General features: G+C 41.2%; 1 protein-coding gene across 5 annotated transcripts; it reads right to left on the bottom strand.

Moving 5' to 3' along the window:
- Positions 1-7,933: 7,933 nt before the first annotated feature.
- On the bottom strand, positions 7,934-112,609 carry ANKRD26 (ankyrin repeat domain containing 26). Of its 5 annotated transcripts, none has more exons than XM_079768371.1 (33): positions 112,227-112,609; positions 105,098-105,212; positions 104,764-104,937; positions 99,400-99,506; positions 94,841-94,914; positions 90,887-90,920; positions 88,169-88,232; positions 81,428-81,488; positions 81,134-81,336; positions 78,269-78,398; positions 77,914-77,975; positions 74,444-74,537; positions 72,698-72,796; positions 72,042-72,070; positions 71,876-71,948; positions 66,774-66,847; positions 64,864-65,024; positions 52,363-52,414; positions 51,944-52,085; positions 45,579-45,792; positions 43,815-43,998; positions 43,151-43,288; positions 39,196-40,152; positions 37,539-37,691; positions 34,098-34,168; positions 33,671-33,764; positions 29,305-29,417; positions 27,321-27,450; positions 20,655-20,945; positions 19,523-19,737; positions 15,886-16,114; positions 10,373-10,418; positions 7,934-9,272 (listed from the first exon to the last, which is right to left on the bottom strand). In XM_079768371.1, the coding sequence occupies exons 1-33, from the start codon at positions 112,469-112,471 to the stop codon at positions 9,145-9,147; spliced, it is 4,956 nt and encodes a 1,651-aa protein (XP_079624497.1). In that variant the 5' UTR covers positions 112,472-112,609; the 3' UTR covers positions 7,934-9,144. The 5 variants fall into 5 exon arrangements, with proteins under 5 accessions (XP_079624497.1, XP_079624498.1, XP_079624499.1 ...); XM_079768372.1 differs by having other exon boundaries at positions 66,774-66,844; XM_079768373.1 differs by lacking the exon at positions 72,698-72,796.
- Between the last annotated feature and the right edge of the window lie 1,347 nt (positions 112,610-113,956).

Below are 113,956 nucleotides of genomic sequence, written 5' to 3'. Positions count from 1 at the left end.
GTGGTTCTGTGGACAAGCTGCAATATGCTGCAGTTCTAACCAATTTCCCTATACTTAAAATAATGTATTGTTTGCTACTGAAACTTGAAAAAGTTGTGTGTAAGATAATGGCTATACTATATCAATATGGTTTTCTGCTATGTTGCCAGCCAGAAAGAATAATAGTACCAGAGAAAAACAAAGGGAAGAAGGAAGGGAATGAAGAAGAGAAGGAAAGCCAGGAAAAATGGAAGGGAAAAAAGAAGGAAATGAAAAAAGTTTAAAGGAAGAACATCTGGTCACGACTTTGCTTTGCCTGATCTCTACCAGCTTCCTTTTATTTGTAACATTATAAAACTACTAGAGGCCAAGTGCACAAATTCGTGTACGGGTGGGGACCAGCTGGCCCTGCCCCAATCAGGGTGGATTGGGGCCAGGCCTGTCAGGAGGATGAGAGGGTGGGAGGTTAACCAGCTGGCCCGCCCCTGATCAGGGCCGAGCAGGGCCGGGCCAGCTAGGGGGAGGGGCTGTGGGTGATTGGCCAGCAGCCCCGCCCCCGATTGGTGTGGGGGGCCATTCGGGGGCTGAGCTGGCTGGGGGTAGGGGCTGTGGGCCGATTGGGGTGGTGGGAGCTGATTGGGGGTGGGGCAAGCCATGGGGAGGGCCAGTGGGCTGCTGGCCCTGCCCCCAAATGGGGTCCGGGGGCCAATCGAGGGCCAGGGGGAGGGGCTACAGGCAGTTGGCTGGCTGGCCTGCCCCTGATCAGGGTGGTGAGGGCCCATCTGGGGCTGGGCTGGCTGGGGGGAGGGGCTGCAGGAGGTTGGCTGGCTGGCCCCACCCCCTATTAGGGTGGGGAGGCGATCAGGGGTGGGGCCGGCCAGGGGGAGGGGCTGCAGGGCGGTTGGCCGGCTAGCCTTGGCCCCCAATCAGGGTGGGAGAGGCCGGTCAGGGGCGGGGTGGCCAGCCATCTCCAACCCCTGATCCGGCTGGTTCGCTGGCTGCAGTGGGCATCATAGTGTCCGGTCGTTCCAGTCATCCCGGTCACTGGCTTTTTATATATATAGATAGGGAACTTTATCAAATCAATTTAATTAATAATATTAATTAAAATTTCTTGGCCAGAATGCCAAAATTGTAGATTTGTTTTAATTACTTGTGACGATGTATTATCGGGAAAACATGATCATCTTCCACACCATTAAAGCATCCCATCAATCCTCTCTGTCCACTAGTCCTATTTCTAGGTGAGAGCCTACCAATGTCACTCCAGTGAATTACTAACTAGTCTCCACTGGCTCTTAATTTAACCTAGTTCTAACCCATTTTTTAAATTGCTACCTAATGATACTTTAAACAATGGAATACTGCTCTGCCAGCCATAAAAAAAAAAAAAAAAAAAGGAAATTTTATCCTTTGTGACAGCATTGATGGACCTGGAGAGCATCATGCTAAGTGAAATAAGCCTGTCAGAGAAAGACAAGTTCCATATGATTTCACTCATATGTGAAATCTAATAAACAAGATGAACAAGCAAAATAGAGACAAACTCATAGATAGAGAGCAGGCTGACAACTGTCGGGGCAAGGCTGGGTGGGGAGAGTGCAGAGATTAAGCAACAAAGAAAAACAGAAAAAACTATGGACACAAACAACAGTGTGATGATTGCTGGGGAAAGGGGTTGTGGGGGAGGTGGAGGGGGTTATAAGGAGGATAAATGGTGAAATTCTATAACACATCATCAGTGTATAGATGATGTGTTGTAGAATTGTGTACCTGAATCCTGTATAGTTTTGTTAACCAGTGTCTTCCCAATAAATTCAATAAAGAGGAAAAAATAAAATTAAAAATTAAAACACTTACCCTACAATTTTGCAGATTAAAACAACAAATGTATTATCTCACAGTTTCCATAGGTCTGAAATTTTGGTGTGATGTGGTTGGGTGGTTCTGGCTCAGGGTCTCTTATGAGGTTACCATCAAGCTGACAGCCAAGGATGCAATCAGCTCAAGGCTTAACTGGGGCTGTAAGATCTGGTTTGGGCTTTTCCTCGTGGCTAGTGAGAGGCCAGCTGGCTGTTGGCCACACTTCAGTTCCTTGCTATATGGACCTCTCCATTGGGCTACTTCCCCCAGAGTGAATGATCCAACACAGAAAGAGAACTCATCAAGGAAGCCACCATTTTTTTGGAATCTAATCTCTAGATGTGACATACCATCACTTCTGCTATATGCTATTGGTCACACAGACCACCCCTGATGCAGTGTGGGAGGATGTGAATCCCAGGAGTGGCAGAGTTGTTGGGGGGCCCTGTGGAGGCTGCCTACCACAAGGTATATGAGATGTCCAAGGGGAAATGTCATACAGGTTGTTGGGTATATTCTACTGTAGCTCCCAGGAGAGATCTGAGCTACACATAATTATTTCAAAGTCATTCATCACGGTATATGAAGCTGTTGGAAATGTAGTAGAGAACCCAGGGAGAGAAAAGATGGAGGAAGGAAGAGTACCCTGGACCCAGTCTGGAAAAGCCCAACATTTAGAGATCAGTGGAGGAGCCAGCAAAGGAAGATGGCCAGTGGGGATGCAGGCATACCAGGACAATGTGTATTCTCACATTGACTTAAATGAAGGCAGGAAATACCTTGAATATGGCTAAAGTGAAAAGAATTACTGGGGGAAAAAAAGCAATTTAATACACTTTAAAATGAGTATTTAAATTTTTGACCCAGATAGAATTAAAGAACAAGAGATTGCATATACCAATAGAACTAAAGTCTTGAAAAGTTGATGCTTGTGTATTTACTGCCCCCTTGGCCTGAGGCTTGGCCGTAAACTTCCTGGGATTGTAGTAGTGTGTAGAAAATCCCTATGTAAGGCTTTTAAAGGTTGCTCTTGGAAATTAAGCTTGAAGACAAGATAATAAACTGTATTGTATGGGAGGAGCTACTGACTTTGGAAAATATCCATCCTTGTTTCCATATGCTTTAAGTGCTATATGAGGAGTCTTTTTCTTCAATCGTCTTAAACATACCAAAAACCATATAGTAACAATACTGGAAATTCCTGATTAAGCTGTGCTCAGTGGTTCTATGAACTTCACTGTTAATAAAGAGGACCTGAGATGGTTGCTGAATATGTTTTTCATATATCAGATGTGGCCTCCTTCCTCTGTTTTCTTTAGCTGCTCTTTACAGTGGTCGCCAACCTTTCAGACCTCACCGCAGCTTAAAGTATATTTTCAATCGTCCAGGTTTTTATAAAGAATTTCATTTTAAAAAATGATGAAGAAGAAGAAGAAGAAGAAGAAGAAGAAGAAGAAGAAGAAGAAGAAGAAGAAGAAGAAGAAGGAGGAGGAGGAGGAGGAGGAGGAGGAGGAGGAGGAGGAGGAGGAGGAGGAAAGAGGAAGGAAGAAGAGGAGGAGGAGGAGGAGGAGGAGGAGGAGGGGAAGGGAAGGAGATGGAAGAGGAGGAGGAGGAGGAGGAGGAGGAGACGGAGACAAAGACAGGAGAAGAAGAAGAAGAAGAAGAAGAAGAAGAAGAAGAAGAAGAAGAAGAAGAAGAAGAAGAAAGAAGAAAGAAGAAAGAAGAAGAAGGAGAAAGAAGAAGAAGAAGAAGAAGAAGAAGAAGAAGAAGAAGGAGGAGGAGGAGGAGGAGGAGGAGGAGGAGGAGGAGGAGGAGGAGGAGGAGGAGGAGGAGGAGGAGGAGGAGGAGGAGGAGGAGGAGGAGGAGGAGGAGGAGGAGGGGGAGGAGGAGGAGGAGGAGGAGGAGGAGGAGGAGGAGGAGGAGGAGGAGGAGGAGGAGAAGAAACCTGTTCTCATCTGGCCACCAGGCCCAAACTGGCTTTGTGGTTCTGACTACCTGCTTCATGAAAACAATATCCGTATGTACAAATACCTCTGCCTGCACAACATGAGTCATGAGTGTTAAATATTTCTCTGTCCCCTCCCAATTAGGCATGGCCATGTAACTTGCTTTGGTCAGTGAAATATATGTGGAGTGACATGTGTTCCTTGCAGGTGGAAGCTTTAAAAGCCAGTAAGAGATTTGTCACATATTCTTTCCCTCTTCCATAATGACAAAATTTCTAGATCACGGCTATTCTGTCAGCTTGGGTCATGGGATGAAGACAATGAGCAGAACCCCGCCCTGTCACTCTGTGTTAGACACAGTGTGAACTAGAAATAAGCATTTGTTATGTTTAAACCCTGTGATTTTGGGATTTGCTTGCTAGCCTATCCTGACTAATATACTCAGGTAAGGTCTGAGACACATGCCTGTAAGGATTACAGGTCTCCAGTTTATCAGACACCTTGGGAGCCTAAGAGGGAGCCTGATTTAATCAGGTGAAAAACCTTAAAAGAAGACTGAGCCCTCCCTGAAGGGGTAGATTCTTCTTGCTGGCCTCACGACGTAGGCAGCCATATTGAGTAAGCTCACATGGACATGAACTTTAAATGAACTTGCTACAGACTGAATGCTTCTGTCCACTTCCCTCCCTCCAATTCATATGTTAAAGCCTAATGCCCGATATGATAGTATTCAGAAGTGGTGCTTTTAGGAGGTAATTAGGTCATCAGGATGGACCTGTCATGAATGGGATTAGAGCCCTTCTAAAACAGGCTTAAGAGAAATCCCTTAACTCTCTGCCATGTACCACAACAAGATCCGGTCTCCAAGAACAAGGAAGTGGGGCCTCACCAGACACTGAATCTTGATCTTGGACTTTCCAGCCTCCAGAATTGTGAAAAATAAAGTTCTGTTGTTTATCATTCTATAGTACTTTGTTGTAGCAGTCCAAATTGTACTAAGTAAGCTCTTAGGCACTGTAGACAACCACTGTGACCCGAGGACAGCCTTCAACTGAGAGGTAGCAACTACTTGGGAAAATACATAGACAGTCGTAAGAAAATAAATTCTGCAAAGAAACTAAATGAGCTTCAAAGCAGTCTTCCAGTTAAGCCTCCAAATGACAATGCAGCCCAGCGGACACCCTGACTGCAGCCTTGTGAGACCCAGAGCAAAGGACACAGACTATGCCCAGACTCCTGCCCTACGAAAATGTGAAATAATGTGTGTGGTTTTAAAGTGCAAAGTTGGTCGTGATCTGTTATAGGGCAAATTAAAACTAACACACTAATAAAGGATTTCTACTTTAACTGCCCCCCCCCCCGCACTATCTACATAATTATAGATATTGTTTCTTTGGAATTTCAAAACAATGTGAGTACCCATTATCCCACTTTTATCCAACACCACTTTGTAGTATCAAAGGAAAAGAATGTAAAACTCTAAATATTGGAAAGAAAACTGTCATGATTTATAAATTATATGTCTGTCCATGTAGAAATTCCAAAAAAAAAAATCTGTAGATAAATTATTTGAGTAAGAAAAAATGAGAGTTTAGCAAGATACTGAATCCAAGCTCAAAATGCAACATAGTAATTTTATTTCTTCAAGCTAATAACAAAAAGAAAATTGATTTTTTAAATAACAATTATTATAGGATCAAAAGTATCAAATAAGTGAGAATAAATCTAAAAAAATATATGCAAGACCTCTATGGGAAATATTTTAAACATTGAGAATGAATAAGATCGACTATTAAGTAGTTTGAAAAATTCAATATGAACTTTTTCTCCACAATTTATTTATAAATTCAATGCAATTCCATCAAAATCCTTTCTGTGTATTGGTAGAGCTTGACAAGTTGATTATAAGAGATATATGGAGCCCTTTCCTGCTTTCTTTTTTCTTTTTCCAAACATTTCGATTCAAAGGCCTGGCGACAAAATCAGGGAGGTGCTGTGCCCAGAGTGAGGTGTTGGAGCCTGGATGGAAGAGAAAGGTGTAAGTCTGGGAAGGCCACCCTGCACAGTGGTGGAGCTCAAGCCAGAGCATCCCTGAAAGATGAACAACATAGGATGAGAGATCAACGACTGAACAAGGTCAGGAGGCATGCATACTGGGGCAGGACGCCCAGCTTGGGTTTCCAGAGCCTGATGGGGTAAATCATCTGCAGAAGAGGTGGCCTGGCAGCGCTCTGAGGAAGGATGGGGTGAAGAGAGCATACACTTTGGAGTGTTACAATTCAAGTGGGAGTGTGGAGGATATGCCTGTATGTGGCAGGGACAACAGAGACTGGGTACAAACAAGAAGATTGAACAAATAATCAAAGATACTGATGATGGGAGACAGCTTACTGTCAGAAAAGCAAGTTAAAATTGAAAGGGAAAAACTAGAATGAAACATGTGGGATTGGATTGGAATGGAAATATTAGTAAGAATTCCTGCTTTTCAATATATTTTGATTCAGAACTGCAGATTCATGTATGCATGTATGTATGTGTATTTATGTATACACACATGATCACTGCTGTTCACTAAGGGAGCCTATGAACAATGACAACCCCAATAGTGATATGCACACTTACTACAATTAGTGCCGAGATCTGGTTTCTAAACATTACTGGCCCCTGAGAGGAATCAGGGCTTTTATGAAAAATGGCTGATTCTAGGGATGGGGCAGAAAAACTACAGGATGAGCTTGAAACATCTTATTGTCCAGAGAGTAAGGAAGTGCTCAAAGAATAATGGGGACAGATCGAAAAGACATGAAGTCACCTTGAAATGGCTACCACTGGCCAAATTGTGGGGAAATTAGCACCAAAATAATAAGATTTTCCTTCTCCCTCATTTGTTCGTTTGTTTGGTTTGGCTTTATGTATTTATCAATGTAGAAGGAATGCAGATTAAGAATATCATCATTTGGCAAACAACATAATAATGTATTTAAACAAGAATCATCAATGGATGTTATATTGACTGGGAGAAATTCTGAGGAATAACCAAATATTTACGAGACTCAAATTACCTCCACACCAGATATGTGTGAAATACAAAAGGTAAATAGTACTTTTACTGTGGACAAACCTGGCAGATGCTTCTTAACCACATGATCAAAGTCAGCACTGGAAGTAATGGAGCTGAGCACGTCCCTGCAGATTTGCTGCACGGGAAGAACTCAGCATCGCCTGTGTGACATTCCTGCCCAAATGGCATAACCTGAAGCTACATGAGGAAACTTCATACAGACCTAAGCAGAAAGTCTACAAATAACTGGCCTATACTCTTCAAACTGTAAACGTCATGAAAAGTAAAGGAAGCCTAAAGAATTGTCCCAGATTGAAGAAGACTAAAGAAACAGGACAATTGGACGCCCACATCATTTTGAGTTTTCTTTTACTATAAAGGATATTATTGAGATGATTGGAAAAATATGAATAAGATCCAATATTAAATACTAATACTAAACCAATTTTAATTCCCTGATCTTGAGAATTATACTACAGTTCCTTTTTCTTAGGTATTACACACTAAAGTATTTAGGAGTAAAGAGGCACCATGTCTACAACTTACAAATGCTTCACATATTATACATATTACATATGATACATTATATGTTACTAGAAGCCCGGTGCACGAAATTTGTGCAAGGAGGGGGGTTGTCCCTCAGCCCAGCCTGTACCCTCTCCAATCTGGGACCCCTAGAGGGATGTCCGACTGCCCGTTTAGGCCCGATCCCACCGGATCGGGCCTAAACGGGCAGTCGGATCGGGCCTAAACGGGCAGTCGGACATCCCTCTCACAATCCAGGACTGCTGGCTCCCAACTGCTTGCCTGCCTGCCTTCCTGATTGCCCCTAACCGCTTCTGCCTGCCAGCCTGATCACACCCTAACCACTCCGCTGCCAGCCTGGTTGATGCTTAACTGCTCCCCTGCCAGCCTGTTTGCCCCCAACTTCCTTCCTCTTCCAGCCTGGTCACCCCTAACTGCCCTCTCCTGCAGGGTTGATCACCTCCAACTGCCCTCCCTTGCAAGCCTTGTCCCTCTCAACTGCCCTCCCTTGCAGGCCTGGTCCTTCTCAACTGCCCTCCCTTGCAGGCCGGGTGCCTCCCAACTGCCTTCTCCTGCTGGCCATCTTGCGGTGGCCATCTTGTGTCCACATGGGGGCAGGATCTTTGACCACATGGGGGCAGACATATTGTGTGTTGGAGTGATGGTCAATCTGCATATTACTCTTTTATTAGATAGGATAGAGGCCTGGTGCAGGAGTGGAGGCCAGCTGGTTTGCCCTGAAGGGTGTCCCAGATCAGGGTGGGGGTTCCCTTGGGGCTTGGGGTGGCCTGAGCGAGGGGCCTGTGGTGGTTTGCAGACCAGCCATGCCCCCTGGCAACCCAAGCGGAGGCCTGGTATCTGGAATTTATTTTCCTTCTACAATTGAAACTTTGTAGTCTGGAGTGGAGCCAAGCCTGGGGCTCCCTCCGTGGCTGGCAGCCATTTCTGTGTCAGTTAATTCACCTTCTATAATTGAAACTTTGTAGCCTTAAGCGGAGGCTGGGCCCGGACAGGGTGTGCGGAAAGCTTTGCTTCCCCTGTTGCCGCCGGCAACCCTGGCTTACTATCTCAAGCTCCGTTCTGCCGCCATTTCTGTTTGAATTTGTTTACCTTCTATAATTGAAACTTTGTAGCTTGAGTGGAGGCTTAGGCCTGCAACAGCTCGCGGAAAGCTTGGCTTGCTCTGTTACCTGGGAAACCTTGCTCTCTGTGGCTGTAGCCATCTTGGTTGGGTTAATTTGCATACTTGCTCTGATTGGCTGGTGGGCATGGCTTGTGGGTGTGTCGATGGTACGGTCAATTTGCATATTACCTCTTTATTAGGTAGGATATTTGTTAAGTCTAATGGCACCATAACAATGGTAATATATCCAGACTTTGACGGTAGCCATAGCAGCACATATAAAAATGATGTCTGTCTAAATCTTTAGGACCAAATATAGAGATAAAATTGAAACATTCACAAAAGCTATCAATTATATAGCTAGAGTATGAATGACAACTTGGTTGTTTGGGTGTTGTTCAAAGAGCTGGCATTTCGATAGTTTGAGTTTGCAAAACTCAACGGTGCTGGCTTTAACCTACAAAATCTGCTTAAAAGTTAATTAGATGCCAAGAAACAGAGTTTAAAATACTATATAAATTTTCATCACACAAATGTGACCCAAAAATATTTTTCTTTAATAAAGATTTCACATGTCATGTGTTTAATAGAAAATAATAAAAATGTTTTGTAAATAGTCCAATAAATACATTTTTACTATTTATGTTTCAGATCATATAATTTTTCTTCAAAATCTGTACATATTCTCGTGACGTTTTCAAAAGCAAGTCTTGATATGAATTTGACTGATCAACTGATCCTACAGGATAGGATTCAGATTCAAATTCAGCAGCATCTGGAAAAAAAGAAAGAATTATATTCTTTACCTAAACTATAGCTAAGTAAAAGTGTTAAGAAGAATAAAACATCTAAATATGACTACAGTGCATAATACAAGATTACTATGAAATACAATTTGCCCATGGTTGCACACTGAATTGGTTGACATTGTGGCTATCAAAGCTTCTAGTTTTCTTGTCTTTCATTCATTTATTCAACGCTATGCACTAAGATAATATGACAAGCGCTGGAGTTACAAGACAAAGATGACTTTTCAGAGTCAAACTGAAAAGACTGATAAGTAGGCAGTTTCCACTCAGTGTCATATGTACTGAAAAAAACACACAAACAAACAGGGCACCATTGGAGCACACAGAAGGGACATCCCAGTTTTGTGTCATTCTTGTCGGCTTTTTGGTAGAGGGATTTTTAAGTTCATACCCGAAGGACAAGGAAAAAGTATGCCAGAAAGAGAAATGCAGCAGATGCCAAGATTCGAGGTGAGAAAGAGCACTGTAGAATTATAAGTAGTCCAGTTTGCCTAGATGCTACAGCAAAGGGCAGAGTAGGGTAAGGAGCATCTAGAAATAAGACTGAATTATGTGGCAAGAACTAAATGGACTGTGGTATTTTTACTCCATGCAAAGGAATCTGGGGATTTTCCTGAGGGTAAAAGGTAAACCAATGGCAAAGTCAATGACTGGAGATTTAAATGTCGCCCCTCGGGTGATAGCTATATGAACTGTAACTGCTTGACTAAGTATCACATCACTAGCGAAAACATGAGAAGTGGATGAAGCCCAGTTTTCTGACAGTTTCAGTGTGTAGGTTGACAGTTCCATAGGGATGGCAGAGGAAAGGAAGGGGACAGCCAGAAGTGAAAAGAGGTACATGGACTTTTGAGATTTTTAAAAAGCTATGGAATGTGATGAATAAATGCAGAATAAGTGTATTCTTCCTTATGAATATTTATGCTTTCACATTTTCATTATGTATAAGAAAACATTTAATGCAGTATATGTTACCCAAACATGGAAACAAATGCCACTTACTATTTACAGTTTATTTCAGAAATCAATGCTATCTAAATTTAATTAATAAATTTTGGCAACATACCTTCTTTTAGTTCTCTAGTTAGAGTTTTTTCAAAGTCCTGCCGCATCTGAAATAAGTCAAATATTATTTGTTGTATTTAAATAAAACATGAGACATTATTATAGGAATGATAAACAGCCTCTGAAAAGTATCCTTTAGAGACCAGACCTAACTTGGGGATTACATAAATAGAAAAATAATCACATAACTAAAATAAAATAAATTCTTATTATGGGAGGGGTTTGGGGGATGGATGAAATAGGAAAAAGGATTAAGAAAAGCAAGGACCTACAACCAAGACTACTTTACCCAGCAAAGCTATCATTTAAAATTGAAGGACAAATAAAAAGCTTCCCAGACATGAAAAAACTAAAGGAGTTTTTTATTACCAAACCGATATTACAAGAAATGTTAAAGGGCCTGTTTGAAGAACCAAGAGGAGGAGGAGGAAGAGGAGGAGGGACAGAGGAATATAGTTAAAAGAATGAAATGGCAATTAACAAGTACCTAGCAATAAGCACTTTAAATGTGAATGGCTTATAGGCTCCAATCAAAAGACAGAAGGTAGATGAATGGATAAGAAAACAAGACCCATGTATGTGCTGTCTATAAGAGACCTAACTCAGAACAAAAGATACACACAGACTAAAAATAAAGAGAGGGGGACAATACTTATATAAGATAAAGGACACTACATAATGATAAAGGGAGCAATCCAACAAGAGGATAAAACCTTGTAAGTATTAACCCTTGTAAATATTTATGCACTCAACATAGAAGCACCTAAATTTGTAAAGCAAATCATGATGGACATAAAGGGAGAGATCGAGTAATACAGTCATAGTAGGGGATTTTAACACCCCATTGACATTAATGAATAGCTCTTCCAGACAGAAAATCAACAAGGAAACGGTGGCCTTAAGTGACACACTAGGTCAGATGGGCTTAACTGATATATTCAGAACATTTCACCTAAAGCAGGAGAATATACATTCTTCTCAAGTGCACATGGAACATTCTCAAAGATAGACCACATGTTAGGACACAAAACAAGTCTTAATAAATCCACCAAGATTAAAGTAATATCAAGCATCTTCTCTGACCATAATGGTATGAAACTAGAAATCAATCACAAGAAAAAAAATAAAAAACACACAAAAACATGAGGCTAAATAATGTTACTAAATAATGTCTAGATTAATAAGGAGATCAAGGCAGAAATAAAAAGATACCTTGAAACAAATGAAAATGACAACCTAGGAAAAAATGTTAATAAAAGATATAAAAGACCTGTACTTAGAAAATTATAAGACAATGAGGAAAGAAATTATGGAATCCTATCTAATAAGAGTAATATGCAAATTGACCATCACACCAAGACACAAGATGGCCACCCCCATGTGGACACAAGACAGCCGCCACAAGATGGCCGCCACAAGACGGCCACCACAAGATGGCCACCACAAGATGGCCTGCAGGGGAGGGAAGTTGTGGGAAGATAGGGGTGACCAGGCCAGCAGAGGAGAGCAGTTTGGGGGGACCAGGCCTGCAGGGGAGGGTAGTTGGAGGGGGGGACCAGGCTGGCAGGGGAGAGCAGTTGGGGGGGACCCAGGCCTGCAGGGGAGGCCAGTTGGGGGGGACCAGGCCAACAGGGTAGGGCAGTTGGGGAGGACCAGGCCTGCAGGGAGGGCAATTGGGAGCCAGCAGTCCTGGATTGTGAGAGGGATGTCCAACCCAGACATCCCTCAAGGGGTCCCAGATTGGAGAAGGTGCAGGCTGGGCTGAGGGACAGCCGTCCCCCCCCCCCCCCCCCCCGTGCAAAAATTTCGTGCACTGGGCCTCTAGTCTATATATATAAAAACCTTAATATGCAAAGAGACCAAATGGCGGAACAACCGAACAACCAGTCACTATGACATGCGCTGACCACCAGGGGACACGCGCAGAACATGGCGGGCATCGGCAGCAGGCGGCAGAGTGTGGAATATGGTGGGCATCAGCCGCAGCAGGATGGTGGAGTAGGTGAGCGGGGGCATCAGACCAAGGTAGGGCCAGTTGCTGTCATCGGGGCGAGCCTCTGGTGGTTAATGAAAATTCTTTGCTCCTGCACGCCAGGGTCCCACCTGACGTTCACACCTGCTGCTGGCACCTGGCGCAGGCCCCGATTGCTTAGTGCCATCAGCGGGTGTGAGCGGCGGCTGCTGGCCCTAATTACCCCTCAGGGCTTCTCCACCTCCCCCTGTTCCTCAGGGGCAATCAGGACCGGCAACCGCTTCTCGCACCCGCAGCTGGCCCTGGAGCCGCCGCTTGCACCTGCTGCTAGTTCTCGGAGCCGGTCCCTATTGCTCGGCGTCGTCAGCAGGTGTGAGCAGCGGCTGCCGGCCCCAATCACCCCTGAGGGCTTCTCTACCTCCCCCTGCTCCTGAGGGGCGATCAGAGCAGCAGCCGCTGCTCACACCCTCTGACGGCGCTGGCCTCGCTCACACCCGCTGCTGGCTCAGGCCCCAATCACTCCACGCCACGTGTGGGTGCGAGCGGGGCTGGCGCTATCAATATGTGGGAGCAGTGGTGGTGGTGGGGACTGCTGGCAGACCGGGGACCGGGGGCCGTGGCTGGAGGGACTGGGTGGGGGCACGGAGGATGGGCCGAGACCCACCCTTGTGCCCACCACAGCCTCACGGCCCACAGTTCCTTTCAAGGTGCACGAATTTGTGCACTGGTCCCCTAGTATACAAATAAGTGGGAGCATATACTGTGTTCATAGATAGGAAGAATGAACATCATTAAAGTGTCCATATTATTCCAAGGAATCTACAGATTTAATGCAACTCCTGTCAAGATACCAGTGACGTATTTCAAATTAGAACAAATATTCCAAAAATTTATATAGAACCACAAAAGACCTCAAATAGCAACAACAATCTTGAGAAAGAAGAACAAAGTTGGAGGTATCACGCTACCTGATATCAAACTATATTACAAGCTATAGTAGTCAGAACAGCATGGTACTGCCATAAAAACAAACATATAGATCAATGTGACAGAACAGAGAGCCCAGAAATAAGCCCATGCCTGTATAGTCAATCAATATTTGACAAAGGAGGGAAAAACATACAATGGGGTAAAGATAGTCTACTCAATAAATGATGTTGGAATGTTGAACAAATATATGCAAAAAAAGAGAAACTAAACCACTTTCCTACAAATACACAAGAATAAACTCGTAATATTTTAAAGACTTAAATGTTAGACTCAAAACCATAATAATTCTAGAAGAAAACATAGGCAGTAAAATCTTGGACTTGTCTCAAAGTAATATTTTTTCTGATATATCTCCTTGGGCAAGGGAATCTAAAGAAAAAAATAAACAAATGGAACTACATCAAACTAAAATGTTTTGCATAGCAAAGTAAAACATCCACAAAATGAAAATATAATCCACTGAATAAGAGAACATACTAGCCAATGATACATCTGATAAGGGGTTAATATCCAAAAATTATAAAGAATTTATAAAACTCAAACAACCCTCCCCCCCAAAAAATCCAATTAATATATGGGCAGAGTCCCTAAATAGACTTGTCTCCAAAGGGAACATACAGATGGCCAAGAGACATGTGAAAAGATCCTCAAAGTCACTAATCATCAGAGAGATGCAAATTAAAACCACAATGAGGTATCACCTCACATCTGCCAGAATGGCTACCCATCAATAAATCAACAAACAACAAGTGTTGGTGAGGATGTGGAGGAAAGGGAACCCTAGTACACTGCTGGTGGGATTGCAGACTGGTGCAGCCACTGTGGGAAGCAGTATAGAGTTACCTCAAAGAATAAAAATGGAACTGCCTTTTCACACAGCGATTCCACTTCTGGGAATATATCCGAAGAAACCTGAAATACTAATTTGAAAAAATATATGCATCCCTATGTTCGTTGCGGCATTATTTATAACTAGAGGCCCGATGCAGGAAATCTGTGCAAGGGGCTAGGCTCTCGCTGCCACAGCGGCTGCCTCGGCCCGTGCAGCCCTGGCTTCGTACAGAAGGTCCTTCTGCTGTTTGGCCATCCAGTCTAATTAGCATATTACGCTTTTATTATTATAGATTATTATAGAAAGCCAAGATTTAGAAGCAGCCCAAGTGTCCATCAGTTGATGTGTGTATAAAAAAGCCGTGGTACATTTACATAATGGAATACTACTTGCCCATAAAAAAGGAAGAAAATCTTACCATTTAATACAGCATGGATGGACCTGGGGAGAGAATTATGCTAGGCAAAATAAGCCACTAAGGGAATAACAAGTACCATATGATTTCACTCATCTGTGGAATCTAGTGAACAAAATGAACTAACAAGCAAAATAGAGATAGACTCTTAGAGAGCAGGTTGACAGCCATTGAGGGTTAGGTGGGGGGTGTTAGCTGAGAGCCCATCTGCACTTCATAAGCCAGATGTATAGGCTTGTTTGTTTTGCTTCTTTAATTTGCTTTGCATGTTTTAATTACTTTAATAAATTGACTTTACACAATGCAATCAAGGTCTCTTGTATTAATTCACTTATATGAGAAGACAGAGATTGAGGCTGCGGACAGCCCTCTCCCACTGACTCGGGGCTGTCCAGTCACACCTCTCTGGGCGTCTGTGAGAGGCGCCTCTAACAAAACAAATTCTGGAGCTAAAGAAGTCAACAAGTGAGATGAAGAATGGATATATTAATAACAATGACACACAATGAAAACTAGTTGCTATTTCAAGACTTCCTATCACTGCCATCTTAGTCATCAGTCATTCAAGGGCTAGCAAGGTATTCAGACATAAGTGAACTCATTTTAAAAATTCACAGATAAAAAATAAATTAAAAAATTTAAAATTCAAATATTTTCTTAATTTAACTATATAGAAAATGTACAACTGCTCAGCAACACATCTGATAAAAATTGAAATAAAAATGCTATAAGTAAAATAGCAATTAAGAATGTTTTCTCCCATAAGATGACAAAAATTTTCACTTAAAAACAGAAATTAATCCTTTCAGTGTTACAGGTATATTTAATTCATAAAAGGATTTATGTCAGTTTCATTTAAATAACTACATCCATATATGGGTAAGTGCTTGGATGTCAATCATTCACTTATGCTTAGAGGTGAAAAAACCAGGGTGCAGCAAAACTTTAAAATCGTTACGAACCATCACCAAAATAAAACCCATTAGAAAGTAAGCTAAAGCATCATTAAGCAATAATATTTAATTTCTAAAATAAAACTTTAATGCAGCTTTTCAAGAAATTTAAAATGTATCACTTTAGTCACATTTATTCAATACAGTTAACTATAGGTATTTCTTGAAAATGAAAGCCCTAGGGACTTAAAAAAGATTGTAAAATTTTTGTCTCCTTTCTATGTAAGCAAAATAACGAAGACTTTTACTTAGTGTGCATTAGTCAATTAAACAACTCAGAATTTCACCAAATTAAATGCAAGAATTGTATCAAAAATCTGAAACCCAAAGGAAAAAAGATAATATAACAAACCTTGATCAAGTAAGTCTCTATGCTGTTATTTGAAATCCGTGGCCTTGAGGTAGGAATCACCATGTTTTCTCTTGGAGTAGAATGTCCATAGAGCACGAAACTATTATTGAAGTTTCCAACACCAGGTGTCTCCAGGCCTGGCCTTGTGTTAGGAACACTGACTAAAAGTCTGTTCTGCTGTTTCTGCAGGAGAAGTTCGGTGCTGACCTCTGCTAGCCTCTCATTAGCCCTGTGAACATCGAAACAAATGCTCAGTACTTACCTTTTCCCTCAGTGACTTACGTTGTTTTAAGTTCCACAATAGTAAATGGAATTTCCCATTAAACAGGATTTTAACACTGAAAATGTGTCAGAGCAGACCTAGTACACGTAAGTATAGGTTCTAAATTGTTCTAAAGAAGTACCTGTGTGGAATGGGGGTTTCTAACTAACAAGTAATCTAAAGCACAGAGGAGAGAGAAATGACTATTAGTGATGTAAATGGCTTATCAAATAATACTTGCTGCCTTTTGGAAGGGCTATACTCAGAAGATTCTCAAAGATGCCCTTGGACATATTTAGTGAACCAGTTTAGAGATTAAAAAAAACACACCTTGCCGAAACCGGTTTGGCTCAGTGGATAGAGCGTCGGTCTGCGGACTCAAGGGTCCCAGGTTCGATTCCGGTCAAGGGCATGTACCTTGGTTGCGGGCACATCCCCAGTGGGGGATGTGCAGGAGGCAGCTGATCGATGTTTCTCTCTCATCGATGTTTCTAACTCTCTATCCCTCTCCCTTCCTCTCTGTAAAAAATCAATAAAATATATTTTTTTAAAAAACACACACACACAAAAAACACACCTCTCTAAGACATTGTCAAGCATTTGCTTTCATCACCCTTGTACAATACACTCTTTATCTTGGAGATTTTAACCATTTTGCCAAGGCATAATTTAGAGCAACAACCTCTAAGGCAGAACAAGATAGCCAAGCTCAGTGGTTCCCAACCTGGGGCACACGCCCCAAAGGGGGGCAACTCGAGAATGAGTTATTAACAGTGAATTTTTTGCATTTCTTATGGTTCTAGGGGCCTCATATACAGTATTTAAATATACATTGACATATGTATGCATTTCAGTTCTCTACTTGTATGTTTTGAAACTTTATTTGCTATTTTGTCACTTCATATTATTATTTTAACAATTTCTTAGTGATTTCTTCCTCAGTACTTCAACTGTCCTTTCATTCTTTTATTTTTCTTTCATGGATGACATGTTCTTTGGAAGCTTGTTTAGACCAAATTAATGGCCTTTTAGGCTTCCTCCATGTGAATAGGAGTTAACTTTTTGAATAATAAGAATTATATGTCATGGCGGCGGTGGGGGGGGGGGTGCAGGCATCAGGATTTTAGAGATGCTTAGGTGGGGCATGGCCAAACAAAGTTGGGAACCACTGGCCTAGCTGGTGATCAGAATGAATAAAAACAGCTCTAGAGGCAAGAGCTTATAACATTGTTATCAAGGCATTAGAGGTGGGATCTGTCCTTAGTCTCCCACATCCCCCTCAGACAGACCACCTTATTACTTTTAGCCACTTTGTCAATTATACTGCCCTTCACCCCTATGTTAATCTTTCCCTATTTAACACATATATCTCTATGTAAGGATAGTTTTCTCAAGGTGCCCTTTAGTGATAATAACAAAGATCACAATCAAGAAAGTAAATTTACCAAGTGCCAGAATGTGTCTGGTACTTAACCTTTTGGGTTTAAGTTATTAACTTCAAAAAAATAGTTAAACTCGTTAATATTTCTATTTAGGGGAATTCTGACCATCCTACCTAATAATAGGGTAATATGCAAATAACCATCACTCTGCTACGCCCACGACTGGGCAGCAGGAGGCTTGGGGGCGGGACTCGGGGTGGCCTATCGGGTCAGTGAGAGGCGCAGGGCGCAGGACTCACAAGTCCCACCCCCCGCGCCACCGCCGATCTGGCTATTGAGAGGCACTTGGGGCGCGGGACTCTGCGGCCGATCCGGTCATTGAGAGGCGCCTCTCAACAGCCAGATCGGCGGTGGCACGGGGGGCGGGACTCGCGAGTCCCGCGCCCTGTGCCTCTCAAAGACCAGATCAGTGGCCGCTGAGGGGGGCTGCCGCGGCTCCCCGGCTCCCCTACCATCGAAAGCAGGGAGACGGAGCAGACACCCAGCTGCCCTGCCATCTAAAGTGGGGAGCCGGGTGTCCGCTCCGGCTCCAAGGCCAAAAAGCGGGGAGCCGGTGTACTTGCCAGAGTCCATTAAGCAGGCCAAGGAGCTGGACCTTGCGGGGCTGGGCCTACAACCCCTCTTCAGCTTGAGCTTTGAGGAGGAGGAGCTGCAGCGGCTGAGGCTGGTGGGACAGCATCAAGCAGTACCGCTCACAGGCGACCATCTTTGAGATCAACGCCTCCAGCCGGGACCTGAGCAGCCAGGTGACGTGGGCCAAGCGGCAGAAGGACTGCAAGGCCATCGCCAGCTTCCGGCAGGGCCGGCAGGAGCGGCAGGAGGGCATGGCTGGTCCAGCCCCGAGCTGCCAGTGTGGCAGGTGGAGCAGCCTGGGAAAGAGGAGGAGGAGGTGGCGGGAGAGAGCATGGAGGATGTCTCATAGAGGTTGTGGGCCGAAAACGGCAACAGCCAGGACCTGAACGGGGAGCCAAGAGGTGGAAGGAGGAGGCCCGGCAGCTGGACCAGGATTTCTATGTCCCCTATCAGCTCAAAGATTTCGACAGTGAATGGGTCCTAAGCGTTGGTGGGGACCAGAGGTGCCTTTGAGCAGCAGGTGGCTGGTGCTGTCCTGGACCTGATGGGGGGCGAGGCCCAGAACCTGACCAGGGGCCGGCAGCAGCTCAAGTGGGACTGGAAGAAGAAGCGGTTTGTGGGACAGTCAGGACAAGAGGACAAGAAGAAGATCAAGACAGAAAGTGGTGGCTACATCAGCAGCTCCTACAAGTGTGACCTCTACCAGATGTGGAAGCAGAAACAGAAAATTGCCATATGCTCAACATCTGAGCCCCAGTGGGCTGCCAGCAGGTGGCCCTGTTGGCAGCGCTATTTCGGCCTGATCTGGTCGGGGCATGTGCAGGAGGCAACCAATTGATATGTCTTTCTCACATCCATGTTTCTCTCTCTGTCTCTCTCCTTCCCTTCTACTCTAAAAATCAATGAAAAATGTCCTTAGGTGAGGATTAACAAAAAAACCAACAGTGCATACATACACACATATACAAAAATACATGAATATTGGAGGGTTGGGGAGCAGGGCCCCATAAGTGCACAAATTTTGTGCACCAGGCCTCTAGTTTTATAATAATATTGCTGTCTAAATTATAAAACCTTCAAAGCACTTAGCTTAAAGACTAGTAAATCAGGTTAGTTACATTAAGGGAAAAAACATAAAGGCACATAAAACCAAAAATGATGGAGAGATGCAAACTGTTCTGAACAAAGATTTGAAGGATAAGTTCATTCAGTAACATTTTCCAAAATTATACTACTTAGTTTCCACATTCTACTAATCTCATGAACCTGGTTCGATAAAAATTATGCTTTAGAAACTAATTGAGGTAAATTTATATTCTCTGATCTGCCCTTTGTCTTCCACACCTGTGTTTTGACTTACTGGTTTAGTTTATTTGCCAATGATTTTCTATCTTCTAATTCTTCTAGGTAGAGTTGCTTATATTTTTCCAAATTTATTTCTTTAAAATCTTGAGAAGTTTTCATTTTGAAGAGTTCATATTCCAGATCTTTAATTCTGAGTTCCAACTGACTTCTTATTGAAGTATTATGATTCTCTCTTAACTGCTCTAGATTTTCTTGAGATGCTGCTTGTGTCTAGAGCAATAAGAAGAATATATATTTATAAAATAAATATAATCTGAATAGTTATATTTGTTTCCTTTAATTTTGAGTCAATGATTAAGGGAGCATCTTTAAACATGAAAAAAAGCTGAAGTTTAAAAAATTTATTATGTTAGCTAAATATACATTATAAAATTAAAGTCTCTCTTTTAATAATACCCATACATTCGGATAATTCAAGACTAATAGAATCAATTTAAAATTTTAAAAATTGAACAGTATAACTAGAGGCCTGGTACATGAAATTCGTGCACTGGAGGGGGGGTCCCCTCAGCCCGGCCTATGCCCTATCTCAGTCCAGGACCCCTTGGCAGACATCCCTTCTGCAGTCTGGGACCCCTTTGCTCCTTACCACCCGCCTGCTCGCTGCTCCTTACTGCTCAGCTCGCTGCTCTTTAGCACTGCCACAGAGGCGGGAGAGGCTCCTGCCATCACTGCTGTGCTCGCCAGCCATGAGCCCGGCTTCTGGCTGAGCAGCATTCCCCCTGTGGGAGCACACTGACCACCAGGGGGCAGCTCCTGTGTTGAGCGTCTGCCCCCTGGTGATCAGTGCGCATCAGAGCGACCGGTCATTCTGGTTGTTCTGCTGTAATGGTCGCTTAGACTTTTATGATATAGATAATGGTATAATTTTTAAATTACATTTTTTTATTTTCTTCCTAATAGTCTTATTTTACATTCATTGGTCTTAAAAATAAAATTATCCTTTAATAAAAATCATTCTGAAAGATTGATTTGGTGATAATGATGAAAATGGAAATATTGGAAGGAGAAACAAAAGCCACCTTCCTTCCAGAAACCTACAAAACAAACTGCTATTAAAGGAAGTAGGAAAATACATGCAATGTAATTTACAGTGAAATGAATTAAAGCACATTAAGATCATTAACCTGTAAAAATAGATTGACTTCTTTTAATTTTTCTACTACATCCTGTCTTGCTCTTTCTTCAATCTTCCGTTTATACTGCTCTACTTCACCAAATTCTACCACATTCATTTCCATAAGTCTATTGAGGTTTAGTACTTCTTGTTTCCACTTCTTTTTTTCATTCTCTAGCTTTTCACATTTCTTTTGTATTGCTTTCATGGATAATAACTCCTGTTGAAGAAATTTATTTTTTTCATCCAGACGTATACACTGTGAAGATGCACTTTCCAGTTTTGCTGTAAGATCATCATTCTGCATGAATAAAATAATATAGTTTGGTTATGAAGGTGCAGACTAAGAATAGTCTAACTCAACACCAGTATCAAATTTTGAAATAAATTCAGTTGCAATCAAATGTTATCTGTACTGTAATAGAGTCTTAGAATGTGGAATTTTGAATTATTCAGGATCAAGACCAAAGTTAAAACCCTCAGGAGTCACAAAAATATAATTACTGTCATCTTTGCCACACAATGTGTACACTTGAATTTATACTCTTTTTTCTATGACTGTTTCATGTCTTTCCTCCACATAATGACTATAAGTCACCTCTTAGTAGAAAGTCTCTTACCTCTTCCCCAATATTAATTATCCATAGTTTTTAAAGTTTTAGGGACATCATATTGAGATATTTAAACCTGAATAAATAAATGCCTCCCCAAATAAGACTTTCAAAATAAGACTTTAATTAATGAATCTCATAAGTATAGATTCTAATATAATAGACTGAATTACCAATGTTTGATGTTAATTAATTTATTTTAATTTCTTTATTGATTAAGTTATTAATATGTTTTATGCTAAATTTAAATTGCATTCCAAGAAGAAATGATTACCAGGGTTAAATAGAAATCACATCTTCCAATATAAAATTTTAGTGAGATGAGCGTACATTTTTAAGAAAAATAACAACAAAAAGGCTTATTTTAGTAGTGCTATCTTAAAATTGTTATTTTCCACAAAATAAGAGAACATACTAAACAACAACAACAACAACAACAAAAACTTGCTGGAAATTCAGTCCTACTGACTTGGGGAAAACTACTTTCTTTAGATATGATGATTATTTGATCAGACAAGGTGAATGTTGTGGAGTTTCTACAACACATCTACAAATTCTTTGGCACTTCTCCATGAAATAGGTGCTGGCCTTAGTACTAATGGTTTCTAGTGAATAGAATAGGGTGGCACTGCAGTGTGACTGCTATGTCTGGTGATACAGCTTCCGTCTGACTCTCTCCCTCTAGGGAAGCTCACCCTGGGAACCCAGCCACCATGCTGTGAAGCACGAAGCAGCCCAGGCCACATAGCCAGTCCTCGTGTAGGTCCTGCTGAGACTGCCCCAGCGAACGTCCCAACAAGAAGCCCGCTGCACCTGACAGACAGGTGAATGAACAAGCCTTAAGATGATTCCAGTTCCCAGCTTCAAGTCATCCCAGCTGATGGCAAGTGGAAAGGAAATGAGCTGGCCTTACTGAACCTGGCCTCACTGCAGATTTGTGAACAAAATTAATGCTGTTTTGAGCTACTAGCTTTGGAGGTATTTTATTTAGCAGCAATCAATAACTAGCACCAATACTGACATTAAAAATAGAGTGTTAACACTAAAAGAGAAAAAACCACACACATGTCGGGGTACCTTTGAACAGGAGGTAGGTGGGACCTGAGATAGTGTAGAGAAGCATGAGAATGAAAACCAAAGGGCCTCCAAGAAACGGCGAGTGGAGGCCTGATGGCCCCTAAAGAGGCTGACAGCAGGAGCTTCTAGGCAAGTGAACAAAACGACATTGAAACAAGGATGACAGGGATTCTCACCATGAAGCAGCTGACAGAGAAATCGATGAGAAAAATAAGCTAAAGAAAGACTATCCTATATAATAAGAGAGGAACATGCTAATTATCCATTATGCCTTGAGGCGTAACAACCAACGTGTAATGACCAGATCACGGATCTGCAGGAGGGTGGGGCAGCAAACTACAAGCAGGCAGCGAAAAGCTATAGGAGGGTACAGGGCAGCAAGCTATGAGGGAGGGGCGGGGAGAGGGAGGTGGGGAGAGCTACAGGAGGGCGGCAGAGAGCTACTGACTCACGGATTCATGCGCAGGGCTACTGGTTAAATATAAAAGAACCAGGACTTACGGTTTCAAATATCCATTTCCCATTTATAGGTTCTCCCACATGTCCAATTGTCAAATAATTTTAAAATAAACAAATGGCTTCTGGGCTAACATCAAATCCAGGGTACTTCCTGGAAAACAGTCTAAGGATGACTAAGCAAGACTATAAAACCCTTAAGATCTCAGAGAGATTTGCATGGTGCTTCAAATTCCTCTAAGGATTTTCAGAATGTAAGCATTTTAAAGGCACTGTCCTCCAGGAAGCCCCAGCTATCTGAAAACCATTTGTGAGAGTGGCTTTTCTAATGGCATGAACCCCAATAAAATTCACAGGAAACTCAAAGCTTCTAAGAGAACTGTAGTAGCAAAACCCTGCTTGCTAGCTTGGCCTAAAGGAGACCAAGACCATAAAGAGAGATCTGTGGGAGTTAGATGTTCTACAGGGAGGAAGCAGGCTTAGAAAAGAGCTGCAGGCACAGGTCACTTCTTATGAAAAGGACAGAACAAAGAGCTCAGAGAGAACAGCCACGGGCCACGGAGAATCATTCCATGTTCAGGACTAAGTTTTCCTCTCCTCAGTGAGGGAACAGACAACATTATGAAATCATTTTAAATCTCAGTAGTAAAACAAACGCAGTGGTTTTTGGCACCATTTAAATACAATTTCTCCTCTACCTTACTTTAAGCTTGTCTGTATCGGAGGGTAAGACCACCTCATCTTTATGTTTTACTGCAATACTTCTCCATGGGACACAAATTTGCTTTAAAATTTTGACATTTCAAATTGAGAGATTTCCAAAGAGGAAAGGTGACAGTCCTGATTTTAATCTTCTCCTCCCTAGGTGGTAAAATCTATCAATGAGTCTATGGATTAGTAGTTAAACATCCTATATAATAAAAAGTTAATATGCAAATAGAACGAATGGCAGAACAACTGAAGAACTGAACAACTGGTCGCTATGACATGCACTGACCACCAGGGGGTGCACGTGGAACATGGCAGGCATCCGCAGCAGGCAGACCAAGGTGGGGTGCTGTCATCAGGGCGAGCCTCTGGTGGTTACTGAAAATTCTTCGCTCCCGCGCACCATGGTCCCACCCGGCATTCACACCTGCTGCCAGTGCTGGCCCCACTTGCACCTGCTGCCGGCACCTGGCACCGGCCCCAATGGCTTGGTGCCATCAGTGGGTGTGAGCAGTGGCTGCTGGCCCCAACTGTCCCTTAGGACTTCTCCACCTCCCCCTTCTCCTGAGCGGCCATCGGGACCAGCAGCTGCCGCTTGCACCTGCTGCTGGCGCCGGCCCTGCTCGCACCCGCAGCTGGCACCGGAGCCACCTCTCACACCCACTGCCAGTGCCTGGCGCCAGTCCCGATCACTCGGTGCCGTAAGTGGGTGCGAGTGGCGGCTGCTGGCCCCCATTGCCCCTGAGGGCTTCTTCACCTCCCCCTGCTCCTGAGGAGCGATCGGGGCAGCAGCCACCGCTTGCTCCCACTGCTGGCACCAGCCCCAATCGTTCCATGCCATCAGTGGGTGAGAGGGTGGCTGGCGCTCTCAGTGCACAGGAGCAGCGGCGGTGGGAGCAGGGCTGCCGGCAGACAGGGGACCAGGGGCTGTGGCGGGAGGGGCCAGGTGGAGGCACAGAGGATGGGCCGAAACCCACCCCTGTGCCCACCGCAGCCTCGCAGCAAACAGTTCCTTTCAAGGTGCATGAATTCATGCACTGGGCCCCTAGTAGTGAAATAAATGACTAAGTCATATTAACATAAGAAACATTCAAACCTGTAAATAATTTTTGTGAATTTGTTTGAACCAAACTGTTGACAACTGCCAGGAAGCAGAATCTCAACCCATTGAGACAACGCTCCTGAGAATGGTGAGTTTTCACCTATTTTTATAAATTACCATAAAAGCTGGAGACGTAACTGGGTTACATGAATCCATTGAAGATAGAATAGGGAGGCAGGAGAAATCTGAGTAGGGGGGACCTCAGGGATTGGGTAAAAAGTAAAATGACAGACACAAGCTTCTTTTACACAGGTGGGTACAGGATAGGTAACAGGCAATAATTAACACGATAACAATAACAATGGGATAATTTGTGGTCTCCACCCTGAGGGATCTGAAAAAAGGGAAGTTACAAGTTACCCTGACATTCCAAAGATATGTTATTTAGATGCAAAAAGAAATTAGGCTCAGTTAAGATAAAAATTGATCCTTGTCAGGAAAGATACCAGCCTAAGATATGACTACCCACCATAGACTTTTAATTAAGAGGTTTTAATTTCAGACTATTGTTTGTAGTTACTTTAGGTCTCTGAGTTTGCAAGGCCACTATGCAGGCCTTTCCTGAGCTAGTCAGGTTAGCACGTGGCCCCTTTTCATCCAGTCAGAAGATCCTGTTACCAGGATTTTAATGGAAATGGGAGTGAAGTGGGAGGCACTGGGTTAGAGATTAAACTTTTGCATGGAGAAAAAAGAAATGGATATTGTCTTTTTGTAAGCCTACTTTTCCATCACATCACAGAGTCAGCAAAACATAAGTTGGCCACAGGCTTTATCAAGAAGAAAAAAATCTTCACAAAAGTAGAGTTAAAAACTTTCCACTACACTGACTTTTTATTATTATACTAGAAGCCCGATGCACGAAATTCATGCAAGGGGCTCGGCCCCCGCTGCCACGGAGGCTGCCTTGGCCCCCACCACCACGGCGGCCACCTCTGCCTCGGCTGCGGCTGTGGCGCCGGGGGGCCTCTGCTGCCTCTGCCTCGGCCCCCGCCGCCGCGGCTTCATCCAGAAGGTCGTCCGGTGTAATTAGCATACTATGTTTTTATTATTATAGATAAAACAACTGGTAACGTGCAAAACGACGGGGAAGGAGTTCTCATAAAATTTGATTTGGTACTGGCATAAGGACAGACTTATAGGTCAATGAATTAGAAGGGAGAATTCAAAAATTAACCCTCACATTATCACCTAGTGCTTTTCAACAAGGGTGCCAAACAAGTAAATCAGACATGAATAGTCTTTTTAACAAATTGTACTGGGACAACTGGATATTCACAAGCTAAATAATAAAATTAGACATCTAACGCATACCATACATAAAAATGAACTCAAAATGGAAATGCTAAAACTACAAAACTCTTAGAAGGAAACATAGGTGTATATCTTCATAACTGGATTTGGATGTCTTTCTTAGTTGTGAAACCAAAAGATAAAAATAGATTAACTGGACTTCAAAATCAAAATCTTCTGTGCTTTAATAGACACCATCAAGAAAGTGAAAAGGTGAGCTACTGAATGCAAGGAATATTTGAAAATCCTTTATCTAATAAGGAATTTGTATCTAGGATATATGAAGAACTCTTACAATTCAATAATAAAAAATCCAATTAAAATCAGGCAAAGGAATTGAATAGACAGTTCTTCAAAGAAGATATACGAATGGATAATAAGCACAAGAAAAGATGGTCAACATTATTAGCCACTAGAAAATTACAAATCAAAACCACAATAAGATGCCACTTCACACCCACCAGGATGGCTACAATCAAGACAGGCAATGACAGTGTTGGCAAGAATGTGGAGGAACTGGAACTCTCATACACTGCATATGAAAATGTAAAATGGTCAGCCACTTTGGAAAACAGTCTGGCTGTTCCTCAAAAGGTTAAAGATATGATCCAGCAATTCCATTTATAAGTATATTCCTAAGAGAATGAAAATATATGTTCACATAAAATCTTGGGCGTGGATGTTTATAGCAGCATTATTAACAATGCCAAAAAGTGGTAACAGAAAGATCCATCAAATGATGAATACACAGAAAAATGTGGTCACTCCAGGCAATGAAATGTTATTCAGCAATAAACAGAGATGAAGTACTGATGATACATGCTACAAAATAGATGTACCTTAAAAACATTATGCTAAATAAAAGAGGCAGTCAGGAAGGACCACATATTGTGTGATCCCATTGACAGGAAATGTGCAGAACAGACAAATCTATAGAGACCAAGAGTACAATAGTGGTTCCCTAGGGCTCAGAAGAGGAGAAAGTGGACAGACACCCTGCACAGGGTGGTTGCTAAAGGGCAAAGGGTTACTTTTTAGGGTGATGAAAATGTTCTAAAACTGAATTGTGATAATCATTGTATAACTCTTTGAATATAGAAAAAGCCACTGCATTGTACACTTTAAATGAGTGAACTGCATGGTATGTGCATTATATCTCAATAAAGCTGTTACCCCCCCAAAATTTTTTATTTGGTGTTGGTGCCTGGGGACCTGTAATGAAATGGTATGCTTCTTATCAGGGTTCAAGATAGGAGAATTAACAGTACATCCTTTTTATAGAAAAGTGATCAGGAAAAAAAGCTGTCTTTTTCACTGATACCAAGTCTATAAAATTAATAGAAAAATCTATATTTAACTGCTCAAAGCATCAAATGATATATATTTCCCCAACTTAGGTGATTTGGTGGTCCCAAAACTGATTAAAAATTACCTTATGTTTTAACATATTAATCTGAATATCCATTTCAATTTGATTCGGTTTTAAATCTCCAGGGAAACTAAGCTCTTCATTTTCATATTCATTTAACTTCCTTTTTGTAAATTTTAAGAGTTTCTTAAATCTGCAGAAATGTACAAAATGAGTAAGTCAAATTCTTTAAGGGTACATATTTAATAATTATTTAAACAGATATTATGTTCTGTCATATAAATCTATAAATTATGTCCTTTCATTTGTTCCAATCTAATATTGTTTGAAACTATACTACTAAATTATAATATTATATAAATAACATGAAAAAAATTCATGACATATATGATACAGAGTTAATATTATAACTATATAGAATTCTTATAAATAAGTTATTATTAATATTAATTTTAGTATATTAAATAAAACATTAGCCTATTATTAAATATCAACTAGAAACCAGAAATCACCATCCAAGGTGAAATAGAAAAGCATAATTACATGTGAATGTTTGAAAAGACACAAAAATACCTTTTGATACCTACTGACAACAAGAAGAAAAGAAGAAAAGTACCAACAAAAAGCATCAAGGAGCTCATTCAAAATAGAAAGAGAAGCAAGAAAGAAAAATATTTGAAATCTGAGTTGAAGGAAAATTAGGCAAGGGGCAGGGCTTTAGAAGAAAGGAAATCAGAGATAATGTGTAACAGTCTCTTCAACAGACTTTTTTTTTTTAAATAAAGATTTTAAAAGCCATCAACTTTTTCATATATATATATATATTTTCATATATATATATATATATATATATATATATATATATGTATATTATTGATTTCAAAAAGGGAGGGAGAGGGAGAGAGAGAGAGATAGAAACATCAATGATGAGAAAGAATCATTGATTGGCTGCTTCCTGCACCCCCCACACTGGGGATTGAACATGCAATCCAGGCATGTGCCCTGACCGGGAATCAAACCATGACCTCCTGGTTCATAGGTCGAGGCTCAACCACTGAGCAATACCGGCCAGGCTCAAGACTGTTTTAGGAAGAGATACTTGCTAGCACAATCTTAACAAAATGAAAGAGATACAAAACAACTGTAGAGAAAGACAGTTAAATGAGGAAAAACACTGATGAGAATGAGAGGACAAACTTACTAGTAAAGTGCTCAGCGAATAAACAGGAAGGAAGCCATGTGGGAACTTCCCAGACACTGGGAAAGACCATTATTATTATTATTATTATTATTGTTATTATTATTAATTTAATCTTCACCCAAGGATGTTTTTATTGATTTTTAGAGAGAAAGAGGAAAAGAAAGCAAGAGAAACATCCATTAGCTGCCTCCCACGTGTACCCCGACTGGGAATTGAACCCGCAATCTAGGTACGTGTCCTGGCCCACAATCTAGCCTGTAACCTTTTGGTGCATGGGACAAAGCTCCTACAACTGAGCCACCGGCCAGGGTCTATGTATATATTTTTTAATGAGATATAAAAACATGATTATACAGCTTTTTAAAGTCATATATACATTTTTGTATATGTGATATATTTTATCACTAAAAATGGAGAAAGAAACGTAAGCCAAATCAAGATAATGTTTGATGTTGTTAAGCAATGACAGAGATAGTTTTTTAGATATTAAACTATTTGAATGCTGAAGGAGAGCACACTCCTAAACGTAGGAAAGATTACCACAGAGAGCAAAGATACCTTGCAGAAATAAAAATTCAAGGTAGACTTGAAAAGTGCAATTGACAGGATATGCAAAAGGTATCCTCATTACTTTTAGGAATCAGTAAAGACTAAATATAATATTTTGGCACTCAAAAAAGTTTCAGATTGTGCTCTGAGTTTCTTAAGTAAATTTTTATATAGGGTAATTTGTTTAATTATGAAAATTACAGAAAGAATATAAATTTGTATTTTGGCTTTAATAAAGTAAAATGACAGTTGAATATTAATGAATGGTAGGAATGTTCTGAAATATTAAAATCTTACCTGGTAATTTCTTTTTCTAATTGATCATTTTTCTTCATTTCTTGATCCAAGCTATATTCCAAAGACTGTTTTAACTCAATATATTTCTTTAACTGTTCCTTTTCATCCTGAGACTTGGAAAAACATTTTTGAAGAAAATTAACTTTTTAAAATCTAGAGACTCACTCTTCTTTCTTAAAAATACGATTTCTCAATAGTTCATAAATAATATGTGTAAACAGGTTTATAAACCTGATGCCAATAAGGTAGACTTAAAAAAATAATGACTTCTTACAGCAGCTTAAATTGACTTTATATTTTCATCACTTTTTTTCTGGAATTTAAATTGCCAGCATTTGTTAAAACAGAGGTTTTTACATATAAAATACTAAGTCTTAAAAAACATTTGACATTTTAATTTCTAAAGATGCCTTAGAAACATTTTCATCAATAGTTCAAGATATTCTAGGTTGTATTAAATCCCATCTTACTAAGATAATCTTTGAAAAATTCCCATGCAGTTTCCATTTCTTTATGACAATCTGACTTGAGGATGAGCTAAAGACTCTCATTCTCTGTAAACTTTCTTGCAGAGGTTTCAATTTCTCCTTTTCTATTAAACACATTTCTCTTTAAATAAAGTTTGTCTTGTCTATATTTCACAAAAACATAACTTTTGATTCTTGTAGCTTTTTCTACCATCCTGTTCTCCCCTTTCATTAAACTCTAACATTCTATAATGCAAGGTCTCATTCACATATTCATATTTTTAATACTTATTCTCTTCTTTTACATAAGAATCTGATTTTCAATCCTATAATTGCACTAAAAAAATTTGAGGGTCATCTTTTTCTTTAGCCTTGTATCCTGCCTTACTTCTCAGCAGTAATTGATAACAATGATTACACACACACCCTCCCTCTACTTCTCTAACCCCAATTTGTTTCTAAACAGTAACCCTGATGTATAGGACTTGACTCTATTACTTTTTAAAAAATTCTCTCTGAGTTCCTTAAACCACAACACTTCAAACCAGATTCCCTAATCGGGGTGGAGGGGCCGATCGGGGGCAGGGCCAGCCAGGTGTAGGCACCGAGGGTGGTTGGTCAGCTGACCCCGCCCCCAATCATGGTGGGGGTGGTGGCGATAAGGGGCAGGGCCAGCCAGGGGAGGGGCCCCACCACCTGGTTGAACTCCCAGTTGCACTCCTGGTCTCGGGGACAATTTGCATATTAGCCTTTTATTATCCCTCTAGAGGCCCGGCGCATGAAATTTGTGCACTGAGAGAGGAGGGGGCATCCCTCAGCCCGGCCTGCACACTCTCCAATCCAGGACCCCTTGGGGGATGTCCGACTGCCTCTCGCAATCCGGGACTGCTGGCTCCTAACGGCGCACCTGCCTGCCTGCCTGATCACCCCTAACTGCTCCCCTGCTGGTCTGATCGCCCCTAACCGCCTCTGCCTCGCCCCACACCTGGGACCCAGGATTCCCTCCTCTGGCCGGTTGCAGGCACCTAGGACCCGGGCCGGTTTCGCCCGGGCCAGCTGCAGCTGCAGGGGACCGTGGGCAGGTGGCTTCACCTGGGTCGCAGCTGCAGGTGCCCGGGACCATGGGGCGGGCAGCTTGTCTCTCTCCCAGGCTGCAGCCTGGCTGGTCCCCATTCCTCTCTCGCGAGCTCATTTGTGCCTGGCTGGTCCCCATTCCTCTCTCCCCAATGTTGAGTATCTGAGCCATTATGGTGTGACGACCATTTGCATATTAGTTCTTTATTATATAGGATCTATACATATAAAACCCTAAGCGACCGGTCAACCGTTTGACTGGTTGACCATTTGACTGGTTGCTGTGACGCACACTGAGCACTAGGGTGCAGACGCTCAATGCAGGAGCTGCCCCCTGGTGGTCAGTGTGCTCCCACAGCAGAAGTGCCACTCAGCAAGCTTACCAAACAGTGGCAGCAGCAGGCGCAGTGGAGCCTGGATGAGCAGGAGTGGCATGGTGCCCAGGCCAGCTCGAGCTCCTCCCCAGCCACCTGCCACTTCACGCACTACTACATCCCTTGGGGGATGTAGGACTGCCAGTTTCAGCCTGATCCCCCAACATCCCCTGAAGGGTTCTGGGTTGCGAGAGGGTGCAGGCTAGGCTGAGGGACCCCACTGGTGCACGAATCTGTGCACCGGGCCTCTAGTATATAATAAATGCCTAATATGCTAACTGTCCGGTCGTTCGTTCAACCAATCAAAGTGTAACATGCTAATGATATGCTAAGGCCACTCAACCACTCGCTATAACGTGCACTGACCACTAGGAGGCAGATGCTCCAACCAGTAGGTTAGCTTGCTGCTGGGGTCTGGCCGATCGGGACAGCAAGATGGGCCAGCCATGCCATGGAGCCCTCCCACGGTCCCTTCCCAGCTGGCCAACCTCCTGCGTCCCTCCCTGGCCCCGATCATGCACTGATGGGGTCCCTTGGCCTGGCCTGCACCCTCTCACAATCCAGGACCCCTTGGGGGATGTTGGAGAGCCGGTTTTGGTCTGATCCCACAGGCCAGGCCAAGGGACCCCACTGGTGCACAAATTTGTGCACTGGACCTCTAGTATAGGATAATTTCCTATTCCATAGAGACCTGACCTATGGAAGTTTTCTGAAGTTCTTTTCACATGCATACTCAACTATATGGTTTGAAGGTTTGAGAAAACTGGAGCTATCTTCTTGCCAATTCAGACTCTTCACCACAATATGGTGTTGGTCAAATATCCTAACCCAGGCAGTTTCTGGCATGGGGATTCATGAGATGAGAACCTTTCAGAAAAGTTAGGTCTATTGATTAAATTGGTTGAAATGTTTACTCTATAAATTTTTTATTCACAGGGTAGGCCTTAAAGTGGCTAATAATTCTATGTCATAAACCTAACTGGAATCTACAAAAAATCTCTCATTATTTTTGTATAAGCTTAATCAACTTTGGGTATTCTTACAAATTTTTCAATTTTTGATACCTTAAGAGATTTTTGTATGAAATTTTAAGGTAATAACTCCTGGCACTCTAATTCACAGAAAACTCCTTATTAATATATCGTTTCACTTGTATGGTATGAAAAGTATGCTAATACAATATGACTTATTCATATAAAGTCCAGAAAAATATAATTTTAAATGTTTCTTCAGCCATAAGAAGGACCAGTCAACACAATGTTCTAGTTACCCTGATAGGTATATCTTGTATAATGAAACTGCATGAACCTAGCTATTGAGACTGAAAGAAACTAGTTGGTAGGTGCATCTACCTGGCTGCTCCAACTTCGGGTTCACAGTGCAATCTTCTGATCTTAAATTATAGGTAGCCTCTCCTACAGATGAAAGTATGAATGGCAGAAGAAACCTGTTCTGCTGGGTAATGAGTTATGTAGTTTTCACCATTCATTAAAAAATTAAAGTACTGGATTGCACACCCATCTTTTTTGAGATTGGATTGTTAAATCTTTGAAAGGCTGATTAGCACAAGTGAATAGAAAATAAATAATCTGCAAATTTGCAGTGCTAGAAATAATATGTTGCTATGTAAGGCCCTGATTGAGCAGCCTTTCCTACTTTTTCATTGGCATCTCTTTTCTTTTTTAAAATCCAGCAAAGGGCCCAGCTGGTGTGGTTCAGTGGTTGAGTGTCTACCTGTGAACCATGAGATCGCAGTCCAAGGCACATGCCCAGGTTGCAAGCTTGATCCCCAGTGTGGGGCATGCATGAAACAGCCAATCAATGATTCTCTCTCATTACTGATGTTTCTATTGCTCTCTCCCTCTCCCTTTCTCTCTGAAATCAATAAAAAAATTTTTTTTTAAAAACTAGAAAAATCCAGCAAAGGGAAAAAATATACTCCTTTCAAAAAACACTTGTATAATGACCTAGTATTCATTCTTGATGAAGAGAACAAATTAGAACATTAAAAGTAACTCATTTACAAAATCTCATTGAAGGGTTTATATTACAAGAAAAATTGAGAATTGTAGATTAAATCATTACTCAAATTTCTGGACTCAAATAAATATTTGTAATGTCTATATCAGCATTATTAACAATAGCCAGAAGCTGGAAAAACCCATATGTTGGACAAATGAATAGATAAAGAAAATGTGATATATATCAAATATTGCTTCTAGACTATCACAATCTTTTTATTAAAATCTTACTATAAAAACCATTAATTTTATGAATTCAGTAAATTTCCTCTATAAAGAGGAATTACATTACTAGAAGCAAGTATTACCATATGAATACAATAAATACTTTAATCAGTGAGACTTTCATGATGTCCAAAATATCTTATATACTACTACTAGAGAAATAAAAATTCATTTTTAGTATGTGGAAATTAAGAGATTGACTTACCGAATTGTTTCCCGACAGGTTTGTCTGAAGCTGTTCAATTTTGTGTTCTTGCTTTTTTATTGTAACTTTTAACTTGTCATTTTCAATTTCAAGCCTAAAATGTATATTTTACAATAGTTATTCTCACACATAGATATAAAAAATACCAAATAATTTCTGAAAAAGACTTCTGAAGGTGCAATTACATAAAATCTTAAAATTTGAAAAGTAGATGATTTGGCAATTAGGCCATATTTCTAGTTGTGTTTTGTGGGTAATGTGCAAAATTTAGAGATAATGTATACAAATTATACATTTCAAAATAGCTCAAAGCTGAAATATTTATCCAGCTTAACACAGATGTTTTTCCTACAATAATTGATCTAATTCTCATATGATACTGCTCATCTGCTTTATAAATATTTTTCTGTGCTGTCTTAAATTATACTTTTGCATGTGATCTTGCGTCTCCTCAGCACATCTTACGGCCGCAGTACATCGATCTTGTGCTTCTTGCAACTAAAATAAAGGGAAAAAAATACTTTTAACTACTGATAGTCTAGTACAAATCTACCAGTTTTTGTAACTAAAATTTTATTGCAACACAGCCACACTCTTTCATGTGCATTTTTTTATGGTTACTTTGTGCCAAACAGCAGAGCTGAGTTGTGACAACAGAGACCTCATGGCCCACAAAGCCTAAAATATTTACTACCTGGCCCTTTCCAGAAAAGTTCACAACCTCTCCTCTAGTACTAAAACAAAAAACATTATTCAGGTTTTAAAATTATATGTATCAAATAAATATACAAATTTATAAATTGGTCAAATGGGTTAAAATAGAAAATTACCCTATGATAAACATTTGTATTTTGTATTCCAAGCACCTCATCAACTATAATTTTAAGTATTCACAAATGTGAATGGCCATGGCTATTCCAGTGCTTATGAGAGTTAACATGCCGCTTTCATTGACATCTAGAAGTTTCATGGAATAGCTTGAGAGGCAGACTCTAAGCAGGAGCCAGAATGTCTGGGTTTGCATCCCAAGTCCCCCATTTATTAGCTGTGCGAACTTGAGCAAATTACTTAAATTTCCTGTGTCAGTTTCTTCATCTGTAAAATGGAGATAATAATGGCATTTACCTTACTAGGATGTTGGGAAGATTAAATTGGGAACATATGTAAAGAACTTAGAAGAGTATGTGGCCCATGGCATACGCTAAGGGTCTGTAGTTAGCATTATTATTATTGTTGCTATATTTTATGTTCTAATACAATTTTATACTTTAGGCAAATGGTATGTCAATTTGATCTCTTGTACACGTTACTCTGAAATCATTCTTCATACCATTGACGGTGGCAGCCAGTGGGGAGCAGGAGGCCCAGTACTTCAAAAAGCTTTCACCAATTCTACTAGCCAACAGTACTTTTCTGCTTATAATAATTCATAACATACTTCCTCTCTGCACTAATCAGTGGGCAATCATCTCGAGCTACAATGCAAACAGTACCTCCTGGACTGAGTACATGACTTATAGGAGAAAACCGCTAACAAGGAGATAATTATATAAATACAGGTGTGTTTTTTATTGCTAAATCCAAGTTCCCAAATCCATTCATTTCCAGGAACTGTTTATGTTGGGCTGTTTTAGTAAGTACTCTGATGAGTACATTAAGGTGATGTGTATAGCATACCAGAAGAGCCATTCCAGAGTTTGCAAAGTGCTATAAATCTGTAAATCCCAGTTCTGGCTGCATAGTCAAGGAAGGCTGATTTATATATATATATTTTCTTACAGTGAGGGTAAAAAAGATGAGCTTATGATTAAACAATTCTCTATTATATTTATATTTAATTGCTTAAAATACATTGAAAATAAATGATTATGTCAACATCTACAAGAAGAAAGTATGGTATAGTATAAAGTATTTAATTTTATCCTAACAATAGTTAAGCTAAAATATTTTCAAGTTATACAAGGATAGGAATCATCATCCTACATAATAAAAAGGTAATATGCAAATTGCATCACTCCACTACGCCCACGATTGGGCTGCTGGAGGCACGGGGGGCGGGACTCAGGGTGGCCGATTGGCTGGCGGTAGGAGCGGGGGGGGGGGGGGGGGGGCCGGGAATCGCAAGTCCCCGACCCCCGCTCCTCCCGCCGGCCTAAACGGCAGGTGCTGCAGAAGGACCCATGGGGCCAGCGGAAGACGCTGGTGGCGGAACTCGGGGTGGCCGATTCCGTGGCTGCCGGCACCAGTTTTCCACCAGCAGCAGTTTTCCTCTGGCCATCCGCTGATCGGAGCGCCTCCCGATCGGAGTTCCTCTCAGGGTGGCCGATTGTGCTGGCAGGAGGCGCTCTGATCGGCGGGTGGCCAGAGGAAAACTGCTGCTGGCAGATAACTGGTGCTGGCAGCCAGGTGAAGGAAAAGTCCATTGCACGAAACTTCGTGCAACAGGCTTCTAGTATCTAATAATATGCCCCAAAGACAAACTTATACTTAGAAAGACAAGATTATCTTTCATGAAAATAATTTAAAAAATGTAAAACTGAGGGCCAAATTGTTCTGGACAGACAAGATGACAAGTGTTGAAAAGAATGAGGTCAATGAGTGTTTGAACAGTCAGAGCATGCTTCATGGAGAAGGAGAGATTGGGAGCCAGGTCTGAATACAGGCAGGATTAAGCAAGAAGAATAGAGACTGAAAAGACAGAGTGGATAACATGAGTAAAGGCCAAGAGATGCTGAAATCAGCCCAGTTCTCTCAGAGGAGAAAATCCAATGCCAGGGAAAGAAAAACATGCTCACATAATAACTTGTACCCTAATGTACATAGTAGAATTATTAACAGCCAAAAAGTGAGAACAATACAAAGTTCCATCAACTGATGAATGGATAAGTGGTTGAGCCACACAACAAGGTATCATTCTGAGAAAAAAATACATAAAATAGTGATGTGTCATAATATGGATGAACCTTTAAAATGTGACAGTAAGTCAAAGAAGCCAGTCACAAAGAGCTGCGATTTGTGAGATTGCACATATATGAGATACACAGAATAGGCAAATCTAGAGAGACAGAAAGTAGACTGGTTGTGGCCTGGTGCAGGGCGAGATGAGAAGCTGGTAGTGACAGCTAAAAGGTATGGAGTTTGTTATTTTGGAATAATACAAATATTCTATAATTGACTGAGGTGATAGGTAGACAACTCTCTAAATATATCAAAAATGTTGAAATGTACAATTTAAATGAGCAAATTATATGATATGTGAATTATATAAATACAGGTGTGTTTTTTAATCCAATGGTGGATCTAATTTTCGTTTTCTTAATAGTCTGTTGTGGATGTACATACTATAATGATCTGAATATTTCCATGCTTTTATAATATTTCTAAGGGAGAGAAATGAAGGCTATGCCTACTTCAACTGTTTTGTATAAAGAACTTCCTGTACAAGTTATTCTGAAATCTGTGATATAAATAGATTCTATATCCATTCACCAAAGTGAAGATAAGAAATAAAACAATTTTCTGCAACATCCCATTAAATATTATCCTCTGATTTCACCTGACTGTCTCATCATGATAATGGAGATATCACTAAAGTTATTTTTTAGTAGAAAAACTCTCTTGACTTCCATGAAGAATGATGCATTTTTCTCAACTTTCCTAAGGGTAAATATTATTAAGAAAAAAACAACAAACTATAAAATGTAAGTGACAGAATTAAAGCCAGGGTCTCAGAAATAAGCACATTATAAAGACAATAAAATTATAATTAATTACAATAAAAATACAAAAGAAAGCTGCCCGTGAAAAGTAGTACCCTAAAACACTTTGTTATTTAACCAGCTGATGACAGGCTAAATTTCATACATACCTGACTTCTGATTTGATCTAGTTCCTTTTTTAACTCTTGTTTCTCATCTTCTAAATTCATACGATAACGTGATGTAACCTCCAATGAAGCCTCTGACATAGACTGTTTTTTTAGTGTATCAGCCAGTTCTTGTTGAAGTTGTCTCACAACTGCCTAGGTAAGATATTTCTGATTTTATAAATTACATTATTATTAAGTTATGTTAATAATAAATTACTTCACATACAGGATGAAACAGAAGGTTTACAGTTGTGAATATGTAAAACACAGACTTTATTCTTGTATTGTTATTTTATTAATTATTGTATTATTCTCTGTCTGAACAACTATAAACCTACCTTTGCCCCATTCTGTTTGTACTTTGTTAGAATCATATATTATTAGCATAATATATAACTGGAAAAATATCACCACCTACATCCATTTGCTTTCTTTTTATCATATGCACACATTCCTGTTTGCTCAATCAGGTTAAAGACAGAAAATGTAATCCTCTTGCCTAATCAGTATTAGGTTACTTAGACAATTGATTCAGCCCCCCTCTTAATTCCCCCCTCATGAATCTCAAAGCTTTACAATCTACTGATGTCTGAAAGAAAAATGGGTACGTAGGTGAATCAAGTGGTAGGAAATTCAATACTGCAGAACATTCTCTTTTTTCTTTTATCAGAGGCTTCAAGTATTCAAGTAACTTTAGAGTTCCTTGCATATTCAATCTCCTGCTCAAATTCTTCCAATAGTTTCCTATCTTGGAAGAAAAGTGAAGTCATTCCAATGGCCTTGGCTTCCCTCCCTGCTACACATAAATCCTGCCACCCCTCACTAGTCTGAATAGAGATACAATGCCAAATTAATAAGTCACAGAAAGCTACAATTTTCTCTTTGGAGAAACTTATCTCCAAACGATAGTAAGTTCGCCTTGAAATGAGAAATATGAGTAAATTACTTGTAAAAATATTCAAAGAAAATTGCAAATAGTAGTGGAAAGATTGAATCAAGTATAGTTTTGCTAAAACTTGTCATACTTGACCCAAAATATGATTTAATTAAGTAGATGCTTCTAAAGAGTTGAGAGGTCATAAGGATATATTACTTGAGACTGAAACACTACCAAATTTAATTCAAATTGACATGAATAAAAATAACATTATAACTACTAAAATGTATAAGAAGCAACTGAAGGAAAGATACTATGAGATACAACATCTACACTTCAGTTCACCTGGGAAATCTGAACTTAACTGTCAAGATAATATATTTAATTGAATCTTAATTTCAAAATGCTAATTTTAGGTATAGCATTTCCATTTATCCGCTTTCCAATGGTATTAAAATATGGTGACAGAAAGATTAAAATTATTATTTATCAGTATAAGACTAAATTATTAATATCAATCTATAAACCTATTAACAATCTATAACTTAAAACTCTTAAAATTTCATGGGCAACACAATATCTCTACTCAAAACAAAGTACCTCTCAGGTTTAATGTTCATTTGCTAGATACAATGTCTTCTTTTAAGCTGATCGAGCAAACACATTTGTAATCTATATATTTTTAATATTCAGCTAGATTCAACAATTAGCCATCATCAAATATTACTTTGAATTTTCTTTTAGGAAATTTGAAAAATATTTATCTTTCAGGATACTTACATCTCTTTCCACTTTATCATTTTCATACTGATACATTCTTTCTTTTAAATGATTACATTCATTGATTAACTCCTTATTTCTTTCATTCAGCATAAGACCTTGCTTTTCACTTTCAGCTTGAAATATTTTTATGATATCCTGAAACTGATCTTGGATATTAATGACTGTCTTTTCTTTACTGTCAGCTTTGTTGTGAGCATCATCCAGTTGCTGTCGAAGCAACATATTTTCACTCTGTAGGTGAGATAACCTCTCCTCCAAGGATCCCTGCTTTCCAACATATTTATTCACTTTACCTTGTTCCTTTTGATACAGGTGTTCAATTTCCTTCTTTTGACACTGTGTTTGGCTTAGGTCTCTTTGTACACCTTCTAAAACCAATGTTCTTTCTCTGAGAGCATCTCTTGTGTGATGAAGCTCAATTTCTAGGCTATTGAATTTACTTTCTGCTTTAGAAAGTTGTTGAGAAAGAACTTCATTGTTATCTTTTAGGTTAGACATATCAAAATTCATTTTGTCCCGTAAACAAAACCATTCATCTCTTTCTCGCTGGAAAGCAAATTGTAGGTCTTTTTTTGATGTCTGACAGAGCTCATAATCCTGTATAGCAGTAGCCAGTCTAGACCGGTATGATTCAACCTCTGCTTCCAGTCTTTCTCTGTTTTGTTTTTCATTCTCCAGTTTAGAGTTTAGCATTGTATTCTCAGCTGTCAGAACATCAAGCTGTCCGTTATGTTGAAATATTGTTTTTGTTAATGTTTCCTCATTCAGTTTTATTGTCTTTTGAAGATGGTCATTCTTTTCTTTGACAATTGCAATGTCCTCAAAATATTTCTTTTCCATTTCCTGGTTTTGATTTTTTACTGTGTCTATTTCCAGTCTTAGCTTGGTAATTTCATCCTGAAACATGTGATTTTCTTGCAACAAAGTTTTTTCTTTTCCATAACTATCAGAAACCTAAGTAAAACAAAGAAGACTTTAAGCGAAAACTCATTGAAATGACATATCATGATGTCTTCTGAAATTAAAGGATAACCTATCTATCTAATAATAGAGTAATATGCAAATCATCACTCCGCTACACTCACAAGCCACGCCCACCAGCCACGCCCCAGTCACGCCCACCATTCAATCTGAGTGAGTATGCAATTAAACTGAAAACATGGCGGCAGCCCCGCCCCCCAGCCTCTCCAGGTCTCAGGGAGTCGGAGAAGTCAGGCGCCAGCGCCTGAGGCTGGCTGCAGCCACGGAGACCAAGAAGCCGCCTGCCCCATGATCCCAGGCTGCAGCCAGCCTCAGAAGCCTCAGGTCCGCCTGCCCAACATCCTGGGGAGACGGAGAAACTGGGCCCAGCGCCTGAGGCTGGCTGCAGCCACGGAGACCAAGAAGCCACCTGCCCCACGATCCCAGGCCTCAGCCAGCCTCAGAAGCCTTAGGTCCGCCTGCCTCACATCCACCTGCCCCACGTCCTGGGAAGACGGAGAGACCGGGCCCTGCGCCTGAGGCTGGGTGCGGCTGGGAGACGAAGAAGCTGCCCGTCCCATGATCCCAGGCTGCAGCCAGCCTCAGAAGCCTCAGGTCCGCCCGCCCCATATCCTGGGGAGACTGAGAAACCGGGCCCCAGCACCTGAGGCTGGCTGCAGCCACGGAGACCAAGAAGCTGCCTGCCCCGTGATCTCAGGCCTCAGCCAGCTGGAGAAGCGGTTCACTCCACGTCCTGGGGGAGACAAGAAACCAGGTGCCAGTGCCTGAGGCTGGCTGCAGCCCGGGAGATGAAGAAGCCGCCTGCCCTGTGATCCCAGGCTGCAGCCAGCAGCAGAAACCTCAGGTCCGCCTGCCCCACCTCCTGTGGGAGACTGAGAAACCGGGCCTCAGCGCCTGAGGCTGGCTGCGACCTGGGAGATGAAGAAGCCGCCTGCCCCGTGATCCCAAGCCGCAGCCAGCTGGAGAAGCCGCCCTCCCCACGTCCTGGGGGAGACAAGAAACCGGGTGCCAGTACCTGAGGGTGGATGCGATCTGGGAGACGAAGAAGCCGCTTGCCCTATGATCCCAGGCTACAGCCAGCTGGAGAAGCTGCCCACCCCATGTCCATCCGCCCCACGTCCTGGGGAGATGGAGAAACCGGGCCCCAGTACCTGAGGCTGGCTGCAGCCCGGGAGATGGAGAAGCCGCCCACCCTGTGGTCCTGGGCACCAGTACCTGGGGCTGGCTGTGGCCTGGGAGACAGAGAAGCCGCCCACCCTGCAGTCCTGGGAACCAGTACCTGCGGCTGGCTATAGCCTGGTAGATGGAGAAGCCGCCCACCCTGCGGTTCTGGGCACCAGCACCTGCGGCTGGCTGTGGCCTGGGAGACAGAGAAGCCACCCACCCTGCAGACCTGGGCACCAGTAACTGTGGCTGGCTGTGGCCTGGGAGATAGAAAAGCCGCTCACCCTGTGGTCCAGGTGCCAGCACCTGCAGCTGGCTACAGCATGGTAGATGGAGAATCCGCCCACCCTACAGTCCCGGGCACCAGCACCTGTGGCTGGCTGTGGCCTGGGAGACAAAGAAGCCACCCACCCTGCAGTCCTGGGCGCCAGCACTTGCAGCTGCAGCACAGGCGAAGCCCCCTGTCCACCATCCCCTAAGGCTGCAGCCAGCCTGGGCGCCTATGGCTGACCAGAGGGAGGGAAGCCCGGATCCTGGGTGCCTGTGGTCAGCTGGAGGAGGGAATCCTGGGTACCAGGTGCGGGCCGAGGCAGAGGTAGTTAGGGGCAATCAAGCCAGCAGGGGAGCAGTTAGGGACAATCAGGCTGGTAGGCAGAAGCAGTTAGGGGCAATCAGGCAGGCAGGTGAGCGGTTAGGAGCCAGCAGTTCTGAATTGTGAGAGGGATGTCCAACTGCTGGCTATCCCATGAGGGGTCCCAGATTGGAGAGGGTGCAGGCCAGGCTGAGGGACACACTCCCCGATGCCACCCCCCCCCCCCGTGCACGAATTTCGTGCACCGGGCCTCTAGTATGTTTATATAATAAAAAGGTTGCAATAAGTGGATATCCCACTAGAAAAAAATGGAGTTGGATCCAAACCTCCAAATTTATACAATTCCCCAAAGTTCAAAAATTTAATCTAAGATGATGAATCCATGAAAGTGAAAAAGGAATCATAAGAGAATTTTTAAGAGTCTCAAAATTAGAAAGGCCTTTCTCCGAATTATCACAAACCCAGAAGGCATAAAATAAAAGATTAATAAATCTGATTACATTTAAAAATTGAGTGTATGCTCTCAGCCCCTGGCAGTGTGGCTCAGTTGTTGGAGCATCATCCCATGGACCAAAGGGTCTCAGGTTTGATCCCCAGGAAGCAACCAATCGATGTTTCTCTTCACACTGATGTTTCTCTCTCTCTCTCTCTCTCTCTCTCTCTCTCTCTCTCTCTCTCTCTCTCTCTTCCTTGTTCTCTCTCTAAAACCTATTTTAAAAACTTAAACAAACAAGAAACTCAAAGAAAAGGTTCATAGGATTTATATTAGCAGGTAGAAATCTTTAAAATAAAATAAATAAATATTGACTGTACACTCTGAATATATAGCTACCTCACAGTAAGAATATTAACCCTGCATATATTAGGACAGATTAAATTTCCTATAATTCTTTTTTTCCCCTGAGAATATCCCATAGATATACTACTTTTCTAATATTTTCATAGTCAGTTATAAGAACTACATCTACTAATAACTGATCATCTAGGCATTGTCCTAAGCACTTGTACATCTATCACTGAACTCATTCATTTATAGACAATCTTGAATGGAGAGGTTAAAAAAACAAGCAAATTCGGGATTTTGTGTATTGTGCACAAACACAGAGATATGCTTTTAAAACCCTCTATACTTTCCATTATATTCAGTAATGGTTTTTTAAATATATGCACACAAATTCATGCACAAGAGCATTTGAAAATTACTGAATAAAATACCTCAGAATTCATTTTCTTACGAGCTATTTCTATCTCCTTTTCTTTGCATAGGTGATTGGTCAGAATTCCATCTTGTAATATTCTGGCATTCTGTTCTCGAGAGAGTTGCCTCTGAATGTCATTTCGCTCTTCTACAACCTAGAGACACATTTAATTAGTTTTTTGCACTCATACCATTAAGAAGTTATAAGCTTAAGAGCAGAACCTTTAAAAAACTGTTAAAAGAAGATAGCCTTTTTAAACACAAGGATCTTAACTTCCATGAAAAACTCAAATCTAAACCTAAATCACAGCTAACTTGTTAAAGAGCAAAAAAACAGTACTGTGAAATGTCTTTACAAAACATTTGACTTCTATCACGGTCTCAAGGCAACTTAGCCTGCATGTTAAACATTTTAAAAGGCAAAATTAATATTTATGTTAATGGTTAAACTCAATTTACCTTCCATTTCTTCATTTAGAAAGGATAAACATAGCATTTATTAGATGTCAAAAGTTGCAATAAATTGATAGTTTTAATTATATGTGTCATAGTTCATATTTTGAGTGAGATAACATTTTTGAATTGTTTTAAACTTAAATAATATATATTAAACCAAAGGGATATTATAAATATTGATGAAATACTATAAGAAATAAGAAATTTTACCAAAGATAAATTTACCTGATTTAAATTCTTTCTTACAATTTTCAATTCCATCTCTAGTGTTCTAAGAGTGGTTTCAAGTTGTTGGTTCACTTCAACTTCTTTAATATATTGCTCTTCTTTATTTTTTAACTGCTCCCTAATTTTGTCATATAACAAATCAGAATTTCTTCTCTTCTCTTTTTCTTCTTTTAAGGTAAATCTGCAGTTAAATACACTTATCTTAAAATTCACTTTATTAGAAAATAAAATGTTAATTTTATAATATGGTTGTACATATGTTGGTTTATTATCCTAATTAAATTCCTATGTTCTTGCATTTTTTTCCTTGCCAGGTCTCATGTTTTTATTTATCACTTAAATCTCTTCCAAAAGTTATATATACCTGAAAGGCAGCAATGAGAAAACATTCTTCTACTTAGTAAGCTTTAGTCAATAATAACTCTGGTAAATAATATAGGAAAGAAAATAGGAAATTATTCAGTGAAGGTAAAGTTGAAATTAGCCTATTTCCGCAGTCATAATTACTCTTCCATTAGGAAAAATAACTTAGTTACTAATTAAAAAGAGCAGTTGTTTACAAACAAGTTTATAAATTCACTAGAAATAAAATTTGAGCTTGACAAAATATATAGGTACCCCTAAAATGATTTACAGCGAAAGGCAGCATCTGCAGATGTCTTTTACAGAAGACATATCCACTGACTACTGTACTTCTAAGACTAGTCCAGGGAGTCTTTATCTGTTACTCTATACTTTTTGTTTCTTTTTTTTAGAAGACTTTCTTCTTCGTCAAGGATATGCTTACTGATTTGAAAAAGAGGAGAAAGGGAGGGAGAGAGGGAGAAAGAGAGAGAGAGAGAGAGAGAGAGAGAGAGAGAGAGAGAGAGAGAGAGAAAGAAACATCATTGTGAAAAAGAACACTGATTGGTTGCCCTGACCGGGGATCAAACACACAACCTAGGTATGTGCCTTGACCACAACCTTTGTTGAACCCACAACCTTTAGGTGTATGGGACGATGCTCCAACCAACTGAGCCATACCTTCTCTTGTCGGTCATTATTTACTTTATAGTTCACTTTAAAATCCTTATTAGGACAAAATAGAATTCATATTAAGTCAACAATAAAGAGTATGGACCTTTCAGTATGGACCTTTTAATTAATTTTATCTATGTATAAGATGCTGAATAAACTAATCAGTCATCACTTTCTATTTTACTTTTCATTTCATGCATATATTAAAACTAAAACTGCATTAGTTTTTTTAAAATTTTCTGACTTGATAAAAATGGTCATTTAATAACTCTGTTGGTATGAACTACCTTGATAACAATTTAGAAATATGAATAAAAATCCTTTTTAAAAGTTCTTACATGTAACCAAATAATAATACTCTATTAAATAATGTATTCAGAGTATATAATAAAAAATGTGGAAATAAACATATATGAGACATTCCTGGAAGCATTAATTATAATACACAATAATGAAAAACAACCAAAATTCAATTTGTTAAATAAATAATGAGGTTTCCATTTGGTGAACTTCTATATGGTCATTCAAATGATATGCAAAAATATACATTAACTTATTACTAGAATTATGCACTATTAAAAATTGCTATATTATTTCCAAAAATGACATACTCCATACTACTAAAGAAGTGTTCTTCCCTATAAAATCTTAGAAGGTAAGAAGGCAGTTGAAAAACTTTTCCTACATATATGTAGAATAAAAGTAAATATTCAAATATTTCTTTAAAACCAAATTATTCAATACCTCAAATTGCAGAGTTCTTGTTCCCATTCCACTTTTTGATGCTCTAATTGTGATTTCATTTCTTTTGTTTCTGATAACTCCTTCTGTAGTCCACTAATCCTCTTTTCCATTTTTTTAATTTTCCCAGTAAGCAGTTCACAGTGATTTTTTCTAAGTTCTATTAATCTTTCATATGAAAGAACTGCATCCTGGATTTTCAATAAGCTAATAGAATCTGCATAAGAAAGAAAACAAAAAAATAGAAAAATATATGAATTATTTTTGTACATAAAGAACTGTGCATATTCACATTCATTCATACATTGAAGGGTACCTATCATGTGGAAGACTAAGCTCTGCAGATAAAACAGACAAACCCCTGGCTCTTATTTAGCTTAAAGTCTAGCAGCGGAGAAAGACAAATAAACTGATCATCATAAATCAGATATATACATAGAAAACAGAGTTCTATGGTTACATAACAGAACTTGATCTAGACTGGGCCCAGGGAAGATTTCCCATGAGGGGATGGCTACACTGACAAAGGCAGGATGAGCAGGAAGCAATCAGACAAAGGAGGAAGGAGAGCATTCTAGACACTCTACAGCACCTGCAAAAGTTCTATGCAATCTGCTTCTAGCAAGATGGAGCAACAAGTACTGATTTATCTTCCTACCTGAAACAAGCCAAAACAAAACAGACAAAACACATTAAAAACTTATTTTCAAGACAATGGACTTCAAGTAATAAATGAAGTGAGCCTAATGAATGTCCCAGCTCACTGCCTTGAGAGAATTTCCAGGCCACAAAGCAGGAAGAAGGAACTGAGGTAGAGTCCACCAGACTCCTTGACTTAGGTGATGAAGCTGAGGGTCTGGTAAAACAAAGGCAGGTAGAGATCACAGGTCTGGACCCTGGGGAGGAGGGAGTAGAACAGAAATACCCTAGAGATCTGAAGAGGGTACTCAGCTGAGTAATGCCTAGTGCATACTTGTGAGGAAATCACTTGAGACCGGGGAAAACAAACATGTGAAAAGAGTAGAGGAAACAGTGCCTGGTGCTCACTCAGCACCAGGAATAGTGTCTATTCCCATTAGCCAGGCTGAAAAACTCATAACTCACAGGACAAGGAATAGAGTAGGCAGGAAGGTCTCTCCTTAGTAGTGGGGAATAATTAGTCCTTAGCCAAGCATTGCTCTGGATTCACCTAACAAATCATAAGAGCAAGACCAAGAAGGATCAAACTGTTTTTAAGTAACTCAACTATATACCAAAACAAGCTAAAAAATATATAGGTAGAGGCATGAAACCTATATTCTAAAACTCAAATAGCACTTATAGAGATGCAAATTATAATGTCTGATATGAAAAATATGCTGGGTGGGAATAAATGCATATTAGAAATCACAAAATAAAAGATTAGTAACTTTCACATCAGTGAATTGTGAGAAACCATAAATGGCTAATGTAGCATAAAGAAGCAGGAGGAAGGGACAGAAAATATTTAAAGAAACAATGACCAAAAACTTTCTAAACTTAATGAAAAATATAATCCCACAGATCCAGGACAAATCTGGGTAGCAGAGAAAAAATGAAAATAAATTACTGTAATTTTATTATATTACATATTAGAGGCCTGGTGCATGAAAATTCATGCACTAGATGGGGGTCCCTCAGCCTGGCCTGCCCCCTCTCACAGTCCGGGGCCCTCAGGGGCGGGAGGCGACCAGCAATCAGGGGAAGGTGATGCCCCCATCACACCTCTGCTGCTGCCACTGCCGGCAGCGCAAGCCTCCGGACTGAGCCTCGGGCAGCCCTGGGTGGCTGGGCAGCTGCCATCTGAGGCTTGCCTGCACCTTGGGCCAGCCCTGGGCAGCTGGGCAACCGCCATCTGAGGCTTGCCTGCGCCTCAGGCCGGCCCTGGGTGGCTGGGGGGCTGAGGGGACTGGGCACCACCATCTTGTGGCTGTGGGCGCTGCCGTATTTGAGGGCGTGGCAGTCAATTAGCATATTCCCTCCTTATTGGCTGTGGGTGCCACCATCTTTGCAATGGCATGAGGGTCAATTAGCATATTCCCTCTTTATTAGAGAGGATGATGTGCTATAATATTACCTGTAGAATATGACAACTTATAATCATTTACCATAAATCAGTCCTACACCTACCACTAAAGTAGCAACAGTTATAGCTAGTAAGCCAAAAGAAATACTACTAAATCATAAAAATTACTTGACTATAAAAGACAAAAAAATATGAAAACAGGAAAAAGAGATGTAACCAAAAAAATCAAACACATGAATGACAGATTCAAACCTACTATATTAACAACCACATTAAATGAAAACTGTCTAAAAACCTCCATTAATAGACAGATTGTCCAACTGGATAAAAAATCAAGACCCAACTACATGATATTTGTCAGAAATGCACTTTAAATTTAAACATAAAGACACAATTTTTTTAAAAGCATAGAAATAAGATAAATAACACTAACACCTGATAAAAGAAGGATGAGGTAAGTGACTATCTTAACATTAAAGTAGATTTCAGAGCAAAAAATAATATCAGCAATTAGCAAGGTCACTGCATAATGATAAATTAATAAGCAGCATAACAATCCTAAATGATCATGCACTTAATAACAGTTTCAAAATACATGAAGTACAAATGGATACAACTAAAAGAAAAATAGAAAAATTCACAATTATATTCTGAGATTTTAAAAAAAATTATTTATTGTTGACACTATTACAGATGATCCCAATTTTATCCCCCATTACCGCTCTCCACCTAGCCTCCATACCCCCTCCCTCTGGCCATCACCACACTGTTTGTGTCCATGGGCTATGCATATATGTTCTTTGGCTAATTTTTTCACCTTCTTTCATCTAGTCTCCCCCACCCCACCTCCCCTAACCGATGTCAGTCTGTTCGATGTATCCATACTTCTGGTTCTATTTTGTTCATTAGTTTATTTTGTTCATTAGATTCCACATATAAATGACATCATATGATAATTTTCTTTTCTCTGTCTGGCTTATTGCATTTAGCACAGTAATAATCTCCAGGTCCATCCATAATGTCACTAAAAGTAAGAGATCCTTCTTTTTTATAGTCATGTAGTATTCCATGGTATAAATGTACCACATCATTTTTAGCCACTCATCTACAATGGGCACTCGGGCTGTTTCCATATCTTGGCTATCTTACCTAATAATAGAGAAACATATAAATTGACCATACCTCCGCTACGCCCACAGCCAATCAGAGTATGCAATTTAACCCAACAAAGATGGCGGTTAATTTGCATACATACCTGGGTCCCGGGAACCTCCTCAGCACCCAGGTCACTCCCAGCCGGCCAATGGGCAGAGGCTTTAGGCTTGGGAAGGGGCCGAGCCTGTGATTGGAGGGGAGGGGGGTTCCCCTTCCCAAGCCTAAAGCCTGGGGCGGAGGCTTTAGGCTTGGAAAGGGGCCGAGCCTGGGATCAGAGGTGCTGGGGGAGGGGAACCCCTTCCCAAACCTAAAGCCTGGGGCAGAGGCTTTAGGGTTGGGCAGGGGCCGAGCCTGGGATCGGTTGGGAGGGGAAAAAATAAATGGAAACATATCCTCAGGTGAAGATAAAAAGAAAAATAAAGAAAGAAATGTCATATCCTATGAAAGACACATCTTGAAAATGCCTAAAGAAAGTTGTCATTTTTTCATGGTGAAGGGACTGGAGTCCGTGTTGATGAAAATACCTGGGCGGTTGCGGTGACTGGCAGTGGCTGCAGCAGTGGGGTGATGGGGCTTGCGCCTTCCCCTGATCAGCCCAGTCGCCTCCCGCAAAGGGAGGCCAGACTGCGGCTTAGGTCTGCTCCCAACGGGTAGCGGGCCTAAGCCATCAGTAGGACATCCCCTGAGGGCTCCCAGTATGTGAGAGGGGGCAGGCTGGGCTGAGGGACCCCTCCCCAGGGCACGAATTTCGTGGACCAGGCCACTGCTACAAACTCAGGGGTGCATATATTCTTTCTAATTGGTATTTTGGCATCCTTAGATTTTGACTAAGACACAGTAGCATGAAGTAAATAAAATATAGCCTTTTTAAAAAATGGTGCTGGAAGAACTTGAATATCCATGCACAAAAAAAATTAATTTGGATCCATACTCTGCGTTATATGTAAAAGAGAACACAAAATGAATCATAGATCTAAACACAAAACCTAAAAGTATAAAACTTCTAAGGGAACTCTTTAAAGAAAATGTTGTGACCTTGTGCTAGGCAAAGTATTCTTAGACATGAATAACAAAAGCAAAATCTATAAAATAACAAAGGAAAATTGAGTTTTATCAAAAAGAAAAAGAGCCGCTCTTCAAAAGACACTGTGTAAAGGAGGAAAAGACAAGCCATAGATTGGGAGAAACCCTTACAAAAAAATATAGCTGATAAAGGAATTGTATGTAGAATATGTAAAGAATCCTTAAAACTACAAATAAGAAGACAACCTAATTTTCAAAATGGCAAAAGATCCAGACAGACAGTTCAGAGATGTACAGATAGCAAATACACATATGAAAAGATGTTCCATCCTATCTAATAAAGAGGGAATATGCTACTTGAACCTCACGCCATTGCAAGGATGGCGGCACCCACAGCCAATAAGGAGGGAATATGCTAATTGACGGTCCTGCCCTCAAAAATGGCGGCGCCCACAGCCAATAAGGAGGGAATATGCCAATTGACTGCCCGCCCTCAAAGATGGCTGCACCCACAGCCAATAAGGAGGGAATATGCTAATTGACTGCCCCACCCTCAAAGATGGCGGTGCCCACAGCCAATAAGGAGGGAATATGCTAATTGACTGCAATGCCCTCAAAGATGGTGGCGCCCAGTCCCCTCAGCCCTGCCAGGGCTCCAGGCGCATGGCAAGGCCAGGCCCACCCCCAGGCAGGCCTGGTCACTCCGTGCACCTGCCTCCTGTCTCCTCAGCCCCCTAGCCGCCCAGGGCCGGCCAAAGGCGCAGGATGGTGGCTGCCAAGCCGCCCAGGGCCGCCCGAGGTTCAGGTAACCAGGGCCGGCCGAAGCTTGCGCTGCCAGCAGTGGCAGCAGCAGAGGTGTGATGGGGCGTCGCCTTCCCCTGATTGCCGGGTCGCCTCCCACCCCTGAGGGCTCCCGGACTGTGAGAAGGGGCAGGATAGGCTGAGTGACCCCCCTCCAGTGCATGAATTCTCATGCACCAGGCCTCTAGTAATGATATATACACCCCACCCCCATCAGAATGGCTAAGGTTTTTAAAAACTGACACTACTAAATGTCTGTGAAGATATCATGCACTGCTGGTGGGAATGGACAATGGTACAACTACTTCAGAAAACAATTTGGCAGTCTCTTAATAAGAGATATAAAGGGTCATGAGGAGACTTTTAGGGGTGATGGATTGTTAACTATCTGGATTGTGCTAGTGAATTCATATTTGTTCACATATATCAGAACTATAAAGTTATACACTTCATATATGTGTAGTTTACCTAACCAAACTGTTGGAAAAAAGCTCTACTATAGGGAAAAACATATAAGACATTGGCTATAAGATAGATGGAAAGAAGGATGGTACAAAATGAAGCTAGAGGATTATGGCCTTTAACCTTAGAGCAATGAGAATAATAGCTTGGTCTTACACATGATGAGATCTGAATGTTTAAGTGTATAATAATTATGGCGGCAATAGAGACCAAGGTTCCAGGAGGTGGAATGGCACACAATCACTTTCATTTTATCTATATACTAGAGGCCTGATGCACAAAATTCATGCAAGGGGCTGGGCCCTCGCAGCCCCGGCTGCCTCGGCTGGCCCTCACAGCCCCTCATAGCCTCGGCCGGCCCTCGCAGCCCCGGCTTCGTCCTGAAGGTTGTCCGGACCGTTGTTCTGCTGTTCAGTCTAATTAGCATATTAGCTCTTTATTATATTGGGTTATATTGGGTATATAAAAGCCTAATCGACTGTTCAACAGTTCAACCGTTTGACCGGTAGCTATGACACGTACTGACCACCAGGGGGCAGATGCTCAACACACAGGCATGGAAACATGGAACAGACTGATGAATCTCAGAGGGAAGGGGGGACAGGGGAGGGCAGGAAGAAATTAACCAAAGATCTTATATGCATACTAGAGGCCCAGTGCATGAATCCGTGTACCAAGCTGGTTTTGGCCTGATCCCCATAAGCTAGGCCAAGGGTCCCCACCAGTGCACGAATCTGTGCACCGGGCCTCTAGTTTTAATATAAAACATATTTCCCAGATAAATACCTCAACAATATATCCTCTGTGGTGCAGAACTAGACAAGTTGTGCATATATTTCTACATTATACAGAAAAAGGCTTTACATTTATACAATGATGTTACCTTTACAATCCATGCTAAGTTGTTCAATTAGCAACATGGAATTCTTATAATTGGAGTAAGGCAACTCGCAATGTTCTGAAATTGTTTCAGATGACTGAGTTAAGTCATCAAGGTCATCCACGGAATCAATTTTCTCTTTAACCTACAAATAAATAATACTGTTTTCAAAATGTTGATAAAATATACTAAGTGCATACTGTATGGATAAATATCCACCTTTTTATAAAAGCCAACACATAGGTATTCTTAAAGGAACTTATTGTTATCAAATAGGTACCTTTATCAATAACTAGTGTTTCTAAATTACTTTTTTAAAATAAATGTCTCTACAACAAAGGAAGATTTTCTATTTTTCACTATATTTTTATAATGCATTTTTACTACAGATAATATTTTTGATAATTTCATTTTTAAAATACCTTGTTCTCTTCACTATATATTTTCTCTTCACTAGATGTTTGCTTTGCTGACCTAAAAAAAAATAAATAAACATTTCTTTTCAGGCAAATATTAAATACTTAAAATACAAAGAATAGCTAACCTATTATTTTTCATATATAAAATCTCTGAATTTGTAATTAACTTCTATAAGGGGGATTAAACAATAAATAAAAAGAATAACATTAAGGGACAAAGTAGATATATTAATAATATTAACACAATGTATTAAAATTAGATCAAGATGATAGAGCAAAAGGAAAAACATAATGTTTATTAATAATATACAATGGTTTTTATTGTCATGTTCAATAAAAACAAGTTTTTACTGGCCCTGAGACCTATTAGGAAAGTATGACTTAAGTTCTTACCTGAAGGAAACCCTTTTATAATAGTCATGATATTAGCTTCTTGAGGACTTACTATGCATTACTATGAGCATTTTACATGTCTTATGAACATTTTAATCCTCACAAAAATTATGGGAGGTAGGCAATATGTTAGGTATTTTACAGAGGAAGAAAATGAGGCAGAGAAAGGCTAAGTAACTTGCCAGAGTCTACAAAACTAGTCAATAGCAGAACCAGAATTCAAACTCAGAAAATCTGGGTTAAAAACATGTGCTTCACAACATGCTTTGAAAGTAATACTTATTTTTAAGTGTGCTTAAGTACCGTATTTTTCCGTGTATAAGATGTCCCCATGTATAAGATGCACCCCACTTTTCCAACCCAAAATTAAAAAATCAATATTTTAAACATTTTGCTGATTTTCCTTTTAAGGCCTTCTTCTTTTTTTGGCATCTTAAGGAGTTGTTCTTCCTGTTTTCTCCAATGTCTGATCATACACACACTGGAGGGAGGTCCAAATTGTATTTCTGCAGCTCTATTTCCATGCTCTCTTGCATAGCTGATTACATTCTGCTTGAATTTTGCAGAGTAAGACAATCGCTTACCGGTATTTATCTTTTTATTTTTTTACATCTTTATGGGCCCAAAACCCTCTAATTCCTATTGCATCTGCGCACTCTCCACCTCCACCTCAATTAAGGGCATCAGCTGATGTCAGTAATGATAAGGCTCGTGATTGCAAACAGAAGGAAGCCTATTTGACAAGGTATGGGCAGCTACACACCCGCATGGTGCCCTCCTTGCCTAACTTCCGTGTATAACATACCCCTCGATTTTCAGTGTAACGCTTTTAGGAAAAAATAGCACTTTTACAAGGAAAAATACGGTACTATGATGGCAAATGAGTTTATATTATTATTCAATTTCTAGCTACAATTATAAATAATTTCTAAATATTATACATATTTTTTTAATAAAATGGAATTTATATCTGGGCCATATTGAAAATAGTTTTTCAATAAACTAAAGATTTTTTAAAAATTGATTTTGAGAGAGAGAGGAAGGGAGAGGGATAGAAAGATAGAAACATCAATGAGAGAGAAATACCATCGATCGGCTGCCTCGTGCATACTCCCTACTGAGGATTGAACCCACAACCGAGGCATATGGCCTGACCTGGAATCAAATCAGTAACCTCTTGGTTCATGGGTCAATGCTCAACCACTGAGCCATACCAGCTGGTCAAGATGTTTTTGATAAACAAATTCACCAACAGGCATTCATTCATCCATTCAACAATTTATACATGCATTGGACATACACTTATTGAGAACATAGTATGTGTTAATGATACTGTTACAGAAAGTGTGGTTTTTATATTTCAGAACTTTATAATCCAAAAGTGATAGATTGTTACTAGTAAAGGTTGGCGGGGGGGGGGGCAGTTGGGGGCAACTAGGATGGCAGAAGGGGCAGTAAGAGGCAACCAGGCTGGTGGGGGGGGGGAGTAAGGGGTGACCAGGCTGGTGTTGGGGGGGGGCCGTTAGGAGCAACCAGGCCGGCAGGGAGGGGGCAATTGGGGGCTACCTGGCTGGCAGCAGAGGGCAGTTAGGGGCGATCAGGTTGGCACACAGAGGCAGTGAGGGGCGATCAGGCTGGTGGTGGGGGGCGGGGGCAGTCAGGGGTGACCAGGCAGGCAGGCAGGTGAGCAATTAGGAGCCAGCGGTCCAGGATTGTGAGAGGGATGTCCGACTGCCAGTTTAGGCCCGATCCCCAGGACATCCCCTGAGGGGTCCCAGATGGGCTGAGGGGACCCCCCATGCTCAAATTTCATGCACCGGGCCTCTAGTCTTATATAAAAAGCAATTTTTTGCCCTAGCCAGTTTAGCTCAGTGGATAGAGTGTTGGCCTGTGGACTGAAGGGTCCTGGGTTCAATTCCTATCAAGGGCACAAACCTTGGTTGCAGGCTCCTCCCTGACCTGGGCCCTGGTCAGGGTTTGCGCAGGAGGCAACCAATCAATGTGTTTCTCTTACAATAATGTTTCTCTGTCTTTCCCTCTCTTTTCTATTTTCTCTAAAAATCAATGGAAAAATATTCTTGGGTGAGGATTAACAACAACAAAAAATACTTAAAAATCTAGTTTTACCAACAGAAAATTATATTTACTTTTCTTAAAACTGATTTTTAGGAACAGAAAGAGAGAGAGAGAAAGGGACAGAGAGAGAAAGAGCAAGACATAGATGTGAGAGAAAAACAGTGAACATTGATTGGTTACCTGCTGCATTTGCCCTGATCGGGGATCAAATCTGCAACCAGGGTATGTGCCCTGACTGGGAATCAAACCCACCACCTTTTGGTGTACCAGATGATACTCCAACCAACCAAACAACACCTGCCAGGGCTAGAATTACCTTTTTATGGAGCAAATGCACGCATAAGAATATCAGTATCATATACCTACAAAAAGACTTAAGTGTTCTAAGAGATTCTTATTTTCAAAGTTGAGCCTGAGCCTGTAAGAGTATTAAAACAAAGCCAACAATACTTAAAAAATATATAGCTATGTAGCCCTGGTTGGTGTGACGCGGTTGGAGCATTGTCCTGTGCAACTAAGGGTTTTGTTTCGATTCCTGATTAGGGCACATCCTCAGGTTGCAGGTTTGCTCCCTGGTTGGGGCGCATGTGGGAGGCAACTGATTGATGATTTTCTCTCTCTCTCTCTCTCTCTTTCTCTCTCTCTATCTCTGTCTCCCTCTCTATCTTCTTCTCTCTCCCAAATCAATTTTAAAAAGACCAAAATACAATATTCTCAGGTGATGATTAAAATATCCTATCTAATAAAACAGTAATATGCAAATTGACCGCACCTTCGCTACACCTATAAGCCACGCCCACCAGCCACGCCCACCAGCCACGCCCACCAGCCAACCAGGAGCAAATATACACGTTAAACCAGCAAAGATGGCGGGGGGAAAGGGCAGCACCCATGCCAGTGAGATCCAAGCCATGATGGTAGACTGGGGCAGGCGGTTAGCTCCGGCTGCCCAGGTCCGCCATCACCTATCGCGGACCCGGGCAGGCGGCTGCAGGGGTTAAGGCCCGCAGCCGGCTGCCCGGGTCGCCATCACCGATCGGGGACGAGGACCCGGGCAGGCGGCTGCAGGGCCTTAACCCCTGCAGCCGCCTGCCCAGGTCCGCCATCACCAATCGGGGACGCGGACCCGGGTTAAGGCCCTGCAGGGGTTAAGGCCCTGCAGCCGCCTGCCCGGGTCCGCCATCACCAATCGCGGACGCGGACCCGGGTTAAGGCCCTGCAGGGGTTAAGGCCCTGCAGCCGCCTGCCCGGGTCCGCCATCACCAATCGCGGACGCGGACCCGGGTTAAGGCCCTGCAGGGGTTAAGGCCCTGCAGCCGCCTGCCCGGGTCCGCCATCACCAATCGCGGACGCGGACCCGGGTTAAGGCCCTGCAGGGGTTAAGGCCCTGCAGCCGCCTGCCCGGGTCCGCCATCACCAATCGCGGACGTGGACCCGGGTTAAGGCCCTGCAGGGGTTAAGGCCCTGCAGCCGCCTGCCCGGGTCCGCCATCACCGATCGGGGACGCGGACCCGGGTTAAGGCCCTGCAGGGGGTTAACCCCTGCAGCCGCCTGCCCGGGTCCGCCATCACCGATCGCGGACGCGGACCCGGGTTAAGGCCCTGCAGGGGTTAAGGCCCTGCAGCCGCCTGCCCGGGTCCGCCATCACTGATGGGGGACGCGGACCCGGGCAGGCGGCTGCAGGGCCTTAACCCCTGCAGCCGCCTGCCCGGGTCCGCCATCACCGATCGCGGACCTGGGCAGGCGCCATCACCGATCACGGACCTGGGCAGGCGGCGTGGGTTAAGGCCCGCTGCTGGCTGCCCAGGTCCACGATCATAGATCACGGAGCTGGGCAGGCGGCGTGGGTTAACGCCCGCAGCCGGCTGCCCAGGTCCACGATCTCAGATCACGGACCAAGACAGCTGCCTGCCCAGGTCCATCACTGATCTCAGAGCTGGGCAGGCGGCGTGGGTTAAGGCCTGCAGCCGCCTGCCCAGGTCCACGATCAGGGATCACGGACCAGGGCAGGCGGCGTGGGTTAACGCCCGCAGCCGGCTGCCCAGGTCCACGATCTCAGATCACGGACCAAGACAGCTGCCTGCCCAGGTCCATCACTGATCTCAGAGCTGGGCAGGCGGCGTGGGTTAAGGCCTGCAGCCGCCTGCCCAGGTCCACGATCAGGGATCACGGACCAGGGCAGGCGGCGTGGGTTAACGCCCGCAGCCGGCTGCCCAGGTCCACGATCTCAGATCACGGACCAGGACAGCTGCCTGCCCAGGTTCATCACTGATCTCAGAGCTGGGCAGGCTGCGTGGGTTAAGGCCCGCTGCCGGCTGCCTAGGTCCACGATCACCGATCATGGACCAGGGCAGGCGGTGTGGGTTAAGGCCTGCAGCCGCCTGCCCAGGTCCGCCATCACCGATCATGGACCAGGGCTGGCGGTGTGGGTTAAGGCCTGCAGCCACCTGCCCAGGTCCACGATCAGGGATCACGGACCAGGGCAGGCAGCGTGGGTTAACGCCCGCAGCCGGCTGCCCAGGTCCGCCATCACCGATCACGGACCAGGACAGCTGCCTGCCCAGGTCCATCACTGATCTCAGAGCTGGGCGGGCAGTGTGGGTTAACGCCCGCAGCCGGCTGCCCAGGTCCACCATCACAGATCATGGACCAGGGCAGGCAGTGTGGGTTAACGCCCGCAGCCGGCTGCCCAGGTCCACGATCACCGATCATGGACCAGGGCAGGCGGTGTGGGTTAAGGCCTGCAGCCGGCTGCCCAGGTCCGCCATCACCAATTATGGACCAGGGCAGGCAGTGTGGGTTAAGGCCTGCAGCCGCCTGCCCAGGTCCACGATCAGGGATCACGGACCAGGGAAGGCGGCGTGGGTTAGCGCCCGTAGCTGCCTGCCCAGGTCCACCATCACCGATCTCGGACGAGGGCAGGCAGCGTGGGTTAGCGCCCACAGCCGCCTGACCAGGTCCTGGATAAGGGCTTCGAGTCAGCCATCGCCAGTGGCAGCTGACTCAAAGCCCCTATCAGGGATCATGGACCAGGTCAGGCAGCGTGGGTTAAAGCCCACAGCCGGCTGCCCAGGTCCGTGATCATCGATCTCAGAGCAGGGCAGGCGGCGTGGGTTAATGCCTGCAGCAGGCTGCCCAGGTCCACGATCATGGATCACGGACCATGGCAGGCGGCATGGGTTAGCACCCGCAGACGGCTGCCCAGGTCCCGGATCACGGATCCAGGTGGCGTGGGTTAGCACCCACAGCCGCCTGACCAAGTCCCCGATAGGGACTTGGAGTCTAGCATAAGGAAAAGAATAGTCAGCAAAAGCAGGAGACAAGGTTTCATAAGTTCTCCCCCAGGTCACCACTGTTCTCTTATACATTTTAATTATCCCAGACTTTGCCTGATGGGATTTGATTTGAATTATGCCTGATAGAGATTACATGACATGAATTGTAGGCTCATTCTTTCTTTTTGTGGTTGCCTGACTGAGAAAGGCCTTGGAATGAGAGAAGGCACTTTTATTTTCCTTTTTCATTCTTTAGAGGCTGAGGAATTACAGTTATATGAAGAACTTAGTGAGAGAATGAAAGTCTCATGCTGTATTATTCTGTAAGTTTTATCATGTGGACTATCAAAAACTTGGTGGGATCCTTTTCAAGAGGTGTTACAAAAATTATGTTGAAATTAACATTCAAGAGTAAAAGGAGAGAAGTGAGTGGTGGGTAAAGGAAAGAACTTTGTCCTAGAAACCAAATAGAAGCCACATAAACCTTCAGATTCTTACTCATTGTGCTTTGGAGGTATCCTATCTAATAAAAGAGTAATATACAGATTGATCATCACTGCAACACACAATATAGCTGTCCCCATGTGGTCAAAGATCCTGCCCCCATGTGGACACAGATGGCCACCACAAGATGGCCAGCAGGAGAGGGCAGTTGGGAGGCACCCAGCCTGCAAGGGAGGGCAGTTGAGAAGGACTAGGCCTGCAAGGGAGGGCAGTTGGAAGTGATCAACCCTGCAGGAGAGGGCAGTTAGGGGTGACCAGGCCGGCAGAGGAGGGAAGTTGGGGGCAAACAGGCTGGCAGCAGAGTGGTTAGGGGCAATCAGGAAGGCAGGCAGGCAAGCAGTTGGGAGCCAGCAGTCCTGGATTGTGAGAGGGATGTTCGACTGCCCGTTTAGGCCCGATCCCATCGGGCCTAAACGGGCAGTCGGACATCCCTTGAGGGGTCCCATATTGGAGAGGGTACAGGCTGGGCTGAGGGACAACCCCCCTCCGTGCACGAATTTCGTGCACCGGGCCTCTAGTCCTATATAATAAAAGGGTAATATGCAAATTGACCCTAAGGGCAGAATGACCGGAAACAACCAGTCGCTATGACGTGCTTTTATATACTAGAGGCCAGGCTCACGAAATTCGTTCATGGGTACGGTCCCTAAGCAGTTGAGTGGTTGACTTGTCACTTAGGCTTTTATATATATAGATATACTAGAGGCCTAGTGCACGAAAATTTGTGCACTCAGGGAGTCCCTCAGCCCGGCGTGTGCCCTCTTGCAGTCTGGGACCCCTCGGGGGATGACTGACTGATGACTTAGGCCCGCTACCCGGGGAATTGGGACTAAGCTGGCAGTCAGACATCCCTCTGGCAGCTGATTGCCTGAGGGCAGGTAGGGGTGAGGCCAGTGAGCGGGTGGGAACAGCCAACCTCTCAGTCCCTTCCCCCGGCCGTCAGACACCAATCACCTGATGGTGAACAGGGAACTGGGGGTGGGTGGCGGCGGGGGTGGGGCCAGCTGCGGGCAGCTGTGGAAGATGGTCCTGATTGCAGGCCAGGCCTAGGGAACATACCCACAAGCCAATTTCATGAGCTGGGCCTCTAGTCCTATCTAATAATAGACAAATATGCAAATTGACCATATCTCCGACACACCCACAAGCCACGCCCACCATCCAATCAGAGCGAGTATGCAAATTAACCCAAACCAAGATGGCTACAGCCACAGAGAGCAAGGTTTCCTAGGTAACAGAGGAAGCCAAGCTTTCCGCCTGCCCTGGCCAGGCCTAAGCCTCCATTCAAGCTACAAAGTTTCAATTATAGAAGGTAAACAAATTCAAACAAATGGCGTCAGAATGGAGCTTGAGAGAGCAGGCCAGGGTTGCCGCTGGCAACAGGGGAAGCAAAGCTTTCCGCACACCCTGGCTGGGCTCACCCGCTTAAGGCAACAATGTTTCAATTATTACCCCAACACAAATTGCTGCTGGCCTTGGAGGGAGCCCCAGGCTTGGCTCCACTCCAGGCTACAAAGTTTCAATTGCAGAAGGAAAATAAATTCCACATACCAGGACCTCTGCTTGGGTTGCCAGGGGGCGTGGCCGGCCTGCAAACCACCACAGGCCCCTTGCTCAGGCCGCCCCACACCCCAAGGGAACCTCCACCTGATCCGGGACGCCCTTCAGGGCAAACCAGCTGGCCCCCACCCCTGTACCAGGCCTATATCCTATCTAATAAAAGAGTACTATGCAAATTGATCATCACTGCAACACACAATATAGCTGCCCCCATGTGGTCAAAGATCCTGCCCCCATGTGGACACAAGATGGCCACCACAGATGGCCAGCAGGAGAGGGCAGTTGGGAGGCACCCGGCCTGCAAGGGAGGGCAGTTGAGAAGGACCAGGCCTGCAAGGGAGGGCAGTTGAGAGGGACCAGGCCTGCAAGGGAGGGCAGTTGAGAGGGACCAGGCCTGCAAGGGAGGGCAGTTGGAGGTGATCAACCCTGCAGGAGAGGGCAGTTAGGAGTGACCAGGCCGGCAGAGGAGGGAAGTTGGGGGCAAACAGGCTGGCAGCGGAGTGGTTAGGGGGTGATCAGGCTGGCAGGCAGAAGTGGTTAGGGGCAATCAGGAAGGCAGGCAGGCAAGCAGTTGGGAGCCAGCAGTCCTGGATTGTGAGAGGGATGTCCAACTGCCCTTTTAGGCCCGATAGTGGGATCGGGCCTAAAAGGGCAGTTGGACAACCCTCGAGGGGTTCCAGATTGGAGAGGGTACAGGCTGGGCTGAGGGACAACCCCCCTCCATGCACGAATTTCGTGCACCGGGCCTCTAGTATATATATAAAAGCCTAATATGGTAAGTGTCCAACTGTTTGAACAGTCACTATGACGTGCACTGACCACCAGGGGGTAGACACTCCGACAGGTAGGTTAGCCTGCTGCTGGGGTCTAGCTGATAGTGATTGGGTGAGACAGACTGGACATGCCCTGGAACCCTCCTGCAGTCCCTCCCCGGCCAGCCAACCTCCCGCGGCCCTTCCCTGGCTGGCTGGACCCAATAGGCCCTAATCAGGACTGGGTGAATTAGGCTGGACATGCCCTGGAGTCCTCTCACAGTCCCTCCCCATCCCTGACTGGCCCTGCTTGGGACTGGGCCGGACACGTCCTGGAGCCCTCCCACAGATCCTCCCTGGCCCCAATCACACACCAGTGGGGTGTCTCAGCCTGGCCTGCGCCCTCTTCCAATCCAGGATCCCTCGGGGGATGTCAGAGAACTGGTTTCAGCCCGATCCCCACAGGCCAGGCTGAGGGACTCCATTGGTGTACGAGTCTGTGCACCGGGCCTCTAGTATTTATATAAATGTCCTTGATGCATATATGTATATTACTTATCCTTAACATGTCATATTATATCCTAATATATAAAAAGTCAGGGGCTGTCATGACTGAAACAACCAGATGGACGACTGAACACAAGCTGCGTGGGGTGACAAGGCTGGCAGGGGGGTTAGTGAGGGACGACCAAATGACTGAACAGCAGGCTGCATGGGGCAACCAGGCTGGCAGGGAGGGTAGTTAGGGGTGACCAGGCCGGCAGGGGGGGCAGTTGGGGGCGACCAGGCCGGCAGGGGGGCAGTGAGGAGTGACCAGACCAGAAGGGGGGGCAGTTAGGGGAGGCCAGGATGGTGGGGGAGGCAGTTGGGGGTGACCAGGCCAGCAGGGGGAGGCAGTTAGGGGCAATTAGGCAGGCAGGCAGGTGAGCAGTTAGGAGCCAGTTGTCCAGGATTATGAGAGGGATGTCCGACTGCCGGTTTAGGCCTGATCCTGGGGATCGGGCCTAAACCAGCAGTTGAAAATCCCTGAGGGGTCCTGGATTGAAGAGGGTGCACGCTGGGATGAGGGGACCACCCCCCCCCGTGCACAAATTTCATGCACTAGGCCTCCAGTATAATAAATAATGACCTGTTGTATGTCTTATATACATAGTAATCTATATATATAAAAGGCTAAGCGACCATCTGACCCACTGATTGTCCGGTAGGTACGATGCTCACTGACCATCAGGGGGAAGATGCTCAACGCAGGAGTTGCAAAGCGAGAACAACTGTGCAGAGTACCCTCTTGCACTCCAGGACCCCTCAGGGGATGTTGGGAGAGCCAGTTTCTGCCCGATCCCTGCAGGCCAGGCCAAGGGACCCCACCTGCTGGAGGGACCCTGTTCACTCTGCAGACACCCTTTGAGCTGTGGCACTGCCCCAGGTGCGACTGCCAGGGAAGGACTGTGGGAATTTGGCTCCAAGGCATGTCTGGCCCATCTTTTTTTTTTTTTTTTTTTTTTTCAGAGAGGAAGGGAGAGGGAGAGAGATAGAAACATCCATAATGAGGGAGAATCATGGATCGGCTGCCTCCTGCACGCCCCCCACTGGGGATCGAGCCCGCAATCTGGGCATGTGCCCTGACCGGGAATCGAACCATGACCTCCTGGTTCATAGGTCGACGCTCAACCCCTGAGCCATGCCAGCCGGGCTTGGCTTCAGTTTAGATGCTGTGTTTACTTGGAGTCAGTTTGGGTGGGGGGAGGTTCCTGGTGCCAAAAGCCAGGACTCTGTTGGGGGTGTCACTGTCACACAGGCTTGGAGAGATGGTCCGATGCCCCTTCTGTGCCAGGAGAGGTCCTGGGACTGGCCCAGCCGGGCAGGGGCGCTCGGGACCAGCAGGTGTCCAGCCAAAGGAGACCCAGCGGACCGCGTGCAGCCGGACACGAAGCGGGAGTCCAGGTGTTCCCTCCTCCCGGCAAGGGGAGGACAGAGGCTCAGGCACAGGAACCCGCACTCCACCCCCGCCAGGGGCCTGCACCCTCTGGGTGAACCCCACCCAGGTCACGCCGGCCTCACGCTCCACCTGCACCCGGCAGCCCACCCGGTGACACCCCTCCTGCTCCCCGGCTGCACTGGACTCGGCTCGGGTCTGGGACCCCGGACCGAGGTCTCCTCTGTCCCTCCCCAGCCGTCTGGGTGTGTTCCCCTCCCTTTGGATCAGAGAGAGTAAGGATGACGATGGAGCATTCGGGGGACAGCTTTCCCCCGGTGGAGAGAGCTTATCTGTTACCTAAAACCCAAAATGAGAAAGGGGGAGAGAGGGGAGAAGAGAGAGAGAGAGAGAGAGAGAGAGAGAGAGAGAGAGAGAGAGAGAGAGAGAGAGGCAGAGAGAGAGAGAGAGAGAGAGAGAGAGAGAGAGAGAGCTGTCTGGCCCATCTTGCCCAGTCCCACCAGCCACCATCTAATTAATTTCCTTTCAATGTGCACGAATCCATGCACCGGGCCACTAGTCCTATCTAATAAAGGAGTAATATGCAAATTAACCATCACTCCGCTACACCCACAGGCCACACCCACAAGCCACCCCACCAGCCAATCAGGAGCAAATATGCAAATAGACCTAACCAAGATGGCTATGGCCACAGAGAGCAGGAGGGAGGCTTGGGTTTCACCGGCAATGGAGGAAGCCAAGCTTTCCGCCTGCCCTTGCCGGCCTAGGCCTCCACTCAAGGCTATAAAGTTTCAATGATACAAGATATATAAATCCCAACAGAAATGGCTGCTGCCACGGAGCAAGTAGAAGGCTTGGCTCTGCTCCAGGCTACAAAGTTTCAATTGTAGAAGATAAATAAACCCCAGATACCAGGGCCTCCACTTGGGTCACCAGAAGGCGTGGCCGGCCTGCAAACCACCACAGGCCCCTCGCCCAGGCCACCCCACACCCCAAGAGACCCCCCACCCTGATCCGAGACATCCTTCAGGGCAAACCAGCCGGCCCCCACCGGTGCACCAGGCCTCTATCCTATCTACTAAAAGAGTAATATGCAGATTGACCGTCACTCCAACACACAAGATGGCTGCCCCCATATGGTCAAAGATCCTCTCCCATGTGGACACAAGATGGCCACCACAAGATGGCAAGAAGGGGAGGGCAGTTGGGAGGGACCAGGCCTGCAAGGGAGAGCAGCTGGGGGCGATCAAGCCTGCAGGGGAGGGCAGTTAGGGGTGACCAAGACGGTAGGGGAGGGCAGTTAGGGGTGACAAGGCCTGCAGGGGAGGGCAGTTAGGGGCAAACAGGCTGGCAGGGGAGCAGTTAGGCATCGATCAGGCTGGTAGGGGAGTGGTTAGGGGGTGATCAGGCTGGCAGGCAGAAGCGGTTAGGGGCAATCAGGAAGGCAGGCAGGCGAGCAGTTGGGAGCCAGCAGTCCTAGATTGTGAGAGGGACATCCCTCAAGGGGTTCCAGATTGGAAAGGGTGCAGGTTGTCTAAGGGACAACCCCGCCCCTCCCCCATGCACGAATTTCATGCACCGGGCCTCTAGTATATAATAATGTCCTTAGAATGTGTGTGTATGTTTATAGAAGTCATGTTTTCCTGTAGAATCTAGTTCTAGAAGTAAAGCTGTTGGGATAAACGGATGACACATTTGAAACTTTGAATCATGCTGCTAAATTTCCCTTCAAGAAAGATGTACCAATTTCATCTACCAACAGTGTGTAAGAATGTCTTTTTTCTCCCATTTTCCAAACATGGTTGTTATTTTTTAAATAAGATATTTATTATTATGACTTCGAAAAATGGTAGCTCATTGTTTATTAATTTGAATTTTTCTGATTACCAGACAAGGTTGAACATCCCTAGTAGAAATACATAATTTGTTGATCATGAATATTAGCTCAAATTAGGATTTGTTTTATAGTGAAATAATTACCTACTGTTAAATATTGCTATAGGCTTACCAATCAGAATCTTCATTCTCCATAGTAGGAAATTGCTGGTTACCGGTTTGTCCACTCTTTCTTTGTTGAATTAATCCATCGCTGTCATCAGCATCAGCATTATAGAAGTTTTCTGTAACATCCATTTCACAACTTCTGTGCATCTTTTTTTCTTTTTCAACCTTTAATGAAAGTTGGATATTAAGGACAATTGTTACCACTTTATTCATTAAAAATTATTTGTGTTTTCATTAATTTATCATTTGTCTTAGTTTAACTGCCATAACTTATCAATAAACATATTTTTGTGCTTATTTTAATTTTATCATTACAGGTCTTTGAAATTTTAGAAATTCTGCTTTATTTCTGTTTCAGTAAAGAAGCAAAATTTTCCAAGATTTCAAAAAGGGCTTTCTTAACTTTGTGCTCTTATTCACATCTACTTTTTACTAACTAACAGCCCCCCTACTCCCCCTGCATCTGTCTAGGAGAGACAGAGAAATAAAAAGACAAAGACACAAAATCTGTCCTCTTCTGTCTTTCCCACCTGGGTTTTGCATTCATTACACAGCCAGATGTAGAAGATGTGACACTGTGCTTCAGTAACAAACAGGAAGCTTTTGTCTTTCTGTACGAAGCTAATCTTTTCCCCATTGCCTTTTATAATTCTTTTTGCTTTTAGATCGGTTATCAAAAAAGTGATGGTATTCATAAAATATATGAACCAAAGTTTACCACATCACAGGAGCAGAGCAATTGTGATGAATTGTTAGATAGTGTAGATCTCTGGAAAATGAGTAATGCTCCCCAAATTTCACATTGAATAATCATAAAATGTTATAGCTAGAGGGCATAGGTATAGAAGTAATTATCTACTTTAGCTGATAATGTGAACAAAACAAAGAAAGGTTAAATAATCTGCCCAAAGCTCCTAAAGATGCATTACCTAACATTTTATGGTACCAAAAGAGATGATACAATTTTTTTCATTTTTTTATGTTATGTGTCTATGAGTATTTTAACCACTATGCTGCATACCTGAAACTAATACAAAATAATAATGAATGTAAACTATAATTGAAATATAAAATAGAAAAAAGAATTAAAAAAATAAAAAAGAATAAAAAAATAACTGGAGAAGAGGCAAACTTTAAATTAGGAGCCAAAATCATTAAAATCAATCAAGCAAATTCCTAAATTTTAATTCAAATGATATACTATGAAAATTTATGCATTGATATAGTTATTTGGTGCATCCAACTCTGGTATGTTCTAATATTCACTAATGAGAGTGGATAAAAAATTTAATAATATTTTACTGATTTTCTATACTGAAATGAAATAAATTTAAAAGTTATTGTTTGTACCCTAACAGCAAAAGGTTTGATCCGGAAAGGTGTGATTCCCTTAATAGGCAGATGAGTTTATTTTATGACCCCATTCTCCACCTGAATGTAGTTCCTGAAGTCAATTACATAGAGATCACAAGGCAGAATATAGCTTTAACCTTGGCATTAGTGATTAGCAACATGACACTACAAATTCTGAATCAATGACCATGATTACTCTTTTCACATGAATCCAACTCAGTGGCCATCAGTTATATTGCTCATAATTTCAATTGTTTAATCATATGATTCAATAGTTGATGTTACCTTCTTTATCATGTAGGGAAGTAATAAAAATGAAAGAAGCAAACAATATTTAGGATTATTTGGTCTCAATTACAAGAATAAAGTTTAGCTATCAGTTATTATAGATTCTAACACTATTTAAGTCTCATAACTAGTTCAAAAGTTTTAAAAACTAAATATTCAACTATGGTCTATTGACTCTAAAAGCCTAGCTTGAAAGGTAATTTCAACGGGACTACGTTACATTTTTAAAACAGAGAAAACAATATTATACTAGAAGTTTAAATTTTTACATACCTGTGGGTGGTTATTTTCACTTCCATTAAGCCTTTCTTGTTCTTCCTGTGATGTCACTTCTAAGTCTAGCTCTGCTAACAAATCCACATATTAGTTAAAATGAACTACTTAAACCAGTTAAATAAAAGCTATAATCATTATTAAAAAATGAAAAATACATTTTATCAATTGAGGGTTAACAGGTTTGGCTCAGTGGATAGAGCATCGGCCTGCAGACTGAAGGGTCCCAGGTTTGATTCCGGTCAAGGTCATGTACCTTGGTTGCGGGAACATCCCCAGTAGGGGGTGTGCAGGAGGCAGCTGATCGATGTTTCTCTCTGATCGATGTTTCTAACTCTTTCTCCCTCTCCCTTCCTCTCTGAAATCAATAAAAATATACTTAAAAAAAAGAAATATAGTACAAATATATACAGTCACACTATATTCTCTACCTCATAATGGTACCTTTTTAACATCTCCCTAAGTTTCAATTGCCACGTTATTCACAATTTTCAAAATCTGTCACTTTATATGCCTTTATCAGTGTACACCTTTGTTATATCTGAAATGTTTTCCTCTACTATTCTGACAAATTTCTTTTCATCTTTTAGGACTCAGCACTGGGGCTTAAAGAACATAGATAAGAGGTGTCAGGAATGGCTTTTCTAGAGACAGTGCCTGAGCTGAGACTTAAACATTGCGGTTAGCCAGAATCAAAGGGGAAGAGAGCAGGAAAGGGAGACAGACAGCATGCGAGGCTATATCAAGACAGGGAGAAAAGCATACAATAGGATCAATTTTGTCTAAAATACAGAGATGGGTGAGAAGGGCATCACCAGCAGTTTAGTAAATGAGCTAAAGATGGAGAGTTAGGCAGAAGTCATTAATTTTTAGAGACCGGGACATTAAATATCTATATATTTTTTAAACCTCACCCAGCCCTAGAGGGTTTGGCTCAGTGGATTGAGCGTCAGCCTGCAAACCAAAGGGTCCCGGGTTCGATTCCAGTCAAGGGCATGTACCTTGATTGCAGGTTCCTCCCTGGCCTGGGCCCTGATCAGGGTTCATGCAGGAGGCAACCAATCAACGTGTTTCTCTCACACTTCTATTTCTGTCTTTCCCTCTTTCTCACACTCTCTCTAAAAATCTGCTCTTTCATCATTCAATGATGCTCTCTCATCATGGACGTTTCTATCCCTCTGTCCCTCTCTCTTCCTCTCTGAAATCAATTAAAAATATTTTTAAAATCCTCACTCAAAGATATGTTCATCGATTTTAGAAAAAGGAACATATATATATATATATATATAGAGAGAGAGAGAGAGAGAGAGAGAGAGGCATCGATGTGACAAGTATCCATCAGTTGCCTCCCTTACATGTTCTTACCAGGGATCGAACCTGCAAGCCTGCAACTTTTTGGTGCACAGATTACGCTCCAACCAAATGAGCTCCTGGCCAGGGCAACATTAATGTGTTTTAAACAGTGGCCTATGGTCATATTTGCATTTGAGATACATCATTCTAAATGCTGTCGAAGTGATAATTTGGGGGGTATATAAATAATGGAGGAGGATGAATTAGAAGGCAATAATGCAAAATAGAGGATATAGGCCTGAACTGAGGAAATGTTTTCAGAAATAGTTAAGATATAAAAACTTCAGGCGACAGTATATAATAAAACTTTATTCAATGAATAAATATACAAATTCTGGGTCAACTTGATTCTGCTCATCCTATATAATAAAAGCCTAGGTGGCAACTAGGCCTGCAGGAGAGGGCAATTAGGGGTGACCAGGCCGGAAGGAGAGGGCAGGTGGGGGTGACTAGGTTGGCAGGGGAGGGCAGTTGGGGGCCATCAGGCTGGCAGGGGAGGGCAATTAGGGGCGATCAGGCCAGCAGGGTAGGGCAGTTGGGGGCAACCAGGCCTGCAGGGGAGAGCAGTTGGGGGTGACTAGGCCAGCAGGGTAGGGCAGTTGGGGGCCATCAGGCCGGCAGGCAGGCGAGCGGTTAGAAGCCAGCAGTCCCGGATTGTGAGAGTGATGTCCGACTGCCAGTTTAGGCCCAATTCCACAGTCGGACATCCCCCAAGAGGTCCCAGATTGGAGAGGGTGCAGGCCTGACTGAGGGACACCCTCCTCCCCCATGCACGAATTTTGTGCACCAGGCCTCTAGTTATTTTATAAAAGGTATCAACTATGAAGAAAAAAGTACTAAAACTGCATTAACTGTGTTCAGTTGCTTGAGTTTATTTTGCAGTTTTTCTGTTTCACATACTTCTGTAATGAGGAAGCTTGTGTAGGTATTTTCTTGTATCTACCAAGTTTATGAAGAAATGAAACCCTTGTATAGACAGGTAAGTACTGAATTTTTAGCTTGAAGTTACTACTCTAGGAGATAATTAAAAATCTTTTGTAAATACATTGTTAGCTCTAGAAGTAAGGAAAGAAGATGAAATTATACATGTTTGTTCTATTACTATACACCTGATCATATGACTTTTAAAGGTTACTAAGTTAATAGTACATAAAGTGGAACATAGATGTAGTTAGTCAATATAATGAGTAAACTAGTAGAATTAAAATTGGCTTTCCATGCATTAATTTTAAATGATAAAGTGCTCCTTAAAACCAAAATTCTTTGTGAACTATTTAGTTGTTAAAAAAATAAAACAAAGTGACAGTCGATATGAACACAGCTGAGAAGCAGGTACTATGTAGCAAATTCTCAATAATTCCCATTACCTCTGGAAAGCCTATTCTATGTATCAAGCCATAGAAAATATAAGAAAAACTTTAATATTTGGTTTTGGATGGTGCTTTTTCAGTTACATTTAATATAGTTATAACTAATACTTGTAAATTGAGAGTTATAAAAATATAGGTAAGAAACCATGTTTTGTTTGAGTAGGCAATCTTTAAATTTCTTAGTTTTCCCATCTAGTCTCAAAGTTCTAAATTTAATTCTGCTACCTACCCACAAGCGTATGCTAAATACTAATGGAAAGGAGCTTACTCTTTCTTCCTAATTCTCTTTATTATTTAAATACATGTTACTTTGGTTACAGTACAGGAAGAATGCAAATATCTTGTTAAAAGATACTCTGTTTGGTTGTAGGTTCCATAAAAGGATAAAACATAAAGTAGATTTTGCCACAAAATGATTTTTGAAAAGTTAAAACTATGGTGAGGCCACAGAGGTGGTCTAGAGATGAACTCTGTTTCTTTTTTCTTTTCTTTTTTTTTAATCCTCACCCAAGGTTATTTTTCCACTGATTTTTAGATAGAGTAGAAGAGAGGGAAAGATATAGAGAAACATGGATGTGAGAGAAACACATCAATTGGTTGTCTCCTGCAGGAGGCCCTGACTAGGGCCTGGCCAGGGAGGAGCCTGGAACCACAGTATGTGCCCTTGACCAGACCAGAACCTGGGACCTTTCAGTCTGCAGGCCGATGCTCTATCCACTGAGCCAAACCAGCTATGTGTCTGTTTCTTTATTACCATTTTTGCCCTCTTTCTTTCCTGGTAGCTGCGATTCACACAGGTCATGGAGACTATAATTCCCTAATAGAAACAGAGCTCTGATATTAATCTTTATCTATTAAGGTCATCTGTCTAAAGTCTGTGGATGCTGACTGACTTTTGGTCATTGACTGTAATACTAATGGACATTTATCATCAACCTTAAAATCCTCAGATCTATGACAAGTCTCATGTTTGAGAGTCAAACTAGTAGTAGACCCACATTCTGAAGAACCTGAAAATAAAGTTTTCATTTATTAGAATGTAAATAATTATACAAATTTGCCAGACTTGTAAAAATTCTTTCTTCAGAAAAGTAGTTCCATGTCCACCTCTTCCCCAAAACACACTATTCCTTCATTGGACGTTTTACTTTTTTATGTGTCCTATCTTTGCCGTTCACATAGAGAAGTTTAACTAAATGTTGTCTCTCATTTTTGTACTTTTTTTATTTTCTCATACTACTTATTCTTATTCACTCAGCAATTTCTATTGTATTCTGTTTTCCATAAAAGCTTTTTTTTGGTCAATAGTTAAGATTCTTCAGGGCATACGATTTTTGTTATTATAAAAATTTATGTCTAACAACTTATTTTAAGTTTAAATATGCATGACAAACATGGGTTTAAAAAACCTTTTAGTGAATGGTACTACTTCAAAAAATAAATTACAGCCTTAGCCAGTTTGGCTCACTGGATAGAGCATTGGCCTGCGAACCAAAGGTCCTGGATTCTATTCCGGCCAAGGGCACATACTTTGGTTGCAGACTCTTCCCTGGCCTGGGCCCTGGTCAGGGCTCCTGCAGGAGGCAACCAATTGAGGTGTTTCTCTCACATCCATGTTTCTCTATGTCTTTCCCTCTCTCGTCTACTCTCTCTAAAAATCAGTGAAAAAATATCCTCATGTGAGGATTAAAAAATAAAAACAAACAAACAAAAGAAAGAAATTACATAATTACAATACAATGGTCTTTTCTATGTGCATGAGTATCTTCAGAATTCATTCTTAAGCCTTAGATAAATTCATATGAGAAATGAGAGCCTTGAGTGACCTCATTGTTTTCATGCAAAAATACAATCAGTCTAGGTCCACACTATATCCAATGAGTAAACAGTGCATTGACACAGGAAATGAATATAACAAAAATATTTTCCTTTTATGTCAGATTTAAATTTTTAAAAACAAGTGAAAGCAAAAGGCAACAAATGTATAAATAAAGCTTTAAAATTGTTTCATCACAAGGGTCCCTTTATCATTTGACATCCATGAACCTCATATATAATTTAAAACAGTGGTATTCAAGTATCACCTGAGAATCCCTTGAGTCCTAAGATACCCTGGTTCAGGGGGTCCAAGGGATCAAGACTATTTTCACAGTAATACTAAATATTTGCCGTTTTCACTCTCATTCTCTTGTAAGTATACAGTAGAGCTTTCCACAGACATGATATGTAATGTTTCTATCTCTCTCTCCCTTTCCCTTCCTCTCTGAAATCAATAAAAACATATATTTTTTAAAAAGGGATTAGGAATAAAAAGACTGTGAGCATGTCAAGTATTTTCCTGATTCCTTTCTAGAGTTAAATATGAATTACAGAATTCACCTGATTTGAATGCTTGTACATCCTTCATTCCTTCTGCTTTGTTGGGAACAGGCTCTGTCACTACAAGGGTAGGCTGAATGGGTTTGAAATAAGATGATTACTAAATAATGTACTTTTCATACGATCTGTAGTTAATACTTAAATGTAAAAATATAAAAGTTATTACCTTCAAGTGAGAATATTTTCCAGGAGAATCTAAGAGCAAGAGATATATACTCAATTACATGAAAATATGGAAGCCAATTACATAGTCATGCAGAGTTAGTATGGAGTTGAATCCTATGCTTAGCTTTGGACATGATTACATTGGGTGTTAGTGGGGTTTTTGTGTGTTGTCTTTTTTTTTCCCCCAGTGGGCAGGCGGATTAGGACAACAACTAGGCAGAAATATGAATCTACCATAAATACTGAAGAAAAAACAGGAATATAGGTTTAACAAAACATGCAGTTGAGATTTCAAAAGATTATGTTTCAAAAGACTATAACTAAAGTAGAAGTGTGGATATACCAATGTGAACATAATGCTTGATGGGAGAAAAGTGATCTTTAATCAGAGGAACAAATCATGACCCTGACAAGATAAATGTGAAACAGAATGCAACAGCGTATCTTTAATGCAATACATCAGAATCACTTATACATTATGCTACAGGTATTTATCATGTTCTTCAATCTGTCTTGTAATTTAGGAAGTACACAACTGTGATGACAGTTCAGTTGAATGCATAATCCATTTATCAACAGAGAAAGTGTTATGAATTGATCAGCTTGGATATACATTAATAGAATACTAGTTAATAAAAATATTCATATTTTTCATACCAATGCAGGCTACTGGTATGCCTATATTTCTTGTATCCTCTACTTTAGCCATCTTAAAGCTTCTTGATCCATTCATGCAAGAAGGTATATAAAGCACATCTAAGAAATAATGTAAAATAAGCTTTCAATTTTAAAATATGGTTACTAAAAATTAAAAGAATTTAATTGCCACAGAAATATTAGGTATTAAATATCTTTATTTCTAAATCTGTGTAATACATATTGAAAATAACAACTGCAGCACTTAGGGAATATACTCTACTTTCTTTTCTTTCCAAAATCAGTTTGATATATTATGCTAGTCTTTAAATGAGTTTTATAAAACAGCTATACTTTCAAAACCTGAGTTACCATAAAAAAACAGCCAATGTTTCTATATTCAAATTACTCTCACTGGAATAACAAATACTGATGTAACACATATCTTTGATGCCTGATACTCATGAGGAAGATAAATGAGGAGCTACAGTTTACCCCAAGTCTAGCACTCCCTCCTGCTTCCAGTATTCTCTGGAACAGCAATTATCTAATCTTTTGTTTCAATACCAATATCCTAAAGCCATCTAAAGTAAGGTCTCTTAATTTTCCTCAACTCTAAAATGACCTTAGCTAATGCCTTTCTTTCCTCCTCCTTCTCTTCACTATCCCCCTTTCCTCTTCAAAAGTAATTTCTAGATCTGTAGTCTTAATTCTTCTCCTATTTCCATTCTTTTGTGAATTATTCCCACCACTTCTTCTTTCCTATTTAGCAGAAGTATCTTACATCTATAATTTCTATTTCTTCATCTCTGCTTCCCTTTGGCTATAGACATGCTCAGGAATAATCACCAAAAAATGCTTTTCATGAATCCTTTCATGTCTTAAACTACCTATCCAAAGGCTCTTCTTCCAAATTTCTCTGAAGAGAAGTCTCATGCCTTCGACTCGGACACACAGGGTCTGAGGACCAGCCATGTTGGCATCACCTGAGAGCTTTGAGAAATGCAGAATAGCAAGCCTGCTGCCATCATTTCTTCAAAACTGAAACTGCACTCGAAGTCATAAACTTTCTACTGGACTTTTTATCAGGCTATCGCTTCCTTGATCTCCCCATAACTGACCCTGCTCTCTCCTTCTTTCCAATGCTCTTATTTTGTACTACATAACACTAACCTATAAAGTAGCAAAATTTTATGACTTCAAAAGTATAGGCATTTATAGCTGACCATAGATGCTTATGCTCATCCATGGTAGATAAAATACAGCTCTACATGATCAGATAACTTAATCCATAATGCCTTCCAATAGTGAGGAGAAGAGTAAGAGTGGGAAAATTTTGCTGTACTTCTCTGACAAGTTTTGGCACTGGAAGCTGTCTTTATAGTCTTCCCACATTTCAAACACTCTGCTCCTCCTTTTTTTAAAGAATTATTTTATTTTATCACCTCCCACTATATATACCTACTTCTTTTCCCTTCGTTTACTCCTTGTCATTTCTGCCTTTCTCATTCTTCACTCCCTATTTGATTCTTCTCCTCTTCCTTATTTCCTGACTTTCCTCAGGTCTTAGAGTTTCTTGAAATGGAACAAATAAGTTAGCTCCTGCAGTGGCACTCTCAATCTAATAAGATATTCAACTTTTCGCCTTTTCGCTTCTCACTTACTATGCATCTAACAGGTGATTTTCTTTGGCTATTAGAATATATAAATATTCATGTTTTAAATCAACATTCTGCCAAAAGACCTTTTTATAAAATACATTCTTACCTTCTACTTGTTCATTTAGTATATATTTTCCTCTTTGATCTGCAGCTTCAGATAAGTGATCAACATACTTCTGTGGAAGACTTGTAGAGAAACTCTAAAAATTTATATCAATAATGAGTTACATAAAGATTTCTGAAGCCCTTTCTAAGAAAAATATCTCAATTTCTTACTTTAAAAGCAAATAGACTTAAAAATAAGAGAAGCATGTGTTGACCAAAACATTTAAATAGAAAACCTCATATATGCTCTCTGTATCAAGTTTTCATTTATCTTCATTTGGCTACTGACTGTATATTGAGCATGGAAAGCTAGAGAAAATGCTTTCGTAGACAAAATACTGATATCTATCCACATTTCAACAGAGCTAACTTCATAACACCTAATTCTACATTGCATTCCCCATCAAAATAAGAGGACATTTTGAAAAAATACCCTTTTAAACAAATTACTTAATAAGTACACTTGCTATAAATTTAAAATGACATATTAATGACAGAATTCTTTTTAGTGTTAAAAAAAGATACTTGAGCCCAGTCGGTGTGGTTCAGTGGCTGAGGATTGATGTATGAACCAGTAAGTCATGGTTTGATTCCTGATCAGGGTACATGCCTGGGTTTCGGGCTAGATCCCTTGTAGGGGGCATGCAGGAGGCAGCCGATCAATGATTCTCTCTCACCACTGATGTTTCTGTTTCTCTCTCTCTCTCTCTCTCTCTCTCTCTCTCTCTCTCTCTCTCTCTCTCTCTCCTGTCCTCTCTGAAATTTTTTAAAAAAAAGAAAGAAAGAAAAAGAAAAAAAGATACTTCATATGATAGGAAACCTTGGAGTACGTTATATTGAATATAAACAGAACACTGCAGTACTTGCTTCATTTAAGTACACTAAGGCTTAGAATAGATAAAGCTATTATTTGATAAAATTTTTGATAGGAAAAATGGTTGAATAAAATGTCAAAGTAGTAAGGAAAACTTTTCTTTAAATTATGTTTAAATAATTGCAAAAAACTGTATATACTATTACACAACTCTTCCAAAAAATTATAGTAAGCTTTATAACAGAAGAATAAGAACATTTATTCATTAACCACCTAAAATGTGCCAGCCACTTATTATGCACATTTTGTTTCTTTTCTATGCAAAACGATAATAAAAATGATATGACGATGGTTAACCCGCTTCCTGCTTCCTACTCATTTCAAGATGTTAGAGTAAAATGATAATCAGATGTGATCTATTGTTCTCTGTGTCCAGTATGTCCTTCCCTAGATCTTCACATGACTGGCTCATTTACTTGACAAACTTAGTCATACTTAGGAAGATCTTTTCTGACCACCTAAATTCCATTCTCACTCCCATTCTAACTATAAACTCCCCCCATATTCTCTAACCTAACATTCTCCATTTCCTTTATATGAAGCACTTGTAGTGACTTATAATGAACTGTTGTTTACTTATTTTTCTGCTCTTCCCACTCACGATAGCCTAATCCCTCAACCTATACATTCAGTGTCTAACTGCCCAGCACATAGCTGCTATTCAATAACAGAAATTTACTTAAGGTCAAAACATGCAAGATCTCATTAAGAAGACCTCAAGTACCAAAGCAGTACATACCTATAGGATATCTCCATTAATAGTCTAAAAATATTTATCCCCCAAATTAGAAATCCTCATACCCAAACTTTCCCATTTTTTTCTTGATACTACTGCCATTTTATTGCCCTTCAGGTTTATAAAAAGTGTCCTTAGTATTTAGTAAGTCACTGTATACCACTGTGATCTTACATTTCCATAGCACCCTTTACAGTTTACAAAATGTTTTCATATTGTTACCACATTTGTTCATCACACATACACGAAAGGTAGATCTACAGTGGAACCTCAGTTCTTGAACCTAATTTGTTCCAGAAGGCTGTTCGAGAAGTGATTTGTTAAAAAACCGAATCATTTTTTCCCCATTAGAAATAATGTAAATTGAACTAATCCATTCCAAATGATTCCCTGCTTTAACCTTTCTTATATACAGTACATGTCTAATGTACTGTTTAATCCATAAATAAACACTTATTTTCTTAAATTTATCGAACCACCCCCTCCTAGCCTTAAACAAATTTTTCATATATCACTGGCTCTGAAATGCTATCACTGGCTAACTGCTTTTCAGCTAACTGCTTTTTCATTTATCCAATCAACAACAGTTTTTCTAACAATTCAATTGCCTGTGATTGTTGTTTTGTGAGTACTTTCACACTGCTAGCAACATTGGCACTCTTGATGGCCTCTCTATGTTTTTAAATTGTGCTAATCCTTGATTTTGCCAGCAACAAAAGCATTCTTTCCTTTGTTTGCTGTGTGAGAGATGCTTTTAGTCATGCTCAGGTATCAGCAGGAAAGGGTTGTCAGGTCAAGAACTGAAGTTTTGGTCGACAATGGAAACATTTTTTCTGAGACTGGTAGAGAACCAAATTGTTCCAGATGGGAGAAATTCGAGAAACGAGGTTTGACTGTAGTACCATTATTATGAATGAGGTCACCAACATTCCAACAGGTTACTAGTAAAACAAGTTTTCCCAAGATCCCATAGCTAGTCAAAGACTGTTCCATGATCTTAGTGTTTGTATTATTAGGCAACAGATACCTATATCCAAGAGATCACAGCTGTCACCTTAGATCAGCTTATCATGTTTTTATATCTATATTACTACACTAGAGGCCCGGTGCACAAAATTCATGCACTCAGGGGATGGGGGTCCCTCTGCCCGGCCTGCGCCCTCTCGCAGTCTGGGAGCCCTCAGGGGATGTCCAACTGACAGCTTAGGCCCGCTCCCTGTAAGCCGGCAGTTGGACATCCTTAGTGCCGCCACAGAGGAGGGAGAGGCTCCCGCCACTGCCGCTGTGCTTGCCAGCTGTGAGCCCAGCTTCTGGCTGAGCGGCGCTCCCCGCTGTGGGAGCGCACTGTCCATCAGGCAGCAGCACCTGCATTGAGTGTCTGCCCCCTGGTGGTCAGTGCATGTCATAGGGGGCAGTTGAGTGGTCTTAGCATATTATTAGCATATTATGCTTTGATTGGTTGAATGACCACTGGATGACCGGACACTTAGCATATTAGGGTTTTATTATATAGGATGTATGGCTGTCATAAAGGTACTCAGTGCATGCTGTCTTAACCATACAAAACAACTGTTACTTACCAAAACACCACTAAACCAAATTGTTATTATTATAATCCTACATATATTACTATTCACTATGCTTTTCTTTTTCTGGAAATGTTCCTTGCAGATCTACTTGACTGGTCGACAGGTCATTTAGTTACTTTGGCTTTTATTTATATAGGTAATTAGAAAACGTAAGAAAATAATTTTTATGGGCAAATGTAGAGGTGAGAAGTAAAGTTAAAGCATCCCTTTTATGTTTTAATATCATCAATGCTGATATTTAAAGTGATAAGAATAATAATGATAAACAGTACCTCAGAATCCCAAGGTGATTCTATATCTTCGTCTTCTCCTAATCCTAATGCTGACATTTTATCTATAAAATGTAGTCACAGATACATTAATGTTAACATTTTTACTATGAATTTTAAGTATATATATATGTCTATCACCATTTATGAATATTTCAATAAAATAAAAAAATAGCAGAAAAGACTTTTAGAGGGATGAAGCATTTTTCAAGAAGAAAAATATGATAGCAGTTGGGATACTTTTGAATAAGATAGCAAAAAAATTCTTTTAAAAATGAATAACACTTGGATCTATTCAAATTAGATTTGTTTATATCAACATTTAAGAATAGGAAAAAATTCATAGTCACTAACTTACCACTACTACTATTTTTGTGTTCTCCATCAACATAGGTCAAATTGTCATTATTTGTTTGGCTCTTTGGAGCACTTTCAATAATATCAATACCATTTTCTTTTTTTTTAATTGCTGGCTTTGTTGCATCTTCCTAAAAAACGAAAACAAAAAAAACAAAAAAACACCCCAACTTTAGAAAATGTCATATTCATTCACTTGCTCAGTCACTCGGTAAGACAACAAACATTTACTGTATCTATCAATCATAGGCACTAACCCAGAAGCTATAAATATAAATAAAAGATTTTGTCCTATATTCTAATAAGGGTAGAGATATGTGGAAACGATAAAGAGAAAAGTATCATTTGCTAGTTCTACAACTGAAGTGAATAAACTACAGTAAGGGCACAGAGGAGATAACAGTGGGTTGTACCTGGGAAGCTCAGGAAATGATAGACATCAATCTTGAAAGATATACTAAGTGCAGTAGGAAGGCATGAAGGACATTCTAGAAAGAGCAGCATGAGCAAAAGTATAAGGTCTGAGACAACTCAGTAAGTGAGGGTACCAAAGTAATGCGATGAAACTGGAATGGGGAAACGGAATGGAGAGAGAACACTGGAGAATCAGAGCCTAATCCAAAAAGGGAAGTGTCCTGCTTGCATATGAATTTTACCCTCAAGTAATGGAGACACTAAACAAGCAGAGAAGCTACGTCATCACAAATACATTTTAGAGCAGTCACTCTGGCAGCAACGTAAAGATGAACATAAAGGGAGCCAAACTAGAAATAATATTTAAAAATTAAAAGTGAGAAAGTAAATTACTATAATAAGTAAATTACTGATATAAAAATGGTAGCAGGTAGAAAATATAATACTACTTGAGTGACTAGGGGTGGTGATTTCAGGGAGGATTGAAGTCCAGGATTTTTTGTGCTTCAGTGTTTTAGTGCTGCTATGTAGGAAGATAGGAAAACAGATTACAGTAGATTACAGAGAGTCAGGGAAGAGGAAAGGGTCAGGGGCAATGTCTTCAGTTTGGGACATATCAAATTTGAGGCAACCAGGGGACTTAGAAGAAAGATCTAGATAAATACACTTGAAGTAAAAATAGATGATCTTATTCATGGAAAGCATATGATGTTAAAAAGGTAGGTTTTGTAAAATACACTACACTGATATAATTCAATAATGCAAACCTACACAGAACTTCTGAAATTCTAAAAATAAAAACAAGAGCAGGGGAAAAACAACATGAAATTCAAATGTTTAATTATACATTTCAAAATTTGCTTCAACAACATAACATAACCTTTTACAAATATATGCAAATATTTCTGGGATATTTTGGTAATAAGCATTTTAAGTTTAATGAAAATGTAATGGTAAAACACCAATTCACAATTGTAGAAGACTCCTTTTTAAAAATTAAGTTTAAAAGGCAAGTTTTAAATTGTAGAAGAGAAATGCTTATGTGACTATAGAATTATGAGGCATTTTTAAGTATCATTATGATGTATGAAAGAAAACCCCATTTTAAAATTCACATGACTTTCTTAATGGCTCTAATTGCCTGTTACTCCATATAAAATGGCAATTAAAGATGTATAAAAATATCTAGTATAAAAACTAATAAAACTATGATTATCCAAGTTAAAGATCAAAGTCTTCAGATACATCTATGATTAGCAAGGAGGAGTGAATGAAACAGGACTAAAAAAATCAAGTCACTAGGATGTCTGAGATTTAGATCTGAAAGAATTTTTATTTTAGGTTTAACAACTATGTATACCCAAGTTAATAAAGTTTCTTAAGAATAATAAGAAATGCACCCATTGCTGGAGTTGGAGGCAACCAGGCCGGCAGGGAGGCACTAAGGGGTGACCAGGCCAGCGGGGGGGGGGGGGGGGGGGCAGTTAGGGGCAACCAGGCTGATGGGGGGGCAGTTGGGGGCGACCAGGCTGGCGGGGGGGGGAGCAGTTAGGGGTGATCAGGCTGGCAGGCAGAGGTGGTTAGGGGCAATCAGGCAGGCAGGCAGGTGAGCAGTTAGGAGCCAGCAGTCCAGGATTGTGAGAGGAATGTCCAGATTGGAGAGGGTGCAGGCTGGGCTGAGGGGACCCCCTTCCCCCCATGCACAAATTTCGTGCACCAGGTCTAGTTATTTTATAACAGCAAGCATTTTATATCAATAAAATAATAAATTTTGATTTCATTTATTTGATGTGTGCATATCTGTCCATTAATTGAAGATATTATCAGGAAAAAGTAAAAATTATCTTTCCTTATCTATACTAATAAAACGGTAATATGCAAATTGGTTATGACGCCCTCACAGTAACAACTGAAAAGCAGGCTGCATGGGGCGACCAAGCCGGCAGGGGGGTTAGCAAGGGATGACCAAATGACTGACCAGCAGGCTGCATGGGGCAACCAGGCCAGCGGGGGGGCAGTGAGGGGTGACCAGGCCAGCAGAGGGGGACAGTGAGGGTTAACCAGGCCGGGAGAGGGGGACAGTGAGGGGCAACCAGGCCGGTGGGGGGGAGCAGTTGGGGGCGACCAGGCTGTCAGGGGGGGCAGTGAAGGGTGACCAGGCTGGCAGAGGGGGGCAGTGAGGGGTAACCAGGCCGGCAGGGGGGGGTAGTTTGGGGCGACCAGGCCGGTGGGAGGGGACATTGAGCAAACCCACAACCCAGGTACCTGCCCTTCTCTGGGAATCGAACCTGCAACACTTGGGTCCAAGGGCCAACACTCTAACCACTTAGTCACACTGGCCAGGGATATACTGTACATTTGAAACAAATATTAAATAACATGAATTGCCAACTGTAATGTTAAAATTATAAATAAAGGAAAAAAACTTTAAAAAACAAATAAAACAACTTACCTTTGTAAGACCTATGACTGCTGAAGACATAGGAGAAGCTTTTAGAAGAGGTTCAAGTGATGAAAAGGCAGGCTGAGAAAAGCCCTGGATTTTTTCTGATGTGTTGGGAAAGGTTTCAACCACATCTTCATTTTCACTATGAAAATTATTGTCCTCATATGAGGTCCTATTTTCTGATCTCACAGTGGCATATTTTGCTTCTACTACAGTAAAACAAAGTAAAGAGCACATTAAAAAATCTGTATCTTCAAATCAGTGAATAACACAAGAATAGACAGTCTTCAAATAGCTTACTGTTTTTCTGGGATTGTTGAATAGCAGTCTTTAGCTTTGCTAAGCTTGGCTTCATGAAATTCTAGAAAAAAAATCATATCTTTAAGTATCAAATTTGATAACAATAATGATAATATTCACATTAGTATGTGATCTCACACAAATATGGAATCATTCAGATGTAGAGTTGTATTCCAGTTCTGCCATTTACTAACCTACATCTTCTCATGGGGTTAGGATTATGAGATGACATAGTAAGCCCCAAAATGTTACCATTTTTACCTGTAAATAAATATTATCCAAATACTTTGATATCAATTAGATTATAAAATTTATCCCTAGGTAGTTTACAGGACTGTTGCAAAAAACTAGTATTAAGAAATGTAAATTATTTGTTGTATTTTGTAATGTATTTGCATGATTTATATTGATATGAATTATCTCTTGTGGGGGGAAATATGAGAGTTTAGTTTTTAGTAATATCATGTTTAAATAGGTTGGAACTGCAAACAGTATAAAGTTGTTTCTTCTATTCTGTTTATCAAAAAGCTAAGAAGAAATGATTATTTAACTCCCTCCAAGAAAGAGAATAGAAAATATTAAATCTGTGGGGCAGTGACTCATGACTGAGAATAGTAAATAGAAAGCCATGACCAAATATGTTGACAATGAGACAGAGATGGACTGAAAACACAGACACTGAAGAAATGTTTTCTACAATTTTTTCCTTGTGGCTGGTGGTAAATCAGAAAGAAAAAGGTAGGGGAAGAGAAAGGAAAAAAAATGAGATATAATCAGTTAATCAAGTAGTAGAAGCTTAAGACAAGAAAAAAAAGAAAAGCATAAATACAATATAATATGCAGAGAAAAATATGTAGAATTTCAGTACATATGAATATCTTTATAATCTCTAAGTAATACATTAATTAGTATTATTAGGAATATACTATGAACAAACGCCTGTTTTATATTTCATTATATTACATGAAAGTACACAAAATTTTATAAAACTATATAAATATATTACATATAAAATAGTACATAAAGTATATAAATTTTATAAAATAAATATATTACATAATACATATAAAATGTATAAATATAGAAAAACACATAAAATAGAGGTTTTTGTTCATAGTATAACCCTAATAAACTGATTTACAGGAGAAATGTATGGCTTGAAAAGACATATTTAATGGAAGATGAGATGGGGCTAAGAAAAGGTTAAAACATTTTAGTCTAAAATCATAAGTTGAAGGATACAAAAAAATACTGTAACCCAGTATCTACATATCACAAAGTTCTCATGTCCTTATTTATAACATATTTCCTCAGCATAACTCAATAGAACTTACACATCCTAAACATTAAAAAGGACTATTATGGTTAAGCCATATTTCTAGAAATTCAATTAATTTAATTAGGATTTTTGATGTCTAATATATTACTTGCAACATTTCATTACACAGATCTCCATTTGTTCATTTACATACATTTAAAAATATAAAAAATGCTTCTTAAATAAAGACCTTATAGGTGCTCCAGGATATGCACAATTATATTTCCTAACCTCTAGTAACTTATAGTGATGCAGGGAATTTAAAATGAATATTTAAATAACTATATTAATAAAAATCTGAAACTTGAAGTTTTAAAAGGTGAAACAGGACTTTGGGTAACTTTTTTTTAAAAAAAATATAATACAAAACTTTATATTCTTGGCTCCTGGTCAAGATGGTGGAGTAGGTAATGCTGTGCTCAACTGCTCCACAACCACATCAAAATAACAATTAAATTGTAGAACCACCACCCTTGAGATCCACCTGAAGACTAGCTGAGCAGAATTCTTATAACTAAGAATATCAAGAAGAAGCCAAGTTAAGACTGGTAGAGGGGCAAGATGTAAAATGGACTGGTCCTACACCCATGTTTGCCAGTTAAGAATTGGGAGGGATAACTCAGCTTCATTGGTCTCTCAATGATTGAGCCCAGAGCAGCAGTGTTGGGAAGAGGAGTCCCCACAGCATCTGACTTTGAATATCAATGAGAATTCCATCCTGTGAGACAGAGGGTTGGTAGGAGGGTCAAGAGTCCCTGGCATTTCTCTTAGAGTCCACACACAAACTCACTTACTCACTCACTGACATACTCACTTTGAGCTCCAGAGCTGGACAGCAGCTTGAAAAGCATCAGGGACATAGGAGTGGGAACTGAATGGTCTGATTTCAGGGCAAGGGTGGAGGAGAAGCTCTCTCCACCATTTTGTTCTTTTATTTAGTCCTCCCCACACAAAACTGGCAGGTTTGGGTGAACTCCCAATCTGAGTCTCCATCAAATTCCCCACACCCTGGTGACTTCCTGAGAACCCACCACAGCCAATTCATGCACAGGCCAGGACTTCTCTCTGTGGCTCTTATTCATAATCTGCTGGCCTCGGCCCATGCTGGGGATTTCCCTAACATCTCACAAAGGTCCAGGCCATGGCATGCCCTGTAACTCTTGCAAAGCAGCCCTCAGTCCCAACAGTGGCAGCCAGATTTGGATCACAATATAGCTTTTCCCAGGAGCCTCCAAGCCAAGCACAGGTACCTACCAACCACAGATCACTTTGAAGCTCCTACCAGGGGTCCCCAGGCAATCGATAAGCAGGAGCTGACAAGGTACTGCACTGGAACCCTTCCCAAGAGGCCCCAGAACTGATACATCCAGTGACAAGCTTCAGACCACACTAGAGCACTACCCAATTAGCTCCACAAACCCAAAGGATAGACTCAGCAGGAACCAGAGCCTGAAACAGTAAATTTTACTCCATGAGGTTGATCCCCCAACACAACAGCTCATCCACTATAGTCAGGACCAGTTATCACAGAAGGTCACCCTGAGGTCCAATTTCACCCACTGATGTGGCAACAGCAATCAAGGCTCAAGTACAACATTAAGGCACATACAACCCACATAAGGGACACCCCTAAAGCACCACTAAAGGTGATCAGGGAGACTATGCTATACCACTGGGCCCCACAGAATACCAACTACATAAGGTCACCCTGTCAAGACTGGGAGACTTAGAAACACTGCCTAATACATAGAAAAAAACAACAACAGACAGGCAGTCAAAATAAGGAGACAAAGAAACATCCCAAATGAAAGAACAGGAAAAACATTTCAGAAAAAGAAATAAACAAAATGGAGGCAAACAATCTACTAAATAGAGAGCTCAAAACATTGGTTATAAAGATGCTCAATTGATTTAAAAGAAGAATAGATGAACCTAGTGAGAACTTCAACAAAGATAGTAAACACACACAAAAGACATAGAAAACATAAAAAAAAATAGATAAAACCGAAGAATACAATAATTGCAATGAAGAATACATTAGATAAAATCAACAGCTGATTAAATGATGCAGAGGATCAATTCAGTTTTTTGAAAGACAAGGTAGCGGAAAATACCCAAGCAAAACAGAAAAAAGAAAATCCAATAAAAATGAGGATAGTTTAAGGCAGCGGTCGCCAACCTTTCAGACCTCGCAAACCACCGGTTGGCAACCGCTGCTCCAAAGGTTTCCTTAAACCAGCGGTCGCCAACCTTTCAGACCTCATGGACCACAAGTGGTCCGCGGACCACTGGTTGGCGACCGCTGGTTTAAGGGACCTCTGGGATGACATCAAGCATAAGAACAATAGCATCATATTGGTACAAGAAGGATGAGAGAGCAAAGAATTAAAAACCTATTTGAGGAAATAATAACTAAAACCTCTCTTTCCTGGCAAAGCAAATAAGAACACAAGTCTAAGAAGTGTGGAGAGCCCAAAAAAAGATGAACCCAAAGAGACCCACATCTTAAAAGCAGCATAAAAAAAATCAGTTGTATATAAGGGAGCTCCCATGAAAGACTGTCAGTTGATCTCTCAACAGAAACTTTGCAAGCCAGAGGGATTGGTACTACACATTCAAAGTAATGAAAAGCAAGGACCTACAACCAAGATTACTATCCTCATCAAGGATATCATTTAGAATCAAAGGAGAGATAAAGACAAGAAAAAAATGAAGAGTTCATCACCACCAAACCAGTATTACAGTAAATGTTACAGGGATTTCTTGAAAAAAGAAAGAATAATAAAAAAGTAATAACTAACTGCCCTGACTGGTTTGGCTCAGTGGATAGAGCGTCGGCCTGTGGACTGAAGGGTCCCAGGTTCGATTCCGGTCAAGGGCATGTACCTTGGTTGCGGGCACATCCCCAGTAGGGGGTGTGCAGGAGGCAGCTGATCGATGTTTCTCTCTCATCGATGTTTCTGACTCTCTATCCCTCTCCCTTCCCCTCTGTAAAAATTCAATAAAATATATTTTTTAAAAAGTAATAACTACATACCTATCAATAATTACTTTAAATGTAAATGAACACTCCAATCAAAGAACAGAGGGTGGCTGAATAAATCAGGAAACAAGCCCCATTCATGTGACATCAAACTAAACAGTTTTGGCACAAAAAACAAACAAACAAAAAACCATCAACAACAAAAAAGAAAGAAAGAAAAAGGCAATCTAATAAATGGGGGAAGATTTTTGCCAATGACACACCCAATAGGGGTTAATATCCAAAATATATAAGGAACTCATAAAACATAGCACCAAAAAGACAAACAATCCAATTAAAAAATGGGCAGAAGACCTGAATAAGCATTTCTCCAAAGAGGGCATACAGATGGCCAATAGATATGAAAAAATGCTCAATGCCACTAATCATCAGAGTGATAACAAATTAAAATCAATTTGAGATATCACCTCATTCCTGTCAGGATGTATATCATCAATAAATCAAAAATCAAGTGTTGGTGAGGATATGGAGGAAAGGGAATCCTTGTACACTGTTGGTGGGATTGCATATTGCTACAGCCATATGGAAAACAATAAGAAGGTCCTCAAAAAATTAAAAATAGAACTACCATATGATCCAGCAACCCCACTTCTAGGTATTTATGCTAAGAAAGCCAAAACACTAATTCAAAAAGACATATGCATCCCTATGTTCATTGCAGAATTATTTAAAATAGCCTAGATATGGAAGCAACCATAGTGTCTGCTGATAGATGACTGGATAAACAAGATGTGAAACATACATACAATGGAATGTTACTTAGCCATAAAAAAGAATGGTATTTTACCATTTGCAATGACATGGATGGACCTAGAGAGTATTGTGCTAAGTGACATGTCAAAAAGAGGAAGACAAATACCATGTGATTTTACTTATATGTGGAATCTACAGAACAAAGAAAAGGGACAAACGAAAAAGAAACAAACTAATAGATACAGAGAACAAATGGTTGCCAGGTGGAAGCAGGGCTTGGGCAAAATGGTGAAGGGATTAAGAAACACAAATTAGTAGTTACAAAATAGTCATGGGGATAGAAAATACAGCATAGTGAATACAGTCAATAATATTTTAATAACTATGTATGGTGTCAGAGGGATACTATCCTTATTGGGAAGGTCACTTCATAATTTCTATGAATATCTAACCACTATGCTATATACCTGAAACTAATATACTATTGAATGTCGATTGTAATTGAAATAAAAAACTTTAAAAAGCAACACCAATAACACATTTACTGAAATCTGAAATTTTACCATCTATAACAATAAAAGGGTAATATGCTAATTAGACCAGACGTCTTCCGGACATCATTCCAGACGTCCTTCCTGATGAAGCCGGGGCCTGAGGGAAGCCAGCCCGGGTCCATGGTGCCAGAGGGAAGCTGGTGCCAGCAGCTGGGGGAAGGAAGGCCTACTCTTGAGTGAATTTTCGTGCATCAGGCCTCTAGTCCTATATAATAAAAGGCTAATATGCAAATTGTCCCCTCGACTGAGAGTTCGATCGGGAGTTCATCCAGGATTTGGACCAGGGGCCCCTCCTGTGGCCCCTCCCCCTGGCTGGCCCCACCCCTGACTGTCCCCCCACCATGGGGGATGGGGCCAGCTGGCCAGACCCCACCAGTGCACAACGAGTTCATGCACCGGGTCTCTAGTATGGTTATAAAGAACTTCTGCTTCTAGATCTGGTTATTATTTTAGACAAAACATGTATTTTTCAATTAAATAAATAGTGTTAAATAGACTCTTAATGGAATGATTTAGAACACAGTGGAATCCCTTTGTAATACAGTTTTCAAGAAAGAGAATTTAAATTTTTAAGTTTACATATTTTATCATATTATTTCAGTTCAAATGTGGAACCCAGGTTAGAAAAAAAATAATAACTCTCACCTAACAATTATATGATACCAAAATAAATATAGTCCAAGAAAAAAATAGATATTATATGATATAGTTTTGGAACTGAGAAGCACCAGGAAGATTTCATGATTATTACAATAAGTAATTAGATCCATTTAAGAATTCATTTAGGCATATTATAGAAGTCATATTGGTATGATTTAAAAGTCACATTAAAAATTCTTATCCTTGACCAAATTTCATATCTCCTCTATTGTGGGAAACTTTTCCCAAATGTAATTTTCTATCACTATATATTTTCCAGCCCTTTCTCTTTTTCAGCCCCTACCTTCAGTACTTACCAAAATAAATAAAAAATGCAATGCATCATATTTCTACAAATACGGTTTTCTCTGACCAATTTTCCATTATAATCATAAAATAATGATAGGCAGACCACTACTAAATTTTAAGAGTAAATACTACACAAAACTAAATTCAGAACAGCGGAAAATTAATTTTATGACAGAGCACTTCACCTTGGTATCAAAATCGAAGTCTTCATCCTCTGATGTAGGCCATGAATCATCAATGCCAGGTTTGCTGGAAAATAACCAACAAAAATAAGTGAGTTCATTTTTATAAAAGATCAACCAAAAAAATTGAGTGAAAGGTCAGCTATCTGTGTATTAGATGAAGTTTCTTGCTATAACTAAATTTTGGCCTGTTTTTTAAAAAGTTTTTAGTTACCTATTTCTACCTCCATCACTCCTCCAGCCTATGAACTATTCAATAAAGGCACACTCTCTAAGTTCCCATAAAAAAAGGGTGACAACCAATATATTGGCAAAGCCTGAAGTTAATTTGTTTTCACCAAAAGTCCTAAAGTCTGAATTGAAAATCCAATGATGGCTGACATAAGTTAAAAAAATCTGATGACCTAAATCAATGTAGAAAATACACTGTTTCTTCTCCATTGCCTGTCCTTGGTTCAAAGACTAATCTATATCAGTCAAAAATGACAGTCTTGGTTATTTAGGATGAAAACCACCTAATAAGGGGACTCCATTTCTTCCTTTTACCCTAAAACAGTACAGGGAGTTCCTTGAAATGTTTAAAAGTTAAATGTCCAAATGTTGAAGAAAAGACTTATTTGTTAGCCTTCCCACTCTCAGATCACTCTTCTACTCTTCCATAGGCTCCATGGCAGTCTCCAAACTTTAAATCTTCAGCCTCTGAAGGCACAGGCTGCTGAAACAAGGATGGGCTCAAATGACCAAGAATAGGAGCTCTCTATTTTGCCTGCTCCTGGAAAAAAAACTAAATAGAGTCGCAATGATCCACTCATAACATAGGTGTGTCACCAACTACCCAACTCCATTACTGATTTGACAGCCAGTCCTCCTGCCCAACCCTCCAAGCACATGGGAAGCACACCAGCTAATTGGGAAAAGAGGTAGAGGTGAGAAGACACCTGCCTTGGAACACAGATCTATGCAGTTCAGCATCTCCAGTCCCCTAGGACTCAAGGGGACCTAAGCCCCACTCTGAAAGTCATAATTCAGGTAGATGATACCAGTCCTGATTGCAATAAAAATAATCTTTTCAGTGGCTCAAATGATTTTAATATCTTTCTACAGAAACCTTGACTTTTGCTAGTTCCTCCAATTAAAGAAACAAAATACCAACAACTTCTGGACTCCCTTGAACCCTTTATTTTATTTTATTTTTTAAATATACTTTGTTAGTATTATAGATATCTCCCTCCCCCCCCCCCCTTTACTCTTCTCCTCCCAACCTTTACCTCCCCCCCAGGTTTTCACTATTCTATTGCCTGTGTCCATGGGTTAGACATACTAGTATAAGTATGTAAGTTCTTTGAATCCTTTATTTTAATCTCCCTTTCTAGACAACTCCTAACATCCTGTGGTCTTCCTTGCTGTAACCTACCTTTAACTTGTCATAAACCCCAATATTCTGATCTCTTTTCCCTTATCTGATCTCTCATCTCTTTTCTAAAATCCAGAAACTTGCTGTTCCTCTTGAAACTTGGATTTACCTGTTAATTTCATTCTTATCTTCCTCCACTGCATTCACTAAACCCACGCCCTACTTTTCTATTATTAAAACACTCACCTACAGGATGATAAAAAAGAGTACTAAACTTAGAAACCTGAATTTACATCTCATGTCCACCACTTACCATATCCAAATAAGTCATTTTAATCTCTTTGAGTTTCAAATTCTCCATGCAAGCAACCAGTTGGCCAGGATGTTAAAAACAGGTTGAAGTACTAAAGGGTGTTTGATTAATTAATCGCTAAGATTCCTTAAACTCTTAAAATTCTATATACTTTTGATTCTGCCTATAGAAAAATGGAGAACACATAGCTGACAGAAGTGGAGAAAATAACACGAGAAAAACACCAAGAACAGCAGAGAAGAAAATTTAAAAAGTCATGGAAAAAAAAAAAAAAGGACTCTAGGAAAAAACTTCATACAACTAAGCAAAGTTAGTAGCCTGAAGGGAAAACCAGACTAGGAAGTCAATGAGGAGAGAAATCAATTAGAAATACCCTCTTAATAGAAGCTGAATACAATTGACATAACATGGTCCATACATAGACATTCTTCACTTACAGAAAAATAATTCATTTCAAGAAGAACAGATACCATTATACTTAAAAACACTTGCCTGATTAGGGCTTCTGTAAGTAAAACCTTTGGTTCTGGCCATAGCCAACTGAGATGTGCCATAAAATCTTTGATGGGTAAAACGAGGTACTATTTAACACTGCAATTGTCAAGTATAGTACGACAAATGCTTGGACTAACTGGGCTTCTTAGGAAAACTCTAAATCAGAGTTAACACACAATTAGATTTTACTTTCTGAGTTGATCTGATTAGCATCTGTATCTCGATGCCAGTGCTACAGAGGAACTTATTAGTGTTTGTTGAGGGACAATAGAATAATTTGGGAGCCAAGCAGGTTGATAGTCAAATCATGGGTCAGCCATTTGCTAACTATGAAATCATGGGTCAATTAATCAACCTCCCTGAACTACAGTTGCCTCATTAATAAAAAGTAGGCTACAACAGCACAGCTACTTTGCAAAGCTATTGTGATGACTATATAACATGTGTTAATTACATAATATAGTGTCCAGCCCAGGTTAGAACACTCCAGAAATGTTAGTTGCTTTTCACTGCATTCCCTTAGTTAATATATAATTTTTAAAAATCCACAAAATCCTACCTCCTTAAAGAGTCTTCTTCAGAGCTCTCATCCGCTATTAAAGAAGAAAAAAAAACATTTAAAGACAACAACAGAAAAATACTCCCCTTTATATATCAAATGGAAGGGAAAAAAAAAAAAAAGAATGGGATCTATCATAATTTGACACCTACAAGTAAACTGCTATTTACAATGATCATAATCCTAACCAAACCCCATCAGATTGACAGAAAATGGTATCATTAGCAGAATCAATATCATAAACTAACAATGTCAAACTTAAATAGCATGATTTTTCTCAACTCCTTCCATTAAGAGCAGTTAGAAGAGAGTGTACTTATTTTGCTGTAACACAAAACAACTTTTTCAGCTCTTCGGTGAAGACTAGCCAGTTCAGGATGAAACATTATCACAAAAAAGCTTGGTTGCTAGGCACTATACTTTACAGCACAGCAAAACATAGGAAACAGACTCTTTCTGGGCCTATTTCCAATTGCAAGACATGTATGAAAGACATTGGTTCCAGTTATATAAAGTATAACCCCTTGAGATCATCTCCTTCCATTGCTAGAGTCTACCTAGACCAGTGGTCGGCAAACTCATTAGTCAACAGAGCCAAATATCAACAGTACAACGATTGAAATTTCTTTTGAGAGCCAAAATTTTTAAACTTAAACTTCTTCTAATGTCACTTCTTCAAAATAGACTCGCCCAGGCCATGGTATTTTGTGGAAGAGCCACACTCAAGGGGCCAAAGAGCCGCATGTGGCTCGCGAGCCACAGTTTGCTGACCACGGACCTAGACCCACCTCACAGAGCAGAGTGGTCCAAACAGTGCTCTGCAGTAGTGCGTGAGGTCATTTTTCTCAAACCTCCCCATTATATGGCAAATGCCTGTAGAAATCATGCTTTTTGAGCTTATATGGCGTATGTCATCAGATCCTATGCTGATGAACAATAACAACAACAAACCCCAAAGATCAAAGAACATCTTGGATAACTATGTTCAATTACCTTGAAATTTAAAATTTTTAAACATTCAAAAAGATATCCTCTGTATGATTCCAACTATATAACATTCAGAAAAAGGCAAAATTAAGAGGACAGTAAAAAGATCAGTGGTTTCCAGGGTTTAAGGAGAAGGGAAGAATGAATAAGCACAGCACAGAGGATTTTTAGGGCAGTGAGATAATCCTGTAATGGGAGATATGTGTCATCACACATTTGTCAAAACCCATACAATGTACACCACCAAGAGTGAACCCTAATGTAAACTATGGACTTTGAGTGATAATGATGAGTAACTATTTAGGCTGATGTGTGATACATGATGACAGTCAGAAAGTTATTCCACAGAATACCTGTCCTTAAATTAATTCTTCTTGGTACTTGTTTTAGAGATTCTTATAGATCTATATCCATTTGAATAAAGGCATGAAAGGGATAAATGAAACAATGATGTCAGAAAATAATGTGAAACAAGCAATAATCCTATTTTAATCAGAATAAAGAATTCTAATGATTGACAACATATTCTATGGTATGAAACTTTCTATAAAGAAAATAAAAACATCACACTGCCAATTTTCTCCAACTAAGCAGGGTTTAATTTCTTTTTATAATAGTTGTGAATCAATCAAATAACTGGGATAACTACAGAAAAACAATAATTACCATATCTTACCTAATAATAGACAAACATGCTAATTGACCATACCTTTGCAACGCCCACAGCCAATCAGGAGTGAGTAACCAACAAAGATGGCGGTTAATTTGCATACGTGGCCGCCAAGTGGCCAGGGGTGGGGCAGGACTCTGAGCAGCGCAGGAAGGTAGAAAGGCAGCTCCGGACCAGAGCGAAAGCGGTGCCGGCAGCCAGGGAAAGGAAGGCCCATTCTGGCACGAATCTTCGTGCATCGGGCTTCTAGTATAGTATAATTGTATAGCAGTAATTATAGAGTCCTTTATTTGTTCCTAATTTTTTCTTATTTTCTTGTTAAACTAAAAACATAGCTCACCTATTAAAGGCAGCTATTGATAATGGACAAGTTGAAAAGCCAAAGAAATTGCATCCAAAATATAGGATGAGTTATCCATGGATATTCCATCAAACTAAACATGTATGGAAAAAAAGCTGATCTTTCCTGTTGACCTGTTGCACTTCCCTGTTCATGTGATAAAGTCCTGTTCTTCATGTCCAATTTAAATGCCAGTGCACAACCTGGAAACCTATGAATCATATCAATTTCTCTCTCTCCATTAACTTTTTACATTCAATCATCACTAAGTCATATTAACTGTACCTATTTTCTGTCTCTGCTTTATTTTACCATTCCTTTGCCCTAGTCAAACATGGGCTCTTAATAGATGAGGAGGCGGGCGGCGAGGACAAAGCACTACCAATTATTGTTGCTATTTCTTAAATAAATAAGATTTTTTTAAGCAAAACAAATAAAAAACATATAGGCCTAGAAAAAGACCACATTTTAAATTAAATAAATTGAGCTTCCTGATTTTTTAATTTCAACTTCATAATGGACTGATTCTAGTCCAAGGAAAATTCTACCCACTTTTTAAAAACTTAACTCCCCATTATACACTTGAAGTGTCTGGCACATATTATGCAACAATAATAATAATTATGAGCTCCTACTGGGTGCTGGCACCTAGTAAGCACTGAATAAAGTATAGCAAATAATAAAAATTGCAATGATAACAACAACCTCTTAGAGCGTAGGGACAGTATTTTTTAAATGTTTGAATTCTGCAACATCAGAATAATACTTAGTGCCTAAAAGACAATTGAGAATTAAATAGCAAACCAGTAAGCAAACAAATTAATAAATAAATTTTGAAATTTTCTTTGACAATTCTGTTTTAAGAAAACCACAGAAATAAACCAGGGACAGGTCTATGATATGACGAGCACCTTAAAGGCCAAAACTCTATTTCATCTTTGTTTCCTATAACTTGCAAATCCGACCTACACAAGTTCTTTGATAAAGGTCTACTAAGTCCAAGTTGTCCTCATACAGTTCAGATTGCACAATGAACTAGGTGCCACATATGAGTAGCACAGTAGCATTTTTGTTATAGTGAAATATTTTTGTACTTTTATTATAATTTGTTGAGTCCTGAGTTGGGCTATTTGAATATCTATTATGATTATTTTTTGACCAATGGCAACAGAGCACCTGTTCTAAAGAAATTACAGTGTCATGGCAATTATCCAACAAACAGAAGGAAACTTCTTGTAATGAAGACAACATATCTCTTTCTGTTTTGACTTCTGAAGAATGAAACTGATAATAGTGAGACCTTGTTGGTATAAGGGTATGTAAAATAACTTATGCTTCTCAACAAGGCATTGCCTTTCTGACTTCTGTACTATATTGGTAAATATCTTTAAAAAACCAATTTCATTGGGATTGCAGCACACTGGACAAATATAGTTCTTATTGTTTGCCATTTGTTTGTGGTACCAGGAAAGTATTAAGCTCCTACTTTTAGTAACTTTTTTTATTGAAACAAAGCACTATGTAATAACAAGTATCCATTTACTAAATGTAATCCATTTGCTGTAAAAAATAAGCAAAAGATCACCCTGGCCAGTTTTGCTTGGTGATTAGAGCGTCGGCCCGCAGAAGGGTCGTGGGCTCGATTCCCAGTCAAGGGTGCATAAATCCTAACTTTAAAATCTCTTCTTTTGTACAGAAAGATATCATATGGGATTTTAGGGGTAATAATTATATAAATGAATTTCTTTTCAGACAATATTGCCCCAGATTTTTTAAATTACCTACAATTACTTTTTAAATAATTCTGAATATTGAACTATTTTAAAGAAATTAAGAAAAAAAACTATACATGCAATTTACACATTTTTTTTCACTGCTCTTTCATTATCAAAATTTCCTTACTCTTACTTTATCTATGGTGGGACCACCAAGAATAATTCACTATTAGAAGTCTTACCAAAACTTTTGCTACTTTCAGAAGACTTTTTAGCTCTCCTTTCTTCTTTATATTCAGACATTACTTGTTGATTGCTGTGTATAAAAAAAGGGTGATAAATAATATTACTATCTTAATACTAATATAAAAAATATTTTCCAAATATAATATATTCTTGGGATATCTCAAATAATATCAAAGTTAATATTAAAACTTTAATTAATTATACCATACAGTTCAAATTTGTTAAGTTCTATAAACTTTTTATTAAGCATGTAATTTTTAAAAGGTAACATGAAACAGTCATGATTTGAGGGCAGTATATATAGTTCAGTTAATTAGAGTTAGCTTGACATAATGGCAAGTGTCTTGAACTCAGACATCCTAGTTCTACAATGAATAGCTATTTATTCTCAAACAAGTCACTTTTCTTTGGCTCAAAGTCCTCTAAAAAATAAAAATCTTACTTTACAAGGTTGTTAGGATGATTAAATGATAACATAGCAAAAAGTGATGCTCAGAGAAACAGTAAGACAAAGGAAAAATCTGTTCATGAACTTTATTTGTTGAAACTATTTTGGAATCCCAAATAAATCCCAATATTGGTTTTTCATAGTTTGTAACATTCAAATGTTACAGTTTTCAGAAATTATTAATTTTGGTTATTAGCTATTCTTTCTTTGTGGTTTATAATTCAGGGTATCTCAGCTATTCTATAACTTGCAACTAAGTTTATTTATAAATATACTAGAGGCCCAGTGCACAAAATTCGTGCAAGGGGGGGGGAAGGGTCCCCTCAGCCCAGCCTGCACCCTCTCCAATCCAGGACCCCTCGGGGGATGTCTGTAGGCCCAATCCCGGCAGTCGGACATCCCTCTCACAATCCTGGACCACTGGCTCCTAACCACTCACCTGCCTTCCTGCCTGATCGCCCCTCACTGGCCCTCCTACAGACCTGGTCATCCCTAACTGCCCCCTTGCCAGCCTGATCACCCCTAACTGCCTCTGCCTGCCAGCCTGATCTCCCCCAACTGCCCCCCCACCGGCCTGGTTGCCCCCAACTGCCCCCCCTGCCTGCCTGATCACCCCACACAGCCTGTTGCTCGGTCATTTGGTCACCCCTCACTAACCCCCCTGCCAGGCTGGTCGCCCCATGCAGCCTGCTGCTCGGTTGTTTGGTCGCCCCTCACTAACCCCCCTGCCAGCCTGGTCGTCCCATGCAGCCTGTTTGGTCGTCCGTTCGGTTGTGACGGTTGCTTAGGCTTTTATATAGATACATTACCTCATGAAGTCCGATAACAAAATGTTACCCTATCTTTGTAACAAATGCAGAAAACCAATAGAAGTCAGGACTTGGCCTGGACAACTACTATCCCTCTCTACCTACTCCAACTGTGAACCTGCAGATCTTTATGAGAATGATGCTTAACCTCCCTGTCCACCCCCAATTGGCTTGTATGATATAATCCTACACATGGATACTGATGAGTCATGGATGGGACCTTAGCAATTCTAAGGATCAATAACTTTTGATTCACAGCTTTCTGTTGACTGGCTTCCATGTGAGGCATAATTTAAAATATTTTGAAATCTGAGGTAAATTCGATTTACTTGGGAAAGTTTCATTGTTATGGCAAAGAGATCGCTTGAGGGACCAACCTCAATTATGGAATCTCAGGCAAGTTGGTGCCTACTACTCTGGGAAAGGCGAAATGGGATCTTCCACTATCTAAACAACAATGCTACAGGATATAAAGTACCTTAGGGCACAGATCTGGTAACAAAGGAGAAAGGAAAGTCTGGTCTTTTCCTGCTGGATTATTTGAACCTCTCTGACAACTGACAATGGCTCCTAGCAGAAACACAAACAGGAAACTCAAAGGGTGACTCGTCCACAAAGGTCTGGGCTAAGAAGTGGGCTCCACAGAGGCTTTCCAGTGTGGGGGGGTAGGCTGTGGGTGGCTAAAGCTAGGAGGCCCAGCTTTCAGAACACGGTACTGGTCATTGGAATAGTGACTGAGCATACAAGCATCTGTAGATAAACTTAAAAAAAGCTGTAATTTTCAAGTGCAAGTGTGAATCAACATGAAAGCTCAGGAATCTGGATCAGCAATGGCCACCTGGGAGCAAAGGACAATCATGACTACAGAAACAGTTTCAATAGCAACTCTGTAGCAATAGAATCAATGGAAACAACAGAAAGATTAGACTCTCCTTTTTTACCTCTCCATCTGACTTGTGAAAGAAGGTTGTCTCCCTTGGACTTAGGTAATTCTTTAGGTTCTTGAAAAATTAAAGGGGGAAAATATAGGAGATAGCCCCCAGAAAATACAGTTTTTTTTCTGCTAAAGTGAACACTTTAAAACATCAAATAACTAGTTAGAAAAATCAGTTATTTGTACTCCAAGCATAACAGTTCTACATGGAATGAAATAAATAATGTTAGGATGCCTAAAGATAAAGGTCTGAGATAAAGAATCTGGCCCATTGCTACTTCTAACTAGTCGAGCCTTTTGCTAGGTTTCTGGCTGATGACATAGACTAACCCACTGCCATTCCTAAACTGCCTGAACCAAACTACGAAATCTCACCTGTTACGTAAAAAGTAACAGTGAAATTATTTTAAACCTCAGTTTAGTGATTACTAGCATTTTAATGTAAACACTTACAAATTAAAACTACAACAAAAGCATACTCTTCTGCAGTCTACCCACAGTTATCTTGAGAAAAGACATCAGTACCTTGCTGAAAAAGAAGCCTGACTATATTTTCAGATTCATCATTTACAGCAAGCATGAGTGTTGTATATATAACACAGAGATCACTTTACCCTCAGGAACTTCAATTATGTTATTTAAACAGCTAATTTGATATACTTGCCATATACCCTGTTGTCTATCTAGAATTGACCATTTATGTGCTAAAGTGTTCACCTTTGTAAATTAATTCGAAGGCTAAAATAAAGGGACAAAAAGGAAGCCTCCTGTCCTACTTGGGTATTGCATAGTAGAAGTTGCTAATTTAAAATCCTCAAACTGATAAGGAACTATGCTGAGGTCACTAATCTGAAGTAGGTGAAGATTTAAATGTAGAATTTCCTGTTTCATTCTTAGTCTGATATTATATTTCAAAGTGAGCTAGAAGTCAGAATAATAAAGCTATTTGGCAGGCTTAAAACAGTAATCTACACTAATAAAAGAGAAACATATTAATTGACTGTACCTTTGCAATGCCCACCAGCCAATCAGGAGTGAGTATGCAAATTAACCCAACAAAGATGGTGGGTTAATTTGCATACACAGGCGCTCTGAGCGGTCAGGGGTGGGCGTTCCGCACCACCCCAGCCGTTCCGGGCCTCTGGGCAGTGTGGGAAGGCGGAAAGGCGGCTCCGGCCAGAGCGAAGCTGGTGCCAGCAGCCAAGGGAAGGAAGGCCCATTCTTGCATCAATCTTCGTGCATCGGGCCTCTAGTGTTAATAATAATTATAACAATAATAGCCATACTTAAGAGTTAATGATGCTGATAAGCAGCTACTAGCCACTAAATTAAATGCGAGATAACCTTATACACGATCACCCTAGAAGGATATAGTATTATTCTCCATTTTATAAGAGGGAACATATTTGATAATAAGTAATTAAATACCAATTAAAAATAAAAACATCAAAATATACTAGAAGTTAAAAAGGATAAAAACTGATGAGCCCACAGTGTCTGGTAGCAGTAATTCATAGTCATTAGGGATAACCTAATAACATCAGTATTCATCAAAGAAAGAAATCTAAAGCAGAGTCATCCAAAAGACAAAATCAACTCTTAATTATGCTTAATACACATTTTTTAAGGAAAACTACATACCAAGTTAAAAAAAACACAAAACTACAAGAGAGACTAAGTCCACTATCTATATATATAAAAGCCTAATATGCAGTGTTCCCTCGGGAGTTCGACTGACCAGAAGTTCAATCGCTCAATATGACATGCACTGACCACCAGGGGGTGGCGCGGAATGAAGGAAGGCTCTGGCCAGCAGCCCGCAGCCAGGGAATGAAGGCCCCGGCCAGCTGACAGCAGCCACTAGATATCCTACCCGTGCACAAATTTCATGCACTGGGCCTCTAGTTCTATCATGAAATAAACTAACAGAGTCCATATAATATCTATAATAATAAAAGCGTAATATGCTAATTAAACCGAACATCCTTCAGGATGAAGCTGGGGCTACAAAGGAAGCCCGGTGTTGGCAGCTGGGGGAAAGAAGGCCTACTCTTGCACGAATTTCGTGCATTGGGCCTCTAGTAAAATTAGTAAGAAACTCCTCTATTTAATACAAGAATATATGACCCAAAAAATCATATTACAAATGACATCAGTCAATATTATAAATGAATATGAATCCTGCAGTATATTGTTTTTCCAGTTGCCCAGTAGTCAGAATAATTGCTTTTCTACCTAACTGATGTGTTGATATTTCTCACTATATAAAGATAAGTTAATCTTCTTCTTATTAACTTAATTTCTGACTTCAGTGATTGTGACCACTCTAGAACAGTATTAAGGTTTATAAAAAATGAACTGTACCTTTCCATCTGATCGACTGTGTGTATTCTTGCACCTCTATTTACTAAAAATTCCACCATATGCTCTTTATTTTCACTTTGAGCAAGAGAAAGTGGTGTGAGGTTATCCTGTAAAGCAGCAAAAACATTTATAATTTATAAAATTACATATATCCAAACTGAATTTTAAAACTTATAAAAGATCCTCTGGACTTAAACATCCTATATAATAAAAGCCTAATATGCAAATTGTCCTCTCGGGCAGTCGTTCAACCAGGAGTTCAACCACTCGCTATGACATGCGCTAACCACCAGGGGGCGGTGTGGAACATGGTGGGCATCAGCAATGTGCTACAACCTCTCGCCAGCTACCTGGGGGTGGGGGTGACGGGGATGGAGGTGCGGTGAGGATGCGGGGTGTCTGCCAAGCTCGCTCTCACTCCCCCCGCTACCCTCTTCCAGGATGCCAGGGCTCATGCGCCAGGGGAAGCTCCTGTGCTCAGGTGCTGGGCACCCGCGAGGAGCCCACCCCACACCCTCGTGGCCTCTTCTGGGTGAGCTGGACCGCAGCCGCCGGGACCACAGGGGCCAGTCGGGTTCCCCATGGGTTCACACAGGAGCCGGTCTGCGAGGACGGCTGGGAGAGTGTGCACTGCCCGCACGGCTTCCATGCAGCACCGCTGGGCAGCCCAGAGGCCCATGCTGCACCCTGGCCCGCGGTGTCCAGCCATGCTCACCGCATTCCGCAAGGGGCCTCAGGTGCTATGACTCAGGTGTAGGAGGCACGTGGGGGCCCGGGGGCCCAGGTGCTACCCAGGGCCCACAGGTCAGCTGGGACCTGCCCTTCCACACCAGACGCTCGTGCTTCGATCGCCAGCCTGGCCTAGGGACCTCACTCGGGCACGAATTTCGTGCACCGGGCCTCTAGTATAATATAGAAAGTAAATAAAAAGTAGCCCCTTCCTTCTCACCCCTGTGCTGTCACTGGCTGTTCCTTCCCTTTAAAATGCCCTCTACTCCCTCCTTCAAAAGATTAGCTGCAACACCATTCTCTAAAACTCACCTCAAACATTTACAGTACTGGTTCCAAGAATCTTTGTTCCTATCACAGTATCTATCGTGCTATAGTGTCATTATTTTATTGCTCTTCATCTAAACCAAGAGCTTCTTGGGCCTATTTTTTTATCTCTGTGTCTCCAAACTATAAAACATAGTAGTAAATGCTTTAAATATTTTTACTGAATAAATAACCTAAATGATTAGCTCTAGAGTAGTGTTTCTTAAATTATATTTCAAAGAATATGTCGTTTACCAGAAGTTCAGTACTTTACCCGAATAGAAAAAGGATCCAGAAAGATCATCTGAGTTTAAGAAATATTACAAAACTTACACTGTATGCCTAGTACTAAAAATGTTTAACTTTGCTTAATCCTGATTTGACAATAGTTTTCTGTCGCAAACATTAACATTTGAAAAATAACAGGGTATCAGGTATACAGTTTTGAGAACTTTTCAACAAAGGTGAAGGTTTTCTCCAGGTTACACACAGCTGATGCTCTTCTACCAATGCTATCAAGAACCCAGATGTCAACATCAGTCACTCCTGCTCCAAAAGGGTCTCTAAAAAATTGACTAAATTAATAGGCTTCAAATGAACTCTGATGGCTTATTACTAAATGGTCCATGGTTTTCTTCTTTTATGACCTGATAGCCTTTTGTTTTAACTGTTAGAAAGCTCAATACGAAACTATATACTCAATTATGTTGATAGTCTTGGGATGTTCAGTGAATCTTTTGAAGAAGGGAGTGGAGGGAATTTTAAAGGGAAGGAGCAGCCAGTGACAGCACAGGGGTAAGAAGGAAGGGGCTCTGTTTTCTATGCTCAGTAGTTCACTCCTAATCCGCTTAATCGAAAGCTTTGCTTTTTTCCCCCCTATGTTTTTACTGATTTCAGAAAGAGGAAGGGAGAGGGAGAGAGAGAAACATCTATGTGAGAGCAGAACAATGATCTGCTGCTTCCTGCATGTCCCTACCAGGGATTAAGCCACAACCCGGGCATGTGCCCTGACTGAGAATCGAACTGGCAACCCTTCAGTGCATGAAAGGATGACCAACCAACTGAGCCATACTGGCCAGAGTAGAATATATACTTTTTAAAAAAAGTTGTTTTTATTCTGATTTCATTTTTAATTGTACTTAAAAGTATTTTATATTTGAGGCAAAATATAAATCAGAAGCAAAAATATAATGGCTTATCAATAAAAAGTTTAACACTGATCTATATAAATTATTTTTAGCACAATGAAAGCTACTAAATCACTTGCATTTCTGAGGAACAATGCTGAGGAGAAAGATATAATATTGTCTGGAATATGTATCCCCTATACAACTCTAACTATGATTAACCTCATGAGACTTATAGACATTCCAATGAGAATATGATTATTTACAGGACATATAAAGGAAAAGAGTTTTTTAAAATAATAACCTATAAATTCTAACTTGAAAAATTCCATTTCATTCTTGGAGATTAATATAAAACATGTATTATAAATTAATGTAGATGATCTTGAATATCTTGAAGTTTTTAATAAAATATACTATAAAATAGGAATTGTAAACTCAAGTGCTTATGGAGGCAAAGTAGGTGAGCCAAGTAAGTGAGGAATCTAGGTGAGGACAGCAGCAAACTAGAGAACACATGTTTCAAATGCAAGGGGCAGCTCTGCACAGCATACCAAACAGCAGTGGGGACTTATGGGATGCCAGATTTTATTCCTTAGAGAAGCTTGAAATTCAGATTTCTACATGAGTCTTCTAAAATTTTAATGTTGAGTCAACTTATGAAGGCAAACTAAACATATCCAGGGCCCATATTTAGTCAGGAGCCCACTTGTGTTTTTATATTTGCTATGTTTTCAAATGGTCATGCATGAAGCAAATATTTGTATGTAAAACCTTTCCTTTCATTTGTATCATGTTTTATCAATATTTTTGACCCCAACATGTAATAAAAATCATTATTTAGACTGATAATACTCATTATAAAAAAACCTTGCTAATACATATTAAACTACAATCGATTTACGTATATTTATTTCTCCCAGATTGTTGATGTGGGACAGATAAATAATTAGTTCATAGAACTGCTGGAACTAAATTATTAAAGCAATTCTCATCTTTATTGTTACTAATTTCACGGTTTTTGATGTATATCTTTTTAATAATTTATTGATTTTTAGAGAAAGAGGAAAGGAGAGGAGAGAAATATCAAAGTGAGAGCACAACATTCACCGGTTGCCTCCTACACACCCCCTACAGGGATCAAGTCGGCAACCTAGGCATATGTCCCTATTGGGAATCAACCCAGCAACCTCTTGGTGCATGGGACAATGCACGACCAACTGAGCCACACCAGCTAGGGCAGTTTTTGATGTTTTGATGTTTAAAAGTGCCAGCCTGATTATGCCAAGGCTCTGTGAAATTAACAGACATACTGAGACAATCTATCACACAGCTTCAACTAAAAAGAAGGCTCAAGACTTACGCTATTGCAGGAAAATCCTGCTTGTAGTAAACATTTGGTGATCTAAGGACTGAATGAGAAAGGATGAAAAATTCTTAAAGGGTCAGATTCTACTTATTAACAGACTCCCCGTAAGCAAATTTCTAAAGACTCTCAGTGTGCCAGTAAATGATTGATGGCTGAAAGGAAAAAGGTGTTAAGTCATTAGATATCACCAACAATGTTCCCTATAACTTTTCAAGAGAAGAGGTAGAACCAGTTGAAAGTCAGGCCAATATTCCTGGAAAGGAAAGAGTTGAAGGAAGTATCACCTATCAAATTTTAACTCTTCTAGAGATTTCTTAAGTTTGTGAGAACTGTGCATTTATACATTATACTTATCCATTCAGAAGTTCTTAACCAAAAATTGTATCAAAAACTCAAGGAAATATTTCTACATATACATATAGATGCATATTTCTACATATACATTAGATTTACTCGATCTAAATCTTCAGAGAAGAGTGGAGGCTTGTAAACTTAAGTTCCTCAGGTGATTGTGATTCACCAGCACAATTCTAGCTGAGAACTAGTGCAGTACACCATCACTTTGGTCTCATCTCAGCAGCATAATTTCTATTATAGTATAAAATGCTTTGCTATGTTTGAGACTTAAGATAAAGCCTATTTCCGTGGCAAATTTTGCTCTCCAGTGTTGTTTTATATTAATTAGAAAAAACTCAGGTGCAAAAAAATATTTTTAAAAAGAGTTTTGCCTCCGACAAATTGTGTTTTCACAAATATTTGTCATAAGGGCATAAAAGAGAGCTGTAATATCTACTGCTTCTTCAGAAATGTCATTATGTAAAGTAAAATCCTGGACAATTAAATTATTTCAAAACATTTCAATTCAGGGAATGTTTGAGCTTCCAAATATGTAAAATTGACCCTACCTGTGTCAGCCAAGACCATTCCTGTCAGGGTTGCAGTGGTGATATACACTGAGTGGCCAGATTATTATGATCTCTAATATATATATATTAGAGGCCCGGTGTATGAATTCGTTCATGGGTGGGGTCCGGCCAGCCTGGCCAGGGGAAGGGTACATGGGCGGTTGGCTGGCCTGCCTGCTGGTCAAACTCCTGGTAGAGGGGACAATTTGCATATTAGCCTTTTATTATATAGGATATACACTGAGTGGCCAGATTATTATGCGTTCAGAGATCATAATAATCTGGCCACTCAGTGTATAATGTATGTCCAGAAGAAAAAGCAGGTGAACAGCTTTGCCATCACCTGCTCCCTATGTACAACTACAACCCCGCTGAGGAGCTACATGAGGCTTACGTGGAAAACCCAAGGTGGTATGTGGCTGGCAGAGTGGCCACAAGCATAAGTGGTGTCCTTGCTAGATGTTAAGACATGACCTGACCCTCTTTCTGCAATCTTCAAGACCTTGGGGTCCTGGAGAGTTCAGGGCCTGTGGACTGCTGCTTCCCCTTCCCACTTGCACTCCTCCAGCTCCCCCTGCTGCGTACTAGGTCTCCTCCTCCCACCCATCTCCAAGAGCACCCATTTCCTAAGCCCCTGCCTGCATAAGAGCCAGCCCCCACCATCACTTCATTCCCCTAGGCCTTCCGTCCTTTGTGGGTCTGAGCCTATCACCCACTCCCAGGCACTAACAGGACGTTCTTCCTTCTGGAGTGGAAGGGAGAAAGACCTTTGCTCCTTCCGTGGACACTGCATTTCTCCAACCTTCCTTGCCTGGGCTCTGGAGTAGTTTCCATGGTGACAGGGTCTGACAGTGTATGTATATGAGAAAGAAAATGCTTTTGGCTAAAGTAAAAACATGTATTTCAAATATTTTTAACATAAAGTTACCTTGTTTCTCGCTTCAATATTTGCCTTGAATGAAAGCAGCTTTTCCACTATAGCTATATTTTGACCAAGGACAGCATAGTGGAGAGCAGTATTGCCATCGATGTCCATTATGTTTGGATCAGCACCATGGTCTAGTAGAATAGTTGCACATTCCTCTTCCTGGCATTGTACGGCCTGTCAGTATTATACCAAAAAGTAGATTATAAATTCTAGTAATTTAAAGTAAACATTCCACAAGTTTCACCAATAACATAGTCAAATGAGATAAATTGATTTTTATCCTAAGTAATTGAATCAAATCCACCTCATGTTGACATAGTTGGCTACTACATACCTTAATCAGAGCTGTCCTGTTTTCATTATCACAGAGGTTCAACAGGCATTTTCTGTCTGCTAGGAGAGTTACCACTCCTGGATGACCATTGGCACAGGCCAAATGTAGAGCAGTCCTATGAAAGTGAAAGGACTCCTTAGGAACTTAAGAGTGCATTATCTCAAAACATATAATTATTCATGTAATTGTAGACATTACATGTTATCTCTACACCTTTAAAATATTTAATTTTCTTCTGGAGACAGTACAATATTTATTAGTTCTTATTAATGAAGGAGCGGCCTATTTGAACAGAGAGAGGATGACCTGGGAATTCAGCTCAACTTGTGTCTGATCCTATTTTAACTGTCATGTATTAGCTACCTATCACTTGGCCTTTCTGAACCTCAATTTCCTCATCAACAACATGGGGATAAAAACAGTAGTGATCTCACCGAAACCGGTTTGGCTCAGTGGATAGATCGTCGGCCTGTGGACTCAAGGGTCCCAGGTTCGATTCTGGTCAAGGGCATGTACCTTGGTTGCGGGCACATCCCCAGTAGGGGGTGTGCAAGAGGCAGCTGATCGATGTTTCCCTCTCATCGATGTTTCTAACTCTCTATCTCTCTCTCTTCCTCTCTGTAAAAAATCAATAAAATATATTTTAAAAAAACACCAAAAAAAAAAAACACAGTAGTGATCTCACCTGGCCGGCATGGCTCAGTGATTGAGCATCGACCTATGAATCAGGAAGTCATGGTTTGATTCCTAGTCAGGGCATATGCCCCTGGTTGTGGGCTTGATCCCCAGTGTGAGGCATGTAGGAGTCAGCCAATCAATGATTCTCTCTCATCATTGATGTTTCTATCTCTCTCTCCCTCTTCCTTCATCTCTGAAAGGAATAAAAATATATTTAAAAAAATAGTAGTGATCTCACAGATCACCATTGTTTGCTTAAATAAAAAGCTAAGTAGTGTTTACTATAGTTCCTAGCATAAAAAATTTCAATAATTGTTAGATTAAATTATTATAATTATTACTATTGCTACAACTTTACAAAGACGTATCAATTAAGTAAAATCATATCTACTTTACAGATGTGTTTTACGAATTAAAAGTACACTGTATTTCAATGATTCTAATATGCTTACTTTTTCACATTTTAACATCTCTGACATTGGGATGCAATTTATAATTCAGAATGTCTTACAACTATAATTGGCAGCAACTTTTTTAAAAAAAATTCTTATTGGTATATTGGGCATCATACCATCCATGGTGTCTTATATTAAGTGAAATAATGGTAAATACAACAGACCTTTTGCAGTTCTAGTCAAACGGTTGGGATTTAAACCATCTTTAGTTCTTAAAAGCATTATAGAAAAAGAGGACTAGCCGAAACCGGTTTGGCTCAGTGGATAGAGCGTCGGCCTGCGGACTGGAAGGTCCCAGGTTCGATTCTGGTCAAGGGCATGTACCTTGGTTGCGGGCACATCCCCAGTGGGGGGTGTGCAGGAGGCAGCTGATCGATGATTCTCTCTCATCGATGTTTCTAACTATCTATCCCTCTCCCTTCTTCTCTGTAAAAAATCAATAAAATATATTTAAAAAAAAAAAAAAAGAAAAAGAGGACTAAAATATCAAAACAAGAAAATAATTTTTTTAAAGTAACTTTTACTTTGGTCTTCAAGAAACTTAAAGCCAAAGGAAACTCAGGATTCAAATGAACAGGGATGGCTCATTTTACTCAATATTTAGATTTACAGATTTATGAAAATCAGATATTTCCAATGATTAATATTAGTATTTAATACTATTATACATTTTCAAAAGAGCAGGTAAAGGTTATCTTTTACAATTTCCTACCTTCAGAAATACTTTGGTTTGAAAGGACGAAGAAAAAGCTTCAATTAAGATTAGGTCCTAATACTTCCATTTTAAATTTCTCATTTTTATCATACTGGACAACATGCAGTTTTTAAGAATGAAAAGGGCCTGGGAGACAGATTGCAAAGGTCCTAAGTAGAATATATCTGCTACACAGCTATTCAGGTTATATTTCATCAATAAATAAATTGAAAGAATGAATAAATTTAATTGGAGAGTTCAATATTTTTAAAGAACATTTTTAAAAGTAAAGCAATACTTTTGCAATAGTAATCTATACTAATAAAAGCCTAGGTGGCCCTTGCGTGTGATGTCATCACAAGATGGCCACCACAAGATGGCCACGCGCACAGCGGAGGTGGGGCTCGGCAGCTGCTCCGCAGGGTGAGGCCTGGGGGGTCCCACGGCTCCACGCGGTATGGAGGAGGCCAGTCCCGGTGTCTCTGTCACCTTGCGCAGAAGAGGCAGGTCACGGCATGGGAGGGCAGTTGTGGGCAATCGTATCGGCAGGGGAGGGCCGTTGTGGGCAATCGGGCTGGCAGTGGAGGGCAGTTGGGGGCCGTCGGGCTGTCAGGGGAGGGCAGTTGGGGACAATCAGGCCAACAGGGGAGCAGTTAGGCATCAATCAGGCTGGCAGGGAAGCGGTTAGGGGAATCAGGCAGGCAGGCAGGTGAGCGGTTAGGAGCCAGCGGTCCCGGATTGTGAGAAGGATGTAAACCGGCAGTCAGACATCCCCCAAGGGGTCCCAGATTGGAGAGGGTGCAGGCCAGGCTGAGGGACACCCCCACCCCCCGCCCCATGAACGAATTTCATGCACTGGGCTTCTAGCTTCTAGTAGTAACATATTTGCTGTTTTGTTTTTTGTTGTAATAAGAACATAACTAAATTAATTTACTAGAGGCCTGGTGCACAAAATCGTGCACAGGTAGGGTTCCTAGGCCTGGCTGGCAATCAGGGCTGACCTGTGGGGTGACTGGCAGGGTGATCGGGGGTCCCCCACTGGTACCCACCTTGGCCGGCCTGGAGCCACCCACTTGTCACACACCCCCACCACCACCGCCAGCTGCCGCCTCCCTCTGCGGGGTGACCTGGAGGGCGATCGGGGGGCCTCTGCTGACACCCGCCTTGGGCGGCCTGGCGCCACCCGCTCACTGGCCCCACCCCCTGCTGCCACCACCTCTGTGGGGTGACCAGCAGGGCAATCTGGGGGCCTCCACTGGCACCTGCCTTGGCTGGCCTGGGGTTTGTGGGCTGGGGGCAGCTCCTGCATTGAGCATCTGCCCCCTGGTGATCAGTGAGCATCATAGCAACCAGTCGTTCTGGGCCGTTCAGTCAATTTGCATATTAGGCTTTTATTATATAGGATAATCACTTATATATATAATACTAGAGGCCCGGTGTACAAATTTGTGCACGGGTGGGGTCCCTCTGGGTGGCCTGCAGGGATCTGGCTGAAACCCGCAGTCCAACACCGCCTGCAGCTCCTACCTGCCGCTCCCGCTCATCCCGGCCCCATTGTGCCTCCCATGGGCTTGCGCCCAATCAGTCCCAAACAGGAGAGGCTCTCACTGCCACAGCAGTGCTCACCAGCCATGAGCCCTGTGTCTGACGCCCTCCCAAGGGAGTGGCCTGCAGGATCAGGCTGAAACCGGCTCTCCGACATTCTCCAAGGGGTCCCAGATTGCTAGAGGGTATAGGCCATGCTGAGGGATCCCACTGGTGCATGATCGGGCCAGGGAGGGACCACAGGAGGGCTCCAGAGCATGTCTGGCCCATCTCGCTCAGTCCCAATTGGCCGGACCCTACCGGTAGGAGTATCTGCCCCTGGTGGTCAGTGCACATCACAACGACCAGTGAACCAGTTGACTATCTGCCCCCTGGTGGTCAGTGCATGTCATAGCAAGCTGTTGAGCAGCCTTAGCATATCATTAGCATATTACGTTTTGATTGGCTGTTCAGTTGTTCTGCTGTTCAGTCTATTTGCATATTACCCTTTTATTATATAGGATTATTATATAGGATGTAATAAAGCTATCCTATATAATAAAAGCCTAATATGCTAAGTGTTCAGTCGTCCATTCAACCAATCAAAGCGAAATATGCTAATGATATGCTAAGGCTGCTCAACCACTCGCTGTGATGTGCACTGACCACCAGAGGGCAGACACTCCAATAGGTAGGTTAGCTTGCTGCTGGGGTCTGGCCGATCAGGACTGAGCAAGACGAGCAAAATGGACCGGACACACCCTGGAGCCCTCCCGCGGTCCCTCCCTGGTTGGCCAACCTCCCACATCCCTCCCCAGCCCCGATTGTGCACCAGTGGGGTCCCTCGGCCTGGCCTGGCCTGTGCCCTCTTGCAATCCAGGACCCCTCAGGGGATGTCAGGGAGCCATTGGGGGAGGGGTCCAGGGTATGTTCAGTCTGTCTTGCTCAGTCCTGATCGGCCAGACCCCAGCAGCAAGCTAACCTACTGGTTGGAGCATCTGCCCCCTAGTGGTCAGTGCATGTCATAATGAGCAGTTGAGAGGCCTTAGCATATCATTAGCATGTTACGCTTTGATTGTTTGAATGGCCAACTGGACGACCAGACACTTAGCATATTAGGCTTTTATTATATAGGATACTCTACAAACACAGATAAAAAGATTCCTTTTACTTCTGAAGAGGTTAAAAGTTGTCAGAAGGTGCCAATCCTCAAAAACATTTTTTTTTAAAAAGTGAGGAATTATTTTTTATCTGTGTAAGATTCATATTCCTGCTCTTCCTCAGGATTATTTCAATCAATATACTTTTACTAGAATTTCTATACTTGTTCATTGTAAAAATCAGATTTTTAAAACTGGAAATGTTCAGATATAATACAAACTAGAGGCCTGGTGCACAAATTCGTGCATGGGTGGGGTCCAAGCTGGCCCACCCCAATCGGGGCCAATCGTGCCAGGCCGGCTGGGGGGAGGGGCTGCAGTCTGTTGGCTGGCTGGCCAGTCCCCCGATCAGAAGGGGGGGCCAATCGGGGATGGGGCCAGCCCAGTGGAGAGGCTGTGGGCAGTTGGCCGACGGCCCCGCCCCCTGGTCCAACTCCCGGTTGAACTCCCGGTAGAGGAGACAATTTGCATATTAGCCTATTATTATATAAAGATGTTCAGGAATAAATTTTATCACATTTTGCACATTTTTTTTATAAGATCATAGTCCAGTGATGGCGAATCCATGACACGCGTGTCAGTGATTTCTGATGACACGCGGCCGCTGAGGCAGTCGCATGCCGAGGATGAAACATTTGCTGCTCCTGAGGATGAAACATTTCCGAAATAATGTTTTTTCCTCAAAGTGACACACTACCTGAATTATGCTCAGTTTTTTGGCGAAGTTTGACACACCAAGCTCAAAAGGTTGCCCATCACTGTCATAGTCTGTGTGTGTGGCTAATCCAACTGATTTTTGTCTCATTTTCTGATCTACCAAAGTACATCTTTGCATGTCAACATATATCTCTTATCTATACCACCTTCTATGGTCATATTTTATGTCATCCTATGGATATACTGTAATTTTTAAATAAAATCCATTTAGATGAGTTCTTAATACACTGCTATTATGAGCAGTGCTGAGAAAAACAAATTTTATGTAATTTAGCTAATCTATAATAATAAAAGCATAATATGCTAATTAGAGTAGACGTCTTTCCGGACTAAGCTGGGGCTGCAGGTGCCATGGCTGTGAGGGAGGGATCCAGGCAGCCGCCTGCGGCTGCAAAGACCTACTCTTGCGTGAATTTCATGCATTGGGCCTCTAGTTATTTGATAAAGATATTTTAGTATAAATAGAATTAATGGGCAAAAATAATATATAATTTTAAAATGTGGTACTAATAAACAAGTTGTATATTTGAAAAGTCAAAAGCAACTTAAACTTTAAGCAGCAGTATAAGCACCATTGCTGGTCATCTTCACAAACTTTGTGGATGGAAAATGGTATTTCACTCCTTTTCTTACCAGTGACACTAAATATTTTGTCCTATGTCCATCATTCCCTTGTACATATGCTAAAAATGCTTTGTCCAATTTCAATTTAGAGTTCTTTTCTTGTTGATTTCAGTCTCCTCTGTAAAGTAAAGATAGTCTTTTTCTCCAATATGCATACATTGTAAATATTTTGCAAGTACATTTTCTTAATATTACTTTCTGATAGAGGGAGGGTTTTAATTTTTTACATCACTCAACCTCCTATTTTTCTTGCTTTTGAAGTCTCTGTCAACTTAAAAAGAATATATATATATATATATATAGGCATTTATGTTTTCTTCTGATAATTTTCATATTTTGTATATTTGAAATTTTTAATCTATATTCCATCTGGAATTTATTTTTCTGAAATAAAATCTAGCTAGTTTTCTCCAAATACTTAATTATTTCTCAACCATTTATGAGTAATTCATCTTTTCCTACAAACATGAAATGTCACCAGTATCAAGTTCTAAAGTATTACATACATTTGGGTGTTTAGACATTTCTAATCTGTTCTAATAATTTCTGTCTTTTCAGCTATTGATAGACAAATAACGTGTGGAAATTTATAGCACATGTTGATATCTAGAAGGGCAAAACTTTATCTACTAACTACACAATAATTTTCTTAATTTCATCACAACAATAAAGACAGCATGTGTGACTCAAAAATTTTAAAACCATATTTTATTGTTTATGTAAAATTAATAAATATAGGAAGAGCACACATTTTGAGAAAACGAATCTTCCTATTCAAGACCACAGCTATCTTTTCACTTCAAAGTTCCCTTTGGAGGTCCCTCAATAAAGAACATAGGTTTACACTGATTTGTATTTGTTATTGGATTTTATCCGAGGAATTTTTAGGCCAAAAGTTGATCTATTATGGGAATTATTTCTCTCATTAGGCACTTGGCTATAATATACAGCATTATGGTATAAAAATGTGAACATCAGATATATAATGCTAAATATACTTAATTTCGTTTCTGTTATTGCTATATAATTAAATCACTTAAAAATGTCAGTAAGTGCTCCGGAAGAGGCATTAGGAGCGGGTCCTTGAGTTTTTGTTTTTGCTGCTCAGAAAAGTCGGCCTGGGCGCTGGGACCCAGGTAAGGTGTCCACCGCCGACCTGCCCGGGCGCGGGAGGGAAGACAGCCAGCACCTCGGGGACCGCAGGGCTGCGCCCCCACCTGCCGAGCCGGCCGGCGTGCCTTCTCCCAGGTCCGCCCGCCTCCTCCCGGCCCTATTACCTGTTCATCTTGTCTCTATCATTCAAGCCATTTATCCGGAGCAACAGAATCTGCTTCACTTTCGCCACGCTGCCCACGCTGGCAGCTCGGTGGATCTTCCCCAGGTCCCTGTCCCGGACCTGGTACCCGGGCTGCGGGGGGCCTCGGCTACCACTCAGCCTCTCTCCCCGGCTCCTCCCGGGGCTGGAGGCCGCTCCCAAGGGCGACACGCCCTTCCTACTCCCAAAGCCAAAAATCTTCTTCATCGCGGAGCGCCTGGCGGCTCCAGGGAAGCCTCGCCTTCCCCTCAGCTGTGCGCGCCGCCCCCGGAGTGCAGCACTGAGGCTGCAGAGGCGCGCACGGCCTCCGGCCACAGCATCCGGCCGGCAGCGCCGCGGTTTGAAATCTCCCAGCCCGCAGGGATGGTAACCCAGCGGAGCCCCTCTGCACGCAACTGCGCGTGCGCGCCTCAGAGCCCACGTCACTGCGCTTGCGCACCAAGTCCCTGCGGCCAGAGATACCCAGAGCGCATGTGCAAGGTCCAGACTTCTAAAATCTCAGGGATTGCTTCTGGGCACCTTTCCAACATCGATGGGAACTGGCCGAATCTTGCGAAACATCTGCAAAGGTTAGAATCACTCCAGTGGAAAAGGGAGTCTTGACCCACTGGGGGCTAGGCTGGCATGGAACTTAAGGATGCTAAAGCTTCCTCCCCCAGAAAGCTCCCCTAAAAAATAAATAAATAAATATTTTTGTTCCTCTTCCACATCTCTCTGGGCCCCAGCCAGTCTCCAGGGAATATAGCGGCTGCAACAACAGAAAGATGTTTCACTGTTTTTAGAGATTGTGGCAATCTCTTATACAAGTGCAAATTTCTTTTTTTTTTAATATATTTTATTGATTTTTTTTTTTTTTTTTTTTTTTTTTTTTTTTTTTTTTTTTTTTTTTTTTTTTTTTTACAGAGAGGAAGGGAGAGGGATAGAGAGCCAGAAACATCGATGAGAGAGAAACATCTATCAGTTGCCTCCTGCACACCCCCCACTGGGGATGTGCCCGCAACCAAGGTACATGCCCTTGACCGGAATCGAACCTGGGACCCCCCAGTCCACAGGCGGACGCTCGATCCACTGAGCCAAACCAGTCAGGGCTACAAATGCAAATTTCTGAGAAACAAATGTACCTTCTCCAGATGAAATGAAAGCACATTTATGAATGCCTGTTAATCCTCCCTTTGGCCCAGCCATATATTTACATTTTCTTTACTTTTATTTCCTAATTAAGTCTTTAATCAACCCAATATTTATTTTGGAGCATGGAGTAACATTTAAGAACTTTAAAAAAAAAAAAAAGCTATTGTGGAAACCATGCCAGGTCCTCGGATAGTCAAAGCAGGTGGGAGCCTCATTATCAATACACCAGAATGACCAAAGGCCACTCTGCCTAAATGGAATGTTCAAGGACTCTGAGCCTGGGAATCCTAATCAGGCCACCACACCATGAGCGGGTGCAAGGACACACGGTACACTGTGCCCTTCAGTAGCCAATATGATTGATGTAGCGATTGGCACGAAGCCTTCTTTGTCTAAATAGTATAAAAGTAGGTTACTGACCAGCTAGTTGGCTGGAGTTGGCTGAGGATGGAGTGAGAAGAAGTCTGCTAGAGAGAGCAGCTAGGATGGAGTGTGGGAAGAAGTCTGCTAGAGAGAGACAGGAGAAGCTGCTGAGCCAGAGAGCTCAGGTACTGCTACGAT

Source organism: Cnephaeus nilssonii, assembly GCF_951640355.1.
Source record: "Cnephaeus nilssonii genome assembly, chromosome: 4".
NCBI classification, from domain to species: domain Eukaryota; kingdom Metazoa; phylum Chordata; class Mammalia; order Chiroptera; family Vespertilionidae; genus Cnephaeus; species Cnephaeus nilssonii.
The sequence above is the reverse complement of the archived record's forward strand: the minus strand, read 5'-3'. Positions and strand labels throughout refer to the sequence as shown.

Coding starts and splice junctions, on each gene's coding strand:
- ANKRD26 (XM_079768371.1), bottom strand. CDS start 112,471: ATGAAGAAGATTTTTGGCTTTGGGAGTAGGAAGGGCGTGTCGCCCTTG. Junction 105,213..112,226: donor GATAGAGACAAGATGAACAG/GTAATAGGGCCG, acceptor TCACTTTCATAG/GACTGCTCTACATTTGGCCT. Junction 78,399..81,133: donor CAGTCATAGGTCTTACAAAG/GTAAGTTGTTTT, acceptor TTCGTTTTTTAG/GAAGATGCAACAAAGCCAGC.